The sequence below is a fragment of the Diceros bicornis genome, chromosome 2 (genome assembly GCF_020826845.1).
Source record: "Diceros bicornis minor isolate mBicDic1 chromosome 2, mDicBic1.mat.cur, whole genome shotgun sequence".
NCBI lineage: Eukaryota > Metazoa > Chordata > Mammalia > Perissodactyla > Rhinocerotidae > Diceros > Diceros bicornis.
Window position 1 is genome coordinate 52,758,772 of NC_080741.1, and position 105,746 is coordinate 52,864,517.

Genomic DNA, 105,746 nt, shown 5'->3' on the forward strand with positions numbered 1-105,746 from the left:
GGGAAGTGGCTGAGCCAGTATTGGAACCCCAGCCTCCTTCTAGACTCTGTTGTCAGCCGTGAGCACGTGGTCCTGGGATTTAAAATGCTTTTGGCTTTCCCCTGCCACACTGGAGGATTCCAGAAGCCTCTCCCTTCCATTCCCCACTTGGGCCTCAGCTTATCCTGCATGACCTGCCCAGAGTCATTCAGTGAGATTCCATGGAGCCAGAAGGCTCCTTGTCATGACAAGATGAATCCCTGCTCTCACTAGGCCTAGCAAGGCCTCGTCCCTGGCCTCAGGCTATAGGTCTCAATTTCCCTCTTCCAGAGAGGGTGCCCCCTCCCCTGACTCAGGTGCAGCTCATCCTTCCGCTGAAGATTAAGCCCAAACTCCCGCCTCTTGGTGGACCTAGGGGTCTCTGGGGTCCCAAACCTGGGTTCCAGTTCCGTAGCCCACCATTGGTGAGCCTGGCGGAGGGGCTGGGCTGGTGAGGGAGCCCCGTCTGCTGACACTGCGATCATCCCTAGAGAGCCAGGAGAAGCAGCTCGCCAGCCCTGGGAAACCAGGCAGGTTGGATCTGATTTCCCTGGGGCTCAGAGGTAGGCAGAGGGGAGAGGAAAAGGACTCAGGTAAGCCTACGTGGGCCGGGTCCCTGCCCCAAAGCTGTGGGTGAAGGCCAGAGCCCTTTCCTCTTGCATCCCCCTCCCCAGAATCTTTGCCCTGGGCTTATCCCCCCTCCCTCTTACAACACTCCAGGGCTTGTGGGCAGCACCTCACAAGCCCACCCAGGGCTCTGAGGGATGGAAGCCAGGGATTTGAGGGAGCAGTGCAGTGTCCTTAGCTGCCTGCCTAGCTGGCCACCATGTCACCCTGGGCCTCCTGCTTGAAGCTTCTGATCCTTCTGAGGCCACCTTTGCCAGGAAAGGCCTGGAGCCCCAATGGTTTGAGCAGGGGTGGGGGTCAGGAGGGCATCTCAGCAGGCATTCCCAACCAGAGCAAAGGCAAGGAGAGGTGATAGAGTTGGGGGTGGTGCCCTGGTTCTGTCTTTGCCAAACCAGCTTATGGTGTTTTGATTAGGAGAGCCAGCTGTGGCAGGCTTCTGACACTAAAGCCAGTCCAAGCTTTGAGGCTAGGAGGGTGGAGGAAGCTGGGAATTCCCAGGACACCTGGCGGGCCGATGTGCCAGGGGCCTGGGCTGTGTCTGCTTCAGGTGGGCCAAGGGGTGGGGGCTGGTAGGTCTCTCTGTAGCTGCCAGGCTTAATTGTCTCATTAGCATCTGCCTGCTGCCAGCCTGGGCCTGTCTGGTCCCCTCCCCATCAGCACACACAGCCCTGTTCTTCAGGAATCCCTCCTACGAGGCATTGATGGTGACAGTGACGGTGACCATGTGACCAGGATGAGGCTGGGGAAATGGCCTGGGAGCCAGTTGGCCTGGTCCAGGCATGAGGTTGCTGGGTTGAGGCCTCACCGCCCAGCCCATCCCAGCTTTCACACCCAGTGCCATCCCACAGGGGCTCAGCGGTCCAGCTGTCTGCCTGGGGCTGGATGTGCAGTGTTCCCACGTAGGCGGGCACCAGTGGCAGCACCAGGAAACAGTCTTGGGGACTCCCCTTCCTGGCCTGGACCCGCCTGGCCCAACTCCTGCCACAGGGGTGCATGCCCCAAGACCTGGGAGACTCCCTCCCTACAAAGACTAGGGTCCCTTGGGAGAGAGGAGGAGTCCAATGAACTCTGACTCTCAGGGCTCCTAGGGGGGCCCTCTGAGGTAGGGATAGGGTAGACTAGGGGCCAGCTCTGCCTGAGGCCCCTGCCCACAGCTATAGCTTATGCAGTCTCCCATCAGAAGGTAGCACTGGCCTGACCCCCATCTTCAGATGGGACAACCCTCTGGCCTGAGCCCTGGGGGCAGCTCAGAGCCAGGGCTGGTGGGGGTGAGGTGCTGAGAGGGCACTTTGGCTGGGGCTGGAGCTGGAGCCCTCCATAGAAACCTCCCCAGAACCACCAGGCCAGGCCCAAAGAACCCAGGCTGGGAAGTGCCAGGATTCCCCAGGCCATGGGTATTACTGGGACACAGAGACCCCAGGGAGGTAGCTGGAGCCTGCAAAGCTGAGGAGCTGCTGTGGACTTGGGTGGCCCCTGGATATACCCTACCCGCTCCATCTATGAAGTGGGGCAATACTTTCTGCTACCCTAACCCCCCGGGGTGTGGGGCAGCCAGGCAGGTTCCATATTGGAGCCATCAGAGGGAGGGGCCTCCTTGGCCAAAGGGGCTTGGCACAGACCCCAACCACCCCCTGCACTGCAGGAGCGAGAGTGGCCTTGGTGTGGCACCTGGACTAGAAAAGGTCAAGTGCTGACCACCTGCCACCCTGCGCTGGACATAGAGGGACAGCCCTATATGGCCCTCAGAGGACCAAGGTGTGAGTGTGCCATGTGTGCTGCGACAGGACATGGTGAGATGGGGGGAGACTGGGGAGGCTGACCAGGAGACTTTCTAACCCTGACTCCACCACCAGCCTCCCCTCTCCAAGCCTCAGTTCCCTCCTCTATAAAACGGGGGTGCAGTCTACCACGCAAGACGGCTGTGAGGCAGGGGAAACGCGTCATGTGAACGGCCCAGCCCAGGGCTGAGCACAGGACCCCCTGCTCAGGCCCCTTGTTCCTGGACAGTGGGGCGAGGGCCCTGGGGGCAGCCAATGACCCCCTGTGGGAAGGCCTCCTAGGGGGAAGGTTGGGAAGGGGGCCTGTCAGCAGCTGTGCCAGGGAGTGTGGGCAGAATGGGTTCTAAGCAGAGAGGCTGGACCCAGCAGGGAGGAAAACAGAGACTGAACAACTCTTCTGAACCTCGAGCTGGTGGCTGCCCCATCCTGAGCCTGATGTCATGTTGGGGGCCGTAGCAGGGACACTCCTGACACCTGGGGCCTGCCTGTGCAGGTCCTATCCCATGGGCCAAGGCCCTGCCCACCAGCCTCATGCCTCTGACTCTGTGCGCACGCCTGCCCACCCACTTGCCTGCCCTCCCATGAGGAAGGGTCAGGAGGGAATCAGAGTCACCAGGGCCCTGGCACGGTTCAAGCATTGTCCTACCCCCAAGCCTTGGCCACACCAGCCCCCTGCTGCCTCCTGCTCACCCTTCCTTAGCTGTCACCCCCATTCAATTCCCACTCTTTTCTCAGACCCAGAAGATAACAGCCCCTGTTCGGACCCTCAGGGAACCTTTTCCATCAGGGGTCTTTGGTCCATGCCTCCTGCCTCTTCAGAGCTCTTCCTGTAGCATTGTCCAAAGTGGGACCCGCAGAACACCAGGCCCTAATAAAAAGAGTCATGTGGTCAGATGTCTGGGAAACATTGTGAACTCTGCAGCCCCAGCTGCACAGCACACAAGTGTGTCAAAGTCTCTGACAAGTCCTGCAGGGATGTAGCTGGCTTTATTTTGTTCATCTGGCATTTCCCAAACTCTGGTGATCACAGCATCAGTTGTTTGCATAACCTCCACTACCAGCCCATGGGACTGTGCCCTCAGCGTGCCCATCAGGAAAGAAAGTGGCCTTATGTTGCCCAGTGGCTGTTCGTACCACATTCTCTTCCTCGGACTGCCCTTTTCATTTTCAAATGGAGAGCCGAGGGTCATCAATGTAGTCACTCAGAATCCCACACCCTTCTTCTGGCCCACTCTAGGGGCCCTGAGGTCTGCTTTTCACAAGCTGGTCCAGCTGTTCCAGTGGGATCAGAAGCTATCCTAGCCAGGCTCCTAGGGAGGCCAGGATGATGAAACAGGCGCCGGAGAGCAGGCTGGGGAGAAATGAGATGAGCCGGATGCCTGGTCATGCTTCCCCCAACCAGCATCAGCCAGTTCTTGGCCATGACCAGCTCCTGTGGTCTTTAGCTCGAGGCTGCACAGGGCCAGACAGTGGCCAGACGGGAAGGCCACTGCATCTCAGATTGGGGGCTGCGGACAGGACCCCCTCACCAAGCCCAGGCCAGAGTTGGGTTACGAGCCCTGAGGGTCTCCTAATGAGTTCCACATGTGTGTGGATGCCTCCAAGAGGAAATAGGAAGGGGCTGGGGAGGGGGAGAGGGGCCTGAGAGGGGATTGGAAACATGTGTTTTGGAGGAAGAAGACAGGGAGGAGGAAGGGAGGGGGAGGAGGGGCAGAGGAGGCAAGAGGAGGGGAAGACTGTCCCCAGAAGTCCTGGTGCCCACCCCCACCAGGTTGGCTCCAGGCTCCCAGGCCCCTGCAGGAGGCTCCCAGGCCCCTGCAGGAGGCCCCCAGGCCAGTGGTCTGCTGGGAGAGTGGTGGGAGAGACCCCTTAGAGGGCCCACTCCTCTCCTGCAGGCGGAAAAATCCCAAAGGGAAAAATCCCTGGCCCTGCTTTTTTGGGGTTCTGAGCCATTAGAGGCAGGATAGAACCAGGTGGGCGGGAGGGTCCATGGGGGCACGAGGAAGTTCCACAGCCAGCCAGCCTGCCAGCAGCAAGATGCTCATTCAGATCCAGCCTGGCTGCCTCTACCCCACCAGAGAGCCCCGGGTGCAGCAAGGCCACTGACCTGTCAGCCCTGACCCTACCTTTGCCCTTCTCGGCTAGCAGGTAGGCAGTAAGGCCTGGCATGGGGTTGGCTGCCCCACCCTCCCTCCCTGTCCAATGTGGGCCATGCATAGGCACCCAGATTGACCTGGCAGCTGGAAGCCTCATTAGGAAAAGGCTGTGCAGGAGCCATGTTGGCATGTGGGGTGGGGGTGTCCAGCGAGAGAGACCTGTGGTGGGTAGAGGGAGTGGAGTCTGAGGACCTCACGGGGTACGATGGATCCCGCTCCCAGGAGCACTGGTTGAGCCCCAGGTTTCCAGCCAGCTGACTGAGGCTGAGCCTGGAGTGGACCTTGTAGCCAGCTGGCTGCCCTGCAAGACTCTGATGCGGGGGGTCCAGGAGGTGGGGACCCAGGAGGTGGCCCCCATCTCCAGTCACCTCCCCAGGCCATGGGTCAGAGCCCAGCAGGGACACAGCCTGCAAACTTTGTGTGAATTTTCTCAGCAAATCTTTCCAGCAGCCCTATGAGGCCACTCCGGCTCATACCCATGTCATGGATGAGGAGGCCAAGGCACAGAGAGGTGAAGTCAGAGCATTCCTGGCAGTAGGAACTGTAGGTGCAAAGGCCCCGGGACTGGAATGTGCCTGGTATGCCCAAGGAACAGTGAGGAGGCTGTTATGGCTGGAGGGGCATAAGGGGAGGCGGGAGGGTGGTAGGAGTTAGGGGTGGGGACAGGCAGGATTGAGTAGGGCCTCTTGGCTGTGGTGAGCACTGTGGCCTGTACTTGGAGGAGGCTGGGAAATCACTAGAAGGGGTTGAGCAGGGATGGCATGAGCTATCTTACAAGTTCCTTATTTTATTACTTATTATGTTTTGATCTTACAGCCTAGCACACTCTGGCTGCTATGTTGAGAACATTGGGGTAGGCCAAGGGCAGCAGCAGGAGACCAGGCAGGAAATGCACAGGCAACATCTCAGCAGGGCCTGGTCCTTGGGGGCTAGCTCTGGGATGGCCTGAGTGATGGGCAGGCCCGAGCTTCTGGGAGAGGTAGAAGGGCCTCACCTGACCCGCCCTAGCCTGAGGGTCCCATCCCTCCCCAGGGGCCTCCAGAGCTGAGGCTCCCCCAAACCAGGGCATTTATCCCCAACGGAGACTTCGGGACACCTCTCAAAGGGCATGGGCACCCTTGTGGGGCCTCACAAATGGCCCCTATTCCCAAACACACCCCAACTGCCAGGGGAGCTAGATCCAACCCCAGGACCAGGACAACCCCGGGAGCAGAGGTCAGCTTTACAGTTCCAGCCAAGAAGTCCGCAGTAGCAGCCCAGACGCGGGCCAGCCCAGGCCTCTGCGACAGAAAGCACTTTCTGTTTCCAGTTAGCAAGCACATGGGAGCTGCTGCCTGGAGGGTCTGGGCAGACTAATTACATTGCTTCTCCTGCTCCAAGTTTCAGAGGCTTCTGAGGAGCCAATCCAGGAGCAGTTGTCATGGAGGGAGATTCTGGGAGCTGAACTGGGGGTGGGGTGGGGATGTGCTGGCCCTGGGGAGCATGACCAGCACTCTCGTCTCAACTGTGCGCATGAGGGCATGACTTTGGAGTGGCTCTGGCTGGGGTCAGAGTTTGAGGGGCTCAGTGTAGAGGTGGGGCGGGGCACCAGAGGAGCTTCTAGGGGAGCTGGATGGTTCTTGAGACACCTGCTAGGTCAAGGCAAGGCCCTGGGCTGAGCCCAGCCAGGGGAGGGCAGGGGACAGGGCATAAGTCTGGAAGAAGAGGCCAGTAGAGCAGAGCATCTGCAGGGCGCACGTGCCCTCGGCCAGGCCTCAGACCAGGGGAACGTGGACTGGATAAACGTGGGCCCCAGGTGCTCAGGGACATCCATAGCTCCAAAGTCAGTCTCAATTCCAAGGCTGAGTGCAGGCACCCAGCTGGGGAAGGATGGAGATGGACAGGGGCCGATGTAAGTATGTGCGACTGACACTGCTGGCACCAGCTCCAGCTCCTGCAGGCCAGGCCTCTGCCCACTGGGTACCCACGAAAGATGCCGAAGTCCCACTTTCTCAGGAACACGCACTAGGGCTGAGACAGGGAAGCTGTAGGACATAACTTCCTTTCTTGCCCGGGTTCCTTGTCCCAGCACTCAGATCTCTCCTGGGTGGTAGGAGAGAGTGGGTGTGGGCCGGGGTTCCTGCCACAAGAAGCACTTGCAGGCAGACAGGGCTCGAGGTGGCCTCCCCCAAAGCGAAAGCACTCCTGGGCCTTCTCTATAAATAGGTGCTTGACAGAGTGTTTCCACATGGCAGCTCCCAGCCAGAGGAGGGGCTGGCACAGAAAGCTTCCTAATGGCTCTGCCCCAGGCTCTCTGGCCTGGCTCCAGTTTCATCTTGAGCATGGCCGTGAGGGCCCCACGTCCTGGGCCCTCGTGGGTCGGAAGGCAGGGTGAAGCCTCTAGAGAGAGACTTCCCCTGAGAGGCCTAGCGAGTGAGTCCAGGGCACCAGGGTAGCTCTGCTGGGGTGGGCTGGAGCCCACCAGGCAATGGGACAAGGCCCTGTGCCAGGGTGGAGATGCTCACAGGAAGTACAACTATGCCCCAGGGTGCCGGGCCGCCACCAGCCTGCAACTGCTGCTTGGCAAGGTGGGCCCCTCCTGGGGCGGGGTGGGGTGGAGCAGGGGTGCTTAGCAAGAACCCCAGGGGGATTTCTGTCCCCCTTAAATGGCCACACACCAATTAAGGTTGGAGCCATCAGGGGCCCATCTTGAGCAAATCGTTTAGATGAGGTTAATGACAGGGAGCCGGGACGACAGGGCCAGTGTGACTCACCATGCTTTCGCTTGCTCAGCGGGCTGGGTTTCCGGGATTCTGGGCAATCACAAACACCCACTCCCAAGCCTGTGCTGGCCCCTCCGTGATAGCAGGAGAGGTGGCCTTGCAGCGCTTGCCTCCCCAGGTTGGGGGGCTGCCTTGAGCCCCTCTGCCTGTCAGCCCAACTCCCTCCTCATGTGACACCCATGGCAGGGTCCACAGGATCAAGAGACCTTAACTCTGGCTACTTAGAATCAGAGCCAGGGGACCGTGGACCATAAGCCCCCACCCCAGCCTCACTGACACATGGGCCAAGTTCCAGAGAAGGGGCCTGAACTGCCAGAAGTCTCCACCCAGGCTGGTGGGGGGTAACCTCAACAGCCACACATTAACCATACTCTCGTTCTGTGCCAGTCACTGCTTTGAGCGCCTCGTGTGCCCAGAGACAGGCACTCTCTCACAAACGGAGTCTCCACAAGGTTAGGGAACTTGTTCAAGGTCACAGAGCTAGCAGGGGGCAGAGCCAGGATTTGGACTTGGGCAGTGGGTCAGGGGCCCCTGACTCCAATGCTCTGCCCTCTTGGAAGCCCACTACCACAGAGAAATCATGAAGCTGCAGCAAGCAGATCACGGGACAGATGGACAAGGATGGTGCCGGGTGGGAGGATGGCAGAGAGTTTCTGGGGAAGGCTGGTTCCTGCCACTTGAGTCTCTGGAGGGACACAAGCCCTCAGGGAGCCATCAACACTTAGCCTGTCAGGTGCTCCTGGGGAGTGGTGACTCAGAGTGAAGGGCAGCCGGCTCACCATGGGTCAGAGTTGGACTCAGCTGCTTTTCCTTTCTGGCTTGGTTGTCCAGCCCACCTGGCCTGCCTCCCTGGGTTTCTCTGGCAGGAAGTGCAGGTTCATCCCTGGAACCCCAAGAATCTGGCAAAGGGTAGGTGGGGGATCACAATTTAAGAACCACTTGTTCTTGTATTTCACATTAGGAAAATTAGGACATGAAGGGGGCGGGGTTGGGAATTGCCACTGAGATGCACTTCCTAACAAAAACCCCCAACCTAACCTATCTTCCTAGCCAAAAAAAAGAGATGGCTGCAATTTGGTTTTCTGGAAGCTCAGTTACCAAAATCCAAAATCAGGAGAGATGATGGCTGAGCTGAGGCATCTGCATTTCCAGAGGGCTGCCTTCGAGCCTGGCAGCACAAGTGGGGGATTGGCAAGAGCCCCTGCCACAGGTAAGCCATCGGGGAGGGCTGGCAGGTAATGTCAAGACACAAGAAAGGCCCTGTCGGGGCCGGCCTGGTGGCTCAAGCGGTTAAGTGCGCACGCTCCGCTGCGGTGGCCCAGGGTTTGCTGGTTCGGATCCCGGCACGCACCAATGCACCGCTTGTTAAGCCATGCTGTGGTGGCGTTCCATATAAAGTAGAGGAAGATGGGCACGGATGTTAGCCCAGGGCCAGTCTTCGTCAGCAAAAGAGGATTGGCATCGGATGTTAACTCAGGGCTGGTCTTCCTTACAAAAAAAAAAAGAAAAGAAAAAAAGGCCCTGTCACGTGGCCCCCAACCTCACCAAGCCACCTCAAGGCCACCCAGACCTCACACTCCTCCCTTGCTTGTGGGGACCCTCATATCCAGTCCTGCCTGCCACCAGCCCAGTGTTGCCCAGCTCTGGGTCCTGCAGCACCTTCACGGGGGGAGTTGTCAGAACTGAGGCTAGACGGACAGTCACCAGAATGGTCAGAGTGCCCTAGGGTCCCCTATCCCCCTTCCCCAGGAGCAACCTGGGCCCTTATATTCTCACTTGGAGAACTAGTGAGGTCTCAGGTGAGAGCCTGAGCCCCCCCAGCTCTGCCCTCAGCATGATGATACACACTGACCCCCAGGCTTGCAGGAGGTGGGTCACTGTGTTGTTTTAAAACACGTGCAGCTCTCCAAGAACTATCTTTCCCCCAAATTCCAGGTTTGGCTGGTAGTTCCATCAAGGCAGGTGTGTGAGTGTGCAGGAAACCCCTCAGGAGGGCGGGGCCTGGGGCCTCTGTTGAGCACCTGCTGTGCCACATTCGTGTAGCGCCTGCCTCATCACCACCTGGAGGGGGATTATAACCACCACTTAACACAAGAACCTGAGGCTCAAAGAAGTTATGTCACCATGTCAAGGTCACACAGCTGGCCAGAGGCAGAGCCTGAGGCCTGACCCTGGACTGCCTGTGGCTCTCTCTCCATTCTTGTCGTTTACCAGGACTCAACATAGACTGTGTCCTTGTCAGCCCAAGCTCTTAGGCATTCAGGCTCTGCTCCTACCTGGAAACCGCAGAGGCTGGGAACCTCATTAGCGGTGCGGTACTAACAGTTCCTGAGAAGATCTAACACTGTACCCCCAGATCCCAGAGCAGGGCTGGGGTATTGGGGATTAATATCTCCCCGGCTGGCTGGGCCCCAAGAAGCCAAATGCTGAAGGCACAGACACCACCCAGACATACAGAAAATACTCTTTCCCCCACAGGTGCAGGGGAAGGAGCCTATGGAAACCCTCATGAGCAAATGGAAATGCAGGTGCCTGAGGCCTCCATATCCCAACCAAAGAAGCCAGCTGGGGCCAGCCAGAGGGAGGTGGGTGGTACACAGGGGCTCTGGCTGTCCCTGCTCCTCCAACATCCTGAATGGCGGCAAACAAGTGTCCTGGGCTTCAGGTGATCCTGGCAGGGCCCTTCCAAGTCGCTATCTTCATTCTCCCTTTGTGGGCCCTGGGATGGGGGACCAATTAGCTCTCACTCAGGACGAGCCACTTCTATGACAAGCTCAATGAAGTGTGTTTTAATTTCAGACTCCTTTGCCCTCACGCATGCAGAAGAGGAAGCCACCAGGCCCCAGTGAATATGCGTGGAGCAGAAATCAGGGCCACTGCAAAGCCACCGCCCCCGCCAGAGTGCTGGTTCCTGGATAAGGCCAACTCAGATGGGCCCACGTTGGGTCTTAAGTCAGATTTAGAGAATACTCCTGGCTCATCTGTGCAACGAGCAGTCCATTTTTAAGCCGCAGCGGGTGGGAAAAGCCAGTCATGGCAGAAAGGTGGACAAACCCCAGTAAGGTGAGTGAAAAGCAAGGTGGCTTGGGGCTGCCTCCTCCAGGGGAGCTACGATCTTAGGGCTCTTGGGATTCTTAGGTAGCAAACATTTTCAGGTGGCTCCTTCACATGAAACTAAACGTCGTCCACTTTGCATGTGTGGCCCCGCCTACCGGGGCCTCCCACTGTCAGGTGGAGAGGTGCAGACAGCAGGGCGGAGGGAGCGGTGCGTAATCCCTGGAGTCGGGACGGATGCGATTCCCATAGAGCGGAATCCCCTTTATTTATTTACCCAAGTCCCACAGTACAAATCCCCGGCCTGCTATCCCCCAAATCGATTGAGCTCTTGATTCTTGCTCCCCTGATCACGATGTCGTTCTCTGCATGATTAGCTGCTGGTTCTCCAGACACTGCTTCAGCTTGTCTTCCGTCAGTGTTAACCGCTGTTCCAGGATGGAGACTGTCTGCAAAATAAATGGCGGTCAGGCTCAGAGGAGGGAGGGGGCCCCAGGACACGCTGGGGAACCCCTCAGCCAGTCCTGCTCAGCTGCCTCAGCCCACTGTCCAAATGCCAGCTCTTCCCACCCAGGGGTCCTGCCTGGACCCTTGTCTCTGGTGGCTATTGGGACAGCTCTCACCGTCATGTCCACTCCTCTTGGCTCTGGATGGTTGTTCTCTGATGTTCGGGGGCAGGGGGAGGACACAGTGAGAGAAGAGAGGCGGCAGGTCCCACAGCCCTTGGCCATTCCCCAAGGCAACCAAGGGCCAGGAATCCCCAGCAGAACCACTTCCTCACTGGGGCCAGGCTCTGTCCAGAAACAACTGGAGACAATCAACTCGCTCCATTCCAGAGGTGAGAAAACTGTACCCACAATGAAGGCACCCCACCTGGGTCCTGTCCATGCCTCAGGCCCTTCACCTCTATACTGCAGGGGCTTCCCAGGCTGGGAGGCGAGTCCCCTGAGCCCAGGAGGGCCTCTGCCTGTCCAAGTCCAGTGAGGACCACTGCAGGAATGTGCCGCGTGGGGGTCAGGCCCTAACTCCCCATCTCGGAGCCCATTTCCTCCTCTGTAACGAGAAGGATAACGCTGAGCTCATGACAATCCTGGAGACTGTGAGGTGACTCAGCATGGTGTCCAGCACTTGGTAGCTTGACCCATGTTGGCCACGGTGACAATGCTTGTCATCATGTTGGCTTCCGGAGGCTGAGCCCTTGCTCCCTGGCCTCTCCCACACACCTAGCACGATGGCTGGCCTATCTGTCTGGCCTGCCAAATGCCCCCGGCCACTGGGGCTGCATGTGCTTCGTGGGCCAGGGCCAGTCTTGCAGACGTGGCTCCCACACAAGGCTGCAAAAACCTGCCCGCCTCCTCTGGCTTTGGACAGAGTGTTGGCAGGGGGTCAGTGGTGTCTGGGAGCCCGTGTGGAGGGGCCGGCCCACTGCCCTTAAGTACTCCTCGCCATGGGCCTGCCCCACCAGTCACACATCTACCCTAGCGCTTGCTCAGCCTGACCCACACTGGCCATTACGGCTGGGCTCATCATTCGCTCCCCTCATAGGGGGCTGATTGAGTGCCTATGCATGCCAGGCCCACAGCGGGCACTGGGCGAGTCCACTGTGAACGAGGCAGTCTTGGTTCCTGTGCCGTGCAGCCTACAGGCATCAGAAAGGGGTCAGATAAAGAAACAAAACTTTCTATTAATTTTACCCATCTGTCTGTGGGCTTTCCCAAGAGGTTTTGCCACCTTCCCTGAGGCTCCGTGGAGGCTCTGGACCTTGGTCCAGTGGAAAGGAAACTTTCCTTTCATACATTTAATAAAACATTGAAACATTTTGGGAGGGAGTTTCCCCTCTAAGGCTGCTATAAATTCTCGCAGCATCCTGCACGGATGTCAGCTGCTCATGGAGGGTGCTCCGCTTGGCGGCGGCCCCTTCTTTTTTTTTTTTTTTATAATTTATTTATTTTTCCCCCCAAAGCCCCAGTAGATAGTTGTATGTCATAGTTGCACATCCTTCTAGTTGCTGTATGTGGGACGCGGCCTCAGCACGGCCGGAGAAGCAGTGTGTCGGTGTGCGCCCGGGATCCGAACCTGGGCCGCCAGCAGCAGAGCGTGTGCACTTAACCGCTAAGCCACGGGGCCGGCTGGCCCCTTCTAAATGAGCTGGCCAGGGCTGCAAAGGCTCTGAACCCCACAGCACAGGACAGAGCCTGAAAAGTCGCTGCCCTTGGAATATGAACTGCACCCTGAGAGGCAGAGTTGAGCTGAAAGAGACAGTCACATTGCCCCTGTGCTGGCCAGCCAGCTGTGGAGGGGGTCTGCATCTCGTAAAAGTGGCGGCGGAAACAGCCCCCGGCTGGCCCAGAGCAGCATTCCTGGAAGTTTCCACTGGCTGCTGCGAAACTCACACTGAGCCAAGCTCCAAAACCATTCTTCATCCAGACTTTTTCCGATGGCCTTGGACTCCAGGCCACGGTGGGGGAGCCAGCCTGCTTTTCCTCTGCTGCCTTTTTTTTTTTTTTTTTTTTAACTTTTCACAGGGACTGAATTTCCAAATGTGGAGGCAGGAGGCAGTGGATGCTGGGCCAGTGTCAATACCAGGAGTGCCATGCATTTCACGAGGCCTCCACTTAGTTCTATGGGGGGCCCATACTTCAGCTCGGTAAAGATCTGGTCCTTAAATTTGTTGATAATAAATTTCCTTGAACAGAAAAGCATCACCTATTTCACATCCAACCCCCAGAATGGAGGGTGCCAGGCCGGCTGTGGCCCTTCCTTTGGGAGCTTTGAGGGGGTACTTCATAGCACGTTATAGACAAACAGGCTTAAAAACAATCCACCCGCCCTCAAACCTGCAGCTCCTTTCCCCTCCGCTCTCCAACTTCTCCCCTTTCTAGCTAAGTTTCTGGAAGAGTCATGTTATCTCTGTATTTGGTCTCCACTTCCCCTGCCCCCTCTGCCCCCAGCCTACTCTGCCAAGATGCTGGGTGGCAGCCACCATCCAGGGATAAGTCCACTAGGCTCTTCCCAGTCACATTTGATCCCACCCAACTCCCCTTTGAGCTGGAAGGATGGGCCAGGGGGGAGGAGGACACTTTTTGGATTTCTGTACATTAGAACACTATCTGGCATCCTCTACTTCACAAATTTTTCTTAATAATCCTACTCCAATAAAGCATGGGACCTCATTTTCATGGAAAGCAGTTATCCTTCATGATAAAGTGCAACCTGGAAATCCCGATCTCTAATTTTGCTGATGTGCCTTCCCGCCACCAGGGAAAGGGTTTCCCCAGTGATGGAAACGCTCTCATTTGCGCATCCAAGTAGCAGAGGTCAGACACACCCAGGGCTGGTGGTGCAGCAGGAGGGCAGCACCATGGCACCAACGTGCCTCGCAGGCTGCTGGGGCCTACAGGGGGAGGGAACAGCATCTGGAACAGCATGTGGGCTGGAGGGGGCATCTCTAGCAAGGATTGGTCATGTCATGTGGCTCTGTTCACAGTGTGACCTCTACCTGTTGGTTGGGAGCAACATCTCCACAGCAAGTGTCAGGCGCACAGCAGGCCTCCGTAAGTATGTGCTGCCTCAGCGTCCAGAGGGCAGAGGCCACGGCCTTCCCTCCTGCTGCCCAGGGTCACAACAAGCTGGCTGCTCTTTGCTCACCCAACCTCGTGCTCTGGGAATTCTCCTCCTGACACACAGTGCCCATCCTCTGCAGGCCGAAGACAAGGCCACCCCCACCCTGGCGCGAGGAGGAGCACTGCACAGGTAGACACCTCTGCAGTCGGTCTGAGGCCACACTCCCAGCCCAATTGTCCTGCCTTTCTTTTATTCAAGGGCAAATGAGAACTGACCTTCCAAGCAGCCTGATGACCCACACGGCCTCTCCCCTTACTCTGTCTAGAGAACAGGGGGCCAGAGGTCTGGGTCCAGCCTCTCAGAAAGTCCCCAAGGAGGTGCAGGCTGGGTCTGGTGACAGGTGCCAATGAGACAAATAGCCCTGCCTGACACAGTGTCTGCGGGCCTCTGAGTTTTAAGCAGGGCAAAGGGACACTGGAGGAGTCCAGGGTACTGGCTGCTGGGCAGATCTGTCTGGGCAAGGTGGTCAGGAAAGATGGCCCATCTCCCAGGACTCCTGCATTCTGGGGTCCAAAGTCTTCCACAGAGAGGCCTCTCCTGTCTGCTGACCTTGAAGAAACCAGGCAGCTTATGCCCTCTCCCTGGCCCTCGTGCCCTCAAGCAGCTTACTCCCAAGTCCCCTCTGTAATTGGGGTGTGGAGCCCTGACTTGAGGGGACCAGTGGAAGGACCCAGGACTGGGCTCTGGGGGTCATCCTGATGATTCTTGACACACTGCTCCACGGCTGTTCTCAGCAGCCGATGTTCACGGAGTGCTCACGATGTGCCAAGCACGCTTCAACAAGCGTTCAGAGTAGGAGCCTTCATCATCCCCATTTTTCAGATGAGGAAACCGTGGCACAGTGATATTAAGCAACTTGCCTAAAGTCACACAGCTTATGAATGACAAACCTGGGCCGTGAACCTCAGTGGCCTAGCTTCAGAATGCGGGCTTGGGCACTGGGAACTGTGCACCTTCGCTTTGTCCCCACTGAGCACATATAAGGAGAGGCCTGGCCTTACTCTTTCCCCTGACTGGCTCCAACCACGCCTGCAGGCTACTGGCCATGCAAACCCCAGGAGACCTGCTTGTCTCCCCATCCCATCCCCATACTCGAGCAGACTGGGGAGGAACTTGTGCATCTCTGTTCTTACCCAGTGGCAGCTGCCTTCTGTCCTGTCCAGGCTACCTGGACTGGTGACTCCAGACTAAATAAGCAGAGGCAGTGGAAAGGGACATCCCTCAGGGTCACCCAGCAGCCCCCTCACACCATCAGGCCACTCTCCAAGGCAGTTCCCAGGCTCAGATGCCCCAATCCCCATAAAGCAGAGTCTCTTACCTGGCTAAACATTTAAGTTTGGAATTATCACAAAAGTCACAATTTTGAGCTATGAAAAGGCAATATTATAGAGACAAAAGGGACATACTGACAAGAACCTTTTAATAGATATGCAATGAGAAACTACTCTAACACCTTCATTTTAGACGCTTTCTTTCACTGCGGCGCTTGTGTCACTACGGCATAAGTGGTCAGCCCCCACACAGGCTGTGGAGCTCATTCAGGTCACTGCTGGGTGCCCCGCCCCTCATAAGACGGGCTCAACTTTAAACAAGGCACCTCCTTCCTTGAATTGGAGCGACAGGAAGCAGAATTTGGACCCCACGCTGGACAGTGTCTGCCTCCCATGGTCACAGCCTTCACCTGCGAGCTGTGGAGGAGTCTCGTGGGGCAAGATCATAGGGGATCCAGAATTTTCACCTTCAAAGTCACATCTGTGAGAGGGTCACCTGGGAGCTTGTTTCTGAACTACCTTCTCCTGCTGTTACAAGCAATTTCCAGGAAGCCATAGCCCTTCTCATGTAAATCGTGCCCTCAGAAACACTGCTGTTGTTTCTCTAGACCAGGGGTTGGCACCCTTGGCCTGCTGCCTACTTTTACAAATAAGGTCTTATTGCCATGCCCATTTGTTTACGTACCGTCTATGCCTGCTTTCTGGCTACAATGGCAGGTCAAGTAGTTATGACAGAGACCCTAGGCCCACAAAGCCTAGAATATTTCCCGTTAAGAAAAGGTTTGCCGACACTTGCCCTCGACTCTCTCTTCACTCACTCAAATCTTCAGAGCACCTCCCTGTGCTGGCCTGTGACAATGGCGCAGAGAGACTCAGCTGGGCCTGCGGGGTGCGCATCAGTTTGAAGAGGCGAGTACTAAGCAGAGCACTGTGGCCCAGCGGGCTGTGCTGGGAAGAATGGAGGGGTCTGGCCTGGTCAGAGCCAGGAGAATGGCCCTAGGAAGTGAGCAAAGGCTGAGGAGGAGTTCACCAGGCAAGAGGGACAGGAAGAGCGCCAGGCCAAAGGATGCGTGTGCATGAGGACCCTTAGGTGGGAGGGAAGGTAACAAGCAGGAAGGATAGGTCAAAGGAGGCTTGTGGGCAGGAGCAAGGAGAGGGGCCTCAGAGTGGCAGGAAGGTACTGGGGGTCCTAGGCCGAGGTGGGTGAGTCAGATGGGGGAAAAGAGAGAGGAGGAGATGTTCCCTGAGGCCAAGAACACAGGACGAGGATGAGGACAGGCTCTGCGCGAGAGGCAGAGGATAGGCTCCAGACAGGACAGTTTGAGTGCGGGCCCCTCTGAGGAGGCTGAGGGTCAGACAGCCATGAGGCAGTTGGAGAGGCCTGGGTCAGCAGCGGGGTGATTCTGCATTTGTGAGATCATCCACACTGCTGAGGGGACGGGGGGGAGGAGAGGAGAGGAGAAGGGGAGGGCAGTGAATCCACAAGCCCTGGTTACTGAAGAGAACCTGGCGTAGGTGAGCTGAGGGCCCTGGCCAGGGCTCAGGTCTGTGTCAGTGATGACGCTGGAATCCACTGGAAAGCAGCCTGGCCCCCTCAGGGGCCAACGAGAGGGACTGTCCAACCCAGGGAGGAGGGTGCTGGAGGCGTTGGGGACCAAAACCCAGAGCATGAGAGAGGCCGGCTCAGGCCAGGGGGGTGGGGTTTCCAGCACGACTCCACTGCCTGAGCTCTCCATGGAAAACCTTCCCAGGAGAGGCTCAACAAAGGCATCTTACTCGAATCCTAATTTTCCTGCTTAGGGGAGGGAAGACATTGTGATCTGTCTCCTATGGGGGCAGCGTTAACAGGGCGAACGACTTCTCTCACTCACAGTTCAAGATGTGTAAGACGTTTTATGTAACACCCTGAAGGGCCTTCTGAGTGTGGCATAAAATTAACCGATTTTAAAGTGACAGGCTTTATTTTTAGTTTCCTAAGAATTGTAGTGATGCTCAAAGAAGTTGCACCAAAATGCCAGTCCTTGGCAACACGTCTGACACCCAGGGCCACCAACTCCAAGTGGGAGAGAACACAATGCGGGGGACATTCTGTCAGGCGCCCCCGCTCCGTACCTTGCTGCCTCAGATGCCTTTTCTCTATGAGCATCAAGTTATCGGGTGTCTGCCAAAGGCCGGCTACAGGCCCCGAGGGGCTCCCAGACCTGGAACAGTTGAGCCCAGCTCCCACATTGGCCCCCAAGCCACTAATGGCCCAACTGCCCAGTTTGGGTGCCGTGCGTGGGACAGAGCCTGGGTGTGTGTATCTTCGTTGGCCTCTGAGGTGGCCGAGGGGGAAGCCTTCACTTTTGACATGTGTGACGCGGCCCCAGGCCATCTGTGGTGCTGTGAGAGGCCAAAGTGGGTGTGCAGGGCCTCTGCCTGACTCCACAGCTGGCGAGAGGCCCAGGAGGCATGGGCTGGGGGCTCTGCGCCGGTCCAGGAAGAATTCTGTGGGCATCACACGGAGGAGGTGAGAGTCCATGCTCCCTGAGAGAACGATCTCCCCCCGTCGAAAGTGGTGGAACAAAGCAGGACAGGGGCAGGCGACTTGCCTGTGGGCCCTGCACGCCTTGTGGAGCGCTGCGCAGTCCCTTCATGCCAACACTCTCCCCTCCGGTTACGCTGTGGTGCTCTCCCTGGGCTCTGTGAGCCTTTCCTTATCACTCCTTTCTCCTTTGGCCACCTACTTCCCAGCCCCCCACTTCCTCATGGCTGTCCTCACCTTCTTTCGCCTCGCTCACCTCTTTTTCTCCTGGCCTGGTCTCCCCTTTTTAAATTTAATTATTTATTTTTTGCTAAGGAAGCCTTGCTCTGAGCTAACATCTGTGCCAATCATCGTCTATTTTGTATGTAGGTCTCTGCCTCAGCATGGCCGCTGATGAGTGGTGTAGGTCTGCGCCCAGGAACCAAACCTGGGCCGCCGAAGTGGAGCACGCCAAACTTAACCACTAGGCCAATGGGGCTGGCCCCACTGGCCCCACTTGAGGTGGGCTTGTCCTGCATTTTTTCTCAGCTCTTTCCCCCTACTTCTTTCTGCTTCCTTTTTAGGCCTCTTTTTCATCCCCTTTTCACTGTTTTGGGAGAAGGAAAGGAAAAAAGGAGCAGGATGTGTTGGTCTGGCCCACAGAGGCTGAGCTCCAAGTGGAATCTGGGCCCCTGACATGGCTCACCTGCTCTGGGGAGGATGCCAGGGCTGGAGGAGAGCTCCAACTCTGACAGGGGGTCCAGGAGACCTCTGTGAGGAGACAACACAAGATGGGCCAAAGGAAGTGCATTCCAAGCACAAGGTACAGCAGATGCAAAGGCCCTGAGGCAGAGAAGAACATGGCACACTCTTGGAACTGTCAGGAGGCCACTGTGGTTGGTTTGGAGCAGTTGAGCAGGGAAGAGAGTATAGTGGCCACAAAAAGGGTGGAGGAGGGACCCTAGGGCCGTTACCCAAAAAGGGACAGGGACGGGGAAGCCTCCACACCCTGGCACTGCCTCACCAGACTCACAGGTCCGAGCAGGTACAGCCACGGAGGATGGTGCTCCTGCATGCCTGTGGCCAGTTTTCGGAGTGCTGGCTCCAGAGTGAGCTCTGAGAGAAGCCTGGCCCGGGAACTGACCATGGCTGCCTGCTCCCACAAGAGGCAGTGAAACAGAAAGGAGTGAACTGGCAGTCCAGAACACAGACCAAGGGTGCACCCTCTGAGCCAGGTCCCTTCCAGCAGCTGTTCCTCCTCCCAGAGCCACTGCTGCCGCCACCTTCACTGAAGGCCTCTTGCATATACCCTACATGCAGATGTAGTGGGAAAACTGGAGCCATATCTTCTACAAAGCCCCAAGGGGCCACAGGACACCCATGGGGCCCTCCCAACAATATCATCCACTCCCGTAGATGTGTCAGGTGCCCGCCACACACAGCAAACAAGAGACTCTGGCTTGCAGGGCTTCCAGGCACTGATGCGGCTGCAGTACCAGTCCTGTCTGGGCTGGCTTTTGGCAAAGTTGCTCCACCACGACTGACAGTGAATAACATTTGGGAAGAAGGGAAAGAGAACAAGCATGATCAGCCAGGAATTCTATCGGCATTTCTCAGATGTTTGGCTGGGTCCTTATGAAATGCTTCTACATGTGCAGGCCTCACTCTAGGCTCCCCAATCCCATCCAGCTCTGGAGCAGCCCTTCTTCCCAGCAGCCCTGCTCACCCTAGCCAGGGCACTTCTCCATGTCCCCTCTTAGTTGAGAGGCATTGGTTTCTATGGTCAAAATTCCCTCCCAGGCCTCCCTGGAACATGGAAGACAGGTGGCACGGAGGTGAACAGGGTGCCTGGGCCAGAAACAGACAGATGATGGAGGCAGAGAGCTGACATCCAGCCACACACCCCCTCAAGCACTCTGCCTGGGCTGGGGGCAGTGGTGAAGGGAAGTAAAACAGCCCTGGGATGGCCATCTAGCAGGAAGCCAGGAGACTGGGGCATCAGTGTCTGAAAGGGGCAAGACAGGGAGTAGGGCAGGAGGGCTGAAACAGCGGGGGGTGCTGCACCAGCAGGAGTCTGCCAGGGCTATGGCGTGGGGAGAAACTCAGGCGGAAGGAAGTGAAGTATGTGGAGCAGAGGCAGCACCCACAAGGGGAAAGGCTGGGAGAGGGCAGTGGACATGAGGAACGCAGCAGGGCACTAGAGCCAGGAGTGGGGTGGGGCGGGGGGGTAGGAAGGACTAAAGGACCCATGCAGTCCAAGACCCCTCCAGCTGCTGTGTTGGACTGGGTGGGGCAGTCACACCAGGGCTGTGCCCGAGGAGTGCCCTCACCAGACTCAGGCAGGCTACCCCTGCCCCAGGACCCCCAACATACAGTCAGGGCTGGAGGCCCAGGCCCTTCCCTCTCAGCGACTGCTCCTCTCAGTCCCTATCCATTTTTCTTTCTTTTTTTTTTTTTTTGGTGAGGAAGATCGGCTCTGGGCTAACATCCGTTGCCAATCCTCCTCTTTCTTTTTGCTGAGGAAGATTGGCCCTGGGCTAATATCTGTGCCCATCTTCCTCTATATGTGGAACGCCTGCCACCGCATGGCTTGATAAGTGGTGTGTGGGTCTGTGCCTGGGATCTGAACCTGCAAACCCCAGGATACCAAAGCAGAGCGCATGAACTTAACCACTACACCAGTGGGCCAGCCCAGTTCCCATCCTTTTGCCTTGGCTTCCTGGTGACTTCTGGGTCACCCTTCACCCCCCTGCCCTCCACACTGCTGTGGCTGTGTCCCTGCTTTTCCTGTCCAAGAGCTCAGGGACAAAGGCCAGGCCCCTTGGCATGGCATTCATGTGGCACTCAAGGCCTATGTTCCCTGTTACCACTGCGCTCCCTGCCTGAATGCCATCTACCTGAAGCCCCATTCCAGCCCTGCTACCCTAGAAAGTCCTCCTTGTCCCAGCCCCAGCACTCGGACGCCTGCCCTCCTCCTCTCATGGCATGTCATGGCTGTAGCCCGGGTGTGGGCTCTTGGAAAGTACTGTCGGAGTCACTCCTGGTCCCCACCTCTGTCCTGTGTGGGAAGAGCACAGGCTCCAGAGCTGTATTGCCTGGGTTCAAATCTGAACTTGACCACTAACTTGCTGAGTGGCCTTGGGCAAGTTATCTGACTCAGGGTTTCAGATTCCTCGTCTGTGCAATGCATCTCTTGTAGAGCCATTGTAATACTATATTAAGAGCTAACATTAATGTGGCACTTGCTCTGGTCACAGGGGTACACTGTGGCAACATGGCTCCCCCAGCTCACAGGGGCCATGGCTGAGCTCTGGGCTATTGGGGGGGGGGGGGGCCTGGGCACAAACGGAGCTTGATGAGGCCCTGAAGAAGGTAGCCTGTGGTCAGGCCTGGTAAGGTCTGAGCCATCAGGGCACGTGGTGGTCTGGCTGCTTCTTAAAGTTCTCCTGTGACAGAAAGTTCCTTTTAATCATTTCCAGACTTGTGGTTGATTGGGGCTCCTCCAGACGGTCTCCCCAGAGGGGCTGGGGCACCCCAGCCCCCTCCCCCTAACACAGGAACCAGATTACTGGGGGGTAGAGGGTCCTAGGTGCCCTGGATCTCAGGGAGAGGGCACAGTCACTCAGCCACACCACCGGGGGCACTTATGCCAGGCTGTGGGAAACGTCCTGGGGCTGGCCGCTGGCTCAAGGCCCCTGTCTCAACTGTGCTGCACAGAATGTCTAACTTTCCTTTAGTTTCACTGAAAAGATGGAAAAATGTGGAATTAATCTCCCCTGTAGCATGGTTTTGACTTCACTCAGATTCTCAAGATCTAAAACAGATGCAATAAAAGGGGAATCTCTTTGCTGTGGGGTCTTGTGAGCTATCAAAACAAAGCAGGCTGCTGAGCCAGCGCCTGCCCAGCTCTGCCTTGTCTCCTGCCAGCTCCAGCTCTGTCTCGTGTGTGTGTGCGCGCGCGCGCGCGCGTGCACACATGTGACTGTGTGTACATGTAGGGCCCTGTCTGGCTGATGGTGCCCTGGCCAGCCCAGTGCCACATGTCAGGGGTGAATGGGGGCCAGAGGGGCCAGCTCAGCTCCCTGGAGAAGGGGCTGCGGGTCTGAGCCTAGCCCTTCCCACCACTCCAGGCTCTGCCTCTCAGTGCCAGCCTCTGCCCAGCGCCTTACGCTCTGTGGCACAGGGGCCTTCAAGAAAGAGGTGCAAATGCTGGCCCTCGAGTGGCCTGTTGATGTCCATCAATCTGAACACCAGCACCACGAGGATAGAGGTTTTTGTCTATTCTCTCTCACTACTGTCTTCCCACTCCCAGGCACAGCTCCTGGCACATAACAGGAGCACACTGAGTGCCGGAGCACCACAAGGATACAAAGAATTCAGGTCCGGCACCAGCTAGCCCAGGTCCCTGAGGCCCAGGGGCAGCCCTGCTCTGCAGATGAGCAGAGTGAGGTACCCCTCCCACCGCCCCCAGCTCGGGCCTTGGACCTGGCAGGCTTGAGGGGATGGCAGGGGAGACAGAGGGGGGCAAGCAGGCCGGAGGGGCCCCACCAGCTAGACTTGGGAGGAGGAAGCTTCCTGGCCTCAGCAGGAAGTAGGGGTGCACAAAGCGGGGTGGGAGGCCAGGAAGCAGCCCGGTTCCTCCCCTTCCCACCTCAGGCTTGATTTGATGAGGACTAAAAGCTTCAAGGCCTTAACGTCAGAGGGGAAGGAACGGAGATTCCCTCTCATGCTGACGTCTGACGTGCTAACTTGCCCAGGATCACGCACAGCTGATGCACAAAAAAACGAGTTTCTAAAGAAATTCCTCCCAATCTCTCTGGGCTCAGCAACTGTCTTTTCACCACCCCTCTTCACCCCACAGTTTGCCGCTAACAACACAACATGAGCTTCTGTCCCTTGAGCCCGCAGGTCTGTGTTCCTGTTTCCCATTATCTCAGGGATATAGGATTTCTCTGACATTTCTGCACCCCCAGCCCCCACCTCTACTGAGGATTAGCTCTGTTCGGGAAGTACATGAAACGCTATTTGCTATTGGTGGATTAGCCATGGGATTAAGGAATCTTGGCTAATTTACCTTCCAGTTTGGGTCTGTACCAACAGTCCAGGCCTAGACAGGGCCTTCTACAGTGGGCAGAGGGCAGTGGCAGAGATGACTGTAGCCTTCCCCGACCCTGCTCTAGCGGCGCTTCATTTGGGAGAGCGCCAAGTGATCACATGCTTGGCTGTGGCTTGGTTAATCTCAGAGCCATGCAGGCCCATTTGGGGCTGCCTGTCACAACCAGAATACTCATAGGCCCCTTCTCGTGGCCTGTGCTTGACCCTTCCTTGGAGGGCCCTTCGGTCCCCAGAGAAGTGAAAGCAAATCACGTGAGTCTCCTTCTTCCCTCCTCTCAGAGTAATCCCCGAGTCAGTCTCAACGAGCTGTCCCTGCATGGGCCTTGCTCTCCCACTCCAGCCTCTGCTCTCCCACCCCCAGCTTCAGGCCTGCTCGGGGCCTCACAGGAGAAATCTCATATGACCGTGAACATTCCCAGGCCCCAGAGGTAACCGCAGCTATCCTGAGCCCATCTGGTGGGTAGGGGCCTTCAATATGCAGCTTCTTTGGAGGAGGGGGTGCTTTTTGCCACAACTGCAGACAGGCTAGAAGATGGAGCTGCCATCCAGCCCCGCACGCAGTTATAAACACAAGCTCGCCCCATCTTTCAGTGCTGCCAGCAGCACTGGCCCTGTCTCAGTACTTGGGAAGACGCGGCTTCCCCTGCGTCTCTGTATTTGCAAAGCCAGAGGAGCCTGTGGATAAACTGCCAAGAAGAGCAATGGGGCTGGGGGAGGGCCAGGGCCCATCCCCTCTGCCACCGGCTAGAGTCAGACCCCAAGTGTGACTCTGACACAGACCAGAGAGTGTCTTGGGTCCCTCGTCCCCAGGAAGCAGCCTCTTACCAGGAAAAACAAGTCTCTTGTCTCTAAACCCCAAGTAGTGGGAGCTCAGGCTGTCCTGAATTCGACTTTGGCCCAGGGTAGCCCTTGAAAGTCCATAAGGAGGAGGATGGCTAAACTCACTCTGGACGATGTAGGCCAGTGGCTAGGTGTGCTGATGTGGAGAGAAACCAGCCACCACTACCCCTACGGCACTGCCTGTGTGTGCGACGATGTCAGGGGGGCTACACACGCCCTGCAGACAGGGATCACTGGGTGGGGTAGGGGTGACTTTCACTCTATATCTTCCCAACAAGTTTGGTCTGGGTGCATCTGGGAGGATCAGCCTGCAGGGAAAATGGTGTAGCTGCTTTAAAATCTGGAGTCTGTTTTCACAAACAACAGCTAGTCTGCCCAGGAAAAAGAGACACCGAGAGCCCCTCAGAGTGGTCAGGGAGCTCAGCCAACGCCAGGGCAGGCCCACCGTCCCCACCAGTGTGGAACTAGTCGCCTCACCTGAGCAGCCCATCAAATACGGACATGCCAGGACCATGGAGGGGAGGGTCAGGGTGTCTCAAAGCAAACAGGCCTTCTATCCAACTCTCCAAAGCAAACAGGCAAACCCTTCGCCTTGTTGAGTTAGGTCAGCAGAGTTACAGCAACCTGGACATTTAACAAACTCAAATGCCAGCAACCAAACCGGCAGGGCTCGGGGGGCCTGCCCCCGCCTGCTTCCCACCACACGTGTGTTCCAGTCCCGGAGCCCAGCAGCCCCCAGTGAGTCACAGGAACCTGAACGTGACATCACAGCATTGCTGTGGCCAGCCTGAAGCACGGGTGCCATAAAAAAACACAGTTGGAGCAGGAATTTCATGGCTTGGTATTTTTAAAAAGCAGCAAGACGTGAAACTGGAGTCAAAAATAACTTTGCTGTGGGCTTCTGAGGCAAAACCACCAAGCCACTTGTCAGGCCTGGGCCCCTGACTACAGCCTCCCCAGCTTCTGGGTACCATCCACATCTCTGCGTCCCACCCCCTCCCCCTTGAGAAAGACTCAGGGCCTCTGCAACTTCCAGACACCATGCGAACTTCTGTCACTCAGGAGTCCACGAAGGAAGAGAAGGGAGTCATGCAGGAGGTGAGCTCATGCAGGAACGCTAGTTGTGGAAAACAGCCTCTCCCTGCTCGCTAGTTAGTTTTCCAGCATCTGTGAAAGGGACTGCAAATCACTTGGTGGCATCCCCACAAAAACACAAGAGGGAAAGTGTGGGCCTGTGTCTGAACACCCACTGAAGCCCCGTCACCAAGCAGGCAGGCCTGGCAGCCACAGAGTCTACCCTGGAGTCCTTCCTCTAGGTGTGGCCACAAGGGGAGGGGCCTGGCTACAGGCGGATATGAGAAGCGACTCATGGAAAGAAGGCCGTAAGGGAAGTCTGGCCCCTGAGACACTGACCTCTGCTGCCCACCCCACGGGACAGACAGATGGGCAGTGTCTAAAGTGCTTCTACACAGAAAGAAACCAAGGCTTACACAGGTCCACACAGACGGAAAGGGACGAAGCTGGGCCAGAGCAGCTGGGGCTTCTGATTTCTGGTCTGCACTTTTCTCTAGACCTTGCGGGCCTCTGGGGTTGGGCCAAGTTTCTTCAAGAAGAGAAGATGTGGGGCAGGCCCAGCAGGTCAGTGACGCAGGGTGGCCACAGGACAGGTGTGTGTTCTCTGCAGAGGTGGAGGGGGCCCAGGACAGCTTACCAGACAAAGAGGGGGGCGCACATGTGGTACACAGCACCCATACCTGTGACTTCAGCACCAGTAGCTCCTGAGAATTCCCATGAGGGGTTCTGAGGAGCAAAAGTCTCCCAAAGAAAAACCTAAATTCCTTTGTTAGGAAATACATTTTCCCCAACAACCACTAGGATAACTCAATTCAAAGAATGGCTGTCACAAGAAGTACACATCTTTGAAGAGCTTTAATTTTGGGCCCTGATGCCTGAGTCCAGGTTCAAGGCTCCTATCTAATGGGCCCCATGACTCATCCCTGATTTTCAATAGCACCCAGTGCACCCCAATCCCCCTTCTGAGCCCTCCTCCTTCCTGGAGCTGAGGAAAGACTTCTTTCTCTCTCACTCATCCTATTGCCTAGCCAGACCACTAGAGTCTCACTGGCAGCTCAAAAGCATTCCTGGGACTCGAGCCCAGCAGTTACAGAGGCCTGTGGAATGTCCACTCCCGCCATTCCTGTGTCACCTGGCCACCCTGGTGCTGTCCCACACTGCCCCGTGGAGAACATATTTAACACTGTGCTTCACAAAACAGCCAGCACCAGTCTAGCACATCCAGTCAACCCAGAGCTTCACAACAGCACTCAGAGGACACGAGCAGGCTGGACTGTCTCCACTTTACAAGGAAGGAAACTGAGGCTCTGGGGAGCGATGTCACCCACCCAAGGTCAAGGTGATGAATGGTGGAGTTGGCCCTCAAATTTAGAAGGGCAGGTGTGCCCAGGCTGATGGTCAGGTGGCTCAATGGGCTGAGCAGAGCAGCCTGGAAACCCAAAGTCACTGAGCTAGGAAGTAGGAAAGCCAGGATTTGTACCCAAAAAAGCTCTGAGCCACGTCTCTCCACGGGCTCACTCAGCTGACTGACCTCCGGGCCTTTGCTTTGCACAGAGGTGCCACTGAGGAGGACTGAGACTGGCTCCCTGGCCTTCTGACCAGTGCCAAATGGGCCACAAACCTTCAGAGAGGAGGACTCAATCACTGGGCCGCACCCCGTCTGTTGAGCAGGAAGGCAGGCTCTGAGACTCATTCAGTAAACATTCCCAGCCACTACCCGCTGCAGCCCCCACGGTTCTTCCCCGGAAGGATGTCCTGCAGGATGGAGGCCCGAAGGACCCGGAAGGCAGTTTCCTTCTCGGAGGCTGCTTTGAAGAAGACTTCCTTGGGGAGGGAAGGGGCAGTGAGGGGGGTGGGATGGAGGAGAACAGCATGATTCAGACAGACAACTTTGAAGGAGGAGTCAGTGTTGGGGTGGCAGAGACACATCCACCTCTCCAGAGCAGAGAAGCACATCAGGATGGTGAGGAGCACCTGCTGAAGGGGCAGGATCTGAGGGCAATACCGACAGACCAAGGAGGCTCAGACCTGGCTGAGCTACCCACATGGGGAGAAGGATGGCAGTGGTGGCCCGGCTCTAGGCCTCAGGCGAACCTCCAGAAAGGGGGCTGCCCTCAACCAGGCTGGTCCCAAGAGGAGGGGGCGGGGCATCTCCAACCCCAGTGAGGACAGCTCTGGCTATGTGGAACATCTCAGCTAGAACCCCAACTCCAGGAGAGGAGGCAGGCCTGGAAAATAACGAGGGGGCCATGTGGATTAGCACAAATGTACCTCCTACTGTTTTGACAATGGGTTGCACTCCAAGGCCTCAAGTTGGGGCTTCATCTGTGGAACCCAAGTTTCCTAAGGACATGTCAAGTCCATGAGGAACATGCCACACTTTGTGGCTTTCAGGAATACACACTGCTTGGCAAAGCAGTTTGGCTGATGGGCTTGGCATCTGGTCGGGGGTGGAGTACCATATGGATTTGCAAAGGGCCTGAACAGTGTGAGGTAGGACAATGGTGCCACAGAGACATCCAGACCACCGGCCATAGGCCACAGCCACAAGAGAGCCTCATTTACTCTCCGTGATGCCAGTTTCTTACAATGTTACTATCATACTCCAAACTGCTAACACATAATGAAACCTTCCATGTGCACCCCTAAAACACAGTGATGGGAAGTATTTTTAGTGTTATACTCCTCTGGATCCAATGAAGCTATTTTTAATCATCTTCTCAGAGTTAATTTCCAATTTTATCCTATAAAGTTCTAATTGATTCCACCTCCCCTGATCTCTTACTTGATGTGGCTGTGAAGAACAGGAGGCAGGATCGGCAGTTTCTGACGGGTTTGAGGTAGGGGATTTTTTTAAGTCTTTGCACATTGCTCATCTCTCTCTCTCAGCACATGCCTTCTTTTCAAGGGTTAACAGGCTTTCAGAAATGTCTGTGCGATGTGCCCACAGTCCCACCATCCCCCAGTCACCAATGCCTGATGTTTCCTTCAAATGTCCTTCCTTCAGTGGATCCAAGGTCTGCATACCAGCGGGGATGCTGTGACACGCCGTGGACCACGTGACACGATGTGGAGAACTTTTTCACTTAACCTCAGATCCAGAGGTAGGGAAAGGATGCCATGCCACTTTAGCTCCATTTCCATCAGAGACTCAAGGGTCCTTTGCATTCCTCCCACACCCTCACTCTACCCAGGGGCTGGCACAGGAGCAGGGGGTGTGGGGTCTACACCCAGAGCCAAAGAGAGAAGGGGCCTGTGGATCTTGAAATCCTGCCTTGACCCTGCCACCACCACCACCTATACGCCCTACGCCAGCCACCCTGGGCTTCGCTCATTGCCTGGATGTGCCCATGGCTCCCTCCAGACCTGCAGGCAGGCTGCTCCCTCTGCCAGAACCACTCTCCCACCCCAGGATGATATGCCCCCAGTGGGCATGCCCACAGTGCTGGCCACCACCTCTTGTCAGGGCATTTTGCTCTTGCTGAAACTGCTGCACTGCAAGTCTGTGCGATAAGCTGCCGGATGTACACATGCTCCAGAAGGCAGGGCCCACATCTGTCTCACTGATGAGGGTCAGCGCCACAGCTAACATTTTCTGAGCAGCTACCTAGGGGCATATCTCTATGCATGGGCCAAACACTCCCCACAGATTCATCTCCTTTAATCCTCACCACAAACGTGGGAAGCAGAGCCCACAACCATTGCCCATCACAGATCAACACACCAGGGCTTGGAGAGCTGAAGGGATTTCTCCAAGGTCACTCAGAGGATAAGAAGCAGCCAGCTTGAGGCCAGAGCCTGGGCTCTTAGATGCCTTAATTCACGGCTTGCAGTTCTCTGGCACACCCCTGGAGTGCCCACCCAGCAAAGAGTGGAATGAATGAACAGACAGTGTTTCTTTCAAAGCTCTGCCGTGGCCCGGGCCAGTCCTGGGTGGGCACACCCTGGCAGGAGCCAGTAATGGTGATTTTGGGGTCCAGTGGCTTGGCCAGCTCTCAGATGGCTCTGTGAGCCAGGATCCCAGGGCAGGCACTGCTATTTCATTAATTTGGGCAGGAAAATAGATCCATTACAATTATGCTTTTTAAAAATCCAGCACCTGCTGGCCAACTTGAAATGGTCCAAATGCCAGGCCAAGCGCAGAGGATGGGGTGAACTCACGTCATGGCCTACCTGGGTGAGGACGTCCAGCTGGCCCACAATGTGCTCCAGCGTGCTGGTCAGCGTCTGGGGCATGCTGATGGGCTCCTGGGGCTGGCTCTGCACCGGCTCCTGACTCCTGCCTCTGCCTGGTGGGACAGGGAAATCCACTTCTGGCTAGTTAAAGACAATGAAAGGAAAGAGGCCCCAGTCTTGAGTCAGTACTTGAGGAAACACTAAAAGAGGAATAGCCCCTCCAAAGGATTAAGTGGAAAACCACTAGCAAACTTGAGAAAATGAGTTCCAAGTGTTGGTGAGAAACGGCAGTGTGGCGGCACTCCCACATCTGGCTCGCACACCCCCTTCCAGGCCTTTTTTTCTGAGCAGAGGACATGAACGAGGAGCAAAATCAGAGCACCTGGTAGTTCGGCTGGAGGGGCCTGAGAGGGACGTGCAGGCGGGCTGGCAAGTGCCCTCAGCTGACTCCTGGAGGCCCTCAGGGAGGCCTGGCTGGCTGCCAACTCTTCATGTGGCCTCATCCTCCTGTAGGCCTCTCAGAGTCTAGAGACCCTGAAGCCTGTCCTGACTCTGAGGTCACCCCTCCTCCTGGTTAGCTCAATGCCAGTTCCCCACTCCCAGCACAGGGATAGCCTAGAACTGGGGGGATATTCCAACCCTGCCCTGGCACAGATACCCTGGGAAAACAGGAATTCTATGTGAACATCCTGGCCAGATGGCTGACGGGAGTCAGACTCCACAAGACAGGTGCCCTGGGCAGCTTCAGACAAGACTCCGGGAACGTGAGGGGCTTGGTGTTTCTGCCTAAGATCCTCAGTCCCCAAATGCAAAACCCACCCCGACCACCACCACCAAGGACAAGTGATTTCCTAAGGGCACTCATTCCAGTCCAATGTGTGTCCCTAAAGTCAGGCACCGCTCTGTTCAAAGATGAAAGCTTCTCCTGACCCAGGAGCCGCGGTGCACGTGTTCAGCAGGACAGGATTCCCAGAGCCACCTGGTTCCCAAGGACATAGTTGGCAGATACCCTGGTTCTGGTCTTGGAACCCACAATTCCTCTGAGGACTTGTTCCTTGTGGGAATGACGTGCTTGGTGAGGCTCACACTCTCCACCAGCCCCAAAGCCCCAGTAACCCCCAAATGCAGCCACACTTGGGGCTCAGGGTTTTCAACCATGACCTCACTAATGGATACTCCAAATGTTACCACTCTCTCCCCAGCTCTGTCAGTCCTCCAGGGCTCTCTGTCGCCTTTGGGAGAAAATTCAAGCCCCTTGACAAGGCAACCTGCTCCAGTATGCTGCCTTCTGCATCTCCCTTCCTGCCTCGGCAGCCTTGCACCTGCTCCCACAGTCCTCTTCATCAGGAAGGCCCTCATCCACCCTTACTTTCTCTTGTTCAGAGCATCCCATCCTCCACTCATCTTGCAACCCTGTAACCCCCATCAGAAGCTCCTCTATGCTCCTGCACACCTGGGCCTGCCCCATCCCTGCCCTGTTCCTCCAGCTACTGCATCTCTAAGGCCAGGGCACGTGAGTAGAATGAATCAATGCTGGCCTGCCCACAGGGCCTGCCGCCCACCAGTGTGTCTGTGTGCCGCTCTGTCTCCTGTCTGCACTCATCAATCCTCCCTCCTCTACACCCGGGACATCACTGGGCTCAAAGCTTGCCATCTACCCATGCACCACAGAGCAAGGCTACTCCACCCAGCACCCCTCTCCACCCCCCAATGCCACAGAGTGGACGATCCTTGCTATGACTGGGGCTCACCTAGGATGCCTGCACACCTGCCCACCACCTGGCCCTGACAACACTAGGCTGCCTGAACACACGCCATCAGCAGCTGGCATCTCTTAGACGAATCCACAGCAGCCCAGCCCTGGGAAGATGCTCTGCCCTGAACACACTCACATGATTGGGCATCAGAGTCCTTGAAAAGAATCAACCCAGGAGAAGATGCTCAAAGGAGAGCAGTTTAGCACGTGGACGCTACCTGCATATTTTTCCCTATTAGGAAAGTATTCCAATCTCATAGATAACAAACTCTCAAGTGCACATCAATTTGAACTTGGGAAAAATGCAAGCCCTGGTGGTTAAAGAGAACTTGAATGAGACACAAGCCAGAGGGGTATTCTTGAAAACAGGAACAGTCGTGTCCACATGCCCATCGTGGGCATGTCTGCTGTGGTGCTATGGCCATTTTGTAAGACCCTGGCCCACGAGGCCGGGGGCAATTTCAGTCCTCTAGGAATCAATGAACATCAAATCCCAATGCCCAGCCAGAAGTCCATCCCAAAAGGAAATGTTTCGGAAGCCTCAACCAGCCTTTATTTCACAGCAGCAGCCCCCAGACACAGCAGAGAGCAGTGGGGAAGAGCAGTGACTCAGACAGGCCTTGGCCAACATCTGAGCTCCATCACTGACTAGCTAGGTGGCCCCGGGAAAGAGGCTTAACCTCTCTGGGCCTCCATTTCCTCGTCTGTAAAATGGGGGTGATGACTGGGCCTGTCCTTCAAAGGGCTGGGCTGTGAGAGGCTCTTATCTGAAATCACCAACAGGTCTTTCTTGAGAAGCATTTGCAGTCCTCTGCCCACTGCTTCCAAAGGACCCCCCTTTCAGACATGCACACTCTTCCTCTGGACACTGAGTCCCATTGGCTCTCTCAGTAAAGGCCACCAGAGGCGGGTGGGAGCCGGGCAGCCCTCTGTCCTGACAGCCAGCATCCTCAAGGAGTGGACAGCTGCTTAGGAAGGAGGGAATGGAAATTCTGAGTGTTTCTGCAGAACGGCCCAGAAACTGACAGTGCCGAGCTGAGCCTCTGGAACACAGTGACGACGGGGAGTTGGCAGGGGGTGGGTGCAGGGGCGGTGAGCACCACTGACTTTATTTTATTTATCTTTTTTTAAAGGTCCCCCCACCAAAGCCCCAGTAGATAGTTGTATGTCATAGCTGCACATCCTTCTAGTTGCTGTCTGTGGGACGCGGCCTCAGCATGGCCGGAGAAGTGGTGTGACGGTGCACGCCTGGGATCCGAACCCGGGCCGCCAGTAGCGGAGCGCGCGCACTTAACTGCTAAGCCACCAGGCCGGCCCAAGCACCACTGACTTTAGAAACAGGAACGCTCCATTTGAGCCAAAGGCGAGCCAGCTCCAAAGGAGTACTGAGGACAGGAGTCACGTGCCCAAGCCAGGGAGGCAGCCTTTGGAAGAGAGGGCTGCAGGAACCACCATGTTTTCCCATCTACGCCAAGCTTTCATGGGTTGTGTCCATTTTACAACAAAGGAAACTGAGGCTCAGACAGGAAGTGACTGTTGGAAGGTACCCAGCCTCCAGCCTCACTTACAAGTCCAGGGTCCTGCCTGCCCCGGGCCATTCCTCTGGCCACGCCATTTGGTCCCCTTCTTACCTTCATCAGGACACGGCCCTTCTCAGCTTCCTTGACAATCTCATCAGCAGACATTACAGCCCTTAGCACACAGCCCGCCCAGCATATGAAGATGACAATCACTGTTTACTTCCTACCTACTATGTGCCAGTGTTTTATACATGTCACTTCATCTAATCTTTACAATGGCCCTTCACAGCAGCCATTATTAACCTTATTTTTCAGATGGAGAAGCAGGCTCAGTGAGGTTAAATAACTTGCTCTAAGTCACCCAGGAAATCACAGACTGGGATCTGAACCCAAGGACAGGCAGTTCCAACATCAGGCAGCCTCTGACAGGTGACATCGCCTGCAGTTTTGCTTCCACATGCCCAGCTCCTCTCTTACAACCCCATGAATGCCCCCAGCTCCTGGGTCTAACATTTTGTGTCATTCCCCACCCTGCCTGCCCTGGAATGCCTGCCTAGCACACAGCTGAATACAGAGCAGGCCCTCCACAAACACTTGACACCTCAAAGAGCCAAGCCCACCATGGTGACATGTCTGTGTAATGAAACCTTCCCATGGCAAAGTGCAAACAGCTCCGCCCTACACAGCATCACAGCCACTCACCTGCACTCCAGCATCCTGAAGATGTGGCATTTCCCTGAGAGCCTGGCAAATAAGCAATAAAGCAGAGCTAAGAAGATGACAGGCAAGAGTGGGAAGAGACGCAGGCACCAGGGCTGGGAGTAATGACAGTGGCGGAATAACCAGAGCAGCGTCGAAGGGAAAATCTTATCAGTGCTTTGTCTGTTCAACATCAAAGGGAACTAGGGGCCTGCCTGGTGGTTCTAGTTCGTGTACCATGAGTGAAATCACAGCAACATTAACCCACACACCCAAACCTACAGAGCTGCAGCAAGTCGACAACTTTCACTTTTGCCAAAGATAAACACCTTAACATCAAAAGAAAAAAAAAAGGTGAAACTCAGAATAGATGAATCTCTTTAACTTTGTGGAAATCTCACTTGGGGTCTGTAGGTGTCCCCTCTCACTCCACCTTGTGTGGGATCCTAGGCTCTCACAGTAGGTTGACCTTCTGCTTGCCTCAGTTTCTGTTGCTGCCAGCCTATCATATGCCACCCGGAGCTCAGCAGTTTGCACAAAGTAGGAATAAATATCTACGGTTGATCTCAGCCACTCAAACACATGGGTAACCAACCCATAAATTTTCATTAAAAAACAAAACAAAACAGCTTGCAAGTCTTCCTTGCGACAAGGTCTGGACTGGTGTCTGGACTGACTATGGTCTCACTTTTTCATCATCAAGATGCAGGTACGAATAAGGAGTTTCCGCCTAGGAATATAAAGTTGGGGAAAGCATTAATCCCATCCTAACAAGAAAAAGACCGACAATCTAAAAGAATCATAGCTTTTCTTAAATCAGAGAGCTGAGGTCACAGAGCAAACAACTAGCCTGAAATCTAAGGAGACAGACTCTTCCAAGGAAAACAGGAAGTGAACATCAGCTCACCTCTGGCAAAGCACAGGAAGAAGGGACACCGAGTGCCGTGTAAGTGGGTAAGAGGAATTGAGTTATGAGTTTTTTTTTTTTTTAAAGATTTTATTTATTTATTTTTTTCCCTCCAAAGCCCCAGTAGATTGTTGTACGTCATAGTTGCACATCCTTCTAGTTGCTGTATGTGGGACGCGGCCTCAGCATGGCCGGAGAAGCGGTGCGTCGGTGCGTGCCCGGGATCCGAACCCAGGCCGCCAGCAGTGGAGCGCGCGCACTTAACCGCTAAGCCACAGGGCCGGCCCTGAGTTATGAGTTTTAACAAATTGCTGGAGGCTGAGTGTGGACAGGGTGAGAGTGGAGAACCCCTAGGAGCCACAGATACAAGAGCAGTTTGTACCTGCTCACAGGTTCTTCTCCACAGACTTCTGGGCGTTCATGAGAAAGACTGGGGGCAGCGCAGTAGAGGGAAGAAAACCATCCTTGAGGGTGCAGACCTGGAGGAGGGGAGTCGACATGGAAAAGGCATGAAGTCCCGCCAGGACCCTTGTCCATTACAGAGCAAAATCCTTAAGCTACTGGAGAAGAGCAAAGAAAGATAAAAAACCCCTCTGCCCTTGGGGGAGAGGCAGGAAACCATCCTGAGCTGAGATCACTGAGGTTTCCCACGGCTGAGAGAAGGGCAGCACTACTTACTGAGAATGCCCTACTTCTGAGACCCAGGGACACAGGGCCTAACTAAGACTGAAGCTGGGCCAGGACAACAGAGAATTCCCCCCCAACAAAGCTAGCAAGCACCATGTAACAAGCAACAGCAGCTTATTACTGGAGGAGGGACCAGAGCATAGAAACAGACACCCTCTAAGGAGCAGGCCCCTAGGGAAGGCTGAAAGCTGGGGGTGGAGTAGGAACATTGAGAAACACCCTTGAACACCCAGACCTCACCCTAAGTGCAAGATAATGCTCAACTAAGCTCAACTCCTGATAGGATCAACTATTTACCTCAGTCTCTACCATCCTAAACAGGATGTCTGAGACACACAAAAAGGCAAGAGAGAAAAACCCCACTGTCAAGAGACAAAGCAATCAGCAGAATCAGATTCAGATGACTTAGATGGTGGCACTATCAGACAGAGAATTTAAAATGACTATGATTAACGTTAAAGGTTCTACTAGAAAATGTGGACAACACACATGAACAGGTGAGGAATTTCGGCAGAGAGCTAGAAATTATGAGTCAATGGAAATGCTAGAAATAAGAAACCCAGTAACAGATACGAAGAATTGCTTTGATGGGCTATTATTAGGTGCAACTCGGCTGAGGAAAATAAATTAATGACTTTAAAGATAGATCAATTCTTCAAACTGAAATATAATGGGGAAAAAACCAGAATCGAGCATTCACAAGCTGTGGGACAATATCAAATTGTCTAACACACGTGTGACTGGAATCCCAGAGGGAGAAGAGAGAGAAAATAGACAAGTTTGCTGGTAATGAATTCTCTCAGCTTTTGTTTGTCTGAAAAATAGTCTTTATTTTTCCATTTCTAAAAGGTATTTTTGCTGAGTGCAGAATTCTGGGTTGACAGTTTTTTCTGTGAATACTTTAAAGATGTTACTTCATGTCTTCTGGCTTGTGTAGCTTCATGTGAGAATAATTCTGTAATTCTTACCTCTGATCCTCTGTATATAATGTTTCCTTTCTCTGTCTACCTTCAAGATTTTCTCTTAATCTTTGGTTTTCAGAAGCTTGAATATAATTTGCGTGGGGTTTTGTTTTGTTTTTGTTTTTTCATGAGTCTGCTTGTCATTTCTCTGAGTTTTACGTATTTGTGGTTTGATGCTTTTCATTATTTTTCAAAAATTCTTGGCAATTATCTTTTCAATAGCACCGAAAACATAATATGTGTTTTCAGTTTCCTAGAGCTGCTCTAAAAAATTGTCACACTTAGGTGGCTTAAAACAACAGAAATTTATTCTCTCAGAATCCTGGAGGCCAGAAATCTTAAGTTAAGGTGTCAACAGGCCACACTTCCTCTGGAGGCACTAAGGGAGAATCCCGTCTTGCCTCTTCTAGCTTCTGGTGGCTCCAGGATTCCTTGGCTTATGGCTGCATAACTCCACTCTCTGCTTCCTCCTTTACATGGCCTTCTCTTCTCTTCTCTTTGTGTGTCTCTCCTCTATGTGTCTGTTATAAGGACACTTGTCACTGGATTTAGGGCCAACCCATTAATCCAAGATGATCTCATCTTGAGATCCTTAACTTAATTACAATGGCAAAGACCCTTTTCCCAGGTAAGGTCACATTCACAGGTTCTGGGGGTTAGGACATGAACATCTTCTGGGGGACCACCATGAACCCACTACAAAATGCTTAGATATAAATCTAACAACATATGTACAAAATCTGTATGCTGAAAACTACAATAAACTGATGAGAAAAATCAAAGACGACCAATATCAATAAAGGGCTATACCATGTTCATGTAGCGAAGATTCAATGTTGTTAAAGATGTCAATTCTCCCCAAAATCACGTATAGGAATAAAAAAGCTGATTCTAAAATTTATATGGAAAGGCAAAGGAACTAGAAAAGCCAAAACCATTTTCAAAAAAAGAACAAAATCAGAGGACTCACATTACCTGATTTAAAGACTCAGTCCAAAGCTATAGCAATCAAGACAGTGTGGTATTGGTGAAAGGAGAGACACATAGATTAACAGAACAGAGTCCAGAAATAGAACCACAGATATCTGATCAATTAATTTTTAACAAAGGCACATAAACAACTTAGTAGAGAAAAGATAGTATTTTCAACAATTGCTGAACAATTGGATATCCATATGCAAAAAAAAAGAATTTTGGTACATATCTCGCACCATATACAAAAAGTAAATCAAAATGAATCAAAGACCTAAATGTAAAACCTTAAACTATAATATTGGCATAAATTTTTCTTCTAAAACATAGGATAAACTCTTTGTGACCTTGGGTTAGGTAAAGATTTCTTAGATATGACACTCAAAGCATGATCCATAAAAGAAAATGTTGATAAAATGAACAGCATCAAAATTCAAAATTTCTGGGCCGGCCCCGCGGCTTAGCGGTTAAGTGTGCGCGCTCCACTGCTGGCGGCCCGGGTTCAGATCCCAGGCGCGCACCGACGCACCGCTTCTCCGGCCATGCTGAGGCTGTGTCCCACATACAGCAACTAGAAGGATGTGCAACTATGACATACAACTATCTACTGGGGCTTTGGGGGGAAAAATAAATTTAAAAAATTAAAAAAAAAAAATTCAAAATTTCTTTAAAAGATACTGTTAAGAAAATGAATACCCAAACCACAGACTGAGTGAAAATACTGGTGTAGTATAAGCGCTGACAGCTTTGTTTTTTTCTTTTTTGTAACGCCAGTGCCTGACTTAAGCTTTGATTGCAGATGCATTCATTTCAAAGAGGCATCCACTTCAAGAGGGCTATCTTGAATAAACACACTGCCAGCCACATGACTAGATAAAGAGCCAGGCCATCTCCCCCGACTGAGGCTCCTTTGTTTTAGAGATCTTGGTTGATTTTGATTAACTGATCATTTTGGCCACTTGTTTTTTTCTCTTCCTGCACTTTAAATTCCTGCTTTTATGTTTTAAATTCACCAGTAAAGAGTGAGCCTCCTGCAAAACTCCAGGCCCCCACCCTTGACCCCAATAAAAGCAGAACCCCAGGCTCAGGCGCTCCCCACCTCCTCCCTCACCCCCCACAACCTTACTGTGTGGCCCCAGGTGTGCTGTGTAATTTCCAGGTCCCGTGAGTAATAAACCTTTATTTTTTCAAAATTTCCTGATGGTTATTGAAGACGGGTGTCTTGCAATTATAATAAGAACCACAGGGCCAGTCCAATCACAACACTGGTTATTCATAGGCTGAGACCAGCACAAAACAATTTGCAAGTCACATATCTGGCAAAGGACTTGTATCCAGAATATATAAGAACTTTCAAAACTCAATAAGAAGACAAAAAAAACCTAACAACAACAAACAGGCAAAAGATATGAATAGACACTTCACCAAAGAACATATAAAGATGGCAAACAAACACATAAAAAGTTCTACATCATTAGTTGTTAGAAAAATCCAAGTTAAAATTACAAAGAGATACCACTATACACCTATTAGAATGGTCTAAAGTTAAAAAGACTGACCATACCAAGTGCTGGCAAAGACGTGGAGAAACTCAAACTCTCATACACTGCTAGAGAGAATGTAAGATGGTACAGCCACATTGGAAAACAGTTTGACAATTACTTAAAGGTTAAACATACACCTATTATGTGTCCCAGCCATTCCACTTCTACGTATTTACCCAAGAAAAATGGAAATATATGTTCATAGAAAGATATGTACATAAAAGTTAACAGCAGCTTCATTTGTATTAGCCAAAAATTGAAAATAACCCAAATGTTCACCAACAGGCAGATAAACAAATTGCGGTATATCCATTCAATGGAGTACTACTCAGCAATAAAAAGGAATGAACTATTGATACATGTAAGAACCTGAGGGAATCTCAAAATAATTAGGCTTAGTGAAAGAAACCAGACCACTCTGCACTCAAGGTGAAAATCACCACCTCCCCATGGGACATTACCAATGGGCACAACCCAGCGCTGAAGATCCCAGGTAAGGCCCATGAGGTCCACCATTGGTCTGGGGACTACAGTTTCCAAATGTAGAAAGCCAGAGTTACATTTCAGTGCAGTTTAATTCCCAAAGCCTCAACCTACCCAGTTGTTAGCAGATGTCCCCAGGAAGGGCTTCCTAAACAGTGGTGGCCCAGTTATGGAACATCAAGCCTCATTCACTTAGGGGTCCATACACAGCTTGATAGTCGTGAGTGAGCTAGGTCTGCACATACCTGGCCATCAGCCAGGAGTGGCTGGAATTTTACCATAAAGATGTTGTGAGCTGACTTGACAGAACGCCCCCTTCTAGTGGGTGGGTTGGTCAATTATTAACACCTGCACAAGGTGGAAATTTCTCCTTTTCTTTTAATCTCTAACACTGGACTTTGCTCCCTGCCCGGCCTGCTCCAGAAATCGAAACTCTGTAACAGACAAAAGCATCCATGAACTGGTCCATGGCTTAAGTCTGGGCCAGAGAGGGAAGAGGAAGGTGACCTAAGTGGGCATACAGTGGGCAGCTCGTCTGGCCACTGCCCACTTAAAACACCAAAGCACGTCACTGTTTCCAAAGCAGGGCTGAGTGCAAAACTGGAAGAAATAGATAGACACACACACACAGACACACACACCATGATTAAATCTTTTCAATTTAATCTTTCATTGAACTGTTCACTGCATAGTCTGCTAAGTGAGGATGCAGAGATTCATGGACACAGACGTTTCTTAGTCTTCACCTCAGGCCTTTTCTTGGACAATTTGCCCTCATGGAAAGTTAACAGGTATCCATGTGTGCCTGCCTCCCTGCTTGCTAAATCTGGTCCTGGTGAGGAGAGCAGGGAACAGGACAGAGCTCACTTGGGCTCAGGACAGAGCTCACTTGGGCTCACCCTCATCTCATCTTTGGCTACTCAAGTGGAAAAAGGCATGGCTGTTTTCTCAAACCAAAGCTCAGAAGAAACCTGGTACTGAATTCCCTACACATATTTATGGACTAGATATACTACAGCCTTGTTTGCCCTATAATTTAGGGTTCCGGCCTGAAGTCAACAAGAGAGGAAACTTCTGGTTCTAAACATAGCCCTGAACTCAAGAGGAATTCTGGTTTCTTCAAACCATCTAATTGTTCAGCAATCTTGCCAATGTTCTTCCAAGCCAGCCTGAGTGTGAGGATGGGGTTTGGTTACTGCTGTTGGCATTTGTCTAGAGCATGAATGTGCAGAGTGCCTTTGGCATTCCCCATCCCAGGCTCCCAAGGAGTGCCAGTCATCTGGGTGCACAGAGTGCGTGAGCCAAGAGGCTCAGGGGCATGGGGCCTGGGGCAGCGGAGCAGCCTCTGAACTGAATCAGCTACTCCATGATGATGGATCACAGTTAGGTCTCAGAGCCACCCCTTGACCCCAGGCCCCCAGCAATGGGAAGCAGACAAGGTGCCCCTTGAACCAAGAATTGTGAAGGGGTCGAAGGATGGATCTAAAACGGAGGATGAAGGATCCATGTGCCTGACCTGTCCCTGGATTCCAGGCCTTCTCACACAGACCTAGTGCCATCGAGACCCCGGACCACAGGCAGCTTGGCCCATTTTCTCATCTCACAGTCCTCTCCTCAGAATGTAGTCCCTTTGAGGCAGGGACCATAGGTGCCTCTGTCATTCTATTCCACCTGTGTTGGCCACAGGCCTGCCAGGCATGTGGGAGATGCTAAATGCACAAACCAAGGAACCCCCAGCTCCTCACACAGGCCCAAAGCAAAACCAAGGCCCCACACCCAGGGCTATGTCAGCAACTCCTGAGCTCAACCCCCAGCAATCTCCTGCTGACTCCCCAGCCACACTCTTTGAGGGTTTCTAAGTATTTCCCCTCAAATAAGAGGGTTGATTTATAAAGTCAAATTTTTCAAAGGAGTAAAAAGATTGCCTTGGTAAGCAGGAAATGGAAAGTCACTCCAATGTCCAAATATGCCCCCAGGAGAAAGAAGTGGAGCTGGGAGGTCTGTCTTACTGAAATGACATACCCACGTGAGGGAAGCTGTGGGGAGAAAGGAACAAGGATGAAATGGGGAGAGGAAGGATAAGCAATTGCAAACTGGTGGAGGCGTGAGAAAGCAAAGGGACCATCACGCGGTGAGAACTTTCCTTAGCACAGAAGAGGCCCTGGTCCTCTTCCCTGGAGGGGTTCTGAGGGAGCAGGAAAACAACCCAAGCCTTTAGGGGGTGAAGCCCTCGAGGTCATCACACCTGGTACAGCCAGAAACACACACTGGTAGGCAGCAAGGCAGAGCCGGGGAGTCAGGGACACGGATGAGAAGGAACAGGGCAGAGCAGGGCAGTGGAGTCTTCCACACAGCCCATGGAAGCCTCAGGAGGAGCAGGCCCACGCTCGGGCTTGGACATAGACTCTCAGTGTCCGCGGAGAGTCTGCCCTGGAGTTCCTGGAGCAGATGCACCTCTACAGCATTCTCAGAAACGACAACATTGACAAGCAGACAACACTGCCCTGCTGTCCCCATGCTGGTGATCAAGACGCCCTTGTAAGAGCATGCCCTCTGAACACGACCTTCTTCTTTTAGGGCTGGCTCTTGCTCAGTTCAGTTCCACAAACGTTACCAAGTGATCAATTCAGGCTGGGCACTGAGTACCCTAGGGTTAACTACTCCCTACCTTGAGACAGAAACACCAACCTTGCCCACACCTGAACCAAGGCACCCTGGGAGGGAGATCAAGGCTTCTGATAAAGCTCGTGTTAACTGTAGTTTTATTTTATTTTTTTTAATTAAACTGCTTTGAACTAATTTTAGACCTAGAAAAAAGTTGCAAAAAACAGTACAAAGAATTTCCATAGGGCCGGCCCCATGGCTTAGCGGTTAAGTGCGTGCGCTCCGCTACTGGCGGCCCGGGTTCGGATCCTGGGCGTGCACCGACGCACCGCTTCTCCGGCCATGTTGAAGCCGGTCCCACAAACAGCAACTAGAAGGATGTGCAACTATGACATACAACTATCTACTGGGGCTTTGGGGAGAAAAAAGGAGGAGGATTGGCAATAGATGTTAGCTCAGAGCCGGTCTTCTTCAGCAAAAAGAGGAGGATTAGCATGGATGTTAGCTCAGGGCTGATCTTCCTCACAAAAAAAAAAAAAATTTCCATGTATCCCTCCCCCGGGCTCCCCCCATGTTAACATCTTATATAACCATTAGTACCATGAGCAGACCAGGAAATTAACATTAGGACAACTCCACCAACCAAACTAAGGACCCCATTTGAGCTTCACCAGTTTTTCTAGTAATGGCCTTGGATCCTGATATTCCAGAATCCTATCCAGGATCTCATGTTGCATTTAGTTATTTCTCCTTAGTCTCCTGCAATCTGTGTCAGTCCCTCAGTTTTCCCTGGTCTTTCAGGACCCTGACGCTTTTGAAGAGTACTTGATCAGTTATGTTGTCAACGTCCCTCAGTCTGGGTCTGTCTGGTGTTTTCTCATAATTGGATTGAGGTTATGCTTTTGGACAATACCACAAAAGCCATGTGCATGACATCACGGGGCTCATGCAGACAGGACTTACTATTAGCGGCGTTGACCTTGATCAATCTCTGCCAGGTTTCTCCAATGCAAAGTTACATTTGTAACTGTGTAGTTAATCTTGGGGGAATGTGGATTTTCAAAAGGGAACGTGTTGCTGATGGTTGCAGCTGCCCCACAGATGAGAAGCATCTAATGAAGACGAGTGGCAGAGCCGACGTCTCTGGAAGACGCCGAAGCTCTTGGTGACAAAGAGGAACAGTAGCATTTTATTTATAGATCCACTCGAAGACAGCTCATTGTAACTACTGGAGTTGAATTTTTAAAACCTCAGGAACAAAGGCTGGCTATTTTAAACTCTCCTTGCACTCAGTTCAATGGAGAGTGTTAGAGGCACCAACCACACCCGGGCATCACTCCCAAGCTCTGCAATTCATATTTTGTGCAGCATCTCAGGACATGAACAAAGCCTGCCAAGACAGATAACCAAGACTGGCTCTGCCTACCCCCACAGAGGCAGCAGGCCTCAAGCGGGCCAGAGCCCTCAGCCCCATGCTGCCCAGAGAGGAGTAGAGGGAGGCTGCATCCTATGGGGTTTCAGCCTCTGTTTCCCGGAAAATGAACTTGCATACAGCTGCTGTGAACCAAGGTTACATCACCTCTCCCTCTCCCTCCCCCAGCAGGCTGCGAAGAGGGACAGCGCCCCCCAGCGGATGCCTAACACAGGACAGCCGGCAATAGCTGGCCCACCTGCGCTGACACATCTTCAGGCTGGAACAAGGGCGTTCTGGAGCTCGTCCTGGAGCTCGTAGTACACAACTATACCTGAGGACAGCGGGAGGGGAGAGCCCCAAAGCTCCTCCTGCCCCCACCCCAACTGCGGCTGGCTCTAAGCCAAGCCTGCTCAGTTTCTCCATGTCCCAGAACCATGGTGGGGAGAGGAAACGTGGGTTTTCTCAAAGCCTCCCACGGCCTTATTTGAACAAAAAGCACAAAATAACACTTGACACAATGAGGAAAAATGTGAATATGGACTAGGCATTTGATATTAAGGAATTATTAATTTTGTTGGAAGTGATAAGAACATTGCAGTTATATAACCAAGAAAACCAAAAAAATTTATTTACGGTAAAATAATATATCTGGGATTAAACAAAAACACTCCAACTTTCCTAAAAAAGTGTGGGGGTAGATGAACAAAATAAGATTGGCAAAATGCTGAAGCTAGGTGAAGGGTATATGGGGTTCGTTCTATTATCCTCTCAACTTTTTGTGCTAGCTTGAAAATTTTCACAATACAAAGGTTTTTTGTTTTGTTTTGTTTAATCAAAAAAAAAAAAAAACTCCCAGGTGACTGGAATGAGCTGTGGAGCTGAGGGCAGGCAGGTGGGACCCCAGGAGGAAGATGAGGCACAGGATCACCCCCACTCCGGTGTCCTGGCATTTTCAAGCACAGGAGGCAGATTTGTCTGAATCTATGAATGTTCAGACCAGCCTTTCGCACTGCCACAGAGAAAGCCCCTGATGGCACCAGGAGCATTCAGTGAACCCTGCAGCAATGTCCAGACCTTCAAAGAAACTAATTTTAAGATAATCTCCATGGAAACCATCTATTCTGATTTTTTCCATGGTAACCAATGAGAACATAAACACAAGTATTATCCAACACCCTTACACCACATGGGTAATGCTGCCATTCAGTCTGGAAAATAGAAGCTGCAAAGGATTTTTTTCCATTGAAAATGAAAAGAACTGAAACTTCTAGTCCAGACGTGCAGATTCTACCACCTTCCATGGCCCAGTCACTGACCATACCACCCATGCCACTTGCTCCCAAACTGATGAACCAGGCTAGAAAGTGGCTTCCTTCACTTAGCCTGGGACCATCAAAGATGCCAAAAGGAAAGAGCCAGAGCCTACCTCTAGCCTCACACACTCAACCCATGCTGCCCACAGACTGCAGGCATGTGTCCACTGAATTCTGATTGTCTGTGTTCCAGACACGCTGGGCACCACCAAGGCTCCAGCCCTCCAGGGAGACAAGTTAGGTCTGCAAATAACTGACTACAGGAGAGAGGGGCTGCTCCAGCAAGGAGAGTGCCCGGGGTAGGTGGAGTGGGAAGAATTCACAACCTGCTGGCCTGCTAGGGAAGGCTGCATGGAGGAGGTGCCACCTGGAAAGAGACTAAAAGGATGACTGTAGCTCTGCTGGGAAACAGGATGTGGCCCAAAGAATCATGTCAGACTCAAACAACTGGGTCTATTTCCACTTGTGGCTCATTTTTTCCATTTTCAGGTTTCTGAGATTGAAAAAAATAGCATGGAACCAAAAGAAAGAAAGACCTTCAGATGTCAATGGTCTCCGTTCTTGCCCACCCTCTCTGCTTTGCACCACATACACCTGGCCTGTTGGCTCTCCTGTGGAGAGGGGACTTGTCAGCGTGGCCTGACAGGGCTGTAGCTGCTTGTCATCACTGTTAGCAAAATGGCAGTGTCACAGCAGTGGCCCCTGAAACGAAAGGCACTCTGCAGCACGCAGCCCACCCCTGCCTGGGCCATGTGTGCCTTGTAGTAAAGCATCACAGTGTCAGGACCCCACTGCTCACTGTCCTGTCATTTGGGCTCATTTCCCCACATGCAACTGTGGAATCTCCACTAACCTTGAACCCACGCATTGGCTGCCAGGGGGAAAGGAAAACTCAAAACAGTTTTGAGACCCTTGAAAGAGATAACAGAGTTCTCAAAGCTGTGTGTGTGCCCAGGTTAAATGCACAAGGTGTGTCCCAATGCATGCAGAGCTGGACACAAGAGCTTCCAGGCTTCGTCTGGATTCCAGAGTAGGGTCTTCCATTTTCATGATACTGTGAATGTCTTAACACACCTTGCCCTGGATTTCTGAGATTTCGCCTCCTGTTGGTTTAAGTCATTAAATAGGCCTTCCTTCCTTCTTAAGAGTCAGCCACTCTCCTCTGGATAGGGACCTACCTGCTTGCAGAATGGATGGGAATTTTCCAGTGGCAGGAAACTACATCAGCCTCTCAAAGGGGCAGCTCAGATAAGGAAGCTCAGCTTCTGTTCCACCCACAGCCCCAACCACTTGCCACCACTGCTGTCATTGCTGTTTTCAGGGCTTGTTCCTGATCTTGCCACCTGGAGGCACTTCCCCAAAAGGTTCTGCAAAGAAGACCTTCACCTGGGGGTTTAAATATTGAGCTGCAAGCACCCAGGCCATCTCAAACTCAGGTGTCAGAGACTCTCACCTGCCAGCTTCCCTAAAGGCCCAGCAGGCTCAGGACGATGAGAGCTGACCTAGGCACCCATGTCTGTGGGGCAAGAGGTGGGAGGCAGGGACTCCCAGGACAATGCAGGAGGCAGGCAGCCTGGAGAATGTGGATTCAAGAACAGGTGACTGGACTGATGCAGCAACACTAACACACAGGACAGGAGCTGAGACAGGATGACAGGCCCAGCAGAGGCCCACGGAGGGCTGTGCTGGGTCCCATCCTCCCTCTAATTGATGTCCTTAGCTGGTAACAAAACCACATATCTGCCTGGCCAGTTGTAAACAGAGCCCACAGGGAAGCACTGGGATTTCTTTTAACACTGCACTGAGATTAGAACCAAGGCCACACCACTTTTCCTCTTCTGGAAAGAGGCGGACTATACAATTCTCCAGATTGGGCTGAAAGGGACACCAATTCTCTCAGCCTCTCCCAAGCTGGAGCCCCCATGAGCCATAGAAACTTCCCAAGATGAACAGAGACCCCCTCCTTCCCCTCACCTCCCTGCCCGGGATGCCATGGCCATAATCAACTAGACTGCTTTCCAATAGACCAGTGACTGTCAAAGTGGGTCCCTGGACCAGCAGCATCAGCATCACCTACAAATTTGTTAGAAATGCAAATTCCTTACTGAATCAGACACTGGGGATGGGGCAAGCTGTGTCTTAACAAGCCCTCAGAGTGATTCTGATGCACACTAGAGTTTGAGAACCACTGCAAGAGGCTTACCACACTAAGTGCCAAATGTTAAAAGGCTTTTCTCCTCACTACACTGCCTGGAGGCCCAGCTAACTCCTACTGACGTATTTCTGCAAACACTGTCCTCATGCTTGTCAAAGGCAACGCCTTCCTTCTGGTAAACACAGTACTTATTTAACATGTGCCTGGTACCAGCCCTGACCCACCTGCCAATACTCAGTTGTAGCCTCCGAAAGGAAAAGGAAGAGGGCATCCTGCCTGCTTCCTAGTAGCAGACACAACAGGTCTGACCCTGAGGGAAGGGGCCGGTTCCCCACCTTGATCCCTGGGCCTGGGGGTCCACTCTGCCAGGAGCATCAGAGTCTTTGGTGCCCCTAGACTATGCACAGACACCTTACCCACCAGCCACTGTCCAAGGATGCTGTTTCAAGCAGGAAATCTTTAAAAATTGTAGTTTGGTAATAAATGTTGAATCTTCTTTATTGCTAGTCTCTTCTGTCTTCCCACTGAAACTAAGAAACCCAGAGCACTTTCCATGACTTCCATTCAGGTACAGGTGGGGAAAATGCAACCTGAGTGTGAAGTGAGGCATCTTATCTGAGGGCCACTGCCACCCAGAGTCAGCAGAGGCTGCTGCGGCTACCCTGTCCCTGACCCCACAGGATGGTCTTTTGCAGAGTGAGCTGTAAAATGGAAAATGCCCAAAGGATGTAATGCCGGCTGATGGGGAGAAATCAGGGGACAGAGAATCAAAATGACTTGCCTGAGGTGACAGGAGAGATGTGCCACATCAGGCCGGGCCCCAGCTTCCTCTTGGACCAGCACACAGAGGCAACATAGCTCTTACTGCCAACCAAGTTCTTAAAGGGGCTCCCAGGGCCAGAAGTTTCCAGCATCATCCACCTCCCTAGTAGGCCTGCCGGAGAATCCTTTCCAGAACAGCCATCCTTGGAAGATTGCCATCCCCATCCCAGGAAGGTGCCTAGTCAGCTAGGTCTCCTATGGTTCCCCTGTACCGTGTCCAGCCCTAGACACTCCAGCTGATCTGGAGATGATGCCCCAAAGAACAGGAACCTCGGGGTCTTGTGGGGGAATAACAGGGATGAGCACTGGGGAGGCAAACTTCAGGGGATGGGTAGGCAGACAGCAGAGGCCCTGAGGCAGCGTTGCCAGGGGTCTACACACGTGTGTGAACACAAAGGGGACAAACAGCTGTGTTTCTGAGTCACCAGAGTCTGTCCCATGCTGGGCTTGGGTATTTGTCCCAGGGGCTGAGGAGGCTGGGTTCTTTTTTCCCACTGAGAAATGGGGAGAATCCCTCTTGCTTTTTCCAGTCAAGGGCCTCTCAGTTTTGCTAGCACAAGGGCCGAGACCTGCACCTCAACCCCAGGGGCATGTGCTTGATCGGGGCCTGGGCCACTCACGAGCAGGTGACCTTTGGGCTCAGGTCCCTCCTCTCTGCAGCATACGGGGCAGGAATGAATTATCCCACAGGAGCCACACAGAGATGTGCCACCTGGCAAGTCACAGGAAACATGAAAACATAGTTCCCACTTTTCCCAAGTCAGTCCACAAAGCCCAGGCCCTGCCAGGCCCCACAACGGCCAAACCAGGTGGGAAGGTACCCCCTGGGAGAGGGTCTGCTTTCCCATGTTTCGCATCAGGCTCTTGTTCACACAGATGAAGGAGTCTGTGGACAAAGCGAGGTATTCAGCCAGAGGGTGTGAGCAGACAAGAGGCCCCCCTTACAGAAGCCTGGAGCCCACGGGCAGGAGCAGCCAATGTGCTGGAAGTCTGGGCCTCATGAAACTAACACTTTTCCAAGATGAATAAGTGCCTGGGCATCTTCTGACTGATCTGCTGCCAAGAGCCCCCTTTAACAGCCTTGGAAAATTCAGAGCCAGAATTGGGGTCAAGTGGAGAAAGGAGAGGCTCCTTTCTCAGACACATAAATCTGGGGTTCACTCCTCTCTAAACACCCCTAATGCCCCATCTGCCAAGTGTCCCCTTGAATCCACACTTCTCTTCACTACAGAAAGCAAACGCCAGCCAGAAATTCGTGTTCTCAGTAAGAGACCCAAGTCCTCCATGTTCCCAAGCAAGAAAGCAAATCTACGAGGCAGGTGGAAACGGGCCCCTCCCCCACCTCGACCCTATGACTCCTCAGGCTGAATGCCTGGGCAAGAACCCAAATCTTGAGCAACCGCCACCCAGGACCCTCAGATCCTCAGCACTGGGCAAGACCCAGTGCCAAGACTCTCTGGGCCAGAAATCGAGGCCCAAGAACCTTTAAGTCAAGGCCATCCCCGTGCAGTGCCCCAAAACAGAAATGTAGGAGGTGAAGCAAGGGCTCCGGAGGCAGCTGGAGCTCCACTCTCAGAAGCAGAAGGACTAGGAAGAAGAAACAGGCCATCCTCCGGGAAGGCTGAGGCCTCAAGTCAGATAGCCTCGGCTAACTTGGCCTCCTCTTCCTGGCAACAGTTCTAGCAGTGAGGCTCTGGGGGTCCTGGGCACCTTGCCCTGAGGAGTCATTGGAGGCAGGGGAGGAAAAGAGGCCTGTTTCCACCCACCTCATGGATTTGCTTTGGCGTCTGGGAGCACAGAGGACATGGGTCTCTCATGAAAAAGTACCACTGATGCCTGCAAGGATCTAATACCCTCACTGGGCCTCCCAAAGACAGCCTGCAGAGCAGAGTCAACATCAAAAATCACCCCAGGCAGAATGGCCCCACTCCTGCCCGCTCTCCCTCACCCCAGCAGGTTTTGAACACACAATCACCCTGACTGGGCAGGGGGCTCATCTAGCTCTCAGTTGGACAGAGGAAGGAAAAGGAACATTTTAAAAATAGCTAAAGCTTGGTGAGCACTTGCCATGTGCCAGGCATGGTTCCAAGTGCCTGCTTAGCATGTACCACTTCGTGAAATCTGATGAAGGAGGAGCTGCCATCTCCCCATTTGAGGTAAGTGGAGAAAAGCCTCAGCCCTAGAACTCAAGGTTACTATCTGAACTGGAGGGCAGCCAGCCCTGAGAACTCAGGAAGTGGTTTTTCAGTTTTATTGAATTACCTAGAATTCTGCATTCTTCCCCTCCCACTCCACCCAGCGTAACCTTCCTTCCCAATTGCATAATGGGCTCTCAGATGTTTGGAGGGAGGGCAAGAATAAGAGTAAATCGGAATAAATGCATCTTTGCTATTAAAAGTGGTTTAAAAATGCTTCTGTGGTTGAGGCAGAAGTCAGTCCTGTGGCAGCTGGGACTGGAGGGCAGGTGCCAAATCCAAGGTTGGCCAAGAAACAGTGGTCTTTGTGCCTCAGGGTCAGGCCTCAAAGCACAGACAGCAGGAGGGAGTGAGACTATAAGGATGAGCGCAGAGAGGGCGAAGTGACCAGGGCTGCAGCAGGAAACAGACCTAAACACTAGATCCTTGAAAGCACCAGCACCGCACCTGCTGCAGACAGCTCCTGGGGCCCCACACAAGCCCCTCCGGGAGGCACTCATCTACTCGAAATTTCCAACCTTCCTCCAGCCCTGCGTGTCACAGGACAGAACGCAGAGCTTCCTGCCGGCCCTCAGCCCAGCACATGGGCTCGAGTCCTTCCTCTGCAGCCTTCCAAGCAGAGAAAGCTCCCAGCCAAAGCCCTAAAATCCCTCCTCATCACAACTCAGCCAAGAATAGAGGGAAAATGGAACCCATTATTCTCATTTTGAAGGGCTGGGAAATGGCTTTTGCTTTTCAACATGAAATGTGCCTATAAATAAGCTGTAAATTTCAACCAGAGGTTGAAAATAGCTCCGGCAGTGAACAGAGCTTTGTTCAGAGTGGGCCCAAGGACGGCCTTCACTCCAAGAGTAGGAGCTGAATGCCCAAGTCAGAGCAAGGGTCCTGGGCAGGGGGTTTTCCAGGGCAGAGGGGCTGTCACAGGCTCAAAGGGCTGCCCCTGCCATGGTGTGCCCCTCTGGCTTTACTGCCACACTTTAACAGGCACATGTCAGGAAATCAAGACCCAGCACCTGGCCCGATGGGTTTCCTAAAATCCCCAATTGCCCAGCCGTGACTCATGTGGCTTTAGGGCCCATGGCCCAGTGTGCAGACAGAGCTGGAGGGAGAGGGGTCATCCGATTTGAGGGCTCTGGGGCACAGCGCTGGTGCTCATGGGCTCTTTGAGAAGCCAAGCCACCCGGGCCAGCCCCCAAACCACTCATCAGGTACTATCTCAGAGCCAGGGAAGCCCACAGGCGGGAAGGGCAAGGACACACTCCGATTGTAATTGAAGAAAACCAAGTTGCTAAATGTCTTTTTTTTGTTGTTTACCAGCAACTCTGGAAGATTCCAAAGTTTGACAAGCCAAACATTTCTACAAAATGCACTCATGTTAGAAATTCAGGCTGAGAGACATAGGCCACAGCTGCTGGGGGGAGCCCAGGTCTGGCGCAATAGAGCCTCTCCTCAGCACCACTCCTATGCTCCTCCCTTCCCTAAGACAGCCCTGCCCACATGCCCACACTCCTCCCCCTGCTACATTAGCCTCCTTTCTGGGCTCACTCCTGAGGCAGGAGTTATTGCAATGACTCTCAAATGGGGGCGATTCTGCTCCTCAGGAGACAACAGCAATGCCTGAAGACATTTTTGGTTGTCACAACTAGGGGCTGGGGGATGCTACTGGCAGCTAGTGGGTAGAGAGGCCAGGGATGCTCCTTAACATCCTACAATGCAGAGGACAGCCCCCACAACAAAGATTTATCTGTTCCAAAGGATCAACAGTGCTAAAGTTGAGAACCCCTGGGTTACTGCAAGGATGGTATGTAGACAGAAGGGCGGGGGCTCATCGGACTCACCAGCACCTGGCACGTGGCCGCAGAGCTCCTGGGCTCCCTGAGGAGCTGAGACACCCTGGCCAGCCACAGAAGCAGTCACCAGGTACTATCTCAGCACCAGAGAAGCCCTTGGGCAGGAAGCGGGAGACCACACTCATCAGCTTCCCTTCCCACCACAGGGGAAAACCTAACCACTGAGCAGTGTTATACCAACTCACCTCAGTTTGGGAAGATGAAAAAATTCTGTGTATGATGGTGGTGATTGTCGCACAACAATGTGAATATACTTAATGCCACTCAACTGTACACTTAAAAATGGGTAAAATGGTAAATTCCGTTATGTATATAAAACAAAACAAACAAACAAAAAAACCCTCTAGCTCTCCTTTTGGCCTGGGAGTCCCGAGATCAGAAACGCTCCTAAAAGTGTACACCACATGATATGCATGTGTTGGTGTGGGTGTGTGTCTGGAGGAGGGCCTATATGTCAACTCAGAGTCTCAAAGGGGCTTGTGACAAATAAGGAAAAAGCGTTAAACAAAGAATGATTTTAGGATTAACAAGTCAAGTCAAGTCACTTCATGAATTAGCAGAGCTCACCTACGTCATACATGAGGTCCTCAGAGCCTGCCTCTGGGGTATTTAGGTCCCATCGTGGGAATGCAGGCTTGAGAACAGTGGGTGCTTGCCTGGGACCACGCAGCCAGGGTTCAGACCCAAGAGCCCACACACTTCCTCCTATTTGAGCCCCATGTGGTGATGTCCACTGGGCAGAGTTGTGACGACAGCTTCATTACGGGCCTGAAGGTAATATGGGAACAAATGGTTTTCCTGAGCCCCGTTGAGCTGTTCACCCACCTATACCCTATCCTGCCTTGTCCTGCTAGCTTCTCTACCCGACATGCCTTCTTCCTAGATTATTAGGCTCCACAGCCCAGGAAGCAGGGTGCCCCACACCCCATATCTCAGCAGGACTGAAGAGACAAGAGGTAGCTTGTCCAAGTTACTTTCCTAATAACCACAAGAAAAGGAGCATGGGATTCTCCCCTTGCTGATGATTACTAACCATTCCCAAGAGACAGGTGGCAGTGCCCTCCCCTGGGATGGAGAAGAGCTGCCAGGCGGCCCGCTGCAGTTTCCACCTGTAGCCTCTAGCTTAGTCAGCCTTGCTCAGAGGGGCCAGCACGGTGGGCTCCCAGGTCCAGGCACCAGGGCAGGTGTCTCATCGGTGAATGTGAGCAGTAACTTTACCCCCTCATCTGATGAGGGAAGGAATAAACAGGGCAGCACATGCAAAGACCCTGGCCGGGCCTGGCTCACCATCAATGCCCAACAGATGGGGAGCACTAGGGGAGAGGGCACGGACCCCAGAGGATTCCAACCCTGAGGTTTGGAAAATGCCTTTCTAGGTGGAAGATGAAATGGCAGCAAGCAGACCACCATGCAACCCAGTCATGCCCCAACAAACCCAAAAGCTGAGAACCGGCCACTCATTAGCAAATGTGGAGAGAGAACAAAACCTCTGAGCCAAGAGCAACCTGTGGAAGAAAAGCTTTAAATCTCAATCTCGCCTATTCCTAGAGGTAGCCCCAACACACAGGACGGGGCGTGTGGGTGCGTGTGTGCGTGTGTGTTTCCCTATACTGGAGCCAAAGAAAGCCCTGAGATAGACTCAGAGGCTTCCTGGTTCTATTCTGGGCCAACCTTGACTCGCTGGGGGCCTTGGGCAAGCCGCTTCCTGTTGTTTAGGCCAGTTTCCGGGTGGGGAGAGGCCACGCTGCCTCTAAGGTCCAGGAGGGAGAGATTTAAACAGCCTACAGCCACCAGAGTTTAAAACCCTTGGCGCTCCACATCCTTGGCTGTAATGGTTGTTTCAGCCAAAGCTGAATGTAACCTTATTCAATGAGACTATATCAGTTATCAATTTCTTTCCAAAAATATTTGTCAAAAAATATTGTTAACTACTTTCATTCAGGAACACTGAATGCCCTTATACCACCAAAGGTACTAAAAATGGTTTGTGGCTGAGGAACTTCCTTTCCATGGTTAAAAAAAAAAAGGAAGTGAGAGCAACAGGGCTGGGGCCTTTCCCATCCGTCCCAGCTGTGGCTTTAGGCCCCGCACCCTCGAAGAATTGTACATGGGGTCCTGTGGCCCAGAGCTCGGCATGCAACAGGTCTTGCCTTTCCTTGGGCCTCAACCAACCAGCAGCATGTGCCATGGAAACACCCCCTACCACATGGTACAGGACCTAGGCACCCAGCAGTCTACTCTACCAGCCTCTTCACATCTTGCTTGGTCATTCTAGATTTGAAACAAAGCACCACAAGTACCAAAGTATTATGTGGTAAATAACGAGATCTTACTAGTGTCCCTTTCCCATGACTGGGCCTAGCCTCCAGCCCCGACAGTCTCTGAGCCCAGTGCTGTTCACCACGACCCAGCCCACCAGGGTCACAAGGCTCCAACATGCCTGCCAAGCCACTTACCAGATTCCCAGAGGAACTGGCCAGCATGGTTGGGGGCCTCTGTACTTTTATGACTTCTCCATAATCGATGACATCAAAGTTACTCTTCCAAACCATCACCTGCCAAGACAAACAGACACACAGAATCAGGGAAGAAAAACCCCTAACCAGTCCTTCTTCATGGAGAAAATGGGCCCAGAAGCCACCCCCAAAGCTCTGTGCCAGTGGCGGGATAGCGGTCCCCACCTGACAGCCCAACTCAACTCTAGGACCTGCCCCGATCCCGGAGAGGAGGCTTTTTGGACAGGCCTCGAGGACCCGGACGCACCATCGGGATGGAGAATCACTGCGTGCCACCACTAGGCCTTAGCACTTGCTGGTCCCTCTGTCTGGGCTGTCCCAGGCCCAAGCTCCGCATAGCTGGCTCCTCAGGCTGAAGTGTCCCCTTCAATACCACCTTATATGAGAGGACTTCCATGGCCTCCTACATACTTTTATCATAGTCCTCTATTTCTTTCCTTCATAGCATCAGAGTCAGTAGTTTTTTTAATTTGTCTCTTTTCCTAGTTTATCATATCTGTCTTCCCACTAAAATAGAAGCTCCTGAGGGTGGCAGCCTGGCCTGTCACACTCGAGAATTGGTTAAGATACGGATGCCAGATTAGATCACTGGGGTTAAGATCCTGACTCCACTCCTCAGAGTGTGGCTCTAGGCAAGGGATTCAACCTCTCTGTGCCTCAGTTTCCTCATCTGTGAAAAGTGCTCTGGTAAGGCTCACAGGAGACAGCTCGGCACAGACACTGGCATTATCCCCCAGCCCACTCTGAAGATCTTCATGTCCTAGGCTCCTCCTAAAGGCTGCAGGAGTGGCCCTGCCAGGGAGCAAGAGCGCTCCCTGCTGCAGGGTGTTGAGCTGGGCGGCTGTGCTCTTCCAGGGCCACTTCCAAGAGAGCAGGAATCGCGGAGCGTGGCTAGTGGTCAACTAAGGCCACAGAAAAACCACCGTATCCACATTAGATGAAAACTCAGCATGCCCTGGATGCTTTCCCCGCCAGGACACAGCCACGAGCCTGGTTCTTTGGGAGGCTCCTCGCCACTCCCAGAGCAGCACCACTGATTACTGTCCCCAACTGGTGGCACCTAGGGTCTCATTTGTTCCCTTTACAAACAGAACATTGACACGCATACACCCTTGTTTGCAGGGTCCTTGTGTAACTGCAAGTCTAACTGCTAAATAAATTCCTAGGAGTGGAGTGGCTATCATGAATGTGAAGAGATGATGTCAAATGTCACTCTAAAAAGGCTCTCAGAGCAGACTTTAAGGCGGCAGCCAGGGAGCTGGCAGCAGTGGCTGCCCGAGGAGAGGCCAGAGTGGGCAGAAACCCTACTTTCTACCAGGTTACCTCTTGTACTATGAGAACATCTTTTACCGTGTCTTTATTTACAGTGTGAATTTACTATACTAGTTTCCATAGTCTTCTAAGCAATGAGCTAGGCCTCCATGCCCAGGGACAGCTCAGGGCCCCCCTTGGTTTTCCTTCTTCCTCATCCAGTTAGCACAGGAACTGGTGCTGGTGTGGGAAGACGCCTGCCGTCTCTTATCCAGACTGTGCGAAAAGAGCCTCTAACCACCCTCTGCTTCACTGGCAGAGACTCAACCAAAATCACTACATTTGGCTGGGGCTGGGGCTCACTGAGAGGCCAGCAGGACTTTCCTGTGCTGAACAGTCAGAGCTGTGAGGCCAGTATCAATGGTCTGAACATTCTGGACAACCCACCAGGTCAACAGTGGCTCAGAACAGCCACTCCTTCCACCCTGCCTGAGGTGAGCGCAGTTCTCTGGACAAGCAGTGCTGCACGGGAATCTGGAGAAAGATTTCCGAAAGGTGGACCCTTCAATGCCCCTGAAGCCTCCCAGGTGCCAGGCTCTGGGCTAGACCCAGGGGCAGGGTGCCTCCCAGGAGACAGGTCGTCGGTGCTTAGCAGTCTGAGCAGGGGGCACCAGAGCTAACAGGTGGAAAGCCTCAGTGCAAAGGGTGACAAGGTAGGACAGGACCTCTTCACACACGTCCTCTCCCTGCAGCCAGGGAGTGTGAAAATGCCGACCCTTCAAACAGCATAACAAAGCAGGCCAGGGAGCAAAGGGTGCCAGACGCCGAGTGCAGGCTCCGAGGCAGCCACCAGCTCTGCCATCCACTGAGCCTCAGCGTCCTCATCTACAGAACGAAGTGACGAGAGGGCTGCCCCACATGACTGCTGGCAGGATTAAACAAGGTACGAAGCTCTTGCCATGTTGCCCACATTACCAGGCTGCAGTAAGTATCTAATAACTGTTACCTAATTATTCATTTACAATCAGGAAAAAGAAGTTACTGAAAAGCTTTGTTTTAACCTTCTCATGGCAACGACAGCCCAGACTCCTTCCAACCCACGCTGGTTTAAGCAGTGAGGGCTTTGAGATGCTGCCACAGGGTCAGCTCCTGCAGGAGATTGTGCTAGAGAGGCAAGGGTCTGAGCACCTCACCCCAAGCTCCAGGCTTCGAGGTCACTGAAAGCCACCAAGGAAGCTGGCGAAACCCAGCCCACCCCTAAGACGCCTTGGCCTCCTGTTCTGTTCTCATCAGTATCAGCGGAGATTCCCCAGACCATTCTTTACTTACTTGTTCATCAGAACCTCCAGAAGCAAAATACTCCCCTGTTCTTGAAAAGGCAACAGTGGTGGCTTGACCCTAAGAGAACAAACAGAAAAGAACAAACACCAAAGGTCACTCCAGATTCTAAATGCACAGGAAGAAAACCAGAAGCTCCTGAATGAAAGTGGCAGCAGGAGGGAAAAGGGCTGAGGGCCTCATTCAGCCCATGCTCCTCCCCAGCCTTTGGCCGAGGAACCTGCGGGTGCCCAGATGCGAGCACCACTGCTGAGACATCTGTTCCCAAGCACCACTGATAGGACAAAGGCCAGGCCATGAGGCCACAAGTGGGCAGAGAGGAATGAGCAGGACAGTCCATGCTGGCAGCCCTGCCGGGCTGGCATCACTGTCCCCACTTCCCAAGGAGAAGCCAGAGGTCAAAGAGGTGCACTGACTTATCCCAGACCTAGCACTGGGACCAGAACCCAGTCCCCCTGACCCAGGCCATGCTCCTCCCCAACACCACCCTGCAACTGACCAGAGAAGTATGGAGCCCCAAGGAGGAGCTAATGAGCCAATGAGCCAATGAGGCAGGGCACAGTCGGGGAGCCCAGGCGACAAAAGAGGCCAGAATCAGGGCAAGAAGGAGGCTAGGGAGGGGGTTACGGAAGGTGCCTGGGCAGAGGAGCAACAGGATGTGTTCCTCTAACGTGCATGTCACTTTCCATATTCGGACCTTGGGAGGAGATGTACCTGCTCTGGCTTCCCACGTGCTGAAGGTCCGCATGACCAACCAAAGGGTGAGGCCAGGCCTGTACCAGGCAGCGCTCTGAGGGCCAGTGAGCACATCCAGGCTTGGGCCGGGGGGGAGGTATGATCTCCCAGTAAAGAGGGAAGGCTCTTCCCCACATGCCTGGAATCCACCGCAGAAAGATGCACAGAGCAAGAATCTGTTCAGCACGACACCATGAACCATCTCTTCTTCCGAGCCAAACCTTTAGTCTAGCAGTACCTGGCCTTTCCCAAGCAAAACCAGATGAAAGAGGTTCTCTCCTGGATAACGACAACACAGCCACCGTCACAAAGGCCACCTCAGTTCCTCCAGACCAGCACAAGGAGCAGAAGAACCCCAACCGCCCATATGAAGTGCCTCTGGGGCTGATCTAAGTGGTGGAACCAGGGACAAGGGGAACACTAGGAAGCACCTTCCACTAGATGCCAAAAAAGACCAGACAAGTTGTGGGCTGCAAACGAGACTCGAGGTCATGGAGCAAGGCCAGCTTCTTCCCAGCCAGAAAAGACAGACAGGTTGAGAGCTGCCCCCTGGTCCTACCTAGGCACACTGGGCAGGAGGGAACATGTCAACTCGTGCTTCTGGAATCTACCCATGGTTCCTCATCTCTGAGATGCCCACAATGGGCGGGGATGAAGAAGAAAGTAAGTACAAGGCCAGCTAACACTGAGCACTCAGGCTGGCTTGGAGCACTTCACCTGCAGTAACCCACTTCATCCTCAGAGAATGGTTTGTACGTTTACCCTTCCCAAGGGTGACATGTCTAAGAGGGGAGAACAAGGCCTGAGAGGTCAGAGACAAAGCCTCTCACTGCCTTCTCTCACAGGTGGGGCTCCAAGGGGCTAGGAATCACAGGGAGTCCTGTGCGGCCATCCAACAGGCAAAGGAGATCCATTCCTACTGATGGGGAACAATGTCCACTTACATCAGTAAGTATGAAATGCCAGGTGCAAAGGCATCATGGGCTGTGTGCACAGGACCCAAGTGTAGGACCAGGGCAGGTGGGGCATCACTCAAATACTCTTCCAGGTGGACAGTCACCAAGTGTTAACAAGGTTAACAGGACTTATGGGAGTGGGGTGCAATTTCAGGTGACTTTCACTTGATCCTTGGAAATTTTTATAATTTCTCATATTTTGAACTTTTTAATAATGAGTATATGGCATTGCTATATTACTATAAAAACAAAACAAAACTATGTTCATTTTGAGGAAAAACAAAGAGGGAAGAGAGAAAAGGGAAGAAAACCAGTACATGGAGTGTCAAAAAAGCCGGGCTCTTTGCCTGCCCAGATCTGGCTCATTGAGGAATGGCAGGTTTCCAAGAAGTCACAACAACTAAGGAACCAAACAAATATTTGTGGGTCAGTCTCCTTCCCTGTCGTCAATCAACCACCAGATGCCAAAGTGGAGACAAGATGCTGGAGGCCAAGCAGCCCATGGCTCAGCAGGAGGATCAGGGCCAGAGAGCAGGTGCTGGGAGCCCTCCAGGCAAGAATCGGGACAGCTTTCCCCAGAGTCCAAGTCCCAGGAAACTCCAGGGATGGCGGGAGCAGCAAGCAGGCTGGGAGGGAAATCTCGAGGGATGAGGCCCCCAGTCCTCCTAACAGTGCCCGTGGACCAAGAGGACTGCTCAGCTCCCGCACCAGGTACCTCGGGGTTCCTGGAAAGGGCAGCCTTCCATAAAGGCTTCTGCCCATCTGTCTGGGGATCATGCAAGCAGCCCAGGGCACTCAGAGCACAGCCCAAGAACAGCTGGCCCTGGCTGCACTGTGAGCCAAAGCCAACACAGACTGGAACCCAGACGGGCTCTCTACTGCTGCCAATCACCGTCCCAACCCCTTGGTCAGCCTTCAGGGCCCCAGACAACCCAGGCCCCCACCGACCTCGCCAGCTCTGCCTTCTGCCCTCAGCAGTGCGGCAGCCCCACTGGACTACTCACGTTCCTCAAACACTGTGAGCGTGAAAAGGTCTTCTCCCTCTCCGTGTTCTTGTAGCCTCCTGCACTGAGTTCTTCATTTAGTTATTTTCAATCTTTCTTGGTTTTAAATAAATTCATTTAAGGCTACAAATTTGCCTCTGATTACCACCTTAGATAGATCCCAGAAGTTTCCAATATGCAATATTTTCACGGTTGTTCACTTCTAAATGGTTAGTTTCCACTGTGATTTTTCTCTTCAGCCCAGCAGTTATTTAGGAGTGCATTCTAAAGTTTCTACACCATGAGGCCTTGGGGGGAGTCTCTCTCTATCACTGACAGTGATCAGAGGTGATACATGTTCTTTGAGACTGTTCTGCCTTCACGGTAGCTTACTCCTTTTACTTAATTAGTCACTCTTGATGCTTATGTTCACTGGTTCAGCGCAGGGATGTTGCCAAGTTGTTTCTTCCCGCAGGCAAGGCCTAGGGTCTCTGCAGTGACTCCTGAGTGTGACTCTGAGCAAAAATTTTTGGCTGGGCCTTCAGCAGTGTGGAGTCCGACTTGCCTTTTTTTTTTTTTTGTGAGGAAGATCAGCCCTGAGCTAACACCCCATGCCAATCCTCCTCTTTTTGCTGAGGAGGATTGGCCTTGGGCTAACATCCATGCCCATTTTCCTCCACTTTATATGGGACGCTGCCACAGCATGGCTTGACAAGCAGTGCATCAGTGTGCACCCAAGACCTGAACCTGCAAACCCTGGGCCGCCGAAGTGGAGCACATGCACTTAACCGCTGCACCACTGGGCCGACCCCACCGACCTGCCCTTGATCAACAGAGGTGCCCACCTGCCTGAGGCCTTTGTCTTAATCTGGCTCCAGGCCAGATCCTCTGGCAAGGATGCCCCATGGGCTCAACCAGGTCTTCCTTCCCTCTCCAAATCTAGCCAGTATCTTTTGTGAGATGATCCTGCCTGATTATCACGAGCACTGGACGCAGCCTAGCCTCCCACTCCACTCCCCCTCCTGACCCAGCCACACTTGGCCCTTGAGCTGGGCTGGACCCACACCCAGTCATTTCACCACATGCCGCCTCTCCTTTGCCAACTTCTACACCCAAGGGACCCATACTGCCTGGTTGCTTCACTCTCAAAGGGCAAAGCATCAATGGAGAAAGTTAAAAAAAAAAAAGGCAAAACAAAGGAGCCCACGGTGTTGAGATCCCACACCTCCTGGTAGCTCTCTGGATAGCACTCTGTAGCCCCCTGCAGCCTGTCCAACCTCACCGCTCTCCTCACTGCCTCCCACCTGACTCACTGAGGCGCCTGAACACCTGAACTTTGACCACTGTGCCCACAACAGCTACACTAGCAAAGGTCCAACCAGGTACCCTATCAACGACCACCTCACAAGGGGTTTGAAATGCTTTTTGTGACTGCCAGTGAACAAAAAGGATTGTCATACCACATGCCCCAAGTCAGAGGTAAAAGAAAAGTGGCCAACAAACAGAAACACCTAGACCAAGGAGGCCCAAGAGGCCTCTGGCGTGGGTAATGGTCTCCGACCCCCGTGCTCAGGCAGGGAAACTGCAACCCAGCCTACTGGGCCACTTTTTCTACAAACCCCCACCAGGAAGGCATCTGCCCTGGCCTACCAGCATCTGCTATGGGCTGGCTCTTGTGTTCAACTGGTGGCCCCATGGACAAGGAGCGGCATCTGGGAGAAACTGCTGCCCATGAAAGCCAAGGTTCTCTCTTAACCTTGGCCAAGGACACCCACTCCCAGTCTTCAACCCCCAGCTGCTGGCAGGAGACAGAGGGCCAGGCTGACTTCTTGGTTACTTAGGGTGCAGTAAATGAGCTGTTCTCCCTCCTGATGTCCCTTCACAACTCCCAGGAGGTGCCCAACCATCCAAGCCAGGTATGAGACTCCCAAGCATTGAAGTAATTCTCCAAAATGAAATGACTACACAAAAGCCGCAGAGTACTGGAAGACACAGGGAAGAGAGGCACATTCCGAGAGCTTCCTTCCACCTGGAGCAGCATGAGGGGCACCCACGTGCCCCAGGACACTCTGTCACACTGCTGCCTCTCTTCGGGGGTGAGCCCCCCTTGTTGCCACTTCCCCAGCCTAGGCCCTGGTATGGCACAAGCTCCCAGTAACATTGGGGGATCCTGTACTCTGAGTCTGTGATTTCACAACAACTAAGCCTCTGAGCAGAGCCCCTCATGCAGACAGCAGCCCCCACTTCAGAGTTATGGGCCCTTGGCGAGGCTGCTCACCGGCACCGGGGGCACCAGCTGGGGCATATGGAACCACGTGCCCCTCAGTCTGTGTGCAGTTCAGTCACTCCACAGCGACACGAACACCAACTGCACAGCCACAAACACCAGATATAACTCCCCACCTACATCCCGCCCACCATCCTCTCCCAAATAGCTCTGGGGACTTAAACCAAATGAGCATGGCTTGAGATTATGTTTCAGAAAATACAGAAAAATAAATCTGTATTTCTAGCACATTGCCCCCACACTTGCCACACAGAGTTATGAGGGCCTTGCTCAGGGCACAAGGCTTCAAGTAACAGCTGTAGTTGGTGGGGAAGCCCTTCCCTCTCCTGCCAGTCTTCTCTGCTGGAAAGTGAGGGGTGAGATGGGATGAGGAGGCTCCTGTGCAGCCCTGATACCCCTAAGTCTGTATTGGATCCAGCAAGAAGAAGGGACTCCCCTCCTTCCCACTTAACTATCACGGCCATGGCAGATCCCCATAGCAAGACTTCCCAGAGCCTCAAAGAGGGCACTGGCACCCAAGCCAGCCCAGTGCCATGAGATACCTGGCCTGTCCTCCGGGAGTCAGGCCTGGGAAAAATGACCTGATGGGCGGGACTAAAGGGCACGGCAAACAGACCGGCAGACCAAGGCACTGGCAGGGCAAACCCACACAGGGCAGCCGGTGCGGACAAGCGAGTTTGGGTCGGGGTAGTCACCATAGCCCACCGACCAGGGGACAGTTTTCAGGAGCTGTGTGATAAAAGAGAAGTCAAAGCAAGAGGATGTTCTGGAGGGGATGAGAACAATCTAAACAAAAAGCCACATGAACCCTGGAGAGACTCCGTGGGTGAGTGAGAGGAGGGGAAATGAGCAATATCCACCCCAGAGAGGGAGGGGCTCATTGCTAAGGCCCTGTGCCCATCAACGGGGGCCAAGTCATCAGAGACCGCTACCACTGACTCATTTTCCTAACAAACACTGCCTGCCCACCCATGGCGCCAGCACCATGCCCATAACAGAAACTTAAATGGCCTTTTAAAGAGCTCTCACCTAGAACAGTATGGGATCACTTTCCAAGAGCTGAAGTGTAAGGGACTAACATCTGTGAGGACCTATTATGTCTGGTACCGGGCAATGCAGACACATCCTCTCCTATTACGAGGCAGATAGGGGAGTCATTCTTGCAGATGACGAAAGGCTCAGCAAAGTCAAGGTCTTGCCCAGTGTCACAGAGTAAGAGGCAAAGCTGGAATGGTCTGACCCCAATGCCCAAGCCATTTCCTCCTGTCTGCAGCCTCCCATAGCTCAGGCTTTTTCAGCTGAACAAGATGGGAGAATGCCCATGGTTTTTCCAAACTAGAAACGGGTGGGTAAAAGCTATTTGTTCCTAGAAATATTGGGGCTGTTTCCTCAGAAAGCTGGGCATCGTCACCCACCAGACAAGGCTGTGTGACCCCTCCCCAACTGAATGCATCCTGGCACTTGGCTTCAGTCAAAGAAGCTGGCAAAGGTGACTGCTGCAGGGCTCCCAAGCCCTGAGAGAGAAATTACCCGTGTTCCCAGGGGCGAAGGCGGAGGAAGGAAGGCAATGTGCCATATCCAGGTTGGCAGCGCCTCCCTTCTCTGTCCACTTGCCACCTAGCTGGGCAGATCTGGCTGGAGGTAGGGGGGTACCCTACCTCTCAGCCCCAACAGACCCCAGCCTGTCCCAACCCCTCTGCCCTGGCAAAGGTGTCAGTGTCTGCTTGGGTTGCATTTGGAAACCTGCCACCACCTGCTGCCTCGTCATCACTGAGCCCTCGCGCAGCTGGAGCAGCAGGGCTGTTTAGGGGCCAGAGCCCATGCAGGCTGGAGCCAGCAAAGGGCCTGCCTAGCTCTCTGGCCCACCACCCAAATCATTCAGTGACACTCACCCTGTGGAAGCCTCTGAAGAGTTACATAGGCCCCAGCTGCAGCCAATAAGCCATTCCTGCAGTACAGCACAGGTGGCATCGAGCTCCCACGGGGCAGGAGCCTCTCTCAGTCCCCAGCCACACCCCCTGAATGGCCCTTTGTAGCTCAGAGTCCCAAAGCTAGGACTTGAGGAGAGAAGCACCAGAATCCTTCAGGCTCACAATAAACTTGTAACTGATACGCACCCCCTGCCCCACAAAGTGAGCCAGCCTCACATGGGCTGATGGGAAGTGTGCCAATCGTGTGCCAGAGAACAATCAAACTGCCAGCATGGTCAGACTCCTGGGCTGATGAGCTGCCCCCAATGCCAGCACGTGTGCCCAGCTCAGGAGACCCAGGCTGCACTGGGCGATCCTGATTTTAGCTTGGCACTCAGCAAGTGCCTCCATCCTGGTACCCCTGTGACATTATGAGAAATTGAATGGCATATCAGGAGACTTCTGGCCTCAACCTAGACAAGAGAGCACCAGCCCAACAGCACTACCTCAGCTGACCCTCCCTCCCTGTGCTCCCAGAGGGGCTCACTCAGGCCCTGCCCTCACACAGGACATGGGGACACTTCCCTCGCACACACAGAGCCCCCCTCCTGGTCAAGGTCTGTCTCACCCCAGCACCAGCTCCCTTTGGCTGGCTTCTCTCAGCTGGCCTGACCCCCAGCCTGCACTGTCCCTTCTCACAGGTATGAAACTGGAAGCACGAGGGTGTTGTTGCTCTATTTGGCAGAAAAACTCAATAGCCCTCCCTCTCACAGCTCTCTCAGGGCTATGCCTGGGGACTGTCACAGGAAGCCCTCCAAGTCCAAACCAAAGTTTCATGGGGTTCCCTCCTGTTGGACCAGAATGGGGTCATATGGCAGTAAGGCTAGGATACAAGCAGCCACAAGGCCTGCAGGCCTCCTACGCAGACCAGTGACCTAAAAACAAGCGTGTAATCACGACTCAACTTCTAAAAGACGTACATGAGTGTGGTGGAGACTGCAGAGACTTGGATACTCGTCCCGGCTCTGCCACCCTAAGCTGCCTGAGACCCCTACAAGTCCAAACCACTCTCTGGACCTCAGTTTCCCCACCTGGACTCAAAAGTGCTTTCATATCTGCCATTCCCACCTGTGGTACAGAACCCCTGGGCACGCGGGACCCACACAGAAGCCCTGGGCCTCTCAGCCACACACTTCAGGAAGTGGCTGGTGGCAGCTGTGCTTGACGAGGCACTTAGCCACCTCCTGGAACAGAATGCGGAAGCTCAAGTCACCCAGGAGCCCAGGTGTGTATCCTCCTGGAAGGAGGGAACGGACTTCACGAGTGGGAAGTCTAAGAGGACTGTACACCCTCACAGTGCGCTGGGGCAGAGCTTCAGCCCACTCCTCAGCAGCCCTGTGATGCGACCCCCCTGCCAGGCCCTCTCCCTGGGAATCAGCAAAGGCAATACATGCCCCAAAGAGGTCAACACGAGTGGCAACTTCTTCCCAGAGCTGAGCCACTCCGACCTGACAGCATCTCACAAGTCAGGAACATCCTTGGAGCACACTGGCTCCCAGATGACAAAACAGGCCCCGCCTCCACAGATTTCTCCCCTTGGGGCTGAGCAAAGCAGCCCCTGCTCCTGGCCACAGATCTCCACAAGCCCTAGGTAGCTCCAGCTAGCAGGCTCCATTTTTAACCAACCGCCCAAATTAAGGCTGTTCAGCCACATTATCCTCCCTTAGAAAGGTATCATTAGCAGACTTTGAATTGCCCCAAACCCAGGGGCAGAGCCCGGCCCAACAAGGAGCCACAGCAAACCCTGGCAGACCCTGGGGCACAAAGGGTGAGCAAGGCTTTGCTCAGGGCAAATAGGCTCTCCTTGGGCAGCCCTGCCCCACACACCCACGCACTCGCACCCTGACCTCAGCCCTGAGACCAGACTCTTCAATCACAGTGCTGCTTCCACATCATCAGAAAGCAGCCCAAAAGTCTTCTCGAGGCAGAGGGGCAAAGGAAGCAGGCCAGATCTGCCCACGTGGCCAGCTGCAGAACTCAGCACCAAGCTGCCATCACCATCGGGAGTGCATGGTGGTCTCACCACAGGTCTTGAGGAAGAGGAGGAGGAGGTGGAGGGTGGGAAAGAATCAGCTCTCTAGGAAGAGGAGGAGCTAAAGCAAGCGCAGGGATGGAGCAGAGTCAGGGCAATCCTGGCTAGCTCCTTCCTCCCTGAATCAGTCTGCAAAACCCTGAGCAAGCCAGGCCCCGGGGTTCCCATCCCCTGGCAGCCCACAATGGCGCCAGTGTCATGGGTACCCCAGGAGGAAGAGCCCCTAAAACCCCTGGCACACCAATCTTAAGTTTCTGTATTTGACAGGAACTTTCTAGGGTTGGGAAGAGAAACAAATTTGAGCCTCTCACTCCAATTCCCACTTTACCTGAGCTGTACCCTGGGGGAGAAACCAATCCACCTTCACCCAACCCTCCAAGTACCGCATAGACTCAGCCTGCCTCTCCTGGTCTCCTAACTCATCTCATGCCATCTCGGCTCTATTGACCTCCCTAGGGAGGCCCCCGCTTTCCAGGCTGTGAGCCCCAGGGGATGGGACCATGACATCCATTTCATACCCCTGATGCCCAGCCCAGTGAGCAGATGATGAACAAACAGATGGCAAAACAAAGACAGCTCACTTCTTCTTCTCTTTTCCTCTGGGCACTGTAAGCTTGGCGCCTTGAGGAAGAAATGATTCCGTGGAGCCATTTCCCATTCTCCATACCCCCAAACCACCAGCTGTCCCTCAGCCTAGATCCCACGTGTCCAGGTTCAACAGCAGACAAGCAACCATGTGGTTCCACTTGGCCCATTTCACTTTTCCAGGAGAACAATATCAACAGGGTTCATTTCTGTGCTGGAAGCTGCACCCAAACACAGGGATGGCATTTCAGACACTGTGTTCAAGGGTTCTCAGGCTAAGAGGTGAGTCAGCTGCTTAAAGAACACTCAGAAAAAAAGAAAAAGCCCTGGGTGATCACTTGGTATGCATCTGTCACATGGTGTTTCTGTGTACTGCCTTTTCTTTCTTTTTGTGGGGAGCAGGAGAGGCAACAGTATTCACGTGGTTTTTAAATACCCTCCTGGTTATAAGACCCAAAACTGGTTACACATGAATCTAAATAATTGACTTGCCAAAGAGCTAACAAAGGTGGCTTCCTAACAAGCTTACAACAGAAGCAGCAGTCACCCCAGCCCAGTGCCATACATTACACCCAGATGTGCTGGCCTGGGAGAACAGGCCCGCTGGTCTTGTACACCAGATGTGTCTCTGACAGGGAGGACAAGGGGTCACCATGAGCTGAGGGCAGCAAGTGGCCTCCAGGTCCCAAGGAAGCAGAAGAAAAGGCCCATGCCCTCACCTCAAGCCATGGCCAATGGCCCCCATGTGCCCCGACTGAGATGACAGTGGGATCCAGAGAGCCCGAGCTAGACAGCCTCGAGCTAGATACCTAGTTTCCAACCCAAGATATGTGAACACCCCAGGGCCACCTTCAGCCCTGAAGGCTCATCCCCACTCTCCATCCTGCCTGCCTCCTGCTCACACGTGGAGAAGGGGACGAACTGAAAAGCTCTGGTCTCTGCCGCGCCTGCCCCACTTGGGTGTGGTGACTATGTCCCAATAGGAGACATTCTGATGACCACTCTGCTCAGCGGGAAACAGCTCAGCCACAACCTTCTGGTGGGATATGAGAGGCCCGCACCCGGCCAGCTGCTAGGGAGAGGCGCAAGTAGCCCTCCTCACCACTGCCCATCCAGGGAGTCCAGGGTACCAGATGCGTTGGTGAAAGATGCTCAGAGAGAAGGCCTCTGCTCCCTTGATTCAATTCCAGGAATTCCCAAACAAACACGCAGGAAGACTTCCCTCCTTCGCACCTGCCTCTGTGAGACACCTGTTGCCTCTGTCTCCAAAGGTTTCAATGTCTGCAGAACCCCAGGATACCCCGATGGCAATTCAGGGCTTGGGTTCCAGGGATCTACTCAACTGCTGGACCAAGGAATGCCTGGGGTTATTAGGGGACAGATTCCACTCAAACCCCTGGGGAAAGCTTGCCAACCATGTTTAGATGCCTCCTCACTTCCCGCCCACACTCAATTTAACTCCCTTCTCAGTGCAGTACCAGGCCCAGCACTCCTTTTTTTTTTTTGTGAGGAAGATCAGCCCTGAGCTAACATCCACGCTAATCCTCCTCTTTTTTTTTGTTTTTTTTTTTTTTTTTTTGCTGAGGAAGACCGGCTCTGAGCTAACATCCATTGCCAATCCTCCTCTTCCCACCCCCGCCAAGGTCCCAGTAGATAGTCGTATGTCATAGCTGCACATCCTTCTAGTTGCTGTATGTGGGACGCAGCCTCAGCATGGCCAGAGAAGCGGTGTGTTGGTGTGCGCCCGGGATCCGAACCCAGGCCGCCAGTAGCGGAGCACACGCACTTAACCGCTAAGCCATGGGGCCGGCCCAGGCCCAGCACTTCTGCCAGAGATCACAGGTCTTGCAGGTGGCAAACCTGTTTCTGCATCTCACTCCACTGCCCAGGCTATGAGGGGACCACAGAAACCACCCCCAGTGGGCTCCAAGGGAAGGGCCACCTCAGACAAACCCAGCCTTGCACAGGCCTCGAGGCAGTGACTCTGCCCCACGCCATGCCAAGCCAACACCCTCACCTGATGCCCATGGAGCGTGTAGAGCAGCCGGCCCTCCATGAGGTCCAGGATCTTCAGGGTCGAGTCGCTGGAGGCCGTGACCAGGTAGTTTCCCGACGGGTGGAAGGAGAGGGCGTTCACCGCCGCGCTGTGCACTGGGGGAAGGACATCAGTCAGGTGCTGGCTGGGAGGCCCAGGGAGCACAGTGGAAGCCTCAAGATGGGTAATCGGGGACAACTAAGGCTCGGCACAAGGCTGGGCTGGGGCGGCCATCACTCAGAGGGGCTGAGAGGAACCCCTCAAGGATTTCCCAGGAGAGCAGCATGATCAACAGACAGGAAGAGACTCATCCAGAGCTGAGGGCAGGCAGCAGGAGATGCAGGACAGGCAGGAGCCATGTAGCAAGGCCAGAGGGATCAAGCGATTCCTCTACCTCTCCCACCACACCAAGTAGTCGAACTGGAGCAGGGCAGAGGGCTCAAATGTAATGCTCAATCTGCCTTACATACTGCTACTTTAGGGAAACTGAGTGGAAAATTAAACCCTTGAAATGTCAGGACGATGCCCCAGTTCTACGGGACAGGACATGTGTGAGGGCAGGTGAGTAGACAGCTAAGACACACTCTCAGGAGCCAGTCAGGCCTGGGTTCCAATCCCGGCCTCCCCACTGGCCCACTGTGTGACCTTGAGCAAGCACCCTGACACTCTGAGCCTGTTTCTCCTTCTGCATCACAGCACCCACATGTTAGGGGGGCTTGTGGGGATGCTAAGCCTGTAAGGCCTCTGTACAGAGTGAGCTCTGGGATGTCCCTTTCCGCCGCCCCTGGTGTCCCATGCAACTCCAGGTCCTGCCATTTTACCCACTCAACAGCTCAACCCCACCCATGACTCTCTTTTCCCCACTGCCCTAGCCCAAGCCCCACTATCCACCTTGGTGTCCCTCGCTCTCCAAGATCCAGCCACCTGTCGGCTCCCCAGCTGTGGGACCTTTCCACCCTTTGTTCCCTGTGGGCCTGGGAGATGCTTGCCCACATCTTCCCTAGCCTTGAAGCTCACTGCTCAGAGTCACCTCCTCAGGGAAGCCCCCCCCGACCTCCCCATCGGGGCCACCTCCTTGATTTGTCCTCCTGAAGCACCATGAGTCTCCGGTCAGTGCACTCTTCACAGCAGGGGCTTTATATTTTGGTGCAGCTATCTGATTCATGGCTGGGTCCTCCATGAGACCACATGCTCCATCAGGCAGGGGCCGTGCTAGGTCCTTGGCTCCCCGCTCAGAGCCCAACACTGAGTGGGACTCAGAAAGTGGTTGGTGAGCAAGTGAGTTGGATCCAGGCAGGCCACATGGGGATGGCAATGTGTTGACCAGCTACATCACAGCTTCTTAGAGTAGCTGCCAAGGAAGACCCCGGTGCCTTTGTACTCATAACCACAGTCCTGGTGAGGGAAACCAGTGGGGCTAAGATAACCATGACCCCGCCAAGTCAGAACTGCCACAGACGTAAAGGCAAATTTTAGAACCAACCCCTCATTCCGGCCCTGTGAGGCTGCAGGAACCATTCCTGGACCAGTAAACACTCTCACCACAAAACGGTCCTCAGCAGAGCCTACGGGGGTCCACGGAGCCCATCACACACCAGTCCAGCTGATGTGCTGATGTGCCTAGGTAGTGTGGATACATGTTCCCAACCACACTTAGGGGAGACAGCCATGGCTTTATGTAACAGGATATTTGTATCTGAACACTCTCTAAGCACCAAGAACTCCAAGAGATGGCCTGCAGAGAGGCTGACGGGGTTGCCACAGCCAGCTCCTAGAGGCAGAGTACAGAGCCCCTACAGCCCAGCACACTCCCCACCCTCGAGGTCATGGAGAAGGGGGACCAGCACCCTCAATGTTTACCAAATTGGGGGCGCCAAGAGCAGAAGAATACAGCCGTAGCCAGCCCCAGCAGGAATTGAACAGGCGCCAGCCACAAGCGGTAGCAGAAAGAACATTAGTAACGCACAGAGTGTGACTGACCATCGCCACCCAGGCATGGAGGGGCGCACCCACGTGTGCAGCCCCAGAGGAGGGCTGCAGACAGAAGCTCCAGAGAGAAAACAGGGGTTAACTCTGCGGAGGACAGGAATAGGGGACTTCTAATTTTTACTCTGCATACGTACAGAATTTTTTTTTAACCTTCAGAATATGGTCATTATGATTATACAACTGAGTGAATGATAAAAAGTGAATCCTTCCCTCCCCCCAAAAGAGTGTGGCACGTTCACGGAGGCAGAAGATCAGGTCTAGCTCGGCACAGTCCTGCAGGCACTTCAGGTTGTGTCTGTAGGCTGAGAGCCAGTGCCCTGCACTCCTGAGGGACCGGCTATGCTCACCAGTATGCTAGTTCACACCAGCAATGAAGTGTGGTGGGAGGGGGGCAGAGGCACTGTGAGATCCCCCCAGGGGAGTCCTACCCACCCTTGACCCCTCAGGCCCACAGCAGGATAGCCTTGGGAGGCAGCCCTCCTGCATCTACCTCAGCATGGCCCAGTCTCCCCTTGGGCCTCTTCAAATGCTGCTCCTGGCACATCTGCCTCCCTGGGCCCTAGAGAAAGGTGCACCACTCTTGTTCCTGCAGACTTTGGCAGCCTGCCCTGGGATGACCACCACCCCTGCCCCACCTAAGACGAAGCTAGCAGAGGAGCAGCTGGAGCAGGAGGGTGGATCAGGGAGGGCGAGCTCAGGGCTTCCCCAGCACCACCAAAGTGGCAGGTCAGAGTGTGGATACCACATCAGAGTGTGGATACCAAGCCCACCCAAGGGAAAAAAATCTCCCCCAGAAGAAAGACACCAGAAGCCCTGCTCCACTATAAATGGCAGGAATATCAAAGGCCTCCTGGCTGGGGTAGAAACATCTGGAACCATTTACTAGAAGAGGGCTCAGCCTGCCATTCCAGGCTTTTGGGGATGTATCAAGACACCTACGCGCCTTTCCCCACTTGCTCTCCTGCCTCGCCCACTGGCCCTGCCAGCCTGAGGCAGCCTCTCTGGCTCTGTAGAGGTGGAAGAGCCATTCCAGGGAGGCCTCATCATAAGAATCATCCCTGCATGACAGTCTTCCACAGAGGCTCATCTGCCCCATGAGGTGGTGAGCCTCCTGTCACAAAGCCCTGAGCAGTGGCTGTCCACAGCAATCCACTTGTCATCCAGCCCAAAGCGGCAGGCACTCTTCTTGGCTCCACGGCAGATATCACTGATAACTGATGGCAGACTGCCATTTGGGCATAGTTGTGGGTTCCCGGCTATCATCTCCCCACCCCTACCTCTAACCCAAAGCAGGGACTCCAACTCAGAATCAGAGATATACCAATGTCAAGATTCTACAGGTCACCAGAAGCCCAGGGAGGGTGGGACTGAGGCCGCTGCAGACCCTGTTCCCAACCATCAGGAACTGGCCACAGCTTGTGGGCAGCAGGTGGCCTAAGGAGAGACCTGGGTACCCACAATCCACTCTGCCCACACAGCTCTGCATGAAGCCCTCAGCAAACCTGGCTCACTGCCTGATGGGCTTCAAACTGGCCATGGGGCCCAGAGAAACCCCAGGTGCACAAGTAGGACGTCCCTTTCTAGGGCAGGCCACGCCAGGGCCAAGCCCCACCCCCACAGCCCACCACAAAGAACTCGGCTCCCTTCACCCAGGGTGGCTTCTTACGATGCACAACTGGCATTACCAGTGACATCGTAGCTTTGGGTTTACAAAGGACTATGGATCTGTACAATGAAGGTGCTCTAATACCAGCAGCAAATCACACTTTAAACACTCCTCTTTGCAAATGTCGCATAAATGCCCACTTAGGGATGGCAGGAAAGAGCCAGTGAGTTGGCCAGATCAGGTGGGACAGTGCACCACCTCCTGATCAACCCTTTCAGTTTCAAAATGCCAAGCAAGGGATACAGGCCCTGCCCGGCTGGCTGCATAGCTGTTTTAAAACCCTCTGTGACCATAGCTGGGGTAGGGCAGGGGTCCAAAGGTGTGCTAAGAAAGTGGACAGAGAACCTGGGATTCTGAGCTCTAACTGGAGTTTCTGGAGAGGGCCAGACCAAACCCTCTCACAGGCCTCAGGCAAGTAAATGACTACAATCAACATGGTATAAGGAGCCCAGTGTGGGATGGTGGACAGAACGCCAGACTCGGAGGCCTGAGCTGGAGACCCAGATTCACAGCTTCATAGCTGCATGGCTATGGGCAAGCCTCAAACCCCCCATCTGTGAAACAGGGAGTAGCCCTGCCCTGACCACCAAGGCCTGTCACTAGATAATGGACCTGTACATGCCTATAAACCACAAAGCACATTATGGGTTGCAGGACGGGGGCTGCTGCTCAGATGTTTGAACACTCTTATGTGGGCTCGCAGCATATGGAGCCTGACCCACCTCTGTGGGGACCGGCACTCCCAGGGCTCCAGCAGCCCCGCCAACTCCATGCTGAATTGGGAAATCAGAACTGCTCCCGCAGTGATAGGCCAGAACCAAGAAACTCCTTGCCTGAGACAAATGGCGCCAGCCACCTGCTGTAGCCCAAAGTGACTCCAACAACCCGACACAGGACAGGAAGTGCCCTCCACGGAATACGACCATGGGGCAGCTGGCCACAGGCAGGCTGGGCTCCCGGGCCACACGCTGTGGTATCATAAACCTAATTCTCTCAGAAGAGCCCAACAGCCACATGCGTCCAAAGCCCACTCAGGAGTGCCTGGCGCTCATCCAGAGTCACCAGGGGAGACACTGGATGTCACCATGTCCTTAAAAACTTTCCCCTGGATTTCCTAGGGATCAGGTACAGAAAACAGCTCAGGAGTCTGCTGCCAGAGGGCTGGGAGCCCTTCTTGGGAATTCAGCCTCCAAACAGATGCTCCTGCACCTCTGGGGGTCAGGGAGCAGCTGCCATTAAGGGGCTAGGGCAAGTCTCTCAGGTAGAGGGTTCAGACACAGACCTCTCTAGGGGAGCCACTAGACCCAAGCAGACATGGCCAGGTCCCTCCAGCAGCAAAGAGAATGAGGGGTGTGTCCTCCTCAACCAATGATCCACCCGGCTCTCCTTGAGCCCCAGAGGATCGGCATAGAGGTGGTGGGATGAGTTTGCTGCCCTGTGAATATCCACCGTGTGCCACCACTGGGCAGGGAGCTCAGAGGGAACTCAGTTGTTTATGGGGTGCTCCAAGCTCCCCAGACCTCTGATCCATATTAGGGGTGGCTTAGGAATAAGACACTGCAGGCTCAGAGTGGCTCTGTCACAGGAGGAAAAGAAAGCAAAAAAAAACAGACTGAAATCTCTCCATGGAGCCTGTCAGCCTCATGTACCACAGATCCCCTCAGGACTCAGCCCCTGATGCCATCTGAGTCCACCTACCACCTCCCTAGCCCTGCCAGTCATTGACCAGCCACCCCACCCACTGCCAAGCCTGCTCCCTCAAGAACCCCAGGGACCTCTCGCAGCACACTCCACTCTCCCTGACTGCTCTGCATCACTCCACCTCCTGACCACCCTCTTCATGAGACCCCGCTTTCCTTCATTGCCCTGGCTCTGCCCTCCTTAGCCCTTGCATGCTGGGAGAAGGGGCTCCCATCCCTCACTCTGGCTGCTGTATGGACCTTTTACTCCCATGGCCCCTCAGTCACAGGGACCCAGGATGTGGCCTCAGCCATTCTCACGTCCCAGATCCCTGCGCCCAGCTGGCCCCTCCACCCTACGGCTTCAGCTTTTGTCTCTATTCAGTCTCCAAAACCCATCCCCTGGGCCTGACCACTGCCCCACTCTGATGCCCGGCCCTCACTCAGACACTGAGCACAGAAAGCCCACCCACCCGGCACACTAGCTTCCTAAAGTGGGCTCTTGGCACTGCTGTTCTCTCAGATGCCCCTCATCCCCTCACTCCCCGAGTGACAGTGCCAGTCCCAGCACTTCCAGCCAGGCTGCCTCTTTGGAGGCTGCCCTAGGCCAGAGCATGGCATTCAAGGCCCTCCCCAGTGGGTACCTGCTACTGCACACCTCCAATACCAGGTCCGGGCTCACGACTCCTCAGAGGTGGACCTGGACTCTCCCAGGGTCACCCAGAGATCCTCTCCTCCAGTGTCAAGACTTATGTGGTGCAAACCACATCCCCGGCACTGTATTATAATCCTCACAAACTCCGTAAGGAAGGCACTATTACCATCCCCTTCACAGATAGGAAACAGCCTGTACTCCTAACCACTGCTCCGCCTCATCACCTTCCCTTCCCATCTCTCCCTGTCCAAGCTCTCCCTCCTGACCCCATGCTCCCACAGTCCCAGTCAACTGCGCTGATGTGCCCAATCTCCAACTCAGGCCTGGCCCAGAACAGGAGTAGAAAGTCCTCTAAGTCTGAAGGAGGGAAGGGAGAGGCGTGGTCTCCAATAGAGGGCAGACCCCACTGCTGCTCTGTTCTAGAAGCCTCTGAAACAGACAGCATCAGTGACAAACCCCAGGGCTTGCTATTGAGGAAAGAACTAGTTCTAGCGGCTGCCCCCTGCCGCCTGGTGGTGCTGTAGGGTACTGCAGGCCTTCACTAACTGGGCTGGCCTGACCAGGAGTCCAGATTCCTGACTCCAGGACTGAGATTCAGCCTCATCAGTACCATTGTCATTGTCACTAACACTGTACCTGGTTCCCATTTTGTTCCAGGCACTCTCTAAGTTCTTGACATGGATCAACTCATTACCCTCCCAATACCACCTGTGAAACACACACTATCATTTGTCCCAGGGGGCCAGAGGAGTAAACCGACTTGCCCAATGTCACACAGCTAGGAATGCTGAAGCTGGCTGCAGAGCCCACCCTCCACATGTGCTTTTCAAGACCAGGATCCCCCTTCTTGGGAGGTCAGTCACCTCAGTTACCCCAAGAAAGTGTTGTCCTCAAACGTCTGAGAATTAGCTAGGAAAGGCTTATGGGGGGTGTCGGGGAGAGCTCTGAACCCCAAGCCCCACACCTTTATCCAGATATGTCCTTTCCATTTTCAGGTGTGAATTTTGGAAGTGAGCCAATGGACTTTAAACTTAGTTCCAAGTCAATGACCACTGTTCTTCAAACAATTCCAGCTCTGTCCCTCCCTGGTCTCAGTCCTGAGCCCACAGGCCTGCCCACCTGTTTTGCCTTCTGCACAACTCCCAGTTCCTCCCGTGGTCCCTCACCAGCTCCCTTCCCTGGGCCCCAATCCCACAACTGGGGTGACTCACGGCTCTGCCCAGTCACACGTGCTCTCAGGCCAGTTCCCTAACCCACTACCTTCAGCTATCTTGTCCTAATCACACCCGAGTCTGCCCCACCCTCACCTCCCACCTGGACCCTGACACCAGCCCATGTCAACCGCCCACTGCCCTGCCTTTCAAGTGCTACAATTAAATCAGGGGACACAGCCCTGGGGCTGGCTCCTGAGCCTGGCCCCTAGCCAATTTGACCCTCCATATGCCTTATGGCTCCTCATCTGTGGAGGCCATCATGGAACCAGAAGTGGCCAATGTCCCACCAACTCTGACCTCTTTTGACAGACCTGCCCCCTTCACCACAGGCCAAGGATTGTCACCTTGGCCCTGAAGGGCAGAGCCTCCATTACAAGGGGAGGCAAGTGGCATCAGCAACCCCTGAGAAGTTCCCCTTAAGAGAAGCCCTGGCCAGAAGGGCTCCCCATAGAGATCAAGGGCTCCCCATCAAGACCTGCAGTGTGTATGAGACTCTCCCATCTCATAAGTGGGCACCAAAAGGCTTGGTGTATGCCAGGTAGTGCCACGCTCCATCTCCTGGCCAAGGTTCCAAGCCAGGACAGCCACGCTACAGACTACCTGCCCCTGGAGATCCCAACAGACCTGAGACTCTGCCCCACCGGCCAGGGCTAACCTCAGGCCCATTTAGGCACCTCAGCAATGAGCCAGACGCCTGGCAACACACAGTCCCACTGTGGCTGCTCGTGGACACTCACGCTGATAGTGCTGCAAGAGCCGGTGAGTCCGCACGTCCCACACCTTCACGGTGTTGTCCATACCGGCGGCGGCGATGCATGTGCCGCTGGGGTGGAAGTCCACGTAGGTAACAAAGCTGGAAAGACAGGGGCCACCAGGTGCTATAGGAGGTCTACCCTGGCTCAGAAAAGACCCAAAAACATCCAGCACCTTCCCATCCCTGTACATCTGCTCATGCTGTTCCCTTAGTCCAGAATACCTTCCTTCTGCCTTGTTTCTTTACCAGGTGGCCAACGGAGAGCAAGAGGGAGAGGGTGAGAACAGTGGCTAGCAGTGACCTGAGGTGGACTTACCAGGAAGCAAGTCCCAGCATCAACTTCTAAATACAAGCAGAGAAAGCATTCTTCAGACCAAAGGTCAGCAGCTGCTCGGGGTTCTCAGAGTTAGAGCTGGTGCCCTCACCAGAGCAGGAGGCAGGGCAGGCCTTGCCCACTGAGGCCCAGACACGAAGGGCCAGCAGGGCCCCAGAGCCACTGGCTCACCTATCTCCAGGAGATAGGCCTAGGGCCCCTCAATACACCCATACGTGACAGCCAGGCTGGTATCATGGCCAGCTCTCAAGAGGAGCCTTACCTGGGGCTCCCTGCCTGAGGGGGGCAGAGCTGGGATTCATTTAGGAACCCAGACTAGGCGAGTCCCTGCACAAATGCAGGCTCCTCCCTCTCTCGATGATGCGGCACAATACAACAGCTGCCGCCCACTACAAGAACCTGAAGAGCCTTTCATTCATAAAGCCATCACCAGATAACACACTAACATGCTTTTGGGGGTCTGGGTTCATCTGTTTTCAGACAGACATGTCAATTCTGAGAACTAGAAAGTGAAGAGAAAAGAGAGGCCCCAAGGATTACATGCATTGAGATTAAGTGCTCCTATTATTTGCAGGGATGGTGATGAGGCTGAACCTTCCACTCACACAGGAAAAGAAGTAGAGGCAAGGAACAGCAGAGACGTAGCTGCCGGCCCCACAGAAGGCCACTGGCGCCTCCTCATGCTCAGATCTGTGCTTTTCTTGAGTGACAGCAAGTGGAAGACAGGGTCTGGGGACTCACCTGCCATGCTCGCAGTACGAGTGGACACACTCCCGGCTGGTCTTGTCCCACAGCTTGACAGTCTTGTCATCACTGGCAGACACGATGAGCCGCCCGTCGGGGGAGAACCTGAACCAGGCAGGGCACGAGTCACACCACCGTCACAGGCACCGCACACAGTCCTCCGCAGCCATCCTTCCTGCTCTGCCCACTACCTGACCCCAGGAACCAGCCGGGCTACATGCCCTGCTCTGACCCTGAGTGATCCTGGGCAAGTGGCCTCCCCTGTGAGATGGGTAAGAACGGCGCCTACCTCATGGTAAGCAGAGGGTAGCACCACGCACAGGAGGCCCCCAGCAGTGCACATGGTGCATGGCAGTGTGAGTACTGACTGCTGGTGCTGTTAGCATTAAGGCGGCCCAAAGCTCACCATCAGCATCATTATCCTGTTCCCAGGTCCCCTGAGTCTACATTCGACTCTGAGAATGGGTCAGCAAAACACAACCTGCCAACAAAAAGGTGTGGAGGTCCTGGGGACCCACCATCAAAGGCCCAGGGTGGGCTCAACACTCATTTGCTGGCCTGGCCCCTCCTGCTCTCAGGAGCCTGATGGTAAGGCCTCTCAGAGCAATCAGGGACCTCCCAGGACAAAGGAATGAATGCCCTGGAGAATAAGTAACTTGCATGGGGTCCCCAGAACACGGTAACAGTCCCTAACCTCTGACTCCCATGATTTCCCAATGTCACCAGACACCCCCAACCTCCACCTCCGGAGCATTGAGATTTGACACAAGAGATCTCTGCTGAAAGGAACAGAATAAGCTGGAAGTAGGCACACCTGTGTCTGCAATTCTTGGCCCTTGAAAGGTGCTCTGGGTCACCTGACTCCCATCCCCATAGCATTCCGTCCCACACCAAAGAGAGGGCCAGCCTCCAGACCAATCCTCTCAGAAGCCTGGGCCCTCATCTGGCAGCTCTGGAGCAAAATCAACCTCTGAGGAGCAGAACACCCCCACAGGAAAGTAGGCAAGTCTTAGCGCCAGAGACTCGGGTTCAAACCTCAGCTCTGCCACTTTACCCACCATGTGCCCTGGGGCAAGATACTGCACCGTTCTGAGCCTCAGTTTCCTCATCTATAAAATGGGAGTGGTATCACCTAGCTTGCAGGACTACCATGAGGAATTAGAAGAAAATGCATAGTGGTAGTACTGACATTATCTTATTGTTATTGTTGCTATTGCTAACAAGTGGCCCCTGATGACTTGCCTTGGGCTGTGACAGCACAGACGTCAGGGGGTCATCGTGGCTGGCAATGAACTAACTTACTTGTCATGTGTCAGCTCAGTGAACCTTCTCGATAACTTACAACACAGAAACTACCATTGTTCCCGTTTCCCAGATAAGGAAGCTGAGGCTCAGGAAGACAAAAGAGCAGCTAAGTAACTTGCCCAAGGTCATGCTGCTGGCACCTGGCAGCCCCTCTGTATCCCCCAACCTCTGGGTCCCTCCAAGGATCTCCAGGCAGGATGACACTCACTTGGCACAACGGACCCAGTTGATGTGCTGGCTCAGGGAGAACAGGAATTTCTGGCGATGAGTCGACCACACCTTGACTGTTTTGTCATCAGAGGCTGTCACAATGGACTGGCCGTCACTGCAGAAGTGGACGCTCCTCACTGTGGCCGTATGTGCCCGAAACATGGTTGACTCACCTTTGCTGCGGGGACAGGCATCCAGAGCCAGGAAACCCATAACAGCAACATGAGGGCATATCAAAGCTCTCCCCACCCCTCAGGTACCCCTCCCAAAGTCAGTCCAGGCCTGAGTGCCTCAGTTCCCAACAAGGGAGCCAGGGCCTCCTCCAGAGGAGCAAAGCACTGCCTCCTCTCCCCTCTGCCAATGTGCTAGCAGCATCAGGTAGAATTCCTTCCAGGATGGCTGGGGTCAGCCCAAAATCCCTCTCCCCACCCTGAGGGAAGGGCCCCAACTGAGGCCCTAGCTTCTGATGGCACCTCCTTAGAAGAGGAATAAATGTCCCACTGTGACCAGTCCAGAGCCAGGATGGGGACAGCTCTGACAGCGGGGCCCCATACTCAAGACAAGCCCCTTGAAGTCTATAACTCACACGTTGGGTATCCAGATGCGGACAGTCTTGTCGCGGGAGCCTGAGGCAAGCAGGTGTCCCGAAGGGGAGAAGTTCACACAGGTGACAGCGTCCTTGTGGCCCGAAAAGCGGTAGGCACGTGACTGGGGTTTCATGTGCCACACCATAAGGCATGAGTCCATGGAGCCACTGGCTGAGGAGAGAGGGGATGCTATGACCCTCAGCTCTAGTGGGCCATGAGCCTCCACCAGGACATTGGCGAGCGGCAGGGAAATGTGGCCTGAAAGCCCAGCTCCACCCTCCCCACGGGGACAGGCCACACTTCCAGTGGCTGCTGACAAGGAGTTTGGAGAGCCTATGGCCTGTCAGCTCTCCAAGCAGCAGGCCCACATGGGAACCAGACCAAGAGATGCCCTTCACATGCCAGCCCTGGGCTGCAACCCAGGGGGCCTCCGGGAAAACTCACCACCCATGGGGTCCCAGGTCTCCCCCCAGGCACACTCTGAGGACACTAGAGAGCAAGTCCTCCCAAAACTGGGGAGCCAGCCTAACCCAATGGGCCTTTATCACTGAGAGGGCTCAACTCAATCAGAAGCCTAGAAGAGGTCTCCAAAATGGACCAAAAACAACTTCAGTTTCCTCTTAATCTACAGTGACAAGGCCAGCAGCCTCTGGCAGGAGACCTTGACCACAGGATGAAGGGGGAGTCTTGTCCATAGAAACAAGGAAGCCACACCCATGACAGCTGTGTATGAACCCCCAAGTGACTAAGAAGCAGAGGTACTCAGCTGCAGCACAAGGGCAGTGGGCAGAGGGGAGTGCCCAGCTCTGCTCCACATCCTTCTCACTGGTAGGCATCTTCAAGAAGAAGGTGTGCCTATATCACTGTGGACAACAGAACTGATGAAGACCCAAGGAAAAAGAGCCATTGTTAAGGGCCCTTTCCTCAGGCCAGACTCAAGAAAGAGGTAGCTGTGGGGCCGGCCCAGTGGCGTAGCAGTTAAGTTCACCCACTCCACTTCAGTGGCCCGGGGTTCGCAGGGACAGATCCCCAGGCGCACACCAACGCACCGCCTGTCAAGCCATGCTGTGGTGGTGTCCCATATAAAGTAGAGGAAGATGGGCACGGATGTTAGCGCAGGGCCAATCTTCCTCAGCAAAAAGAGAAAGTTTGGCAACAGATGTTAGCTCAGGGCTAATCTTCCTTACAAAAAAAAAAACAAAGAAAGAAAGAAAGAGGTGGCTGGGGTGTATTGGGAAAAGCCTAGAACGCAGTCCCACCCTCAAAAGCTATGTGACCTTGGCAAGGCCCTCAACCTCTCTGAGCCTCACACTCTGCACGTAGAATGGAGCTCAAGAAGCCCAGTGCCCAGAGAACTGGCCAGCTGGAGCAAGATGCAGGTCTAGACAAGGCACCTATGTCCTCACTGTGCCCTCCTCCCCCCACACCACACCTCCCAGGTAGAAACTCAGCCTTCTCAGCTCATAACCTAGTGCCTTGGACAAGATGGCTCCTCTTACCCAGCTGCTTAGTGTTGAGACTGAAGTCCACACAGGTAACTGCATCTCGGTGGCCCTTAAAATGCCTCTCCAACGAGGGGTCCTCCTGGGGGAGAGGCAGGGTCAAATGTGTGAAGCCTGGATGAGGAAGGGGCTTCCCTGGGGCCAAGACTCTTCCTATAACAGCCAGGAGGGTTTAAAAATGCTCAAGACATAATCTTGTATCTAGAAAATCCTAAGGAATTGACTTAAAAACTATTAGAACTAATAAACGAGTTCAGTAAGGTTGCAGGATACAAAATCAATATATAAAAATTGACTGTATTTCTGTACACCAGCAATGAACGATCTGAAAAAAGATAATTCCATTTATGATACATAAAAAATAAACACTTAGGAATAATTTAACAAAAGAAGTGCAAGACTTATACAGTGAAAACCACAAAATATCATTGAAAGAAATTTAAAAAGACCTAGATAAATGGAAAGACATCCATGTTCACAGTTTGGAAAACTCAATATTGTTAAGATGCAATACTCTCCAAATTGACCTACAGATTCAACATAGTCCCTATCAAAATCTCAGGTGCTATCTTTTTTTTTTACAGAAATTGGCAAATTAACCCCAAAATTCATATGAAAATGTGAGATAGCTAGAGCAGACAAAAGAATCTTTAAAAAAAAGGGGGGGGGGGGACACAGACCAGTGGCGTAGTGGTTAAGTTCGCACGCTCGCTTCTGGCAGCCCAGGGTTCACAGGTTCGGATCCCGGGCGCGGACCTACGCATCGCTCACCAAGCCACACTGTGGCAGACATCCCACATAAAGTAGAGGAATATGGGAACGGATGTTAGCCCAGGGCCAATCTTCCTCAGCAAAAAGAGGAGGATTGGCAACGGATGTTAGCTCAGGGCTAATCTTCCTCACCAAAAAAAAAAAAAAGAAAGAAAAAAGAGTCACTGTAGAAAACAGTTTGGCAGTTCCTCAAAAAGTTAAACATAGAGTTACCAAATGGCCCAGCAATTTTAGGTAAATACCCAAGAGAACTGAAAGCATGTTCACAGGGCCAGCCCGTGGCTTAGCGGTTAAGTGCGCGTGCTCCGCTACTGGTGGCCCAGGGTTCCGATCCTGGGCACGCACCAACGCACCACTTCTCCGGCCATGCTGAGGCCGCGTCCCACATACAGCAACTAGAATGTGCAACTATGACATACAACTATCTACTGGGGCTTTGGGGGGAAAAAAAAGGAGGAGGATTGGCAATAGATGTTAGCTCAGAGCCGGTCTTCCTCAGCAAAAAGAGGAGGATTAGCGTGGATGTTAGCTCAGGGCTGATCTTCCTCACAAAAAAAAAAAGAAAGCATGTTCACACAAAAACTTGTACACAATGTTCACAGCAGTATTATTCATAATAACCAAAAAGTCGACAAACCTAAATGTCCATTAACAGATAAATGGATAAACAAAAGGTGGTATATCCATACAATGGAATATTGTTCAGCAGTAGAAAGGAATGAAGTACTGACACATGCTACAACATGGATGAACCTTGAAAACATTACACTAAGCGAAAGAAGCCAGACACAAAAGGGTACATTTTGTCTGATTCCATTCATATGAAACATCCAGAATAGGCAAATCTATAGAGACAGAAAATAGATTAGTGGTTGCCAGGGGCTGCGGGGAGAGGGGGAAATGGGAAGGGGAGTTACTGCTTAATGGCTATGGGGATGACAAAAATGTTCTGGAATTAGCGATGATGATTGCACAACACTGTGAATGTACTAAAAACCACTCAATTTTGCACTTTAAAAAGGTGACTTTTCTGGTATGTGAATAATATCTCAATAAAGTTATTTTTTTTAAAGACTCCAGGAAAGAAAATGCAGGCTTTTCAGCACCCCCAGTCTCAGGAATCAGATTCCATACCCTCAAGCCCACAGCAGACTGGCCAGTGAGCCCGAAGGTCAGCCTGGACAGGAACCCAGGTGTCATCACCACTATCCTTGTGCCACACAACATCAGAGAAGTAGTTCAGGACACTGCTTAGGAAAACATGGAGATAATATTCCAGAGACTCTCTCCATCCAACAGCAACTCGTGTCTTAGCACTTCAAGAGCTATATCCCAGCCACGCAAACATCTCTCCCTACCCACATCAGAAACCTCAAGGAAGTATTTTGGGTGCACCAGGGAGCCCAGCAAAGACTACTCTGGGGGAAAAATGTCCTTGGTGCAGAGCAAGGCCACTGCCACCCCACAGAGCTGTAACCAGAACAAAGGCCCCCATGGCCCTGTGCCCAGCTCCAAGCTCAACATACCTGCCCGAGTCCCCCTTTCAACAAGAGAAAAAGCAGCAGCTGGGGGTGGGCCCCAACAGAGCAGCAACTGCCCTACTTGAGCCTCTTGGAAGAACAAGGGAAGTTAATGCCCACCTCTAGGCTCAGTGGGCAGAGGCAAGTTCAGGTCCACCCCTGACCCAGGGGGCCCTGAAATCTCCCAACACCCTCTCCCCCAATCCCACGGGCTCTGTGGTTCCTCATCTCCCCCAAAGGTGGTTTATGTTGGGGGAGGCCTTATGGGAAGGGCACTAGATGGGTCAAAAGTCCTGGATCCTACTCTGAGCACTCTGCTCAAGTCTCCAGACACTTAAGGGGGCCAAAAGGCCACAAGCCAGCCTCCCTGACTCTCAACCAAGCCAAAGGCCAGGCAGATTCGAAACAACTTCTCAAAAACAGGGGCTTTGGAGTGCTTCCTTCACCCATTGGAGCAGGGTGTACCCTCAACAAGTTCCCATCCAACCATCCACTGCTCAGGATGGCGAGACTGAGGCCAGAGAGTCCCGGCGCTGGCCACACCTCCAGTCGAGCCGTACTAGTGTCTCCCCCGCTAGGATGGGAATCCTGGGGGCACAGACTGGTTTGTTCGCCCCGGTAGCCCGCACAGGGCCTGGCATGCAGGAGGCGCTCACTAGGTGCCCCCTCCCAGCGCCTCCTGCGCAGACGGTAAACTGGGGCCGGAGAGAACGGGCTCGGAACCCGGCGCCCCACCCGCCCCCTCTCAGCCATCGCCCCGGCCAGGCGCCCACTGTCTCCGCGGGGAGACTAAGGACCGGGCGACCACTGCCATCAGGAACTTACACGGAATGGAGCAGCCATGGCGGGACCAAGGGCGTCCAAGGCGCCAAAGGAGCCGGAGAAGACAGCAGCTGCCGTTGCGGCCCGTTCAGTTTCCGCGCCCCCAACCGCCGCCAATAGCAACGCGGGTCCTGTCGCCGCGCCCCGCCCACCGCGATTAAAGGAAACGCGGCGCGTTGGCCTTTTGCTCCTTGACCGGAAGCACAGCTGTTTGGCAGGGTCCGCGGTCTCCTCGCCCTGCTCCGCCAGGCCAGGCAGCCTGCGGCCGGCGCCGCCAAAGGCCTCTGTCTACTGTCACTCATTCTCACGGAGAAATTAAAAAGTCCAGGATGAATGGGTCGCCCCACCGGCCCGTAGCCCGGCTATGGAGACAGCGAGCACAGCCTTCTGGGAAATGCAGTTCTAAGACGGCCGCCACCTTGTGTCTGGAGGAAGGTGGAACTACGTTTCCCAAGATGCCCTGAGGGCGGGGCCGGGATTAACCACCCGAAAGGAAGGCTTTAGGATCCGGGAAATGGAGGACGCGTGGGTCGTTGGGTATGTGTCCTTTTAAAGCGCCCGCGAGGCCGGGTTTTCGCTCGATACCCTATTAAGAGCTGATTATTTGCCCCTTGGGAATTCTGTAAATGATTCGCTTCTCCGAACGTGCTTGAAACGAGTGTCGATTTAAAAGAATACTAGTCACTCGGAATCACCCATGGAGTGGAGAAACGTAGGTTCCATTCTCACTTCTCGCCCTGCTTCGCTGTGTGACCTCAGGGGAAAAACATCTCTGCTCTGTGGGCCTCAGTTTCCCCATTTGTGATGAAGCCTGGCTCTCTCAGGACCCATCAGCCCTGAGAAGCTGTTATAAATTACATGTTTAAGAGAGAAGAAGACAATCCAGGGGACTGGCCACCAGAGGCCGTCACCTTGTTGTCAGAAAGCCCAGGCTGTCCCTATACCTTTCTACTCAGCTTCACTATGGGCATCTTCCCAACCTGGAACTGACCTGTACCGGATGTTTTGCAAGATTCAGGAACCTTCCATCACCTCCCCTATGCAGGCCAGTTTGGCCAGAATCCAACACTGATTAGGATCTGGCCATGTCCTGAAGTTTCTCACTATATCCTGAGACTTAAGATGGTGTATACGGCAAATCAGACCTGCAAATCAGAGCCCAATTCAGTAAACTCGGAAACTGGCACATTCAGGTAGCTGGTACGTGGAGGAGTGGGTCTCTCCTTTGGACCTGGAAGGTCTGGGCCGACACGAGAAACAGAGATACACTTAATCCCTTCTTCTCTGTGATTTGGCATAGAATTGGTTCCTTTACGTTAGAAATGTTCAGACTTGGGGCCTGCCCGGTGGTGGAAGCAGTTAAGTGTGCCTGCTCCGCTGCTGGGGCCCGGGGTTCGCCGGTTCGGATCCCGGCGCGCACCGACGCACTGCTTGGCAAGCCATGCTGTGGTGGCATCCCATATAAAGTGGAGAAAGATGGTCACAGATGTTAGCCTAGGGCCGTCTTCCTCAGCAAAAAAAGAGGAGGATTGGCAGATGTTAGCACAGGGCTGATCTCATCACAAAAAAAAAAAAAATAGGCCGCCCTGTGGCTTAGCGGTTAAGTGCGCGCGCTCAGCTGCTGGCGGCCGGGTTCGGATCCTGGGCGCGCACCGACACACCGCTTCTCTGGCCATGCTGAGGCGGGGTCCCACATACAGCAACTAGAAGGATGTGCAGCTATGACATGCAACTATCTACTGGGGCTTTGGTGGAAAAATAAATAAATGAATAAAATTATAAAAAAAAAAAATGTTCAGGCTCATTTAACTTAGACACTGAAATTCTCCTTAAAACAACTAGTATGACTGACACACCCCTCGAAATTGTTCAACACTGTTCAAAGGATGATTTTCAAGCCTTCCCACCAACATTCGCATCTTATTCAGCTGTTCTTTTGCCTGCTGACCAAACAAGTAAGGTGAAAAAGTTAAGAAAGAAAAAAAATTAAATACAGAAAAATCTGTCCATTAAACTTAAGGCTCTTTTATTGTTGTTGTTTAGTGGTATTTTTTGTTTTTGTCTTGTTATGGTGTTTTGTTTTGTCAATTTTAGCTATGGAACAGCCCTGGTCTGCAGGAGCTCGTAATCTACCAAACTGAATTTAGAGAAACTCTTCTGTAAAATGATTTTCAAGTGTCAGCGTTGCTCAAAGTGAGAGGCACTGGAAGATTTTACTCATCCCTAGTCTTTCCAGATCCTACTGTCTTCTATCCTTACCCATCAGGGAGGAGGACCTGGGGACACCCCACCTCCTCTTGCCCATTTATTCTCCAAAAAATGCAAAGAGGTTGACTCTGCCAACACCACATAGACAACTCAGGATCCACCTCTAGCACAACCTCCATTAACCAAGATTGGTGCCTCTACTTTCTGATCGAGCAGCCCCCACCCCAAGCCACCTCCATCAGATTGGACTCCATTTCTGACTAGGGCCTCCATATTGGGAGGGGGGCTCAATGTTGGAGGAGTCTCAATGTTGGGGGGAACTCCATGTTGAGGGGTGCTGGAAGAGAGCTCCTTTTTCAAGCTCCCCTGTGGCAGGGATGTCTCTTGTCCTGGTACAAAGCCCACAGGCAGGCCCCCTGCGAGAGCCTCTCATCCTGTCATTACTCCCAGACCCCTTCCCAAGGGCCAAGGACACCCTAGGGCAGGGCAGAGAAAGAAGGAAGAAAGGCAGGGGTCCTACCCACATAGCCCAGCCCAACCTGTGTCTGGAAAGCCCTATCAAAGCTATCAGTCAGGGGCCGGCCCCATGGCGTAGCAGTTAAGTGCGCGCACTCCACTGCTGGTGGCCCGGGTTCGGATCCCGGGTGCGCACTGTCGCACCGCTTGTCTGGCCATGCTGTGGCAGCCTCCCACATAAAGTGGAGGAAGATCGGCATGGATGTTAGCTCAGGGCCAATCTTCCTCAGCAAAAAGAGGAGGATTGGCATGGATATTAGCTCACGGCTGATGTTCCTCACACACACACACAAAAAAGCTATCAGTCAGCCCTGCACCTGCTGGAGGGCTGGAGGCCTGGCTCTGAAACTCTGAGCAGGGCAACTCAGGGCTTCTTGTCCCAGGGTCTGGCAGATCCAGGAGTGAGTCCAGGCCCTGCCACCTCGGAGCTGGGTGATCTAGCAGGAGTCACATCTCCTCTCCCAGCCTCCATGTCCTCAATTGTAAAATAATCATACCTGCCACAAGGGGAGAGGGAGGATTCCATGAGCTATTAATTCACATCAGAGCTTGATGTTGAGCTGCCACTTAATACAGTAAGAATACATGTGACTTCTTACCACGACCTCAGTCTCATCATGTACCTTCTCTGCTCTGATGATCCAGCCAACGCCTCTGCCTCTGCTCCCACCTCTCTCCCCTGGCTCTCTCTGTTCCAACCACATTGGCCTTCTTGCTGTTCTTTGAACAGGAATGTGCCAGGCTCACTCCCATCTCAGGACTTCTGCACTGACTATCGTCACTGTGTCCACCTGGCTCAACCCATCACTTCCATCAGGACTTTGTTCAAATGTCGCCTTCTCCGTGTAGGCTTCATTGACCGCTCTACTTAAAATGCCAATCCACTCTCCCCTTTCCCTGCTTTATTTCCCTCCAGGAATATCACCAACTGACACCCTGAGAATGTCAGCTCTGGGGAACAGACATGACTGCACTCCTGCACCCAGTACAGGGCCCAGACAGAGTGAGGGCACAGTGAATATGTGCCCAATAAATAAATGAATTGTGACAAGATTCCTCATAGAGGGTAATGGGGTCTATGATAGGCAGAACTTGTTCTCAGCTGGAGAGAAGGGGGAGGGATTAGGGTAATCTGGAAAAGCTTCTCTGAGGGAGCGGTGGGATCTGAGCTTTGGAGCACAAGTGGGGTGTAGGTAGACGGGAGAGAACAGGAAGGACAGTTCCAGTGCAGGGAACAGCTTGGCAAAGGTCTGGTGACCGAACTGAACATGGAGTGTCTGGGGAGCAGGGACAAAGCAGGTGGGCCCAGGAGTAAGTCCAGATTGTAAGGCCACAAATGTAGACAACACTCATGGAGATGGGTCTCAAAGGGTCATGGGGCCACATGTCCCCTCCTGGGGCTGAAGTGAACCAGCTGGGGCTATGGTACCAGGTCTGCCTGTTGTGGGAGTGACCCCTACAGGGTGACCCTCCCAAGGAAGTCCCCTTGCAATTCTGGGCCTCAGCAGTACCCACTGTGGAATTGGCGTGCCTTCTCTAAAGGCAGGCCACACCCCAAAGTGGGGAGAGGTTCAGTGGGGCCACAGGCCTTCAATCTCACCTAGCCCTGCTCTTCCATCCAACAGTGGCCACTCTGGTAAGAAACCCACACTGGTGGAGACACTGGGGAGTCCCTCTGGGTAAGCATCCAGTTTGGGCCTGTACTTCCACATTGCAAACCGTAGGTGGTGTGACTAGAGCTGCCATGGCTATTCCTGGGACTGTGATATCAATGGACTCAGGGGTCCCTGGGACTGGTTTCCAGGAGGTATGAAGACACAGAGCTGGCAGTAACCACACTCCACAACATCCTCTCAAGTTAGGTGGGGAAGGCTCTGTGTGCTGAGTCCTACCCACATCCTATGAGCATGACCCATACCCTCCCTCCCACAGCCCCAAACAACCCCATGAGAGATGCTGGACCTCCAATTCACACTGTCTAGGGAGAGGGGAAGGGGCCAGGGCAGCCCAGCTGTGATAAGAGAGCAAATCCCACACAGCTGAGGCCCCCCTGCCATGGCTCTGCACACGTGGGCTGGGAGTGGGGTGCAGATATGCACAAAAGGTCTGAACTCAAAGCTGAGAACCTTCCCTGGTGGATAATGCAGACAGGGCTTCAGAGCAGGAGTTCTCAGCCCTAGCTGCCTTGCAGAACCTCTGCAGGTGGGGCCTGGCGCCAGTGTTTCTTAAAAGCTCCCCAGGTGAGTCCATTGGGCAGCCAAGTCTGAGAACTGCTGCTCTAGATCAGTGTGAGCAAGAGAACTCTCTGTGGTGATGGAAGTGTTCTGCATCTGCACTGTCCAGTATGGCAGCTACTGGTCACATGTGACTATCAAACACTTGGAATGTGGCTATTGTGCCTAAGGAACTGATTTTTAAATTTTATTTAATTTTAATTAATTAACATGTAAACAGACGTAAGTGACTAGCGGCTACTGTACTGGACAGCACAGCCCTGACTATGGACTGGCTCTGTGGCCTTGTGCAAGTCACTGACCTTCTTGGACTTCAGTCTCCTGGTGAGGCCATGGGGAGCATAAAGCCCAGTCCACAGTAGCCAGGGCAACTCTTTGTCCCTAAGTCCGACTGCCCAGCCGAGGGGTGTTTGGAGACACCAGCCCAACCCCAGGGACCTGGGGCAAGACAAAAGGATGCAGGCCACAGCTCCTTGGGCCCCAAAGCAGGACCTTGCTAGCTGCTCCCAGAGTGTTTGGGGTGGAAAGACGGGGCCAGGTGCCCGACGGGCCAGAGGATAATTGGATTTCCCTCCTCCAGGGAGCCTTGAATTGTGGTGCAGTGAACCGGCCTGGAATAGTGCCAGCAATAAAATAACTGACAACTTTCATTTATCACAGAGTCATTGTGCACCAAATGCCATGTGAAGTTGCAGCCACCAAACCCAGGAGTGGTGCAGTATAATGCCCATTTTACTGATGCTGAAACTGAGGCACAGAGTTAGTAAGTGGGGAGTCAGGATTAGAACCCAAGTCTGTCTGTCTGCACAGCCTGCATCCTTAATCCTAACACATACAGGAAGAAGAACTAAGAACCCCTGAATAGTTCAGGCCCCAGTAGAACTTAAGAGGGCCTCAAGACTTTTACCCCAACAGCAGAGATGGGGGCCAAAACTGTCCCAAAGTGGCCAACCCCACACTAGAAAGTCCTGTGTTGTCTCGAATTTTATCTTAAACAGTCAAGTAAGGTTAGCATCTACTCCTCTTTTTAGTATAAAGTTAATGTTTTAATGATGGACCAGTTAACTCCAAGTCACACTGGTATTCAGGAAGATGCCCCAGTTTACCCTGTGGTTTCATGTCCCCCCTCCACTACCCATCAGTTTGAGAAGGAGGGCCATAGAAGGATCACTCAGCTGGTCATCAAATGGGGCGAACCTGCCAAGGCCAGGCCCACAGGGGGCCTAGGGCACTGGGTTTCCAGAATCCAGGGTGCAGCTGGTTTAAATGCTGATTCCCAGGGCAGCCATAGAGTCTGACTCCATGGGTCTGGGTCAGGCTGGGAGCCCACATTTGTAACAAGTCCCCTGGTGATTCTGATGTGGTGGTCCCAGGACCTCACTAAGAAACCCTGGGCACAGTGAGGGTGCCCTACCCTGCCCTCAGGAAGAAAAGGGACTCACCCAGCTATGATGCCCTGCCTAGGACTCAAAACCAGACAAGTCCCAGCTCTGATCCTAACTTGCTCTGTGATCCCATCTCAGGGCTCAGTTTCCCCATTGGTACAACAAGAACATCCATAGGTAACCTCTAGGGCCCTTCTAATCTGAAGTGGCTGAAGGCTGAAGACTAGTCAGGCCTCCTTTGTGTTCCTTTCCTTATCATGACACAGTGGCCTCCCACGTGCCAAGCTCAGGCCCTCCTGGGGGCCTTTGCCCTGGCTGTTCCTTCTGCCTGGCCTGCTCTTCCCCAGATCATCACTTTGCTCACCCATGGTGTTTCAGGCCTCAACCTGAACATCGCCTCCTCAGTGACACCTCTCCTGGCCCTACCTCCAGCATCTCCACCCTCTCATGCCTCCATCCTCCTCCCTGCTTATATGCTGTTGCCTTCTCATCCACCTCCCTCTGGACTGTGAGCTCCATGAGAGCAGGGACCACACCCTGGTGGTTATAGGGAAAGGTCACCCAAGCTTGTCCGACAATTCAATCCCTGGAATCACTGGGCCTGAGGAACACCAGGAAATCCCTCCCAAGGTCCCCAGTGATGCTGAGACTCAAGGAGGAACTTTCTATGCAGTCAGGAGCAGGCAATTCAATTCCATAAGCCTCTGTGGAATGCCAGCTGTGTGCCCCACCCTATTCTGGGATCACCAGGCATTATGGCACAGTATAGCATCCCCTGTGCCTGGTTCAGTGGGGGAAGCAGGTGACGAACACCAGAGCCTGTGCTCCAGGGGAGCCAGAGAGAGAAAGGGCCACCAAGCAGGCTGATCCCGGTGAGTATCCCCCCCAGGGGTGCCGGCTCAGCACTAAAGGTGTCCTTCTGTTGGCAGGATGGAGGGCTTCCAAGAGGAGGCATGTGTGGGGGTTTGAAGGACAAGCAGGTCTTCCACAGTGACATGGCGCCCAGGCCCCAGCAGGGAAAGGTGTGGAATAGAGGAGACACACAGCTTCTCCAGTGTGAGCTGGGCGGTGACAGGCCTGCCTGGTGTAGACTCTCTTCCACTGCCTCCTGCCCACCCATCTGCTCCCCTGCCTCATTGGGAACTGGCCCCTTCCAGCCCAGCTACCAGGAGCCGAGAAGTTCATCTAGGTGACAAAGACCTCCTATGGTGAGTCACCCTTGGGTCCCAGGTAGGTTCAACCCCCATAGATCAGTCACGTGCTCAGGGCCAGAGCAGCCACCCTATGCAGGGGAGAGACTGAGTTCCAGAGGGGACAGGACTTGTCTTCTGGTCCTGGAGGAGGAGGAAAGGAGTTTGGCTTAGAAGTGGGGTGATTACACTTGTCAGTATTCCCTGTGGCTTGCCATGTGTTCCCTCACTCAAAACCTACCCAATAAGGCCAGAGTCCCCAGGGCCCATCTGCTCTGCCCCTGCTCCCTCTCCAGCCTTGCCTTGCACCCCACCCCACTTCACGGGCCAGACCTTCATGGGCTACCCTTGTCCCTGGTCTGCACTGTTCCCTCTGCCTGGGAGGCCCTGTGTCCAGGACCCTTGGGAAAAAGCCTGCTCTCCAACCTTGGATCAAATGCCCCCATCCTCCACCCGCATAAGGAATGGATGCCTTTCCTCTGGACCCCACAGTGTTCAGGCTGCTCAGACTCCCTCAGGCCAGATCCTCTTCCCCTATGTCTACTGGGGCCGGGCCTTATTCTATCTGAGGATCTATGTGCTTCCGGAGGAAGGGTCCTGTAGTTCATTCTGATCCCCTCTCTAGAGCATATGGAATGGATGAAGGTGTGTGCACAGCTGTGTGTGCGTGTGTCCGCCTCGTGGCTGCAGGTGCATGCACATGTCTGTGTGTATGAGTGTGTCTGTGTGTGCATGCATATGTGTGCATGTCTTGGGGTGGCTGTCCCTGTGTGCCTGGCTGTGTCTCTGAGTGCTTCTGGGTGGTTGCACGTATCTGTTGCACGTGTGTGCATGCCCATGTGGACTCCATGCATGCACCTGTGCCTGTGTGTCTTAGTTTGGGTTCCTCCAGAAGCTGACCCTGAGAAAAGATTCAAGGGAAATTCATTTATTTGGGAGGTGATCCTAGGAAACACCAGTAGAGAGTAGGAAAGTGAGACAGGAGAGAAAGCAGCTAGCAAAGGGTGTGTTATTAAGCAAGTCACCACTGTGGGTGACCAGGACCCAGTCGTACTGGAGAGCTCTGGGACACAATACAGAACATACCTCAGGGTCATCCCACCTGAGAGTGAGGGAGTTGAGGGGTTTATCCCCCCATCCTTGACAGCCATGGTTGAGGTCTGACACTTCTAGCCTGTCCTACACCAGGCCCAGGGGCTTTAGGGGCAGAGAAAGCCCTTAGCACAGGGTCTCCGGTACTGGCAGTAGGAAGTCAGCCTTTTGTGCACAAAAGCGGTAAGCGGGAGGGGACCAGGGAGAGTGCCAAGACAAGCACTGTGTGTCCGTGTTTATGTGTATGTGCTGGGGCCCTGGTATGCCACATGGACACAGGGACTCCAATGACCTGTCCTTGTGCAAACCTCTGCTGGTCCAGGGGAAGGTAAGCACAACATCAGACAAGCTCCGGCCTTGCCCTCCCTCCCTCCTCACAACAGGCCAGCTCAGAATTTGCCAAATCATGGCAGACCTGTGCCAAGTTTGGCCAAACAGACGTGCACCTGCTTTGGGCAGTGCCAGCTTCTGCCCTTGACCTCCTCTGTCTGAACCCTGCTGCCCACAGGAGCCTGGACAGAGCTGGGGAGGCCTCAAATACCCCGCAGGCGAACTTAGCCTCTGTTGGAAGCTTGGTGCGCCAGCCAGGGGCTCAGCCCACACTCTCTTTCAGAGGGACCACTCTGTGAGCAGGCTGGAGGCCGAGCTGTGGGGGGCCTGAGCACTCAGAGGAGGTTTTCAGTTGGGCAGATTGGGCAAATTCTAAGTGTGACAGGTGACCAGCCCAGGGCTAAAGGGGATGTGCCTGAGGTGATGCTGGCCAGGAGGCTATTTCTCTTTGGGGAGGGATGGTGGCTGGTGACTGTCTCAGCAAGGTTTAGGAATTCAGGAGCTGTGGGACAGGGCTAGGGCCAGTGGACCATGGGAACGGGGAACAGTGAACCCCCGAGTCTCATTGGCAGGGTCTGATGGCCATTGGTGAGGGGGAGGGGGCTGTGAAGGGAGCATGAGTATAAATTGGGAAGGGGGTCCAGGAGCAGAAGGGGGCAATGCCGAGGAGCTGGAATGAGACAGGAGGAGTCTGAGTGCCCGAGGGAGTTGTCCTCGGCAAAGAGAGTGAGCATGGAGGCCCCAGCAGGGACTGCCCGAAGAAGCCTCTTGAGAAAGGGGAGAGGCCTGGGGACAGAGGCCTGGGCCATGGAGACCTGGGGAGCAGCAGGTGGAAGGGGTCCAGCCACAGGGAGATCATCACTGCACAGAGATGTGGCAGGAAGACTGGTGGGGTGCCAGGCTGTGGGAGTACCAGAATTCCCACATGGACAGTTGGGAGCAGCATCAAGGACTGGGGCCACTGTGTGGTCTGGGGGGGATGGGGAGGGGCGCCTCTGAAGCCTACTGGGGAACGGAAGAGGGAGGTGGGGCTGGAGCTTGTGGAAGCCAGGACACTGGAAGAGTCTTTAGGAGCTATGAAGAAAGATGGGAGGCTCCCAGCAGGGAGAGGATGGGGTAACCCCTGAGGCTGCAGGGGGTATTCTATAGGGGGTCAGGGGATAGAGCCAAGTGAGGAGATGACAGGTCAGGGGGTCCACAGGGGAGAGGCTGGGGTTGTGCAGAGCTGGGTTCCAATCCCAGGCGCAACACTGACTTGCTGTGTAACTGTGGGCCAGAGCTTAACCTCTCTGAGCCTATTTCCTCATATAAAATGGAGATCACAACAGAAGCTAGGTATATTAGTTTCTAGGGCTGCCATAACAAAGTACCATAGACTGGGTGGCTTAAAACAACAGAAAGTTATTCTCACAGTTCTGGAGGCCAGAAGTCAAGGTGTTGGCAGGGCCCTTCTCCTTCTGAAGCCTCTAAGGGGAGGATCCTACCTTGCCTGTTCCAGCTTCTGGTAGCCCCTGTGTGCCTGGCTTGTGGCAGCATCACTCCAATCTCTGCCTCCTTCTTCACATGGCTGTCTTCTCCACATGCCTCTGTGTCCAAATTTCCCTCTTCTTACAAGGACACCAGTCATGGGATTAGGGCCCACCCTCATCCAGTATGACCTCATTTTAACTTGATAACATCTGCAAAGACTCTGTTCAAATAAAGTCACATTCACAGATACTGGGGGTTAGAACTTCAACATATTTTTTCGGGGGACACAACCCTAGGGCATAGGGTTGCTGTAAGGATTAAACTACAGGCCTGACACACTGTAAGCTCTCAATAAATGGTAGTTTAAAAAAGAAAGGCAGGTGTGGGTAGATTGTGGGCGCTCAGACTAGCAGACTTTTCCTGCAGGTACCCACATACTCACACATGCACACATGTGTGTACCCAGGCAGATACAAGTACATAGGAAGCAAAACACTGCTCGTGGAGTTACACCCAAGAGAACTAGGACAGGTGACCCAGGGACCTCAGCCTGCACCCCACCTGCCAGGCAGAGCCATTCACAGCAAGGCTCCGGGCTTAATGTCTGCTCCCCTGGCAGGAGGACCCCAAAGTCAAAGCCCTGCTCATCAGAAAATTCCTCGGGAATCCTGAGCAAGGTCACCACTGACATCACACACAAATTCACAGACAGTCCCCATACCCAAGGCTACTCAAACCCGCAGTCTTAGCTTGATGGAGGAGGGCTGTGGGGTATAGCCAGCACAGCCACTTTGGGGGAAGGCGGGACACAGAATCAGACAGGCCCCAGGAACCCCAGTGAAGATTCTGGGCAGCCCCTCTACCTCACAGAGGGGGGTCTGCCACTCCCCCATCCCTTCCCCATAACTCCTATGCAGCTGGCAGTCAGACAGGCCTGGACTAATCCTCCTTCCCCCACTGCCCACTGGGGTCGCCCGTAGGTCAGGCCAGAGCCAATGGAGGGTGTGGTGGGGACAACAGGCCTGGCCCCAGTTTCTCCCTGTGGTTTCTGCCACAGGGCACCCTCTGAGCTCATCTGGGTCACCGTGGGCAGCTGGGTGAGCGGAGTTCATCTGCACTGCCATGACCCCTGGGGAGATGCATCAGGAACACCGAGTGCTCCAAGGTTAGGACACAGGTCAGCACTGATAAGGTTCACCGAGCTAGTGACAGAGCCTGGCTGTCCACAGGGCCACTCCCCGCTGCCCTAGCCTGGGCACCTCTCCCCTCCTCCTCACCTCCTCCCAGGGCACCAGACCTGGCATCAGACCAAAGACCCCAGGGGCCGGCCCCGTGGCATAGCGGTTAAGTGCACACGCTCCGCTCCTGGCGGCCCAGGTTCGGATCCTGGGCACGCACGGACGCACTGCTTGTCAAGCCATGCTGAGGCAGCGTCCCATATAAAGTAGAGGAAGATGGGCACAGATGTTAGCCCAGGGCCGGTCTTCCTCAGCAAAAAGAGGAGGATTGGCATGGATGTTAGCTCAGGGCTGATCTTCCTCACAAAAAAGAAAAAAAAAAGAGACCAGAGACCCCATTCAGCATCCTGCTGTGTGAGGGCTCCCAGCTGCTCAGGCCTGGCTGGCCTAGGAGGCCCAAGCTTCAGCCTTATCAGAGCACCCTGGGCTGCTCCAGGCTCCATTCATTTAACAGCACCCCAACCCTCCCTTCCCTCCACCCCTTTGCCAAACACTGTGTTCGGTGCTAGGAATGGAGCCGTGAACAAGATGGCATGGCCCTGACCTCATGAAGCAGACATGCAGGGCTTGGGAACTATAGTGGTCACAGAGGGCCTCTTGGAAGAGCAGGGTTGCAAGGATGGGGTTGGGGGGTGAGAATGAAGGGATAGAGAGGAAGGAGTTGCCCCCACCAAGGTCTGGGGAAGGAGCATTAAAGGGCAGAAGGGATGGCAATAGCAAAGGCCTGAGGTGGGGATTTGCTGGTGGGTTTAAAGGGACAGAAAATCGAGTGTGTGTTGGGGGGGTGTCATCCAGGTGGGAGGGCCTTGCAGACTCCCACCAGGATGTGGCTTCTACTAAATGAGAGGGAGCCACCGGAGGGCTTTGCAGAGGAAGAACTCCGTGCAGTTTTTGCTTTAAAAAGATCCCTCTGGCTGCTCTGAGATAAGATCAGCAGTTTTCCAAGTGTGGTCCCAGCAGCAGCACCTGAGAACTTGTAGAAATGCAGACTCTCGGGCGCCCTGCTGAATCTGGAACACTGGGGTGGGGTACAGAGCCCTCCAGGGGTTGCTGGGGCCCCTCAAGCAGCGTCGCTGAAGTGTTCCCACTCCACCAGAGGCTCTGAGAAGAAAGCACAGGTGGGAAATGAGACTTGCGCTATTGGCCCCCTACCCACCCCCCTAAACGCTCTGGCGGCACATGGCCTGTTAAAGGCTCTGCCAAAACCCACAAACAAGAAACTGTTTGCCTTTGTTCAGCCCGGCTGAATTATATAATACGCTTTCCTAACTTGCTTGACCCCAGAACATTTTTTGTCAGAGAACAACTGTTAAAAACACTCTGCCTGCTGACAAACGCTACTTCAGGGGCCCTTTGTTGACTTTCTCGGGCTCCTGCACTGCACCTCGCACGCAGTGACCACTCACAGCTGCCCTTTGGAAAGGGCATGAATCTTCCCACGGTGACCTGACTGGAACTGAGTGATTTATGAACCTACTGATCTTTCCTGAGCTCTGGGGGGACATACTGACTTCTGGGCTGTCCTGGGACCCCAGGGATCTGAGAGGATGGGAAACAAGAAAGGGAAGAGGGAGAGGCTGTCTCCTTGGCCTTCCCAGAACAATGACCATCTTTGGTGCTGAGTATCCACCTTGCCTGAGCTTGTGACTGAGTTGGGAGGCAGCTTTAGAAGGCTCTTTTTGCTGACATGTTGCTTGTGGAAGGCTTGGGTGGGTCCCCAGAGGTAAACCCGGCCGCCCTGTCTCTAAGCTGGGTGGCCCCTCTTCCAGCCCTTGCAGACAGCCAGGCATCAGGTCTGCCTCAGGCGCCCCTTTGAGGCCCCAGGCATAGCTGGGCTTTCCTTTGCTCCCAAGGAAACCTGGCTGGAGGCTCATTCCTTAGCGAGAGGCATCTGGCCATGAGGTTTGAGTAGAGACTCAGGAGCCAGATGACCCCTGCTCCAAGGAGCCCATGGTCCTGGAAATGCCAGAGAGACCACAGGATCATGGCTGTCCCCATCATGAGTGGCAGAAGAGACTTGGAACCACCAGGTCCATGCCCCCATTAAACAGGTGGAGAGACTGAGGCCCTGAAATAAGAAAGGACTGTTATAGTCACGGCTTGACTGTAATGCCCCAGGGAGCTCCCTGGGTCTACACTGGTCAGTGGGTAGTTTTCAGAGGTGTACAAGGCCATGGGGGCATCCCTGAGCAGATGGCCCCAGGGGAGGCAGGCTGAGGGAGGGACAGGCAGGACTCATGATAGCCCTGACCTCATCGGGGATACAGGTGGGGGAACGGATGGTGATGCCACATCCCAGAGAGCTAGTGAGCACTTGCAGGGCGGGGTTATGGCAGTACGGGCGAGGGGTGAAGAGTGTGCACAACCCCGTGACCCTGCACTGCTCAGCCCACATGTGTGGGACACCATGTATGACAATGTCACAGCCATGGTGCACTATGGCTGTCCTTGTCTGTCTGCCTGTAACAATGTGACTTTGCAGCTCCATGTGGCTGTTAGTATGTGTGTTGCTGTCCCTATGATTAGAGTGGCTGGGTATGTGGCTGCACACAGGGAGTGTTAGTGACTCTGGCACCTGTGGGCCTGGGACCACATGTGAATTTGAGAGATAGAGATATCCGGTGTGTGCACATATGAATGTGACCAGCAGGCTGCCCTGGCAGAAACTTGGCCCTAAGAACTCTCAAAGCTGAATTGTCACTTCAGAGCTGCCAGTAGTTTTCTGTCTGCTAAGACGTGGGCAGGCTGTGGAAAAATTATGTTCTAAATGTAGGTAGTTACCCAGATACAAAATGAGAGCCCTCCTGCCGCATAGCCCTGCTCATCTCCTGATGTGCTGGCCACAGGGGCAGCGGAAGAAGGACCAGGAGAGGGGATTAGGGTGTGGGATGGGGAAGACTTGCCACCTGCCCTGTGGACTCTCCCGCAGCCCCCACCCCTGCTCAGCTCCAGGGGGCCTCAGCTGGGTCCTGAGCACACACAGCCCATAGACCAGGCCAGGATCAGAGCTGGCCTGCCCAGAACGAGCAGACAGTGGGGCATGGAGTAGGATTGCACATGGACACCTGGAGGGCCCATGTGAACCTGTATATGGACAAGAGGAGGTGCGGTGGCAGGGTGCTCAGGACACAGCACTCACAAATCTCCCCAGGGCAGGCTCCCGCAAATGCCCGAGCAAGCGGGTACCTGGTAGATGACCTCGCTTGGATCTCCCTGCCCATCTCTGGGCTATTTGCTGATCAGCCCTCTGCTTCTCATTTTCCACGCTTGCCTCTTTGCTGACACAACCTGCCACAAACTGCCCCATCTCTGGGGCCCGATAACCCACCCACACACGTGTTCACATGCAGCCCACAGAGAATCCTCGTTTATTTACCCACTCCATTCATTCATTCATGCATGCATGCATTTGTTCCTTCCTTCCTTCCTTCATTCATTCATTCAGTCAACAAATGCTCATTGAGTACCTCCTGTGAGCCACCAGCACTGTGGACTCCCTCCAGCGCCCCCAAGTCAGACCAGTGAAGGCAAAGTCCCAACGGACCTCGACATGGGTGGCTCAGAAAAGAGGAACCTAGGGGCTGGGTGGGAGGGTAGCCGTTAGCTGGAGGGAAGCTCTGAGCTGGTGTCACAACCAGGCCACTGCATCAAGCCGGATGGGCTCTGGAGGTTGGGTAAATGTCACGGCTGCCTTCCCTCCAGACCCCCAAACCTGGGTCTGGCACTGTCAATCTGTCTGAAGCCCAGGGTCTGCCTCAGCTGGGGTTGAGCCCCAAGGCTTCAGAGTTGTCGCCCAATCACAAACTCCACAGAATAAGGTTCATCTCTCAGCTGGCTCTCGGGGCCCCCTCAGTTGGGCCCAGAGTGCCTTTGCTGCCCCTCATGCCCTTCCCCACCAGCTACACCAGCCTCTGGAACTTCAGTGAGGGCTTGGGGGACTTGGAGGCCTTCTAGCTCCTCCCTACTCTCCCTCTTCAAGGTCCTCAAAAGCCTACAGAGCCCAGAGCCCATCTTCCAAGTGCTGCCCCCTTCTCCCAACTTCTCGTCCATGCCTCCTTGCTAATATTTTAGTCATAACAATAGCAATATGATGAGACATATCCAATGCCTCCTTGGTGCTGGGCACGATGGGAGATATTTCCAACTTCCCATATTACAAAGCATAGCGGCCAGAGCTGGAGGCAACCAAGAGGATGGCTTTCCCCAGCCTGGCCTGCTCCATACCTGATAATCATCTAGTTGGCTCCTTCTCGTCCTTCAGGTCTCACCTTGAATGTCCCACCCTCTGGAGGCCTCTTCAAGCCCCGAAATAAAGCAGTCCCTGTTCTTGTCACTCAGATCACCCGTGTGAGCTCTCACTCTCACGTAATCACAAGTTTGGATGGGCTTGTATTTACTGTACATCTGTCTCCCCCACTAGACTGTCCACTCCATGAGAGTGGGACTACATCTGCCTTGTTCACAGCTGCCACCCTAGAACCTAGTTCAATGCCTGGTCAACAGTAAGTGCACAATAAGTATTTGCTGAATGAATAAAGCTATTTAACCATTTCCTGAAAGCTACCTCACACCATCAAGGATCTGAGGCTGCTTATAAGAACCCATGCAATTCAATATGAGAGAGAAAACAAAGTTGGAATCAAAGCTTTTGACCTTTGACCTAATGATTTCATTTCTGAATATCCCACAGAAGTCCTCACCTCTTATGAGGAAGTATGCTCAAGGAAGTTTGTGGGAGCAACCTATTGGAAACCACCCAACAACCAGTAAGGGGCTCGGCAAGTGAACCATAAGCACCAGTGTGGTGGAGTACCATACAGCGGTAAAAAAGGATGGGCACTTTCTGTTTGCTTATGGGGCCCTCTCCAAGCTATCGTATCAAGTACAAGGAGCATACAAGGAAGAATATATTTGTGGTGGTTTTTTTTTTTTTGGTGAAGAAGATCAGCCCTGAGCTAACATCCATGCTAATCCTCCTCTTTTTTTGCTGAGGAAGACCAGCTCTGAGCTAACATCTATTGCCAATCCTCCTCCTTTTTTTTCCCCAAAGCCCCAGTAGATAGTTGTATGTCATAGTTACACATCCTTCTAGTTGCTGTATGTGGGACGTGGCCTCAGCATGGCCGGAGAAGCGGTGCGTTGGTGCGCGCCCGGGATCTGAACCCGGGCCACCAGTAGTGGAGCGCATGCACTTAACCACTAAGCCACGGGGCCGGCCCAAGAATATGTTTTATAAGTACAGTGCTGGACATGTAGTAGGTGATCAACTGCTAAATGTTGAATGAATGAGTGGGATCTTTCTGGAAGGACCCATGAGAACTTAGGAGCAGTGGTTGTGTCTGGGGAAAGACCCAGATAAGGGGAATTTCTGTTTACTCTGTCGTACTATTTGCATTTTTACCATATACAAATATTATCTATTCAAATAAATAAGTTTTTGTTATTAAAAAAACAATAAGAATTCAAAGTGCTCACATAAAAATCTGGAGGCTTTTCTTGAAAAATGGGAAGAAATCCTATCTACAATGGGCTGTATGCCTGGAGATGACAATGGCCAGAGCTGAGAGGTGCCCAGGGGGCACCACTGCCCTCCGCCATCTGGTCCCTGTGGCCTCTGTGCTGCTGATCCCAGGTCTGTGCTGCAAAGAGTTTAGCTTGCTAGCTCTGCAGGGCAGGAGTGGGGCTGAGGAGGCTTCCCCAAGGTGAAGGGGTACCTATTTAGCCATCACTCCCGGCTGATTTCACTCACAACAACTCTAAATGTCAAAGCAGGGTCACGACAGTTCCAGGGCTGGTGAACATCGGCCTGGTGTCACAAGCTTGCCAGTCTTGTGCAAGAACCTATTAACTCCGTACCAGCCTGGCTCCAACAGTGCCTCTGGTTTCACCTCCCCCACCAGGGCCCGAGGGCTTTAATTAAACCCAAAGGGAACCCCTGAAGAGAGGGAGCCACCAGCGGCCCCTTAGTCATCTTGACCCGAGGTCTTGGCAAGGAGATGGGTACAGGGCAAGGACACATTGAGAGAGGTGGCAAGGCAGGCCTGGCTCGAATCCTGACTCCAGCTCTGAAACTTCGGACAAGTCATTTTCCAAGCCTCAGTCTGCTCATCCATAGCCACCAGCTAACACCAACTGCCTGCCATTTCCATGGGCTGGTCCCTCCCTCAAGCCCAGAGGCAGTGTTTCAGTGAGTCCTCATGTCAACTGCGGGCATAGAAAGTGTATCAGTCAGGGTTCTCTGGAGAAATAGGCCCAATAAGATATTTATACATACCAGTCTACATGGAGAGAGACAGATTTATTTTAAGGAATTGGCTCACATGATTGTGGAGGCTGGCAAATCTGAAATTTGTAGGGCGGGCTGGGAGGCGAGAAACTGAGGAAAGATTTCTATGTTACAGCTTGCAGCAGAAGTCCTTCTCCAGGAAACCTTGGTTTTTGCTCTTAAAGCCTTCAGCTGATTGTATGAGGCCCACCCACATTATCAAGGATAATCTCCCTTATGTGAAGTCAACTGATTGTTAAATGTTAATCACATGTACAAAATACCGTTACAGCAACATCTGGATTAACATTTAACCAAACAATGGGCACCATCGCCTAGCCAAGTTGACACATAACATTCAACCATCACAGAAAGTATTACTCCCTTCTTGTGCATGAGGAAATTGAAGCTCAGAGAGGCTGCCAACTGCTTAAGGACACAGAGCACACAGAGGATGGAGCTGGGAGTTGAACACAAGCAAGAGTCGACTTCTCCTCTCTGAGAATGAGGCTGTGGATAACTGCTTCACAGGGCGCATGTGGGAATTAGATATGAAAACACACAGAAGTGTCTGAGACAGTGCCTATGGCAGAGACAGAATTCAGTAAGGCAGTAGCTGTTATGATGAAATTACTGTTGGCACTGAAAAAGGATGGAGTGGCTGTGGGAACTGGGAGAGGAGGGAGAGTGTTGCTCCCCGCCATTGGAGAAGAGTTCTGAAGTGTAGGGCAGAAAACCTACAGCCCTCAGGGTCCCCTTTCCTCCTTCCAGGGGCCCCCAAGGAGAGAGAAGAGGAGGGCAGAAGGAGGCTTCGCCAGGCTGTGAGCCCTGGTGCTATGCAACCGAGCCCAGAGCTGCTGAACCAGGTGTAGAGGATGGAGAGGTAACAGAGTGTCCATCAGCGCATGGGGTCTGGAAGCCCACTCAAGTAACTTCCCCTGAGTCGGGCTGGCTAGCTCCTTTGCTGGGTGCTCCCATCGGCCTACCCAAACTGGACCTATCACCCAGAAATATCGAAAAGCTTCCACTGATACCTGAAACCCTTGACACAGCCCCAGCCTCATTCCTCCTAGCTTCCTGAATCCCCCCGGGGTGAAGCACTCAACCAGAAGGCAGAAGGCCGGTGGTCAGCCATGCTCTCCACTTGCTGGCTGTGTGACCTGGAGCAAATACTTAACCATTCTGAGCTTCTGTCCCATGTATGGGGCTAATCATTACACTGACCTGTAGGGTTGCTTCAAGGGGCTCTGAGGTTGAGCATATAATCACAGTGTCAGCCAAACATCCGAACAGAGCTGTCATTGTTGCCATACTTGTTCACTGCATTATTATCCTCCCTGGCCTCCTCCTTATTGTCCCTGCCTACCCAGCACCACTTCTCTGAGCCTCACTCACTCTCTTCCCTCTCCTCCCTTCTTTGTTCCAGCTCCCCGACATCTGGGCAGAAGGTGTGGTAGGCAAGTCTTTAAAGGCCTACAGGGCCAGAGAGAAATAAACACCTTGCCTTGGTTGATAATCGCACTGTTGATAACAATGGAATTCTGGCAGCAGTTGATTGGGACTCTGACCCCTTGCTCACCTCTGCCATACACCTCCTTCTCCCTCTGGGCTCCAGCCTCCCTGGCCTCCTGATGTCCATCCTCCACACCAGGCTCCTCTAGCCTTCACTGAGGGCCCCTCAGTCTGGCTGCTCCATCTGAGGCGGCATCTCCTTCACACCAGGTCCCAGCTCTGAGTGGGTCCCCCTCCCTGCCATTGTCTGTCCCAGCACCTTTGCCCACACTGGTCACAGCCTGTAACAGCTACTTGGGTACCTGTCTCCCCAGAAGCCCAGAGCAGGGAGCAAGGCTCCTTCACACTGTGCCTCTAGCACCGGCCAGACGAGGTGGGCTCAGCCTGCTCCATCCCATCACCCCATCACCCCATCACCCATCGCCTCAGAGGCCCTACTCTGGCCTGATCCCCTTGCAGGGGCAGGAGGGAGGTAAGACAAGAACTGGGGACCCCACCTCTGGGCCAATCCCTTCCAGAGAGCCCCTTGCAGCCAGCCTGAGCCTTCTCCTAGCCCCTCACCCCAGACCCGCCTCCAGAGGCTGTAAGGGCAGAAGAGCCCAGTGTGTGGACTAGAAAGTAGGATACCTGGGTCCCACTGCAGCCCCAAACCCCACTTGCTGTGTGGCCTTGAGCAAGTCCTCTCTCCTCTCTGGGTCTTAGTCACCCTGGCTCTAGAATGGGTTAGGGCTGCAGACACACATTCAGATACCTACAAGGCCATTCAGGTATCATTGCTTGGATATCACATGTCCTCAGGGTCAGGGACCCACCGAAGGGAGGGATGGTAGAGAAGTCCTGCCTAGGCTAGCCCAGGGCCTCCAGGCCTGCTGATTCCTCAAGAGAAGCTGGAAATCTAAGTTTCGATTTAGCAATCCCTGATGGTTAAATGTTGACAACTAATTCACATTTTTAAAAAGCACCGTGTGGGTCAAACAGAACTTGTCTGGCTCACAGTTTGTGAATGCTAGGCTGGAAGGCTAGGTTCGGGGGTCCTCTGGGCTCCTGGAAGGGAAGACAGTGTTTGCTCTTTGGGCATTTCCTGCTCTCTTTGGGGGCAGGGGGTGCTGTTCCCTGTGTACCTCATCCCAGACCTGCCTCCTGGAGCACTTGATGGCTTTGCTCCACTCCAGCCCCTTTCTTCCCTAATCAGAGCCCACCTTTGCCTTGCAACTGGGGTCACAGGTGGGCCAGAGCCGGAGAGGGTTCCAAAGGCAGGGCCAGCACAAGGCAGGTACTGGGGGCCTCAGAACCCTCCTGCCCCACCCAACCCCCAAATTCCTATGATAACTCCTGGGCCTGTCACTGTAAACCCTGAAGCACATGTTTCCAACCCTCCAGGGAAGCACTGAGCTGTTTCCAGAACTTCTAGCCACTCTGTGAGGCTGGCCCCCCAGTCACCACTGTATAGACAGGCACTGATACCCCAATGAGCACCGCTGGCCCAAGGCCAAGGCCACACTGAGCATCAGCAGCACAGGCTGGAGGTTTTGTCCATCTTCAAAACTTTCCCATGTCCATCTGAGTTTCCTTGAGGGAAGGCTGGCAGGATTTCTTGCCTGACTGACAGATGTGGAAACTGAGACCCAGAGGAAAGCAGTAAGCTTGCCCAAGGTCCCTCAGCTCCTTGACCCTCACAGAGGGGCACTGCTAAAAATAGCTCCTGGGGCCCAGAGTGGGAAAGGATGAATTCTGGGGCTGGGGTTGACATTTTTCTTCTGCCTTGACCGCTGGGCTGGTGTTATGTGCAGCAGCCCCTGACGGTAATGATGACGCAGACTGGGGGGGAGGGAGGAAGTGGGGGAGGCCAGACCCCAGTGTCATCCCCAGAATGGGGCCTGGCCTTGCCTGAACTCCAGCAGCTTGAGCTCCCCTGCCAGGGCCAGGGTGATAAGATGTGTTTGGACTGCAGCTCTGAGGAGGGAGGCAAGACAGGAACGAAGGAGAGAAAAGGGAGGGAGGGATGAAAGGAAGGGAGGGATGGAGGGGAGGAAAAAGGCTGAACCCAGGAAAGGGATCACAACTCTGCCAGAATGGGGCCCACCCACACTCATCACCAAGGCAGACGTCCCACTTCATAGACGCAAAAACTGAGGCTTAGGGCTTGGGGTAATTTGCCCAAGATCCCAGAGTCAGAAAGTGGCCGAGTCAGGACTAGAACTCACGGCTTTAGCCTTTGCCCTTCAAGGTCTCAAACTGGAAACCACTCAGGCAGCATTTCCCAAAATGTGGCCCCAAGATACCCCACCCTTGCATTACCAGGAGAGAGGCCTGGTTAAAAGGCAGATTCCTGGGTCAGAATCAAAGGGTTATGGCCCTGGAATATGCATTTTGACCAGTGCCCTGGGATGGTTCTTTGAGCCCTGACACTGGGAAGCTCTGTGGCTCTATTATGGACTTTCTGGTCTGACCTCCTGGCCCCACTCCTAGCTGCCCCCCTGCAGCCCAGCAGCTATTCAGACTGACTCACACTGCCCACCAGGACAGACCTGGGCCTTTCCCATTCAAGGCTTCACCCACCAGTCTCCCAGTCCCATGCAGACCCACCTTCCAGACAGCACTTCTCTTCTGGAAGCTGCCCTGGTGGTTGGGAATCTCCCCTTCTAGAGTTCCTGTTGGAGCAATAGCCCCCTGGAATTGTTTACAACACTCTATTTCACTTTCCATGTGGGTCTGTTTTGTTTCCCAACCCTTCCCTCTTTTAAACAGGAAACTCCCAGATGGCTGGAGTCTTGTCGGTTTAAACAATAAGCCTCTGAAATCCATGACTTCGCCTGACCCTCCTGCCAACCACAAGCGGCAGGGCTGGGAGAGCTTCACCAAGGAAACCTACCCTCGGAGAGGCTGTGGCCTGCCCAAGGCCAAGTACGATTCAGAGCTGGAGTTGGAACCCATGTCCAGCTCCAATGTGCAGTTCTTTCTACGCCTGCTTTGCCTCTGATCACT

At 53.7% G+C, this 105,746-nt stretch overlaps 1 protein-coding gene across 3 annotated transcripts; it reads right to left on the minus strand.

The window, feature by feature from the left end:
- Positions 1-10,644: 10,644 nt before the first annotated feature.
- On the minus strand, positions 10,645-83,421 carry POC1A (POC1 centriolar protein A). 3 transcript variants are annotated; one of them, XM_058560184.1, is made up of 11 exons: positions 83,325-83,421; positions 80,206-80,290; positions 78,706-78,877; positions 78,118-78,297; positions 76,602-76,709; positions 75,510-75,625; positions 67,552-67,685; positions 55,978-56,046; positions 53,338-53,436; positions 28,996-29,139; positions 10,645-10,844 (listed from the first exon to the last, which is right to left on the minus strand). In XM_058560184.1, exons 1-11 carry the CDS (start codon positions 83,340-83,342, stop codon positions 10,746-10,748), a joined length of 1,224 nt encoding a protein of 407 aa, XP_058416167.1. In that variant the 5' UTR covers positions 83,343-83,421; the 3' UTR covers positions 10,645-10,745. The 3 variants fall into 3 exon arrangements, with proteins under 3 accessions (XP_058416167.1, XP_058416177.1, XP_058416186.1); XM_058560203.1 differs by having other exon boundaries at positions 10,762-10,844; positions 28,996-29,135; XM_058560194.1 differs by lacking the exon at positions 28,996-29,139.
- Between the last annotated feature and the right edge of the window lie 22,325 nt (positions 83,422-105,746).

Coding starts and splice junctions, on each gene's coding strand:
- POC1A (XM_058560184.1), bottom strand. Junction 78,878..80,205: donor TCTCAACACTAAGCAGCTGG/GTAAGAGGAGCC, acceptor CTCTCTCCTCAG/CCAGTGGCTCCATGGACTCA. Junction 76,710..78,117: donor AACTGGGTCCGTTGTGCCAA/GTGAGTGTCATC, acceptor TGCCTGGTTCAG/GTTCTCCCCCGACGGGCGGC.